Source organism: Pseudochaenichthys georgianus, unplaced genomic scaffold (assembly GCF_902827115.2).
Source record: "Pseudochaenichthys georgianus unplaced genomic scaffold, fPseGeo1.2 scaffold_556_arrow_ctg1, whole genome shotgun sequence".
NCBI lineage: Eukaryota > Metazoa > Chordata > Actinopteri > Perciformes > Channichthyidae > Pseudochaenichthys > Pseudochaenichthys georgianus.
Window position 1 is genome coordinate 1 of NW_027263117.1, and position 144,179 is coordinate 144,179.

The 144,179-nt window shown below is 42.6% G+C and overlaps 4 protein-coding genes across 4 annotated transcripts in view; 3 read left to right on the top strand and 1 right to left on the bottom strand.

Annotated features, from left to right (window-relative positions):
• Positions 1-1,318: 1,318 nt before the first annotated feature.
• On the top strand, positions 1,319-61,004 carry clcn1b (chloride channel, voltage-sensitive 1b; the record flags this gene model as incomplete). The annotated part of the gene is made up of 20 exons (XM_034079184.1): positions 1,319-1,397; positions 2,415-2,540; positions 2,917-3,001; positions 3,143-3,244; positions 4,123-4,207; positions 4,888-5,043; positions 5,570-5,639; positions 5,726-5,836; positions 6,043-6,256; positions 8,690-8,823; positions 20,613-20,658; positions 20,762-20,888; positions 21,288-21,345; positions 42,353-42,528; positions 43,774-43,855; positions 44,618-44,700; positions 46,524-46,568; positions 46,695-46,799; positions 49,306-49,392; positions 60,094-61,004. Coding segments are annotated over 20 exons (2,415 nt in total), but the record flags the coding sequence as incomplete, so codon positions are not given.
• A 10,731-nt stretch (positions 61,005-71,735) lies between these two features.
• Positions 71,736-99,059, bottom strand: fam131bb (family with sequence similarity 131 member Bb). Its single transcript, XM_034079182.2, is given in 9 exon segments — positions 71,736-71,848; positions 71,851-72,006; positions 73,517-73,827; positions 74,548-74,688; positions 75,291-75,390; positions 75,392-75,516; positions 78,380-78,482; positions 81,112-81,149; positions 98,849-99,059. Coding segments are annotated over 9 exon segments (1,098 nt in total). The 5' UTR covers positions 98,877-99,059; the 3' UTR covers positions 71,736-71,752.
• A 9,634-nt stretch (positions 99,060-108,693) lies between these two features.
• zyx (zyxin) lies at positions 108,694-137,567 on the top strand. Its single transcript, XM_071202555.1, is given in 11 exon segments — positions 108,694-108,952; positions 119,033-119,177; positions 119,179-119,269; positions 122,126-122,388; positions 123,113-123,208; positions 125,025-125,936; positions 127,570-127,711; positions 128,699-128,868; positions 132,474-132,652; positions 134,736-134,856; positions 135,621-137,567. Coding segments are annotated over 10 exon segments (2,220 nt in total). The 5' UTR covers positions 108,694-108,952; positions 119,033-119,045; the 3' UTR covers positions 135,735-137,567.
• A 5,316-nt stretch (positions 137,568-142,883) lies between these two features.
• The window catches only part of kel (Kell metallo-endopeptidase (Kell blood group)), a gene marked incomplete at its 3' end in the record, with an annotated part of 10,254 nt that continues 8,958 nt past the window's right edge, over positions 142,884-144,179 (top strand). Inside the window, exon 1 of the mRNA XM_034079180.1 lies at positions 142,884-143,237. Within this exon, the coding sequence (XP_033935071.1) occupies positions 143,211-143,237 (27 nt within the window). The remainder of the gene's footprint in view (positions 143,238-144,179) is intronic.

Genomic DNA, 144,179 nt, shown 5'->3' on the forward strand with positions numbered 1-144,179 from the left:
AGAACTCTTTAAAGTAGAGACACCACATACTGATATACACCTGAACATCAGCAGGAGAGAACTCTTTAAAGTAGAGACACTACATACTGATATACACCTGAACATCAGCAGGAGAGAACTCTTTAAAGTAGAGACACTACATACTGATATACACCTGAACATCAGCAGGAGAGGACTCTTTAAGGTAGAGACACTACATACTGATATACACCTGAACATCAGCAGGAGAGGACTCTTTAAGGTAGAGACACTACATACTGATATACACCTGAACATCAGCAGGAGAGGACTCTTTAAAGTAGAGACACTACATACTGATATACACCTGAACATCAGCAGGAGAGAACTCTTTAAAGTAGAGACACCACATACTAATATGAACCTGACCATCAGCAGGAGATAACTCTTTAAAGTAGAGACACTACATACTGATATACACCTGAACATCAGCTGGAGAGGACTCTTTAAAGTAGAGACACTACATACTGATATACACCTGAACATCAGCAGGAGAGAACTCTTTAAAGTAGAGACACCACATACTAATATGAACCTGACCTGTGTTTTGGTCAGTGATTTGAAAGTGGGGGGGTCGGTGCAGTCTCTGATGTGTTGTGGAAGGGAGTTCCAGAGGGAGGGGGCAGCGATGGAGAAGGCTCTGTCCCCCAGGTGCGGAGCTTGGTTCGTGTGGGGATAGAGAGGAGGTTGGCTTCTGATGAGCGGAGGCTGCGGGAAGGGGTGTGGTGGTGCATCAGGTCGGTGAGGCAGGGGGGGGGGGCTGATTATTGAGAACTTTGTGTGTTATCAGAAGGATTTTGAAGTGTGTTCGTTGACGGACAGGGAGCCGGTGCAGGTTTTGAAGGACGGGGGTGACAATGAGAACAAAACGGCCCCTAAAAAACACGACTCAAATTGTGATTTTTAAGGCCTTTAATTATGGTAATAAATCATGTCTGCTACCATTCTTTCCAGCCTGCAATCAGTTGTGTTTTAAGCACTGTTTCCCGAATGCTTCATTGTTTCCTCTGATTTCTCTTGTTTGCATGTGCATCCTTTTTATATATTCTATGCTCCTCTTTATGACATATTTCTAACTACACTCCAGTGAGCATTATTTATTCACTTTATTCCATTTTGCTTCCCCTCTGTCACGTCTCCCCGCCCTGTCCTCTCCTCCTTGATCTTTAATTCTCTCTTTCTGCATCTAAACTTTCCTGTCTTTCTGTCACCTTCCCTCTCCTTCATCATCTCCCGCCTCTCCCCCCTCATTATCTCTCTCATCTCTTTTGTTCCCCCTCTCTGTTTTCTGTGTCAGTAGAACCCTTATGGTTACACAGATATTCTGACTGTTGGCTGTGCCGTGGGGGTGGGATGCTGTTTCGGCACTCCTCTCGGAGGTAAATCCTGCACACTGCAACGAGGAACTCCTGCACTCAAAACCCATGGATCAATACTGAGACTTTACTTTTGGAGTATCAGCTGTTGAATGTCAGTAGCACAGGGTGTCAATAACAAGTGGATTAAACTGATATAACATGTTCGAAAAATCTATTAAAAAATCCAGGTTTAAAGTCCTTAAAATCCTGTTTTTAAATAGCTTAAAATAGGTTTTTATTTCTTATTAATTGAAAGGTTTATGCAGGTTTAAGTCCCACAAAATCAGTTTTTAAATAACTTTTAAATCTAACTATGACTTAAATATTATATTTACCTTTTTTGAAATAACTTAAACATTTTGTTTTTGATTTAAATGTATTGAAAGTCCAAAAAAAATTTTTTAAATAACTTAAATGTCATTGAAATGCAAAGTTTTATGCCAGATTCAAGTCCTGCTAAACACCACACTATCCATGATAACAATGTATAGAAGAAAGATATATATTTGTATATAATGCAAAGGCACAAAAGTCTACAAAACGATCTTCAAAGTAATCCAACTGTGTATTTATATATTAACTTCATTTTCAATTACAATAGAAGGAAAAGTGAACCGTTAACTATTAATAATTATTTTTTTATATATATTGTTCCATGATTATATTCACTGTGTGTGTGTGTGTGTGTGTGTGTGTGTGTGTGTGTGTGTGTGTGTGTGTGTGTGTGTGTGTGTGTGTGTGTGTGTGTGTGTGTGTGTGTGTGTGTGTGTGTGTGTGTGTGTGTGTGTGTGTGTGTGTGTGTGTGTGTGTGAGTTAATATGCTATAAAGTGTGTATTCAGCCCCTGTGGTTCTCATTGTGTGTATAATTACACCCTGTGTTTGGACTCATTCTGCTTATTTAACTAATTTCTCTCTCTCTCCCTTCCCTGTTTCTCTCACCCTCCTCTTCACCTCCTTCCCTCTTATTTCTCACACCATCCATCCTCATTTCCTCTCCTCTTTAATCTCTCTCTCTCTCTCTCTCTCACCCTCACCAGGGGTGTTGTTCAGTATTGAGGTCACGTCTACCTACTTTGCAGTGAGGAATTACTGGCGGGGATATTTTGCCGCCACATTCAGCGCCTTCATATTCAGAGTGCTCTCTGTGTGGAACAAGGATGCTGGTGAGACACACACACACACACACACACACACACACACACACACACACACACACAGGCTACTGAGCTGGCATTTTTGTGGAAAGTAGCTGAATATGACGGCTTAGTAATATGTGCTTTTTTAGATAAACCAAAGTCATTACCTGCAGCATATTCTCAGTCCAGCAGCGGAAGCACCAGAGCATTAAATACACACGTTTAATCCCTGCACACTTTCTCTGCCTGCATTTCCTTTATTCTTACACTTTATTATAATGTTTTCCAATTTATAGGCGTAACATCTATAACAATGTTATTTACATGTCTTGAAAATTAACATTTAAAACTGTCTTTTTATTAAAAAAAGTTCTTTGCTACATTTTCTTGGTATTCTTCTCAGTCACCATCACAGCTCTCTTCAAAACGAACTTCAGGATGGATTTCCCCTTCGACCTGCAGGAGCTGCCTGCATTCGCAATCATAGGGTGTGTGTGTGTGTGTGTGTGTGTGTGTGTGTGTGTGTGTGTGTGTGTGTGTGTGTGTGTGTGTGTGTGTGTGTGTGTGTGTGTGTGTGTGTGTTGTGGTGCAGTGGGATCAGTAAGAACATATTTGTTTTCATGTTTCAGGATCTCGTGTGGCTTCCTGGGAGCGTTCTTCGTCTACTTGAACAGACAGGTGGTCCTGTTCATGAGGAGACCCACAGCGCTCACACGCTTCCTCACCAGACAGTGAGAACACACACACACACACACACACACACACACACACACACACACACACACACACACACACACACACACACACACACACAAACACACACACTGGCACTGGGCTTTATCCCCACAGTGATTCAGATGGTGCTCCCATGAACAAACCATTTAAATCCACTTCCTGTTAATGCATCTCTCACACACACACACACACACACACACACACACACTCTCTCTCATCAGTCCCAGTACAGCGGGCCGGACAGCAGCGGCTTTAACAACCTTTCAGCCAGTTGTTCACTCGTGTTCAGATTCACTTACCCTCAGAGCCTCAGCAGTCAGGGAACATTAGGCTCCTCCGTTACAGCGAGAGGAGAATCACTGCGGTGCAACACACACGAGACACGAACCTCTGTCAGCATCACTCGGTGTGTTGTTGCCGTCTAAGAACGACCTTCCTGTTAATGACTGATTGGCCGATTAAGCAGCACACGGGCTGTATCCCCTCCTTTATCGACTACCGTTCCTATTTACCCGACGAAACACTCTCCAGTTGGAGCCACCGCTCTTCTTCCCACACAAGCGTTCCTCCGTTTCTTTAAATCTTTGTGTAAGTGGTAAGAAAAACTAAATTCAGTCGCAAGCTGGAGAGCGTTCCCGCCATAAAGTGGGACTGAGATGTGTAAAACAATAAAGAAATCATACTGTAGTAGAACAGTTTGCATGTAAGAGGCGATTTTTATTATATACTCAGACTATTTACATCTACATGTATACGACAGAGTGGACACCGGGCTGTTGGGACGCCGGTGTGTGTCTGCCTATTGCTGGTTACAATTTAGGTGTGTGTGTGTGTGTGTGTGTGCGTGTGCGTGTGTGTGCGCGTGTGTGTCCAGTCGTCTGATCTACCCAGGTGCAGTGACGCTGATCATCGCCACCTTAACGTTCCCCCCTGGATTTGGACAGTTCATGGCTGGAGAGGTTCGACTAAATCAATCTTTGACTTCTTTTTGATGCGTGTTCAAAAAAGGAAGGTTATGGAGGATGTTGAAGCAAAATGAAGGCTGTAACGATAAGAATGTTATGAGGAACTTCGAGGGAGAGTCCACCCATTTGACACATCATAGTAGTTGTGTTGGGTAGTTCTAAGTCTGGACTCATTTGTGGAGAAGCTTTTGAGAAGAAGTCTGATTGAATGCCTCAAGTGTCATCACTTTGTTGAGGCTGAAACTACAAGATTGAAATGACAAAGCTTGGGCAGTAAATATAAAATAAGTTAGAAGAAAAAGGTTTTACGACATCATAAATCTAGGATGATAATGTAGTCGGGTAGTTTTAACCTGTTTTTAAAGGCGGTATTACAGTAAAATAATGTTATCCTCTGAATCGACCAGTTCTATTAGTTGCCTTTAACAAGTTAGTAGCATAATCAATGTTAAAAGCAAACATTTGGTCAAAAATATTGTCATAAATGATTTTCTTTATATCTCAAAGCCCTGGAACAAATGAAGTGTAAAGGTGTGTGTGTGTGTGTGTGTGTGTGTGTGTGTGTGTGTGTGTGTGTGTGTGTGTGTGTGTGTGTGTGTGTGTGTGGTGTGTGTGTGTGTGTGTGTGTGTGTGTGTGTGTGTGTGTGTGTGTGTGTGTGTGTGTCTTCCTGCAGCTGATGCCCAGAGAGTGCATCAACTCCCTGTTTGATAACTTCACCTGGACCAAAATCACAGGATCTGTGAATCCTCCCGGCCTGGGTCGCTCCGCCGCGTGGCTTCATCCTCACGTCAGCGTCTTCGTCATCCTCATCCTCTTCATCATCATGAAGGTACCTCTCCTCTCGTCTACAGCAGGGGTGTCCGAACTTTGTTCTCCGAGGGCCACATACAAAAAATATATGAAGGGTTGGGCCGCTCACTAGAGGTATATCGCCTTATCAGTTAAGTTATAAGTCAGCAAAATCAATCAAATGATGCGTGATACTTGAGAATGCCGTAAGAAACACAACCGCCTACATCACAGCTTTTATTTATTTGGTTAGCAGCTCTTCTTAATACAGAAGCTTCAGATTGATTATAGAAAGAGGAAAGCGAAGGCGTAGATTTCAAGCTTACGAAGTTATTGGGCTTTTTTTTGTATCAAGATTTGTTTGAAAATGTTTCCAACTTTAAAGTATTGAATTTATTTGAAAAGTAGGCACACATGAATACTATGATATATATTTGTATATTTGACAAGCACAAGTTTAATTTGAGGGCCATATTTCATTACACTATTTGAATTAGCTGAGGGCCGTCACCTGTACATGTTGGAGCATCAGAACCCTCTGGTGCTGACCCTGTGTGTGTGTTCAGTTCTGGATGTCCGCCGTTTCCACCACCATGCCCATCCCCTCCGGAGCCTTCATGCCCGTGTTCATATTAGGTAAGAGGATGTTGTAATGTGAGCGCTGTGTCTGCTGCCGAGCTCCAGTTCCACCTGTCTTCACCGCCGTGCCTCATCTCCTCCAGGGGCTGCTTTCGGCCGCCTCGTAGGAGAGATCATGGCCACGCTGTTCCCCAACGGGATCCTGTTTGATGGGATCGTGTACCGCATCCTGCCGGGAGGATACGCCGTCATCGGTCAGTGTATTAAAACCTTAGGCCATAAAAGTTATCGAAGACTTGTGATTTCAATGAATGCTAGATTTTCTAAACATTTCAATTTTGCACCCCATTTGAACATCCTCTAGTCTAGTCTAACACACTATACTGTGTACTTTTTTAACAAGACTTTGGAGGAAGGAGTAAAGCTTTATTTTGATCACATATCCTACCTTTCCCTCCAGGTGCAGCAGCGATGACGGGAGCTGTCACTCACACCGTCTCCACCGCAGTGATCTGCTTCGAGCTGACGGGGCAGATCTCTCACATCCTGCCCATGATGGTGGCCGTCATCCTGGCCAACATGGTGGCTCAGGGTCTGCAGCCGTCACTCTACGACTCCATCATCCAGGTGAAGAAGCTGCCCTACCTGCCTGAGCTGGCCCTCGGGCACACCAGGTAACGCTGAAGACGCCTCCTTTCAAGTGCTTTCACAGGTCACCTACTATGCAAAATCCACTTCTTCATGTCTCTTCTACATCAACATGTGTCCCCTCTTCTTCATGTCTCTTCTACATCAACATGTGTCCTCTTCTTCATGTCTCTTCTACATCAACATGTGTCCTCTCTTCTTCACGTCTCCTCTACATCAACATGTGTCCCCTCTTCTTCACGTCTCTTCTACATCGACATGTGTCCCCTCTTCTTCACGTCTCTTCTACATCGACATGTGTCCCCTCTTCTTCACGTCTCTTCTACATCGACATGTGTCCCCTCTTCTTCACGTCTCTTCTACATCAACATGTGTCATCTCTTCTTCACGTCTCTTCTACATCGACATGTGTCCCCTCTTCTTCACGTCTCTTCTACATCAACATGTGTCCTCTTCTTCATGTCTCTTCTACATCAACATGTGTCATCTCTTCTTCACGTCTCTTCTACATCGACATGTGTCCCCTCTTCTTCACGTCTCTTCTACATCGACATGTGTCCCCTCTTCTTCACGTCTCTTCTACATCGACATGTGTCCCCTCTTCTTCACGTCTCTTCTATATCAACATGTGTCCCCTCTTCTTCATGTCTCTTCGACATCAACATGTGTCCCCTCTTCTTCATGTCTCTTCGACATCAACATGTGTCCCCTCTTCTTCATGTCTCTTCGACATCAACATGTGTCCCCTCTTCTTCATGTCTCTTCGACATCAACATGTGTCCCCTCTTCTTCATGTCTCTTCGACATCAACATGTGTCCCCTCTTCTTCATGTCTCTTCTACATCAACATGTGTCCCCTCTTCTCCATGCCTCTTCTACATCAACATGTGTCCCCTCTTCTCCATGTCTCTTCTACATCAACATGTGTCCCCTCTTCTCCATGTCTCTTCTACATCAACATGTGTCCCCTCTTCTTCATGTCTCTTCTACATCAACATGTGTCCCCTCTTCTCCACATCTCTTCTACATCAACATGTGTCCCCTCTTCTTCACGTCTCTTCTACCTCAACATGTGTCCCCTCTTCTTCACGTCTCTTCTACATCAACATGTGTCCCCTCTTCTCCATGTCTCTTCTACATCAACATGTGTCCCCTCTTCTCCATGTCTCTTCTACATCAACATGTGTCCCCTCTTCTCCATGTCTCTTCTACATCAACATGTGTCCCCTCTTCTCCATGTCTCTTCTACATCAACATGTGTCCCCTCTTCTCCATGTCTCTTCTACATCAACATGTGTCCCCTCTTCTTCATGTCTCTTCTACATCAACATGTGTCCCCTCTTCTCCATGTCTCTTCTACATCAACATGTGTCCCCTCTTCTCCATGTCTCTTCTACATCAACATGTGTCCCCTCTTCTTCATGTCTCTTCTACATCAACATGTGTCCCCTCTTCTTCATGTCTCTTCTACATCAACATGTGTCCCCTCTTCTCCATGTCTCTTCTACATCAACATGTGTCCCCTCTTCTCCATGTCTCTTCTACATCAACATGTGTCCCCTCTTCTTTATGACTCTTCTACATCAACATGTGTCCCCTCTTCTTCATGTCTCTTCTACATCAGCATGTGTCCCCTCTTCTTCATGTCTCTTCTACATCAACATGTGTCCCCTCTTCTCCATGTCTCTTCTACATCAACATGTGTCCCCTCTTCTTCATGACTCTTCTACATCAACATGTGTCCCCTCTTCTTCATGTCTCTTCTACATCAGCATGTGTCCCCTCTTCTTCATGTCTCTTCTACATCAACATGTGTCCCCTCTGTGTAAAGAGACTCTGAAAGTTTTTCTCTCTTGTTGATCCATTTCTATAAAAACCTGTCTGAAAATGAGCTGATCAGATTTTGCCCACTTTATGATGTCATAACGATGTGTTGTCTTGTGTAACCATTAGCCAATCAGCAACAAGGTACCCCCCCCCCCCACCTTATCACCTGAATCTCCTCCTAGAGCACCATTGAGTTCTTTGTAACCAAATCTCTCTCAGAGGGGCGTGGGGAGGGGCTCCTTACTTTCATCTAAAGTAACAGACAGAGAATCAGCACTTTGGAAACAGGGCTGAAACAGAGGGGATTATGGGTAATGCTACAATGATCTGTTTGGTGTTTCAGCCAATCAGAGCCAGGTTCTGTATATATCTGAGACCTGTGATATATTGATGAGAAACAGTATAATAGGGGACCTTTAATGTTTTCCCATAGAGTCAAGAGGAGTCTATATACAAGTAATTGGAATATGATATATTAGATCAATAATTTGTAAGTTGCAAACAGATGAATGTTCTGGATGTTCTTTCAAAAGTTCAGGTGTTGATCAGTCTTATGGCCTGTGGGATGACACTGTCCCCGAGTCTGGTGGCACTGCCTAAAGGTATTTATTGTCGTGTCTCTGCGTCCTCAGTAAGTACAACATCTTCGTGGAGGACATCATGGTGCGCAAAGTGAAGTTCCTGTCTTCTTACTCCACCTATCGAGAGCTGAGCGTCCTGCTGGACACCACGTCTCTGAAAACCATCCCGCTGGTGGACTCTAAAGGTGGGATTCAAAAGATTTAAAGGGTTTATTGTCATGTGCACACAGCTACAGTGTAGAAATGGCAATGAAATTCTTCTGACCTGAGCTCCTCCAACAATGCAACATACAACACATGTTAAAACGTCTCTTGTTCTATAGATGCAAAGTTGAAAAGGAATAGTTTGACACTTTAACCTCTTAAGCCCCAAGCCTGTTTTTCAGGTTTCAGGCTCGAAAATGACATGCCCAAAACAAAGGACTATAACTTAACTTCTAAAAGGGTTATATTAATAATTTCTTTTATCAAAGTAAGGTCACATCTGTGAGTTGGATGTAGAAGTGTCAGAGTAAATCCAGATGGAACATAGTCAAAAAGGGTCAATTCTTGTCTCCGCCCAAATAGAACCCATTACTTATAGTGAAAACCACCCTTGAATGATGGGTTAGTAGCCTAAAAGCTTTAGGAATCCAAAGTATAACATATAATAAGTACCCTGTATCAAGATTGAGGCAAAACAAGTGAGAATTGACCTTTTTAGAGAGGTTTAGCAAAAAAAGGTCCAAGCGGACTAAGCTTTGGGCACATTTGGTTCATTCATCATTGTATAACATTTAATTATCACTATAGGTATTCATTCCATAAATAAAAAAATATATATTATTGTAAAAAAAATATGTGTGTCTGTGCGGTGTGTGTGTGTGTGTGTGTGTGTGTGTGGGAAGTTCCCTCTTTGCATGAGATGCATGTTACTTGCACAATAAAAATTAGGAAACTTAGGAAACATTTGACTCCAACTGGAGCAGATTTATTTAAAAAAAATTAGCAACACACAATACCAGAAGCATTTTTAGGGTAAAAAAAACAAACTTTATACAAACCCTGAATGTTACAGTATTACTCCAGTAAGTCATAACAGTTCTTTTTGGAAGTGAAGCACAGAGGGACCTGCCACTTCCTGCAGCACACAGGTGTCTTCACCCTTCTGTTGCCAGCATCAGAGCACCTCCTGCAGTACCTCCTGACCTTGGTGGCATCTTCCCCATAATACTCGGGCATCCAGAAGCCATATCCTCATCGCCTTCCTCACTGTGGAAACAAATGTGGAAAAAACAAATAGATTAATTCTCTGGCTTGTACTTTCAAAAATGTAACTCAAATCAGAAATAATTTCTCTACAACAACAGCAGAACATCAATTTTGAGTGTGTGAAATAACATTATATCACTCAAAATGTATACCGTGTAAATTATGTGAGACGGGTTTCATATAATCTGTTCAATATTTAATATTAATATTCCGTCCGTCATATATGTGTGTATGTATATATATATATATATACATGTGTATATATATGTATGTGTATATATATGTATGTATATATATGTATGTGTATATATATGTATGTGTGTATATATATATATATATATATATGTATGTGTATATGTATGTATATATATGTATGTGTATATATGTATGTGTGTATATATATTAGTGCTGTCAAAATTATCGCGTTAACGGCGGTAATTAATTTTTTGAATTAATTGCGTTAAAATATTTAACGCATTTAACGCATGTGCAGAATGGCCCGCCCCATACGTGCCACCAGTGGCAGGGCCAGGGTATGGCTGGGGTAGGCTACACCCATACCAAGAAATGGCTTAGCCCCACCATGAAAAATGATGTTAAAGTAAGCAAAATAAAGTCTGCCAACTCGCGCGGAGTAAATTGCACAGACAGCACTTAGTAAGATTGATTTCAGTAGCCACGGTTTTGAAAACTTTTGTCACGTAGTGATCGTCTTCTCAATAGAACATCTTTGATAACGGCGTGGTGTTGTTGCAGGAAGTCCCGATGGAGAATACTTTTGCTGTAGTACAGGGCAGAGCAATATAATAGTAATAATATGGCTCTGGTACAGGGGTGCACATAACTGGTACGCAGGTTATGTACTCTGAAATGCGTACCGTCACTTGTGTCACAAAGCGCATTTGCGTACCGACGTACTTGTGAAGCTTTTCCAGAAGGCGGTTAGATCACCGGACGACAGAGTCGGTATCCGTGTGCAGAGACAGGGCTGCTGTTAACGTCGGTCTGTACGACGGAACTGTGCCAAAATTACGCCAACCGGCTGCGGAGGGAGACTCCCCCCTTCACTGGAGAACTGCGCTAAAACAGCTGATCACAACGTTCACACTCTGTGGTCACGAAGTACTCCACTAGCGCCCCCCCCCCCTCCTCCGTCGACTTTCCTGAAGTACTCCCCCGTTGATAGAAATCAACACGTAATGAATTAAGACCCCACGGTTTGATGATTGATAGGTGTGTGGGTTGTCTTTCATTTTGACATGCAGAAAAATGTTATAATAAACATACATACTGTATGTTAAATGGATATATCCGCCTGCTTTCATTTATCTTTCCATTCCCACAACAATATACATAAATAAATGGCATATTTTGGACATAGTTCGAATGGTGATTAATCATGATTAATTAATTTTTAAGCTGTGATTAATCTGATTAAAAATTGTAATCGTTTGACAGCCCTAGTATATATATATATGTGTATATATATATGTATGTATATATATGTGTATATATATATGTATGTATATATATATATGTATATATATGTATATATATATGTATATGTATGTGTGTATATATATAGTTGTAAGTCACTTCGGATAAAAGCGTCAGCTAAATGAAATGTAATGTAATACCATACATGTATATGTCTTGTTTATTTCAACAACAAGAACAAGAAACGTCATCCATCTTCTCTGTCTGTTGTTGAGTGTGTGAAAGAACATTATATCACAAGATGGATGCCGTCGTGTTATTGTCACGTGTGTGAAATTACTATAGATGAATACACTGAGACGGACCGCTCTGCTACCCACAATTCAGTTCGGCGAAAAAGCGCGGCTACGTGACGTCACCCCATTGAAAGTGAATGGGCAGATTGGAGCTTTCGACGCTGTAGTGTCGACGGGCCGTTACGGCACGCAGTGTAAACAATAATGGCGGCACCCTGAATGTACCGGCTTTCGTCATTATCTACTTCAACAAACAATAAAAACATGAATACTTTTAACGGCATTGATGAACCTGTGGTGGTTTCTGCGGTGGGGAAGAAACGCAAGCCATCGAAATGTAATCATGTACGTGAGGAGATTAAGAAAATGAGACACTCGGGAGGAGGAAAAATGCCGGCTGTCGCTTGTTATCATTCTCATACAAAAGCAAACTTCTGTCACGCAGACACATTGACCCCAGGGGATCTATTACAAAACGTTCAGTGTTTTTACTCTGGATCTACTAAAATCGAGCAGGATCAAGTCCCGGGGCCATCTAGTATTTAGCTCGGGCAATGAAGCCTCACCTGCTGGTTGCCCGATCGGGCAATCTATTATGCCAGTATCATGCAGCTCGCGGATCAGTAATGAGTCACCCGACAGTAAAACTAAACATAGGCCTATCTATAACTAGTTTAGGTAGTTTGAGAGGTAATTAAAATAGCTACGTGTGATATTCTAACCTGACGTGTGTGTGTTTTGTCCGCTCACCGCTGCATGTGGTCATGCAGAGCTGCGTGTCGACTCGTCAGCAGCAGCTGATCTCTCTCTCCCGTCAGATTAGACTTCACTCGCGTTTATGTCCATATCGATCAGATCCAGCTAGTTATAGCTAATGATAGGACTACCTGCTTATTAAAAGACACCTACACAATAAGTGTCGCTGTGCAACTGGGTGAGGCCACAAAGTATTGCGCAGCATTATGCATTTGTTTACATGGAGCCCCGAGGCATTACCAACAGATCAACGCACAATCAACCCACACAGGACATCTATTTCTCCACATTAAGTGTTAGCCATTAGAATTGACTATTCTTGTCTGTCACATACTCTTCTTGTCTGTCACATAAGTGGCGCAACTGAAGCGGTATTGCGCTAATAGGAAATGATTTTGACCGAAGAGATTTAGATTTGCCGGCTAACGGGAACTCTGTTACTGTTATGTATTTTTGCACAGTTTCAATATGAAAAATAAAATAGATCTATTGCATTTTGGAGGGGAAAAAACGTGTCATGGATTTATTGCATTTTGGGGGGAAAATGATCAGTTTTTAAAATAAATATTTGAAAATCTAATTCTGGATTTTAATTTGTAATGTTATTATAACCTCAAGATGCTATGTGAACGTTTGAAACAGAAAATAGTGGTTTTCACTTGCCACTTTTCTTGGTAAAGAAAATACATTTTTACTCAAATTAATCAACATGGATTTATAGCGTTTTGGAACCAAACTCTTCATTATAGTTACGCAAGCTCCTATCTCTGGAACCCATTGGTCGATTTGGGTGATTGACACCTTTTTTGAATCGTTAGAGCCAATCAAATCGAGTAGCAGTTTCAAAATACGTAAATACGTTACGCCTGCGGAGCCGGAGGGGGAGCTATGCGTAAACTGCATCTCCCGCAGCTGAAGCCACGGACTGTTAATCGTTGGACCTACTCTTCTGCCGTGAATGAAAGGATTGATTATCAGTAATCATTTTAAAGTGACAAGGGACTTTGGATTAACCTGAGCAGCGTTTTTATTCCTTTGAACACAACTTTTGATCACAAAACAGCCAACCTAATTATTGTCATTGATTTGAAAAATGGCATTGTTTACTTGCTATGTTCTGGCTGCTAGCTCGGTTAATGTTGTGCCTGTAGTGATGGGGTGTATACCCATGGAATCTCAGCTTTCAGAAAATGTGTTGTTTGTGCAGAAAGTATGAATTATAAATGATCGTTTTTGTGAGTTATGAGCAGAAATAGCAAGTGCCCGTTTTTGACATGGGCTCATTTAGAGGCTTCTTGTGAGACTTTTTTTTCGTATCGTCAGTTAGCCAAGTTTCCTCCGGTCAGATGGGTATGGAATATTAATAGTTTCATGAATGACACTTCAGATATAGCACTGTTGCTACATATATAGCATTTTCGGACCCGAGCTCAGGTCCGTGGGGCTTAAGAGGTTAAGAAACAAACATATTCATACCTGCCAACCCTACCGATTTGGGCGGTAGTCTACCGCCTACCGACTTAGCTGACTTTCCCTACCGATTTTCAATCTTCCCAAACTATAACAAATAAAAATGACACTCCATAGACACTGGACTCGACTTTTGGCGGACACCGTTTGCAGCGTGTCTGTGATCGCGTCATACAAACAGTCCTCTGTGTTTCTGAAAGAGAAACAACGTGCAGACCGGGGGTAACGCTGCCTTTCCTCTGCACCCCCGGGGCTGATGGGTAATCACTCCCAAATGAGTTTAAGGGAACAGAGACGAGGCATTTGAGTCCCGCAGGATTTCCCCGTTAATATCTGTGTCTCGAAAACACATGTTGGCGAGTGAAAGACATCCAGTGTTTGGTCTTTTCCTGAAGCATCCTTCACCTACAGTGTCTCAGCTGAAAGAGGACCACAAACACACACAAAACATAATAACATTTTGAGATATTTATCTCCCATTCTTTCACTTTTTCTGATATTTTCAACACCAAATGTCGTTAATGTCTCTGTTTAGTGAACATTACATTACATTGCATTTAGCTGACGCTTTTATCCAAAGCGACTTACAATAAGTGCGTTCGACCAACAAAATACAAACTTGAAGAAAACAGAATCATAAGTACATCAGGTTTCATAGAGCCAAAACATTTCAAGTGCTACTCAACTGGCTTTAGATAAGCCAGCCCTTTGTTAGTATATAAGTGCTTTGTTACAACCCTGTCTCCTAAAAATTACGTTCCCACAGAACTAAACTGCATTCTCAATTACGTTTAGCTAGAAACGTATTTTCTCCCACGTTACGTTAGTTATGAATGTAACTTAAATACGTTTATTTTCTACATATCTTTGCCATTTATTGTCTTGCTTATAATAATGATAATTAGTTATTTATAAATATCATTTTAGAGCACACCTTTGAAATCGACAATCGGGCTCGATATATGGTTAAATTAAAATCAGTAGGCGAGGCTGTAATTTCGCCAGCTGTTACTCTCATGTGCGAGGCAGAACATAATAGTTTTAACATGCCAAAAAGCTGCTGTGTCGTTTATTGCACCTCAAACATTAAAACAAATCCAGAGTTACGTGTTTCTGTACTTCCTCTAAGAAGAAAGGACAGTAACAGAAGAGCTCTGTGACTTCAGGCTTGATCGCCGTTCAAATGACAGCGCTGGTTTCCCCAAAAGTGGGCGGGGCTGTAAAGTGAAGTAGATTTACTCTCATCTATTATTCAAAACCATTCTATTTATTCTAACGTAAATTACATGCCAGTGTTTTATCTTTTATTTATTTGTTTTTATTTTAAATCGTATAATGTCGGACTTTTTTTCCATCTGTGAGGAAAAGAAATGGGGCTCAGAGCCTCAAAATACTGAAATCTGTATTTTTTAAAATCTTTTCCTTCTAATTTATTATTCTTTTCTAAATAACACACTGTTATTTACTCAACAATAACACACAATTATCCTTGTTTTTATTTATTCATTTAATTCTATAATCTTGGGCTTTTTAGCCGTAAATAAAGTCACCGGAAACAGACGGGACATTTTGAGCGATACACACCACAAACCCACTAAACTGATTACCCAAGATCCTCAGCTTGAAGCTTGTTGATTGGATGTTTTAGCCGCAATGCACGCTGGGATATGGTGTTGATATGATATGGAGATATGATATCCGACAACGAAAAATAAAATAATACCTAATTCAGAGTGTGCTTGCTTTTCTCTTTGGAAGTCATCACATAACGGCATTGTAATACACGGTTCGGCTGCATTACATATTACACATCTGCCGTAATTCTTTATTTATAGAGAGAGACAAACAGGAGAACTGCTGCCAAAACTGAATACTTGACGTGGATCATAAATATATCAACAATTAAACAACATCTTCAATTTCTTTTCACAAAATACGTCTCCTTGCAGTATCAATAGTAATTCGGCTGACTTTTATATTTGATCCAATTGGTATATAGGTTATATGTACACCATAACGGTGCACCGGTGCACAGCTGATCGAAAAGGACTTGTAGTTTTTAAAGATATTACTGATTTTCTTTGAATATAAGAATCTAAATACTGAGTTGAGAGAATAGTCAGGGGATTTGGGTGATGGGAGACACATCTATGGAATCACAATTTCAATAGCTTACTATTAAATGACGGATAGCCTATGCCTTTCTGTCTGTGATGTTTTACAAATCAGATATTAATGTGTAGAAGTAAAACAAGAGAAATAGTATAGCAATATCCTGTAAAATTATGTAAAAACATGAATAAAACTACACATCTTCAGATGTTATACATAAGTGTCTACACTAATAATACAAAGTTATTATTAGTATGCTGTGTGTACCTTGTGTGCACCGCCTAGTGGTTAAAGCATGTTATTGAATTATTTTTGTTGAATAATCTTATTTGATCAAAACAATATTAAGAGTACATACTTTCATAGGGGGAAAGTAGAAGGTCAATGATAGAAATATAGAATATAAAAAGTCAAGAAGATACTAAGTGATCTCTACAATAAAACAGTTTAGTGCTGGATGTACAAAGATATTAATAGGAGGATGTGCAAAACAGAAAAACGAATTAACCTTTATTAACACATTAAAAAATACTTTAGGTTAAGGTCTTCTTTTAAACAAGAAAAAAGCTCTGGGGGTATCTATCTACAGATGAATATTAAGCCTGACAAAGTACTTAACGTCTAAAATATTGCTTTCCTGCAATGTTAACTATGTTGAAACACTTATTTTAAATGATATTATACACATTAATTATACTCTTATGTATGTAGATAGAATAAGAAATGTGCAGAATATGACAGTTTAATGGTGGAGGTATACAGTACACACATATTGATAGATGTCTGTTGAGGAACCTGCGACCCAAGTTGTGTATAAGATCAATACACCTTAGAAAACCTTGAAATCTTGAAAGGGATATGCAAAATAGCCATTATACAGTTTTTAATTAACTATTAGTAGAGAATAACGAGTAATGAATATACTTTATAAAGATCTGCAGATAAATGTTTAGTCTTCTCAAGCACCAACTATCAAATATCTCTCCTGATTGTTGGCACTTGAAAATCACCTTCCCTGAATTGTATTCAGGTGTAACTAAAGTCTGCTTCAAGGGTTGTTTATATTCCACATCATTAATCAGAATCTGCAAAGTAACTAAACTAAATGTAGTGGAGTAAAAATACCAGGTTAACCTCTGAATTGTAGTGGAGTAGAATTACAAAGTAACAATGAGCTGTCGTGTGGGTATATATTAATGCTGCCCATTATGGATACAAGCGATTTTCACCCATTTAGTAATTACATGTTTTAAATGTGTACACACCAATGTGTTTCCTATCGCCTAAACCTCCAGGGCTGTACACAGTTTAATACTGTCAACTTCTACATTTGGGAAAAACGTCTTTTAAAACTACAATTCCCAGTAGAGACGTGCCATAGAGAACATGTTGCGAAACACAATAGCCAGCATGTGTAGTTCTGGTGGGGCGTTCGAGTCCAGTTTTGAATAGTCTGCCGTGGTTTCGTTCCATTTCAAAGAGCTTGACGCTCGGCGTAACCTTGGCGCAACATCACGGGGTTTGTCAACGGGACTGTAGTCCCAAACGATAGCTGGGGATTATGGGTAGTGTAGTGTCTTGGGCCATCCTAAATCTCGAAATGTCCCGTCTGTTTCTGGTGACTTTATTTACGGCTAAAAAGCATGCTAAAATGCCCAAGATTATAGAATTAAACGAATAAATAAAAACAAGGATAATTGTGTGCTATTGTTGAGTAAATAACAGTGTGTTATTGAGAAAAGAATAACAAATTAGAAGGAAGAGATTTTAAAAAATACAGATTTCAGTATTTTGAATCTCTAAAACCCATTTCTTTTCCTCAAAGACGACAAAAAAAGTCCGACATTATACGATTTAAAATAAAAACAAATAAATAAAAAGATAAAGCACTGGCATGTAATACGTTAGAATAAATAGAATGGTTTTGAATAATAGATGACAGTAAAATCTACTTCACTTTACAGCCCCGCCCACTTTTGGGGAAACCAACGCTGTCATTTGAACGGCGATCAAGCCTGAAGCCACAGAGCTCTTCTGTTACTGTCCTTTCTTCTTAGAGGAAGTACAGAAACACGTAACTCTGGATTTGTTTTAATGTTTGAGGTGCAATGAACGACACAGCAGCTTTTTGGCATGTTAAAACTATTATGTTCTGCCTCGCACATGAGTAACAGCTGGCGAAATTACAGCCTCGCCTACTGATTTTAATTTAACCATATATCGAGCCCGATTGTCGATTTCAAAGGTGTGCTCTAAAATGATATTTATAAATGACTATTATCATTATTATAAGCAAGACAATAAATGGCAAAGATATGTAGAAAATAAACGTATTTCAGATACGTTCATAAGGAACGTAACCTGGGAGAAAACATGTTTCTAGAAGATATGTAGAAAATAAACGTATTTGAGATACGTTCATAACAAACGTAACGTGGGAGTAAATACGTTTCTAGCTAAACGTAATTGAGAATGCAGTTTAGTTCTGTGGGAACGTAATTTTTAGGAGACAGGGTTGTTTGTTAATAGTTCTATCGCTCGAAGTGGAGTCGAAAGAGATGCGTTTTCAGTCTGCGCCGGAAGGTGTGTAAGCTATCTGCTGTCCTGATGTCGATGGGGAGCTCATTCCACCATTTTGGAGCCAGGATAACAAACCCACGTGTTTTTGCTGATGGGAACTTGGGTCCCCCTCGCAGCGAGGGTGCAGCGAGCCGTTTGGCTGATGCAGAGCGGAGTGCACGTGCTGGGGTGTACGGTTTAACCATGTCCTGGATGTAGGAAGGGCCAGATCCATTCGCAGCATGGTACGCAAGTACCAGTGTCTTGAAGTGGATTCTAGCAGTTACCGGAAGCCAGTGGAGGGAGCGGAGGAGGGGAGTGGTGTGGGAACATGTAGGAAGGTTGAAGACCAGGCGAGCCGCTGCATTCTGGATGAGCTGCAGAGGTCGGATGGCACATGCAGGTAGACCAGCCAGGAGGGAGTTGTCTAGGCGTGAGGTGACGAGAGCCTGGACCAGAACCTGCGTTGCTTTCTGGGTCAGCTGGGGACGTATCCTTCCTGCGGAGGACCGAGCCCCGTTCAACTCACTAGCAACACAGAGTGGGCTTCGCTCGTGTGGAGGCTAATGCCAACTGTCATCGCCGGTGCCGAGCCCTGGGCCAGTAGTCCGCGCCACCTTTCTACCACACAATTCTACCGTGTTGCACTGCATGCTTTTTTTCCTCTCCTCCGCTGCATCCGTCAGCGGGCTCTGTGTCTCACACCGGGTCTTCTTCTGCGGCTTTTGCGGCTCCGCCACCTGGCTCCCGGCTCCAGTGGACACACACACACACACACACACACACGCACGCACCTTCTGGATTGGAGTTATTTTCCCCGTCTCTGGATGGATTTTTCAATGGTTTACAACAAATCCCTGGATTAGGATATGGAGTGATTCACAAAAACACAGGAAGTAAAGCTGCAGACACAGCTGAGGCCTGGTTCCACCTGCCCTGCTGTTAGCTACCTGCTAGCTAACCAACCTGTTAGCTTGCTGGACTACGGACTGCTAACCTCTGGATAACCACAAACTATCGATATTATATACTGATACCAACGACTGTTGACCTCTGGGTGAGTGCTGCTTCCTACCTCACTGGACTAACAATGGCTAATCTCAAACTATACTGCTTTTTCTTTGCGTTACTCGCCGCCTCCCCACCCCCTCCTGCACATAACAAATGCGAACCGACGCACTTAACATCAGCAGTGCTGCCCACCTGCGTAACAAACGGTATCCATACAGTAGGCAGAGACTATGACTCGTTGCTGATATTCAGGTTCCTTGGGCTAACACCAAACATAAACTCTGACACCATGCCACTACTATCTTGTGTGATTATGAGGTCTCTACACAAGATGATTACATTACATTCCACTGTCATTGTGCGCACAAAACAAACTAGGCATTGTGACTCACTGCTAGCTCTTGGCCGTGCCCTGATTGTATTATTACTGATGATATCGGGCAATGTGCATGTTCATCCTGGACCTTCTATTGTATGTAGCCCTAGTTCTGACCTGTGCCTTGATGTCAATTTTTGTCACAACGGTCTGAGTTTCCCTGACTTCTGCTCTCGTAAAGCTTTAGGTTTTCTACATGTAAATTCTAGAAGCTTACTGCCAAAAATTGACCAGATAAAAGTACTCGTTCACAGCTCAAATCCGGAGGTGCTTGTCATCACTGAGTCTTGGCTGAAGAAGAATATCCCAGACTCTGATATCGGCATCGCTGGTTATAATGTATTTAGGCAGGATAGATCATCTAAAGCTGGTAGAGTAGTCATATTCACAAAGCAACACCTCCAGTGTTCTATCGCCACTAGTAAATCTGTCCCCAAACAATTTGACCTACTTATCGTAACCATTAAACTGGCAAATAGCTCTACACTGACAGTCGCTGGCTGCTATCGCCCACCCTCTGCCCCAGCATGTACCCTACCTACTCTCAGCACCCTCCTGGCACCCCACACTCATTCTGAGTTTGTACTACTGGGGGATCTAAACTGGGACATGCTCAACCCTCCTGCGCAGGTCCAAAAACAATGGGACTCTCTTAATCTCTCGCAGATTATCCTTACTCCTACACGGTATGACACCAAAAATCCAGAAAAAGCCACCCTCCTTGATGTCATCCTCACAAATAACCCTGACAGGTACAAAACTGGCAGTCTTCTGTAGCGATCTCAGTGACCACTGTCTTATTGGCTGCATTCGTAATGGTGGCATAATTAAACAGCCAGTTCTTACCACTCACAGACGAATGCTGAAACATTTCGACGAACAAGCCTTCCTCTACGACCTGGCTGCTATCAAGTGGGACAGAATTAGCTTGATCCCTGACATCGATGCTGCATGGTCCTTCTTTTATGACTCCTTTAGTATGGTAATCAATAAACATGCTCCCATAAAAAAAATGAGGATAAAAAACCGATGCAGTCCTTGGTTTAACCGAGATTTAGCTGAACTGCTTCACCTCAAGAACTCCACCTGGCTCAGGGCTCGTCACTCAAAATCCCACGACGATTGGCTATCATTCAGGAAAATTAGAAATAAATATATACAGGCTATCCGCAAAGCCAAGGTTGATTACTTCCATAATCAATTCAACCTCTGTGGATCCAATCCAAGGACATTCTGGAAAACAGTGAAAGAGATGGAGAATAAACCCCCATCCTCTCATCTCCCTAACTCCCTCGTTATTGAGGACACAGTAGTCACCGGTAATGAACCCATAGCAGAGCTCTTTAACCAGCACTTTGTTAAATGTGGGAACATTTAACAGCTGAGCGTCCTGCTGGACACCACGTCTCTGAAAACCATCCCGCTGGTGGACTCTAAAGGTGGGATTCAAAAGATTTAAAGGGTTTATTGTCATGTGCACACAGCTACAGTGTAGAAATGGCAATGAAATTCTTCTGACCTGAGCTCCTCCAACAATGCAACATACAACACATGTTAAAACGTCTCTTGTTCTATAGATGCAAAGTTGAAAAGGAATAGTTTGACACTTTAACCTCTTAAGCCCCAAGCCTGTTTTTCAGGTTTCAGGCTCGAAAATGACATGCCCAAAACAAAGGACTATAACTTAACTTCTAAAAGGGTTATATTAATAATTTCTTTTATCAAAGCAAGGTCACATCTGTGAGTTGGATGTAGAAGTGTCAGAGTAAATCCAGATGGAACATAGTCAAAAAGTGTAAATTCTTGTCTCCGCCCAAATAGAACCCATTACTTATAGTGAAAACCACCCTTGAATGATGGGTTAGTAGCCTAAAAGCTTTAGGAATCCAAAGTATAACATATAATAAGTACCCTGTATCAAGATTGAGGCAAAACAAGTGAGAATTGACCTTTTTAGAGAGGTTTAGCAAAAAAAGGTCCAAGCGGACTAAGCTTTGGGCACATTTGGTTCATAGTGCCATACCTAAATTGTATAACATTTAATTATCACTATAGGTATTCATTCCATAAATAAAAAAATATATATTATTGTAAAAAAAATATGTGTGTGCGTGTGTCTGTGCGGTGTGTGTGTGTGTGTGGGAAGTTCCCTCTTTGCATGAGATGCATGTTACTTGCACAATAAAAATTAGGAAACTTAGGAAACATTTGACTCCAACTGGAGCAGATTTATTTAAAAAAAATTAGCAACACACAATACCAGAAGCATTTTTAGGGTAAAAAAAACAAACTTTATACAAACCCTGAATGTTACAGTATTACTCCAGTAAGTCATAACAGTTCTTTTTGGAAGTGAAGCACAGAGGGACCTGCCACTTCCTGCAGCACACAGGTGTCTTCACCCTTCTGTTGCCAGCATCAGAGCACCTCCTGCAGTACCTCCTGACCTTGGTGGCATCTTCCCCATAATACTCGGGCATCCAGAAGCCATATCCTCATCGCCTTCCTCACTGTGGAAACAAATGTGGAAAAAACAAATAGATTAATTCTCTGGCTTGTACTTTCAAAAATGTAACTCAAATCAGAAATAATTTCTCTACAACAACAGCAGAACATCAATTTTGAGTGTGTGAAATAACATTATATCACTCAAAATGTATACCGTGTAAATTATGTGAGACGGGTTTCATATAATCTGTTCAATATTTAATATTAATATTCCGTCCGTCATATATGTGTGTATGTATATATATATATATATATATATACACATGTGTATATATATGTATGTGTATATATATGTATGTGTATATATATGTATGTGTGTATATATATATATATATGTGTATATGTATGTATATATATGTATGTGTATATATGTATGTGTGTATATATATTAGTGCTGTCAAAATTATCGCGTTAACGGCGGTAATTAATTTTTTGAATTAATTGCGTTAAAATATTTAACGCATTTAACGCATGTGCAGAATGGCCCGCCCCATACGTGCCACCAGTGGCAGCGCCAGGGTATGGCTGGGGTAGGCTACACCCATACCAAGAAATGGCTTAGCCCCACCATGAAACATGATGTTAAAGTAAGCAAAATTCAGTCTGCCAACTCGCGCGGAGTAAATTGCACAGACAGCAGTTAGTAAGATTGATTTCAGTAGCCACGGTTTTGAAAACTTTTGTCACGTAGTGATCGTCTTCTCAATAGAACATCTTTCATAACGGCGTGGTGTTGTTGCAGGAAGTCCCGACGGAGAATACTCTTGCTGTAGTACAGGGCAGAGCCATATAATAGTAATAATATGGCTCTGGTACAGGGCAGGGGTGCACATAACTGGTACGCAGGTTATGTGCGTAATCTGAAATGCGTACAGTCACTTGTGTCACAAAGCGCATTTGCGTACCGACGTACTTGTGAAGCTTTTCCAGAAGGCGGTTAGATCACCGGACGACAGAGTCGGTCTCCGTGTGCACAGACAGGGCTGCTGTTAACGTCGGTCTGTACAACGGAACTGTGCCAAAATTACGCCAACCGGCTGCGGAGGGAGACTCCCCCCCTCTCTGGAGAACTGCGCTACAACAGCTGATCACAACGTTCACACTCTGTGGTCACGAAGTACTCCACTAGCCGCCCCCCCCTGTCGGGTGTACTCCCCCGTTGATAGAAATCAACACGTAATGAATTAAGACCCCACGGTTTGATGATTGATAGGTGTGTGGGTTGTCTTTCATTTTGACATGCAGAAAAATGTTATAATAAACATACATACTGTATGTTAAATGGATATATCCGCCTGCTTTCATTTATCTTTCCATTCCCACAACAATATACATAAATAAATGGCATATTTTGGACATAGTTCGAATGGTGATTAATCATGATTAATTAATTTTTAAGCTGTGATTAATCTGATTAAAAATGTTAATCGTTTGACAGCCCTAATATATATATATATATATATATATATATATATGTATGTGTATATATATATGTATGTGTGTATATATATATAGGTGTATGTATATATATGTATATATGTATGTGTATATATATGTATGTATATATATGTATATATGTATGTATATATGTATATATATATGTGTATATATATGTATGTATATATGTATATATGTATGTATATATATATGTATGTATATATATATGTATGTGTGTATATATATATATGTGTATGTATATATATGTATATATGTATGTGTATATATATGTATGTATATATGTATGTATATATGTATATATATATGTATGTATATATATGTATATATATATATATGTATGTATATATATATATATATGTATATATATATATATGTATATATATATGTATGTATATGTGTATGTATATATATGTATATATATATATGTGTATGTATATATATGTATATATATATGTGTATGTATATATATATATGTATGTGTATATATGTGTATGTATATATATATGTGTATATATATGTATGTATATATATGTATATATATGTATGTATATATATATATATATGTGTATATATGTATATACATATATGTATATATGTATGTATATATATATATGTATATATGTATATTATATATATATATATATAGTTGTAAGTCACTTCGGATAAAAGCGTCAGCTAAATGAAATGTAATGTAATACCATACATGTATATGTCTTGTTTATTTCAACAACAAGAACAAGAAACGTCATCCATCTTCTCTGTCTGTTGTTGAGTGTGTGAAAGAACATTATATCACAAGATGGATGCCGTCGTGTTATTGTCACGTGTGTGAAATTACTATAGATGAATACACTGAGACGGACCGCTCTGCTACCCACAATTCAGTTCGGCGAAAAAGCGCGGCTACGTGACGTCACCCCATTGAAAGTGAATGGGCAGATTGGAGCTTTCGACGCTGTAGTGTCGACGGGCCGTTACGGCACGCAGTGTAAACAATAATGGCGGCACCCTGAATGTACCGGCTTTCGTCATTATCTACTTCAACAAACAATAAAAACATGAATACTTTTAACGACATTGATGAACCTGTGGTGGTTTCTGCGGTGGGGAAGAAACGCAAGCCATCGAAATGTAATCATGTACGTGAGGAGATTAAGAAAATGAGACACTCGGGAGGAGGAAAAATGCCGGCTGTCGCTTGTTATCATTCTCATACAAAAGCAAACTTCTGTCACGCAGACACATTGACCCCAGGGGATCTATTACAAAACGTTCAGTGTTTTTACTCTGGATCTACTAAAATCGAGCAGGATCAAGTCCCGGGGCCATCTAGTATTTAGCTCGGGCAATGAAGCCTCACCTGCTGGTTGCCCGATCGGGCAATCTATTATGCCAGTATCATGCAGCTCGCGGATCAGTAATGAGTCACCCGACAGTAAAACTAAACATAGGCCTATCTATAACTAGTTTAGGTAGTTTGAGAGGTAATTAAAATAGCTACGTGTGATATTCTAACCTGACGTGTGTGTGTTTTGTCCGCTCACCGCTGCATGTGGTCATGCAGAGCTGCGTGTCGACTCGTCAGCAGCAGCTGATCTCTCTCTCCCGTCAGATTAGACTTCACTCGCGTTTATGTCCATATCGATCAGATCCAGCTAGTTATAGCTAATGATAGGACTACCTGCTTATTAAAAGACACCTACACAATAAGTGTCGCTGTGCAACTGGGTGAGGCCACAAAGTATTGCGCAGCATTATGCATTTGTTTACATGGAGCCCCGAGGCATTACCAACAGATCAACGCACAATCAACCCACACAGGACATCTATTTCTCCACATTAAGTGTTAGCCATTAGAATTGACTATTCTTGTCTGTCACATACTCTTCTTGTCTGTCACATAAGTGGCGCAACTGAAGCGGTATTGCGCTAATAGGAAATGATTTTGACCGAAGAGATTTAGATTTGCCGGCTAACGGGAACTCTGTTACTGTTATGTATTTTTGCACAGTTTCAATATGAAAAATAAAATAGATCTATTGCATTTTGGAGGGGAAAAAACGTGTCATGGATTTATTGCATTTTGGGGGGGAAATGATCAGTTTTTAAAATAAATATTTGAAAATCTAATTCTGGATTTTAATTTGTAATGTTATTATAACCTCAAGATGCTATGTGAACGTTTGAAACAGAAAATAGTGGTTTTCACTTGCCACTTTTCTTGGTAAAGAAAATACATTTTTACTCAAATTAATCAACATGGATTTATAGCGTTTTGGAACCAAACTCTTCATTATAGTTACGCAAGCTCCTATCTCTGGAACCCATTGGTCGATTTGGGTGATTGACACCTTTTTTGAATCGTTAGAGCCAATCAAATCGAGTAGCAGTTTCAAAATACGTAAATACGTTACGCCTGCGGAGCCGGAGGGGGAGCTATGCGTAAACTGCATCTCCCGCAGCTGAAGCCACGGACTGTTAATCGTTGGACCTACTCTTCTGCCGTGAATGAAAGGATTGATTATCAGTAATCATTTTAAAGTGACAAGGGACTTTGGATTAACCTGAGCAGCGTTTTTATTCCTTTGAACACAACTTTTGATCACAAAACAGCCAAGGTAAGACCTAATTATTGTCATTGATTTGAAAAATGGCATTGTTTACTTGCTATGTTCTGGCTGCTAGCTCGGTTAATGTTGTGCCTGTAGTGATGGGGTGTATACCCATGGAATCTCAGCTTTCAGAAAATGTGTTGTTTGTGCAGAAAGTATGAATTATAAATGATCGTTTTTGTGAGTTATGAGCAGAAATAGCAAGTGCCCGTTTTTGACATGGGCTCATTTAGAGGCTTCTTGTGAGACTTTTTTTTCGTATCGTCAGTTAGCCAAGTTTCCTCCGGTCAGATGGGTATGGAATATTAATAGTTTCATGAATGACACTTCAGATATAGCACTGTTGCTACATATATAGCATTTTCGGACCCGAGCTCGGGTCCGTGGGGCTTAAGAGGTTAAGAAACAAACATATTCATACCTGCCAACCCTACCGATTTGGGCGGTAGTCTACCGACTTAGCTGACTTTCCCTACCGATTTTCAATCTTCCCAAACTATAACAAATAAAAATGACACTCCATAGACACTGGACTCGACTTTTGGCGGACACCGTTTGCAGCGTGTCTGTGATCGCGTCATACAAACAGTCCTCTGTGTTTCTGAAAGAGAAACAACGTGCAGACCGGGGGTAACGCTGCCTTTCCTCTGCACCCCCGGGGCTGATGGGTAATCACTCCCAAATGAGTTTAAGGGAACAGAGACGAGGCATTTGAGTCCCGCAGGATTTCCCCGTTAATATCTGTGTCTCGAAAACACATGTTGGCGAGTGAAAGACATCCAGTGTTTGGTCTTTTCCTGAAGCATCCTTCACCTACAGTGTCTCAGCTGAAAGAGGACCACAAACACACACAAAACATAATAACATTTTGAGATATTTATCTCCCATTCTTTCACTTTTTCTGATATTTTCAACACCAAATGTCGTTAATGTCTCTGTTTAGTGAACATTACATTACATTGCATTTAGCTGACGCTTTTATCCAAAGCGACTTACAATAAGTGCGTTCGACCAACAAAATACAAACTTGAAGAAAACAGAATCATAAGTACATCAGGTTTCATAGAGCCAAAACATTTCAAGTGCTACTCAACTGGCTTTAGATAAGCCAGCCCTTTGTTAGTATATAAGTGCTTTGTTACAACCCTGTCTCCTAAAAATTACGTTCCCACAGAACTAAACTGCATTCTCAATTACGTTTAGCTAGAAACGTATTTTCTCCCACGTTACGTTAGTTATGAACGTATCTCAAATACGTTTATTTTCTACATATCTTCTAGAAGCATATTTTCTTCCACGTTACGTTAGTTATGAATGTAACTTAAATACGTTTATTTTCTACATATCTTTGCCATTTATTGTCTTGCTTATAATAATGATAATTAGTTATTTATAAATATCATTTTAGAGCACACCTTTGAAATCGACAATCGGGCTCGATATATGGTTAAATTAAAATCAGTAGGCGAGGCTGTAATTTCGCCAGCTGTTACTCTCATGTGCGAGGCAGAACATAATAGTTTTAACATGCCAAAAAGCTGCTGTGTCGTTTATTGCACAGCAAACATTAAAACAAATCCAGAGTTACGTGTTTCTGTACTTCCTCTAAGAAGAAAGGACAGTAACAGAAGAGCTCTGTGACTTCAGGCTTGATCGCCGTTCAAATGACAGCGCTGGTTTCCCCAAAAGTGGGCGGGGCTGTAAAGTGAAGTAGATTTACTCTCATCTATTATTCAAAACCATTCTATTTATTCTAACGTAAATTACATGCCAGTGTTTTATCTTTTATTTATTTGTTTTTATTTTAAATCGTATAATGTCGGACTTTTTTTCCATCTGTGAGGAAAAGAAATGGGGCTCAGAGCCTCAAAATACTGAAATCTGTATTTTTTAAAATCTTTTCCTTCTAATTTATTATTCTTTTCTAAATAACACACTGTTATTTACTCAACAATAACACACAATTATCCTTGTTTTTATTTATTCATTTAATTCTATAATCTTGGGCTTTTTAGCCGTAAATAAAGTCACCGGAAACAGACGGGACATTTTGAGCGATACACACCACAAACCCACTAAACTGATTACCCAAGATCCTCAGCTTGAAGCTTGTTGATTGGATGTTTTAGCCGCAATGCACGCTGGGATATGGTGTTGATATGATATGGAGATATGATATCCGACAACGAAAAATAAAATAATACCTAATTCAGAGTGTGCTTGCTTTTCTCTTTGGAAGTCATCACATAACGGCATTGTAATACACGGTTCGGCTGCATTACATATTACACATCTGCCGTAATTCTTTATTTATAGAGAGAGACAAACAGGAGAACTGCTGCCAAAACTGAATACTTGACGTGGATCATAAATATATCAACAATTAAACAACATCTTCAATTTCTTTTCACAAAATACGTCTCCTTGCAGTATCAATAGTAATTCGGCTGACTTTTATATTTGATCCAATTGGTATATAGGTTATATGTACACCATAACGGTGCACCGGTGCACAGCTGATCGAAAAGGACTTGTAGTTTTTAAAGATATTACTGATTTTCTTTGAATATAAGAATCTAAATACTGAGTTGAGAGAATAGTCAGGGGATTTGGGTGATGGGAGACACATCTATGGAATCACAATTTCAATAGCTTACTATTAAATGACGGATAGCCTATGCCTTTCTGTCTGTGATGTTTTACAAATCAGATATTAATGTGTAGAAGTAAAACAAGAGAAATAGTACAGCAATATCCTGTAAAATTATGTAAAAACATGAATAAAACTACACATCTTCAGATGTTATACATAAGTGTCTACACTAATAATACAAAGTTATTATTAGTATGCTGTGTGTACCTTGTGTGCACCGCCTAGTGGTTAAAGCATGTTATTGAATTATTTTTGTTGAATAATCTTATTTGATCAAAACAATATTAAGAGTACATACTTTCATAGGGGGAAAGTAGAAGGTCAATGATAGAAATATAGAATATAAAAAGTCAAGAAGATACTAAGTGATCTCTACAATAAAACAGTTTAGTGCTGGATGTACAAAGATATTAATAGGAGGATGTGCAAAACAGAAAAACGAATTAACCTTTATTAACACATTAAAAAATACTTTAGGTTAAGGTCTTCTTTAAACAAGAAAAAAGCTCTGGGGGTATCTATCTACAGATGAATATTAAGCCTGACAAAGTACTTAACGTCTAAAATATTGCTTTCCTGCAATGTTAACTATGTTGAAACACTTATTTTAAATGATATTATACACATTAATTATACTCGTATGTATGTAGATAGAATAAGAAATGTGCAGAATATGACAGTTTAATGGTGGAGGTATACAGTACACACATATTGATAGATGTCTGTTGAGGAACCTGCGACCCAAGTTGTGTATAAGATCAATACACCTTAGAAAACCTTGAAATCTTGAAAGGGATATGCAAAATAGCCATTATACAGTTTTTAATTAACTATTAGTAGAGAATAACGAGTAATGAATATACTTTATAAAGATCTGCAGATAAATGTTTAGTCTTCTCAAGCACCAACTATCAAATATCTCTCCTGATTGTTGGCACTTGAAAATCACCTTCCCTGAATTGTATTCAGGTGTAACTAAAGTCTGCTTCAAGGGTTGTTTATATTCCACATCATTAATCAGAATCTGCAAAGTAACTAAACTAAATGTAGTGGAGTAAAAATACCAGGTTAACCTCTGAATTGTAGTGGAGTAGAATTACAAAGTAACAATGAGCTGTCGTGTGGGTATATATTAATGCTGCCCATTATGGATACAAGCGATTTTCACCCATTTAGTAATTACATGTTTTAAATGTGTACACACCAATGTGTTTCCTATCGCCTAAACCTCCAGGGCTGTACACAGTTTAATACTGTCAACTTCTACATTTGGGAAAAACGTCTTTTAAAACTACAATTCCCAGTAGAGACGTGCCATAGAGAACATGTTGCGAAACACAATAGCCAGCATGTGTAGTTCTGGTGGGGCGTTCGAGTCCAGTTTTGAATAGTCTGCCGTGGTTTCGTTCCATTTCAAAGAGCTTGACGCTCGGCGTAACCTTGGCGCAACATCACGGGGTTTGTCAACGGGACTGTAGTCCCAAACGATAGCTGGGGATTATGGGTAGTGTAGTGTCTTGGGCCATCCTAAATCTCGAAATGTCCCGTCTGTTTCTGGTGACTTTATTTACGGCTAAAAAGCATGCTAAAATGCCCAAGATTATAGAATTAAACGAATAAATAAAAACAAGGATAATTGTGTGCTATTGTTGAGTAAATAACAGTGTGTTATTGAGAAAAGAATAACAAATTAGAAGGAAGAGATTTTAAAAAATACAGATTTCAGTATTTTGAATCTCTAAAACCCATTTCTTTTCCTCAAAGACGACAAAAAAAGTCCGACATTATACGATTTAAAATAAAAACAAATAAATAAAAGATAAAGCACTGGCATGTAATACGTTAGAATAAATAGAATGGTTTTGAATAATAGATGACAGTAAAATCTACTTCACTTTACAGCCCCGCCCACTTTTGGGGAAACCAACGCTGTCATTTGAACAGCGATCAAGCCTGAAGCCACAGAGCTCTTCTGTTACTGTCCTTTCTTCTTAGAGGAAGTACAGAAACACGTAACTCTGGATTTGTTTTAATGTTTGAGGTGCAATGAACGACACAGCAGCTTTTTGGCATGTTAAAACTATTATGTTCTGCCTCGCACATGAGAGTAACAGCTGGCGAAATTACAGCCTCGCCTACTGATTTTAATTTAACCATATATCGAGCCCGATTGTCGATTTCAAAGGTGTGCTCTAAAATGATATTTATAAATGACTATTATCATTGTTATAAGCAAGACAATAAATGGCAAAGATATGTAGAAAATAAACGTATTTCAGATACGTTCATAAGGAACGTAACCTGGGAGAAAACATGTTTCTAGAAGATATGTAGAAAATAAACGTATTTGAGATACGTTCATAACAAACGTAACGTGGGAGTAAATACGTTTCTAGCTAAACGTAATTGAGAATGCAGTTTAGTTCTGTGGGAACGTAATTTTTAGGAGACAGGGTTGTTTGTTAATAGTTCTATCGCTCGAAGTGGAGTCGAAAGAGATGAGTTTTCAGTCTGCGCCGGAAGGTGTGTAAGCTATCTGCTGTCCTGATGTCGATGGGGAGCTCATTCCACCATTTTGGAGCCAGGATAACAAACCCACGTGTTTTTGCTGATGGGAACTTGGGTCCCCCTCGCAGCGAGGGTGCAGCGAGCCGTTTGGCTGATGCAGAGCGGAGTGCACGTGCTGGGGTGTACGGTTTAACCATGTCCTGGATGTAGGAAGGGCCAGATCCATTCGCAGCATGGTACGCAAGTACCAGTGTCTTGAAGTGGATTCTAGCAGTTACCGGAAGCCAGTGGAGGGAGCGGAGGAGGGGAGTGGTGTGGGAACATGTAGGAAGGTTGAAGACCAGGCGAGCCGCTGCATTCTGGATGAGCTGCAGAGGTCGGATGGCACATGCAGGTAGACCAGCCAGGAGGGAGTTGTCTAGGCGTGAGGTGACGAGAGCCTGGACCAGAACCTGCGTTGCTTTCTGGGTCAGCTGGGGACGTATCCTTCCTGCGGAGGACCGAGCCCCGTTCAACTCACTAGCAACACAGAGTGGGCTTCGCTCGTGTGGAGGCTAATGCCAACTGTCATCGCCGGTGCCGAGCCCTGGGCCAGTAGTCCGCGCCACCTTTCTACCACACAAGTTCTACCGTGTTGCACTGCATGCTTTTTTTCCTCTCCTCCGCTGCATCCGTCAGCGGGCTCTGTGTCTCACACCGGGTCTTCTTCTGCGGCTTTTGCGGCTCCGCCACCTGGCTCCCGGCTCCAGTGGACACACACACACACACACACACGCACGCACCTTCTGGATTGGAGTTATTTTCCCCGTCTCTGGATGGATTTTTCAATGGTTTACAACAAATCCCTGGATTAGGATATGGAGTGATTCACAAAAACACAGGAAGTAAAGCTGCAGACACAGCTGAGGCCTGGTTCCACCTGCCCTGCTGTTAGCTACCTGCTAGCTAACCAACCTGTTAGCTTGCTGGACTACGGACTGCTAACCTCTGGATAACCACAAACTATCGATATTATATACTGATACCAACGACTGTTGACCTCTGGGTGAGTGCTGCTTCCTACCTCACTGGACTAACAATGGCTAATCTCAAACTATACTGCTTTTTCTTTGCGTTACTCGCCGCCTCCCCACCCCCTCCTGCACATAACAAATGCGAACCGACGCACTTAACATCAGCAGTGCTGCCCACCTGCGTAACAAACGGTATCCATACAGTAGGCAGAGACTATGACTCGTTGCTGATATTCAGGTTCCTTGGGCTAACACCAAACATAAACTCTGACACCATGCCACTACTATCTTGTGTGATTATGAGGTCTCTACACAAGATGATTACATTACATTCCACTGTCATTGTGCGCACAAAACAAACTAGGCATTGTGACTCACTGCTAGCTCTTGGCCGTGCCCTGATTGTATTATTACTGATGATATCGGGCAATGTGCATGTTCATCCTGGACCTTCTATTGTATGTAGCCCTAGTTCTGACCTGTGCCTTGATGTCAATTTTTGTCACAACGGTCTGAGTTTCCCTGACTTCTGCTCTCGTAAAGCTTTAGGTTTTCTACATGTAAATTCTAGAAGCTTACTGCCAAAAATTGACCAGATAAAAGTACTCGTTCACAGCTCAAATCCGGAGGTGCTTGTCATCACTGAGTCTTGGCTGAAGAAGAATATCCCAGACTCTGATATCGGCATCGCTGGTTATAATGTATTTAGGCAGGATAGATCATCTAAAGCTGGTAGAGTAGTCATATTCACAAAGCAACACCTCCAGTGTTCTATCGCCACTAGTAAATCTGTCCCCAAACAATTTGACCTACTTATCGTAACCATTAAACTGGCAAATAGCTCTACACTGACAGTCGCTGGCTGCTATCGCCCACCCTCTGCCCCAGCATGTACCCTACCTACTCTCAGCACCCTCCTGGCACCCCACACTCATTCTGAGTTTGTACTACTGGGGGATCTAAACTGGGACATGCTCAACCCTCCTGCGCAGGTCCAAAAACAATGGGACTCTCTTAATCTCTCGCAGATTATCCTTACTCCTACACGGTATGACACCAAAAATCCAGAAAAAGCCACCCTCCTTGATGTCATCCTCACAAATAACCCTGACAGGTACAAAACTGGCGTCTTCTGTAGCGATCTCAGTGACCACTGTCTTATTGGCTGCATTCGTAATGGTGGCATAATTAAACAGCCAGTTCTTACCACTCACAGACGAATACTGAAACATTTCGACGAACAAGCCTTCCTCTACGACCTGGCTGCTATCAAGTGGGACAGAATTAGCTTGATCCCTGACATCGATGCTGCATGGTCCTTCTTTTATGACTCCTTTAGTATGGTAATCAATAAACATGCTCCCATAAAAAAAAATGAGGATAAAAAACCGATGCAGTCCTTGGTTTAACCGAGATTTAGCTGAACTGCTTCACCTCAAGAACTCCACCTGGCGCAGGGCTCGTCACTCAAAATCCCACGACGATTGGCTATCATTCAGGAAAATTAGAAATAAATATATACAGGCTATCCGCAAAGCCAAGGTTGATTACTTCCATAATCAATTCAACCTCTGTGGATCCAATCCAAGGACATTCTGGAAAACAGTGAAAGAGATGGAGAATAAACCCCCATCCTCTCATCTCCCTAACTCCCTCGTTATTGAGGACACAGTAGTCACCGGTAATGAACGCATAGCAGAGCTCTTTAACCAGCACTTTGTTAAATGTGGGAACCTATTTGGCTCTATAGCCTCCTAAGCCCCCCACCAACACTCCGCCACCCAGCCCCTCTAGCGCAGCCCCACGTCACAGCTTCTGCCTACAGGAAGTTAGTGAGAACGATGTGCTGGAGGTCCTTAGCAAACTTGACCCCAACAAACCTGCAGGTCTTGATGGGCTAGACCCCTTCTTTTTTAAAGTTGCAGCCCCGATTATTGCAGAAGCTATCTCCCACCTTTGTAATCTGTCCATACAGACAGCAGTGCTACCTTCTGCCTGGAAGGCAGCTTTAGTGCAACCTTTGTTTAAAGGGGGAAACCATGCTGACCCCAACTGCTATCGTCCAATATCCATTCTACCCTGTATAGCGAAAGTGTTCGAAAAGTTAGTTTGCAAACAGCTAACATGGTTTCTGAAGACTTACAACATACTATCTGACATGCAGTCTGGGTTCCGTGCAGGACATGGGTGTGAGACGGCGACTCTCAAAGTCCTAAATGATATCATCAATGCCCTTGACTCCAGACAATACTGTGCTGCCATTTTCATCGATCTTGCCAAAGCCTTCGACACTGTAGATCACCAACTGCTTCTGGGAAAGCTTAGATGCATTGGTGTCACTAACCAATCGATAGCCTGGTTTGAAAACTACCTGTCCATGCGCACCCAGTGTGTAAAATCTGAAAATCTGATGACACAGCCCCTATCCATCTCCAAGGGAGTACCACAAGGCTCTATTCTAGCACCCATCCTATTCTCAATATATATAAATGACATGGAGAAATCAGTGGGCAACTCCTCTATCCACCTATATGCTGATGACACGATTCTGTACACTGCTGGCCCTTCCCCGGATACTGTCCTGACAACTCTTCAGGATAGTTTTCAGAGAATCCAGTCCCATCTCTCTGCCCTCGGCCTGGTCCTGAACACCACTAAAACCAAGATCATGTGGTTTGGCCGCGGTGGTGCCTCCCAAACTGGCACTATTGTGACCGCCGATGGCCGGGACCTCGAAATAGTTAAATCTTATAAATACCTTGGATTTTGGATTGACAGTAATCTGTCATTCAAAGAACATCTCTCCAAAATTCAGACCAAGGTTAAAGCTAGACTCAGCTTTCTATACAGGAATCGCTTCTCATTCACTTCATCTGCTAAACTCTCTCTGGTCCAGATGACTGTCCTTCCTCTGTTCGACCACGGTGATACCATCTACCGCTCGGCGTGTAAAGGAGCTCTCGATCATTTAGACGTTCTGTATCACTCCGCCATCCGCTTCGCCACCAATGCCCCCTACAGGACACACCACTGTGACCTGTACTCTCTGGCTAACTGGCCCTCTCTTGAGACCAGACGCAACATCCACTGGCTGATGTTTGTTTACAAAACACTCCTAGGCCTCACTCCCTTCTACCTCACACAATTACTGCAACTCCGCACACCCCAACGCACAACACCCGGTCAGCTACAAGCATCCTGCTAAAGATCCCTAAAGCCCATACATCCTTTGGCCGCTCCGCCTTTCAGTTTGCAGCGGCAGATAGCTGGAATACCGTTCAAAAAACATTAAAAATGAAAACCTTTGTCTCCCCCCGCACCTTCAATGTCACTATTATTGACACCCTGGTACACACATGTAGCTGCTTTGCCTGATGCTGATTTTAATGACTGATTGAACCACAGCAATATTGTTTTAGAGTTTTTATATGTTTAACTGCTGTGCCTGTCATCTTTGCTCTATGTGTTTGTGTTGTCTCCTGGGTTCTGTAGTGCCCGGAGTGTGTCTTTTTATTTCCTCCCAAACCCCATCCCCTCAGGAAGCCTTTGCCTCCTGTCAGGTCATCATTGTAAATAAGAATTTGTTCTTAATTGATTTTCCTGGATAAATAAAGGTTCTACTACTACTACTACTACTACTACTGATGTTGTAAAGCGTGTATCTGCAGCAGCGGGTTGTAGCAGCGATGTGAACTACAGCAATCTGAAAGAATGTACATTATTTATATCACACTTTAAGTGTAGACTATGGAAGCCCATTTCCGCCACTTGAAAAAAATAAAATCCCCATGAAAAGTCATGAGATAAAAAAGTCGAAATAATGAGATAAAAAGTCATAATAATGAGATAAAAAGTCATAATTATGAGATAAAAAAGTCGAAATTATGAGATAAAAAGTCATAATTATGAGATAAAAAAGTCGAAATTATGAGATAAAAAGTCATAATAATGAGATAAAAAGTCATAATTATGAGATAAGAAAGTCGAAATAATGAGATAAAAGTCATAATTATGAGATAAGAAGTGCGCATGCGCTGCAGTGGCGCTGTCTTTAAAGGTCCCTTCATCACCTTGCTGCTCTCCACCATGCAAACGGCATCTAGTCCTAAATAAGGTAACTGTTACAGGTGACTTTTGTAAATGTTAGATGTTACATATAGCCTATATTGCAGCTAAACTACAACAATGCAGTTCATAGCTTTGACATGACCTGTTATGAATATAATATATATGCCTATAGTTTTGTGGTAACGTTCACGCCACTAATGACAATAGTGTAGGCATACTGCTGCTGTGAGTTGCTCTAACTCTAACCCGTGAACGTTACCACACAACTATAGGCATATATATTATATTCATAACAGGTCATGTCAAAGCTATGAACTGCATTGTTGTAGTTTAGCTAAACTAGGCTATATGTAACATCTAACATTTACAAAAGTCACCTGTAATAGTTACCTTATTTAGGACTAGATGCCGTTTGCATGGTGGAGAGCAGCAAGGTGATGAAGGGACCTTTAAAGACAGCGCCACTGCAGCGCATGCGCACTTTTTATCTCATAATTATGACTTCTTATCTCATTATTTCGACTTTTTTATCTCATTATGACTTTTCATGGGGATTATATTTTTTTCAAGTGGCGGAAATGGGCTTCCATAGTAGACAAATGCAGGAAATTACTTTTTTAATGCAGTATTTTCTGATTTATGGCGCAACACAAAGATATATCGCTCTGTGCAAACCTTTGACTCTAAGTCAACAACATGAAACAAGAATATGAACCTGGCTTTATCCAATGTTCACACAAGTGTGCTACATCCTGACACATCCTTCATCTACACTGTCTCAACTGAAAGAGGACCAGACACACATTACAAATATAATAAAATGTGGAGACTTTGGGATATTTATCTCCCATTATTTAACTTTTCGGGCATTTTACAGACTAGACATGTCGTTGATGTCACTGTTTACCAAACTACCACTTTTTCTGAAAAATGCATAAAATGATGCAATATATGTTAAATACATGGTTTAAACATCTAATTACTGGGGTTCCATTTCTTCTGATTACCTAATTTGGGCGTGCACATTTGCCGCGCGCAAACCTACCTCTTTTGGATTTGGAAAGGTTGGCATGTATGCATATTTATGAGTCTCATGTCTGTCCGCTGAATGTGATGCCACACAGCCAGGAGGTTAGCTTAGCATTAACATTAGAATCAATGCGAACTGCTCGCACCACACTGACAAAAGTAAAGCAAACATTAAAGGGTGATTCATATGTGTACATGCATTTATAGTTGTGCTTCGGTACGTCTCTCTGTAGTTAGAAGTTACAACGCTTAAATGCAAGATGGCGTTTGTTTTTTCTATGCTACTGTGTTCAGTTTATTGTATACCCAACCCTGTCTCCTAAAAATTACGTTCCCACAGAAAAACTGCATTCTCAATTACGTTTAGCTAGAAACGTATTTACTCCCACGTTACGTTTGTTATGAACGTATCTCAAATACGTTTATTTTCTACATATCTTCTAGAAACATGTTTTTTCCCAGGTTACGTTCCTTATGAACGTATCTGAAATACGTTTATTTTCTACATATCTTTGCCATTTATTGTCTTGCTTATAATAATGATAATAGTCATTTATAAATATCATTTTAGAGCACACCTTTGAAATCGACAATCGGGCTCGATATATGGTTAAATTAAAATCAGTAGGCGAGGCTGTAATTTCGCCAGCTGTTACTCTCATGTGCGAGGCAGAACATAATAGTTTTAACATGCCAAAAAGCTGCTGTGTCGTTCATTGCACCTCAAACATTAAAACAAATCCAGAGTTACGTGTTTCTGTACTTCCTCTAAGAAGAAAGGACAGTAACAGAAGATCTCTGTGGCTTCAGGCTTGATCGCCGTTCAAATGACAGCCTTGGTTTCCCCAAAAGTGGGCGGGGCTGTAAAGTGAAGTAGATTTTACTGTCATCTATTATTCAAAACCATTCTATTTATTCTAACGTATTACATGCCAGTGCTTTATCTTTTATTTATTTGTTTTTATTTTAAATCGTATAATGTCGGACTTTTTTTGTCGTCTTTGAGGAAAAGAAATGGGGTTTAGAGATTCAAAATACTGAAATCTGTATTTTTTAAAATCTCTTCCTTCTAATTTGTTATTCTTTTCTCAATAACACACTGTTATTTACTCAACAATAGCACACAATTATCCTTGTTTTTATTTATTCGTTTAATTCTATAATCTTGGGCATTTTAGCATGCTTTTTAGCCGTAAATAAAGTCACCAGAAACAGACGGGACATTTCGAGATTTAGGATGGCCCAAGACACTACACTACCCATAATCCCCAGCTATCGTTTGGGACTACAGTGTCGTTGACAAACCCCGTGATGTTGCGCCAAGGTTACGCCGAGCGTCAAGCTCTTTGAAATGGAACGAAACCACGGCAGACTATTCAAAACTGGACTCGAACGCCCCACCAGAACTACACATGCTGGCTATTGTGTTTCGCAACATGTTCTCTATGGCACGTCTCTACTGGGAATTGTAGTTTTAAAAGACGTTTTTCCCAAATGTAGAAGTTGACAGTATTAAACTGTGTACAGCCCTGGAGGTTTAGGCGATAGGAAACACATTGGTGTGTACACATTTAAAACATCTAATTACTAAATGGGTGAAAATCGCTTGTATCCATAATGGGCAGCATTAATATATACCCACACGACAGCTCATTGTTACTTTGTTATTCTACTCCACTACAATTCAGAGGTTAACCTGGTATTTTTACTCCACTACATTTAGTTTAGTTACTTTGCAGATTCTGATTAATGATGTGGAATATAAACAACCCTTAAAGCAGACTTTAGTTACACCTGAATACAATTCAGGGAAGGTGATTGTCAAGTGCCAACAATCAGGAGAGATATTTGATAGTTGGTGCTTGAGAAGACTAAACATTTATCTGCAGATCTTTATAAAGTATATTCATTACTCGTTATTCTCTACTAATAGTTAATTAAAAACTGTATAATGGCTATTTTGCACATCCCTTTCAAGATTTCAAGGTTTTCTAAGGTGTATTGATCTTATACACAACTTGGGTCGCAGGTTCCTCAACAGACATCTATCAATATGTGTGTACTGTATACCTCCACCATTAAACTGTCATATTCTGCACATTTCTTATTCTATCTACATACATAAGAGTATAATTAATGTGTATAATATCATTTAAAATAAGTGTTTCAACATAGTTAACATTGCAGGAAAGCAATATTTTAGACGTTAAGTACTTTGTCAGGCTTAATATTCATCTGTAGATAGATACCCCCAGAGCTTTTTTCTTGTTTAAAAGAAGACCTTAACCTAAAGTATTTTTTAATGTGTTAATAAAGGTTAATTCGTTTTTCTGTTTTGCACATCCTCCTATTAATATCTTTGAACATCCAGCACTAAACTGTTTTATTGTAGAGATCACTTAGTATCTTCTTGACTTTTTATATTCTATATTTCTATCATTGACCTTCTACTTTCCCCCTATGAAAGTATGTACTCTTAATATTGTTTTGATCAAATAAGATTATTCAACAAAAATAATTCAATAACATGCTTTAACCACTAGGCGGTGCACACAAGGTACACACAGCATACTAATAATAACTTTGTATTATTAGTGTAGACACTTATGTATAACATCTGAAGATGTGTAGTTTTATTCATGTTTTTACATAATTTGTGTTTGGGTGATGTGTCTCCCATCACCCAAATCCCCTGACTATTCTCTCAACTCAGTATTTAGATTCTTATATTCAAAGAAAATCAGTAATATCTTTAAAAACTACAAGTCCTTTTTTATCAGCTGTGCACCGTTATGGTGTAAATATAACCTATATACCAATTGGATCAAATATAAAAGTCAGCCGAATTACTATTGATACTGCAAGGAGACGTATTTTGTGAAAAGAAATTGAAGATGTTGTTTAATTGTTGATATATTTATGATCCACGTCAAGTATTCAGTTTTGGCAGCAGTTCTCCTGTTTGTCTCTCTCTATAAATAAAGAATTATGGCAGATGTGTAATATGTAATGCAGCCGAACCGTGTATTACAATGCCGTTATGTGATGACTTCCAAAGAGAAAAGCAAGCACACTCTGAATTAGGTATTATTTTATTTTTCGTTGTCGGATATCATATCTCCATATCATATCAACACCATATCCCAGCGTGCATTGCGGCTAAAACATCCAATCAACAAGCTTCAAGCTGAGGATCTTGGGTAATCAGTTTAGTGGGTTTGTGGTGTGTATCGCTCAAAATGTCCCGTCTGTTTCCGGTGACTTTATTTACGGCTAAAAAGCCCAAGATTATAGAATTAAATGAATAAATAAAAACAAGGATAATTGTGTGTTATTGTTGAGTAAATAACAGTGTGTTATTTAGAAAAGAATAATAAATTAGAAGGAAAAGATTTTAAAAAATACAGATTTCAGTATTTTGAATCTCTAAACCCCATTTCTTTTCCTCACAGACGGAAAAAAAGTCCGACATTATACGATTTAAAATAAAAACAAATAAATAAAAGATAAAACACTGGCATGTAATTTACGTTAGAATAAATAGAATGGTTTTGAATAATAGATGAGAGTAAATCTACTTCACTTTACAGCCCCGCCCACTTTTGGGGAAACCAGCGCTGTCATTTGAACGGCGATCAAGCCTGAAGTCACAGAGATCTTCTGTTACTGTCCTTTCTTCTTAGAGGAAGTACAGAAACACGTAACTCTGGATTTGTTTTAATGTTTGAGGTGCAATGAACGACACAGCAGCTTTTTGGCATGTTAAAACTATTATGTTCTGCCTCGCTCATGAGAGTAACAGCTGGCGAAATTACAGCCTCGCCTACTGATTTTAATTTAACTATATATCGAGCCCGATTGTCGATTTCAAAGGTGTGCTCTAAAATGATATTTATAAATAACTAATTATCATTAGTATAAGCAAGACAATAAATGGCAAAGATATGTAGAAAATAAACGTATTTAAGTTACATTCATAACTAACGTAACGTGGAAGAAAATATGCTTCTAGAAGATATGTAGAAAATAAACGTATTTGAGATACGTTCATAACTAACGTAACGTGGGAGAAAATACATTTCTAGAAGATATGTAGAAAATAAACGTATTTGAGATACGTTCATAACTAACGTAACGTGGGAGAAAATACGTTTCTAGCTAAACGTAATTGAGAATGCAGTTTAGTTCTGTGGGAACGTAATTTTTAGGAGACAGGGTTGGTATACCTTAAACAAAGGTGGTTGAAACTGAGCAGATCAGGTTATGAATGGAGAAAATTGACATTGAACAAGAATTAATTTCACTGAAATTACTGCAACACGACGTTACGAGATAGTTTGTATTTTCATGATCAAATGGTTATGCAGCCGGAGGAAATGTGATGCTAACAAGCTAATGAATCACAGTCGTGGTCTGCGTCATCTACTAACATTTCTGAAGAGGTGCATTTCAGGCTAAAGCTTATATACAGTATCTACTTGAATCGTTAGGAACTCCAGGAAACTCTCGTCTTTCCGCAAGAAAATATAACCACACATTTTTAACAAGATATAGCGTGTTTTTAATTTGAGCTTGTGACACTCTTGTCTCGGTGCAGAATCCATGATCCTCCTGGGCTCCATCGAGAGGACGGAGCTCCAGGCCATCTTGGACTGGTGGCTCTCCCCGGAGAGGCGAGTCTTTGAGAGAGATCAGAGTTCACTGGGATCCAAAGTCAGCTGGGAGTCGTTCAGCTTCGTGGATGAGGAGGGCGGAGAGCAGAGCGCGGACAAGGTGGGGAAAACATCCAGAAGGAAATTACATTTACTAAAAGGCTGTATTACAATTTTTTAATTCGGTTGAGTTTTGCTATTTAAACATACTTTACACTTCTACTTACATACATTTTGGAAGCTGTTAATGTACTCTGTGCTGCACTAGATGTAACCCTCCTGTTGTCTTCGGGTCAAATCTGACCGATTTACTACTTTCATCAATCATAACTTTTTTGTTTTACATTCGATTGCATGAAGGCTTTATGATATCCTTCACAGAAGACATTTGAACATATAAAATTGCTGATCACCACTTTCATTGAATTTTGGATGATTTAGTCGACTTTGTAACACCATGGTGTTCCCGGTCAAATATGACCGCCATAAAGAAAAGGAATTAGTAACCATCCGGATCAGATCACACACACACACACACACACACACACACACACACACACACACACACACACACACACACACACACACACACACACACACACACACACACACACACACACACACCCACACACACACACACACACACACACACACACACACACACACACACACACACACACACACACACACACACACACACACACACACACACACACACACACACACACACACACACTCTCTAAATGTGTTTCCCTCCCCTTATGTGCCCATCCCCCCATGTGAATCACACACACAGAACAATTTGATACATTTCCCGCTCTTATGTGCCCATCCCCCCACATGGATCACACCTGGCACACGCAATACATGTTCAGTGTCTGTTCTTTGTATATTTACTGCAGTTGTTCATGTGTACGAGTAGTCTGATACAATATGTACAGTTTGAAAGGGTGTTAAATGAAATTTGGTGATGATTAATGTTTTTTTTGTTAATGTAATGGCAGTTAAAATAGGACCGATCCAATTTGACCGCGAACACCAAAGTAAGGGGGGAAAACTAAGACAATAGGAGGGTTGAAATATTCTATCGTAGAGGGTAGCAGAGTTACTTTAAATGCAGATGTTTTTCTTATATATCTTAAAATGATGACGTTTACCAAGTAACACATCTGGATACTTTTCTCAGCAGCATCCTCGAGTAGCTTTAATTTACTGGTGTGATAACATGATGTAACCTTTGCTCTGTACTCGCTTGACAGTTTTACATGACAGGAGAACATCACTGTTTATCGCCTTAGAATAAACCTAGCGTATTATCTCCAAATAAATATTGATGATGCGGTTATGAATGATGCTGTGCCTGCAGACTGCTCCAGGTCAGGAGGAGCGTAACGGACCCCTACAGACCCCCAGAGCTCAGGAGCCCTCCACCAACCAATCAGACTCAGGTAACACTCACACTGCACATGCATATAGAGTGGTGCAGGAGCGAGTCCTAACACGTTCCCTCGTCTCAGAGGGAATTTTTTTGAACATGTTTTTGGAAAATAGCTGGAAATGATTCTTGAAGAGTTTATGTGTCTGAAAAACGATGGTTGTTACCCAGTGAATGAATAGGACTCCAGAAGTTGTCGAGGACGTGGTACGTCATTACGTCGAACACGTAAACACTCCCGCTAAGTTTGTTTTTCCCCGTGTTCTGCTTGAAAGCAAGTACCTGCCCTCCTGCAAACTGTTCAAACAAACGCTCCAACTTTTCCACTTTTGAATCTGTATTTTTGAACATCGATCCTAACTTTCACTATCTTTCACTGGATTAGAAAGAATCTCTGCTTTTTGGAGTTTCCCTTTCCTATAGTGTGGTAAATAGGTTTCAGTGCATGTAAATGGTCTTCAAAGACTCAAATCCCTGTGTTTACTGACTACTTTTATAACTGTACCCCGGCTATAATTGTCTTTAAACTATTCTGTATCTCTTTTATGCATGGTTTTTATAAATCTGTTTTTCCATTATGTTTATTTATTGTGTTCCTTTTTTTTGTCTTCTTATTATGTGTTAATGTTGATAAAGGTAAAGCACTTTGAATTGCCTCTGTGTATGAACATGTGCTATATGAGTAAACGTACCTTACCTTTCACCACTTGGGACTGCATGTAAAACAGGTGAATTGAATAATTAAAGTTGAGTGTTTCTGTACCATTTCCTCCAGACCAGCGCAGGCTGCCATCCGTCAGAGGAGCTCTTCAGAGGCTCTTCTCCTCCACCTCTCTGTCGGGTCAGGCTGAACCTCAGGTAACATCAGCCTCAACCGCTCGTGACCTCTGACCTCTAAATCCTGAGGGTGTATTACTGCTCCGCTGTCGAGGTCGCAGCGACAGCTCAGACAGGGTCAATGTCAAGGTTAGGGAAAAATAGGACCCAAATGCAGATTGAGGAGGGAAGCAGGTTTCAAAATGAATCAAAAAGCGAGCTTTATTTACAAAAGCTGAAAAAACATGAACGAGGCACGAGGTAGCATCCAAACAAAAGGTGACTGTGACCAACATGAAGGGAGACATGAACGACAAACAATGAACCAACACCGAACACAGGAGGGTGTGTCTGATTGTGTTCAATCAGACACACCAGGGAAACTAACGACAGGAAGGAAGACACAGGGAGAACAGAATTTCAAAATAAAACCGTGACATAAAACTAAGATCGTGACAGTCAACCTCACATGAAGGAGCGTGACATGATGCAAACATGAAGGAGAGGAGGACATGTTGTGAAGTGAAACCACCAGGGGTCATCTTATCATCGTCTGCATTTCAAACTGACTGCCTGTCCATCTGTTAAACACATTAAAAAGATAAGATAGATCGTTTGAAACCAGGAAAAGATGCAAAATGACTGTTCGAAATCGAAGACTATGTCTCATATCGCATTGACGTTGTATCAGTATATGGACCAGCAATACTTGAAACCAACTAGTGTTGCACGGTGTACCGATACTTGAAAGGTACCGCGATACCCTGCCGTTAAAAACTTTACGATTCCCCCGTTTCATTAGTATCGGTACTTTAAGAATGACGGGGAAAAGTACTCCCGTGAGAAAGCGCTGTTTTAATAAGAGCCGTGTGTATTCAGCGCTCTGCTTCCACTCCCTGCACTGCAGCGTGCCTGCAGTCCCGCCCCTCTCAAGCACGCTCTAAGTCCCGCCCCTCTCAAGCACGCTCTAAGTCCCGCCCCTCTCAAGCACGCTCTAAGTCCCGCCCCTCTCAAGCACGCTCTAAGTCCCTCCCCTCTCTTGTGCACAAAAGTTTGTTTTATGGTTATGGTTCTGGTGTGAAATAAAGCACAATAATTACATTTAAGACTGTTTCCCTTTTTTTAAGAGAAGTATCGAAAAATAATCGGAATCGCAATTCTTGACTTGGTATCTGTATCGAAACCAAAATGTTGGTATCGTGACAACACTAAAACCAACGCATCCCAAAAACAGCTAAATGGAAATCTGTTATAGAAATATAACGGTCTTAAAGGTCCCACGTCATGGCCATTTCTACTGATCATAATTCCATTGTTGAGGTCTACTAGAATAGATTTATATTGTGCAATGTTCCAAACTCACATTGGTTTCTCACAGCATCTCTGTATAGTATGTGTATTCACTCTCTGTCCTACACGGCTTGTTGGAGCTCCTGCTGATTTATAAAACTGTACAAACTGGTTATATATTCTACAGCGTGCTCACATTTATCCATATTACATTTGATTTATTTAAGTGTCAATACTTGTCTCTAGTGCTTCATATTCATTTTGTCCATAGTGTCCCTCTGTAGTGTATTCATATTTATACTTCTATTCATTTAGTGTTTACACCTGTTAATACTGTTCTTACTTGCTTTAAATATCATGTTTTAGAAACTTATAGTATACACCTTGTACTTTACTGCTTCTTGTGCTAATGCTTACTTTTATTGCAATGACAATTAAGTAGATTGTAATCCACTCAAACATAAACATGATCAATGGCAGACAACAGAAAACATGTGATATAGCCTAATGTTTATAGATGGATAGATAGAGAGATTTAAGATAACATTAAAACACCATCTCTCCCTCTTCCTCAGGAGACCACCACCCCCACGCTGACGGACCCCATGTCTCCAGAGGAGGTACTGACCCCTAATTGATTTACCTTCCACACATCCAACAGTGTAACAACCAATCAATGCTACTCAATAATTATAAACTCTGTGTACTCTGAGTCTATCTCTCTGCCCTGTGATTGGCTGATGCAGATTAAAGCGTGGGAAGAGGAGGAGCTGGATAAACCAATCGATATGGAGCAGATCCGGATAGACCCCTCCCCCTTTCAGCTGGTGGAGAGGACCTCGCTGCACAAGGTGAGCCGGAAACACCTGGCGGACACGATGTCTCATACAAAGATCATACAGACACTGATTAGAATTACAAGTCATGGGCAATTGCCATTTTACATTTTTAAGCGGAAGATTTTAAAGGAATAGGTTGAAATTTGGGGACAATACTCCAGTTTTTGTATGAATGAAACAAACAATAGTGGATATATATTGTCTCTGAGTATTAAAAACCGTTATGCAGTGTTTGGACATTTGATATTGTATGTAGTGAGGTGCTGTATTGGTCAAAACTAGCCAAAATAATTGGATAAAAGCTGAAAGAAAAGTGTAATCGGATACAAATCCCTTTGACTAAACTATCGATGTACAGTATAGGCTACATTGAGTGATCTATACTTCAGTATTTTGCATGAGAATAATAATGAAATCTTGTTATAACTCCCCAGATTTCAGCTTTGGCACAAAGTTGCACTTTAAATCTAGTATTTCATCTTTAATTGGGGCTGACCAATCTTTAAAAATGCTGAAAATATATTTTTAAATAGAAAGAAGCAGCAGCAGTGTTGCATAAATGGGTCATGTTGTTGTCGGCCGTGAATCTCTTCCTTTAGGAGAGTAGAATATTTGTTTAACAGTTGGAGCACGATGTGTGTTAGAAGGCTAGGTTTTGCAAAGTCTATCCGTACAAATGCATTATTGACAGACCTGAATAAGTATTACCGTGCCAACCCCACTGATAAACCCTCTCAACACATTCATCTCTTACTCCAACTGCTTTTCTCTGATGCATTGGAGCTCACAGGAATCTGAAACACAACCGATGCAGGCCTTGAGGTTGTTTTGTGGTTTGAATCCGTGCATAGAAATCCTGCTTACAGTTGGATTTTGTTACATTTGGACAGAATCAAGCTAGCTAGGTCTCGGTCTTTAAAGGTCCCCTATTATACTGTTTTTCATCAATGTATTATAGCTCTCAGATATATACAAAACATGTCTCTGAAGTGTTTGGCTCTCAACACCAAACAGATAATTGTAGCATCCCATAAACCCCTTTGTTTCTTATGCGCTGATTATGTGTCTGTAGCTTTAAATGCTAATGAGCTGCTGCTGGCCACGCCCCTCTGAGAGATGATTGGTTTAAAAAACACACAATGGTGCTCTCGGAGGAGATTCAGGTGATAAGGTGAATAACTTGGCAACACAAAAGAAAACATGGGAGCGGTGGAGATGAGGAGGTGTCGGTGTTCTGGCGATTTACTCGTAAGGCTTCAGTCGAAGCTGCTGGGACTCCCAGCAGCTTCGACTGAAGCCTTCCCCAACTCCGGGGACTTCGGGTGGCAGTATACGCCGTGAAGTGGTTTGCGGCCTGCCAGTAAACCCAAAGCAGAAGAAGAAGAAGTGACGTCAGCGGCTTCATTTGCCTAATCCTTCCCCAGGGACTTTTTCCAGTGTGAACGCGATCTGTACTTAGTTCATCAGAACTAAAGAGTTCTGATGAACCTTTGTGGGAAAAGTACTGCGGTGTGAAAGCGCCTAATGGGGACTCCCTGTTAGTTAGCCAAGGGATCCTGGTGTGTGAGGTGCTCCGCGGATTGGTCCATTTGGGCCAATCCGGTCATTTGTTGTTGATTTGGGTTTTCACACGTCAGAGAACCCAGGAGGCAAACAAATGGAAAAAGAGAAATGTCCAACGAGGCGTTCAGGGGCAGCACAGACAGGTCTTTCTGTGTTAGAGTTTTACTCGCTACAGGGTGCACTTTGAGGGTCTGTGACTCTGCAGACCGTTCACATGCAGAAAAACCTTCATAACACAAGGGGACGGGTGATAACCGGAAAAGCATGACATGAGACCTTTAATGTATTAAAACATTAGATTGGTCTCAATCTTCTAATTGAACTCTCGGCAAGATGGTGTTTAAAATGATCTCCTAGAACGTCAAAGTATATTTTAAAACGTTTCATTTATTTAATTCTCACTTTCATTTAATTATTTTTGGACATTTCTAATTACTGTTTGGTTCTGCTTGTACTCTTCTGTTCTAACTCTCTTTTATCAACAGTTTAAAGGGACCCTTCACCAATGTTATGTGTCAGGTTTATCCTATAAAGACTGTTGTAAAGTTGTTGTAAAAAATGTAAAATGTCAGGGTTTGTATCAGCTTATGCTTCGAAACTAGACATTTTTTAAAGTGAACTAGAGTCACAGAATAGGGTTTAATGAAACATAGGGAGGGACGGTCTTTTCAAATGCTGCAAAAATTGCAGCATTTGAAAAGTAGGATCCAGTTATTATGGAGCTTGACGCTTGACACATACAAAGTTTGGAGGTCTCTCTTCTACATTTTATTTTGAGTTCCCCAACTTCCTCAATCTTTAAAATCCTGAATTGTAATGTCGTTACCTTGTGCTGTATTTCTCCCTATATGTCCTCTCTTCGGGACACATTGTTTACGAGGTGCCATGCAGACAGAACGCCGTGACAATAAATAAAGATTGAGATTAACCCCTGACTGTTCTCTCTCTCCCTCAGACCCACACCCTGTTCTCTCTGCTGGGGCTCAGTCACGCCTACGTCACCAGTATTGGGAAGCTGGTGGGCGTCGTGGCACTCAAAGAGGTAAACTCACATTTTATTTGTGTAACTTTAGATTAAGGTACACATATTCACCATCAACTAATTCAATCAGGAGAGACGGTTTTGATGTAGGAATACATATTTATTGCCAGGAATACACAAATTAATGTAATGGAGTTTTGGCGATTAGGCCCCGTAGTGCAGGAGTATCATTCGGGAGGGGAGAACCGATCCGATGAAACCCCCCGGGGTCTAGACACTGGTGGTGTTGAATGGGTAGTTGGGACGGTCTGAAGGGGAGTGGCTTAGCTTGACCCTGGTGGTGGTGAATGGATAGTTGTGGTCGGTCTGAAGGGGAGTGGCTTAGCTAGACTCTGGTGGTGGTGAATGGATAGTTGGGTTCGGTTTGAAGGGGAGTGGCTTAGCTTGACCCTGGTGGTGGTGAATGGATAGTTGTGGTCGGTCTGAAGGGGAGTGGCTTAGCTAGACTCTGGTGGTGGTGAATGGATAGTTGGGTTCGGTTTGAAGGGGAGTGGCTTAGCTTGACCCTGGTGGTGGTGAATGGATAGTTGGGTCGGTCTGAAGGGGAGTGGCTTAGCTTGACCCTGGTGGTGGTGAATGGGTAGTTAGATCGGTCTGAAGGGGCGTGGCTTAGCTTGACCCTGGTGGTGGTGAATGGATAGTTGTGGTCGGTCTGAAGGGGAGTGGGTTAGCTTGACCATGGTGGTGGTGAATGGGTAGTTAGATCGGTCTGAAGGGGCGTGGCTTAGCTTGACCCTGGTGGTGGTCAATGGATAGTTGGGGTCGGTCTGAAGGGGAGTGGCTTAGCTAGACCCTGGTGGTGGTGAATGGATACTTGGGGTCGGTCTGAAGGGGAGTGGCTTAACTAGACCCTGGTGGTGGTGAATGGGTAGTTGGGTTCGGTCTGAAGGGGAGTGGCTTAGCTTGACCCTGGTGGTGGTGAATGGGTAGTTAGATCGGTCTGAAGGGGCGTGGCTTAGCTTGACCCTGGTGGTGGTCAATGGATAGTTGGGGTCGGTCTGAAGGGGAGTGGCTTAGCTAGACCCTGGTGGTGGTGAATGGATAGTTGGGGTCGGTCTGAAGGGGAGTGGCTTAACTAGACCCTGGTGGTGGTGAATGGGTAGTTGGGTTCGGTCTGAAGGGGAGTGGCTTAGCTTGACCCTGGTGGTGGTGAATGGGTAGTTGGGTTCGGTTTGAAGGGGAGTGGCTTAGCTTGACCCTGGTGGTGGTGAATGGGTAGTTGGGGTCGGTCTGAAGGGGAGGGGCTTAGCTTGACCCTGGTGGTGGTGAATGGGTAGTTGGGTTCGGTCTGAAGGGGAGTGGCTTAGCTTGACCCTGGTGGTGGTGAATGGATAGTTGTGGTCGGTCTGAAGGGGAGTGGCTTAGCTTGACCCTGGTGGTGGTGAATGGGTAGTTGGATTCGGTCTGAAGGGGAGTGGCTTAGCTTGACCCTGGTGGTGGTGAATGGATAGTTGGGTTCGGTCTGAAGGGGAGTGGCTTAGCTTGACCCTGGATTCAGAGGGACAGGAGGTGAAAAGGGGTGGAGGAGGGTTGCGTCGAGTCATCTGAAATAACAGCTGTCAGAGGGGAGAGCAGATTTAAAAGGGTCAGCGGAGCGCTATGATAGGCTTGTGAGAATCGAGCGAAGTGATTGGTTAAGCTGGGGAGTGACGCCCCCGATCACTTATTGAGAGGAGAGAGAGTAGTTACATAGAAATAGTAAATGAGAAAAGACGGTCTTCCTGGTTGAACTTGCGCTGAGCTTCATTAGTTAATTAACATGCATATTAATAATGTTCTATAATAACGTGCAATTACGTATCTGCCACTACGTTTTGTTGCACTACTAAATACTGTTAACCTTTACATTAATGATGTGACCGTCTATGTTTCCTGTAGATATTGAATTGCTCTTTTACTGCACTGTTAGTGTAGTTTTACTATTATGCTGCTGTGTTTATTGTATTTTTGTAACTCTGGCACAACAATTTCCTTCAGGATTATTAGAGCCAAACTTCCATCTTATTAGTGAACATATTCTGAGTTAGAAATACCTCATTTTAAGTTATTTGACACAACTAACACTTGTAGTTTCATGTCTTGTTACATAAGAATAGATAATATCTGTTAGGTGTTATTATGGGAGAATTACTGTTCTATTTCGTCCCTACTGACCGCCAGAGGCGGTGCTTTAGCACTGGATATGTCCATCGCGCGCATGCGCAGCTCGAGTACCAATAACAACAAAGTCACCTGTGACCCACGTGACACCGGCTATATCAGCCGGTATTGTCAGAGGATCTGTTCCTTTTCATCTTCTCGCTGCGCGAGGGTACCGTGGCTACGTTTTCGTAGCCTACAGCGTTCAGGTTTGAACGTTTGATCGGAGGGATTTCTCTGCAAACAGCTGGCCGCGTGAAGCTTCGCGACTGACAGTCGGGGCTACGGGTCGTTAGACGCGTCCTCCAGGAGCTGCGCCGGCTGTGCAGAGCCTCGACAGACAGGTTTGTGTCAGCTTGTTGCTGGTGATGGCTGTGTTTCCACACCCGCTCCCAGCCAAGTTGTCCTGATTACCGTCTTATTGTTTGTGGCTTAGACTTTCTGGTGACGACAGTGTTCCCGCTTCCTCTCCCATAAAGTTGCCCTTATGCTCTTTTGAAAGTTCTGCTTGTGGCGTTGTGCCCGAGCTATCATTAGCATTTGAGTCCCAGCTTTGGCTGCGTCCCTCATTCGATTTAGTATGGAAAGCCAAGAGTGTCATACTTTAAACCCGTTTTTCGTTTAGATGCAGAAAGTAAGGTAAGTACTTTCTATTTTCTAGAAGCTATTATCTGGTCTTAACATTTGTGTTCTGACTTGGTCGCTTGATTGTTAGCAGCAGCCGCTTGGCTAACACCTTGCTGTTGAGCTTAACTATTAACTCAGGGCAGTGCTCCCGCTCCCTGTAGCATAGGGTTTGATTGCAGTAGCGCTAGTTCGTTGTATTACTGCTCCTAGTACTAGACTCCTAGCACTAGGATGATATGCAGAGAACATCTTCACGGCGGGTGCTGTGTGCTCGGCATGTGCGGTTACTACTGTAACCAGACACGGTTCTATGCGGGCTGTTCTCTTTCTTAGAAGCTAATTATCTGGTCTTAACATTGTGTTCTGACTTGGTTGCTTGATTGTTAGCAGCAGCCGCTTGGCTAACACCTTGCATGTACGGTTAAGCTTCATTATTTAACTCAGCCGGTGAGGGCAGTGCTCTCGCTGCTGCTCCCGGTAAACGCATGGTATGGTTGCAGTAGCGCTATATCGTGGTATTTACTGCTCCTAGTACTAGACTCCTAGCACTAGGACGATATGCAGAGAACAATCTTCACTGTGTGTGCCGTGTGCTCTGCATGTATGGCCATTAAGGAGGATTTCATCCTCCCAATATTATATTGTCTAGTGGCAGCCGTTGGCTGACACTTTTAGGCACCGGCCACAGTTACTATTGTAACTAAGGTCTAAGCCGTAAGTACTGGCCATAATTACTACTGTAACTACGGTTCCAAGCTGTGTAAGTACTGGCCATAGTTAATACTGTAACTACGGGGTTAAGCCGTAAGTACTGGCCATAGTTACTACTGTAACTACGGTTCCAAGCCGTGCACGTACTGCCATAGGCAATACCGTAACTACGGCTCTATGCCGTGTAAGTACTGGCCATAGTTACTACTGTAACTACGGTTCTAAACCATGTAAGTACTGGCCATGGTTACTACTGTAACTACGGTTCCAAGCCGTGCAAGTACTGGCCAGAGTTATGACTGTAACTACGGTTCTAAGCCGTGTAAGTACTGGCCATAGTTACTACTGTAACTACGGTTAGATGCCGTGTGAGCCCTGGCCATGGTTACTGCTGTAACTACGGCTCTGTGCTATTCTATTCTTTAGAAGCTAGTTATCTGGTCTTAAACATGTGTGTTATTTGACTTGATCTCGCTTGATCGTTAGCAGCAGCCGCTCGGCTAACGTCTTGCGTATACTGTTAGCTTCTTTATTTTACCCAGCTAGGTGAAGGCAGTGCTCTCGCTCCCGCTCCCTCTACCGGTAATGCGGATGTAGCTACATCCCTTTTTCTGTTCGGCAGGTAGCCGGTGAAGGCTGTGTTCCCGCTCCCGGTTACACTGCATCTGGCGTTCGACTCTAACTTAACCAGTGAAGGCAGTTCTCGCCCCCACTCCTGGTAGACGCCAAACGGCCTCGTTTTTCCGTTAAGCAGGTAGCCGGTGAAGGCTGTGTTCCCGCACCCGCTCCCGATTACACTGCATCTGGCATTCGTCTCTAACTCAACCAGTGAAGGCAGTTCTCGCCCCCACTCCTGGTAGACGCCAAACCGCCTTGTTTTTTCTGTTAAGCAGGTAGCTGGTGAAGGCTGTGTTCCCGCACCCGCTCCCGGTTACGCTGCATCTGGCATTCGTCTCTAACTCGACCAGTGAAGGCAGTGTTCTCGCCCCCGCTCCTGGTAGACGCGGAACTGCCTTGTTTCTCCGTTAAGCAGGTAGCCGGTGAAGGCTGTGTTCCCGCACCCGCTCCCGGTTACACTGCATCTGGCATTCGTCTCTAACTCAACCAGTGAAGGCAGTGTTCTCGCCCCCGCTCCTGGTAGACGCGGAACTGCCTTGTTTTTCTGTTAAGCAGGTAGCCGGTGAAGGCTGTGTTCCCGCACCCGCTCCCGGTTACACTGCATCTGGCATTCGTCTCTAACTCAACCAGTGAAGGCAGTTCTCGTCCCCGCTCCTGGTAGACGCCAAACTGCCTTGTTTTTCTGTTAAGCAGGTAGCTGGTGAAGGCTGTGTTCCCGCACCCGCTCCCGGTTACGCTGCATCTGGCATTCGTCTTAATTTAACCAGTGAAGGCAGTGTTCTCGCCCCCGCTCCTGATAGACGCTAAACTGCCTGGTTCCGTTAAGCAGGTAGCTGGTGAAGGCTGTGTTCCCGCACCCGCTCCCGGTTACGCTGCATCTGGCACTCGCCTCTAGCTCAGCCAGTGAAGGCAGTGTTTTCGCCCCCGCTCTTGGTAAACTGCCTTATTTACTAATCCAGCCAGGTGAAGGCAGTGATCTCGCTCCCGCTCCCTCTGCCGTAACGTGGGTGTAATTACATCCCTCTTTCTGTTCGGCGAGTAGCAGCAATGCTCTACTCTTTCCATTAAGCAGGTAGCTGGTGAAGGCGTGTTCCCGCACCCGCTCCCGGCTACGCTGCATCTGGCTACCTACAGAATGGTTCATTCATGTAGCGCCTGTAGGGTTTCTCTTGAGCCCGAGGACGGCCACGACCGCTGTAGCTGCATGCCTCGGGTGCTCAGAGTGGCTCAAATCACTGAGGTGGAACGTCTGGCAGCAGCCAACAGACACCTCTCCTTGTCACGTACTCCTCCAGATCAATTCGGCCGTTCCCGGCGACTTGAGGGAGCGATGGCTTTGTGTGCTCCCCCCAATAGAAGGACTAGAAATAGGCTGTCCTCTAAAGTGGATCGGCTAGCTGCCGATAGGGGCATGATGAAGTCGCCTCTTGGCCCTTCAGCCTGGGCCCGGTGTAGGGGCTGCTAACCCCCCCCCCCCCCCTCCTTCGGTTGGCGCCCCTCCTTCGGTTGGCGCCCCTCCTTCGGCTGACGCACCTCCTCCGGTTGACGGAGAGTCCTCCGTCGCGTACCAGTCGAGCCAGGGGAGCTGTTTAGATCAGCTGCCCTCGGAGGCACTGGAGTGTGCCGCCCAAGCTAGGCAGACCAGGCAGCAGCACTCGGGTCCTCGCAGACCTGTGCCCACTCCCAGCAGGCCCAGGGGCCGCTCTAGCAGCCACACTCAGCCGCTGGATTACAGGGGTGGTCTGCAGAGGTCTTAGCGGCCCACTCAACCGCCTCCCAATGACTTTCGTGCCCCATGTCGCCCGCCTTCCAGGCGGCCTCGTGCCCCAGAGCCTGACCGGAACCCCCCAAGAGGCTCCAGGGTCCGGGGGGCTGGGCTCTGAAATCCCGGGGGTGGTCGGCGGCTGCTTTCCCAGCAGCAGCTCAGTTTCTGGGCAGTCTGTACCTTGGGTGGTTTTCACCTTAACCCAGGGGTACGGACCGCAGCTCCGGCCCCTAGCCTTCGGCTGGGTCTAATTGACAGTCGTCAGCGATCCGGCAGGGGCCCTACCTCTGGGCCAAGAGTTGTCCGTCCTTTTGTCCAAGGAGGCAATCAACCCAGTAAGACCCTCTGCTTAGCCAGGGGGTTCTACTCGGCATACTTTCTCGTGAGCAAGAAAGTCGGCGGATTTCGCCCGATCTTGGACCTCAGAGGAATCAACAGATTCCTGAAGGTGCTGCCATTCTATATGCTGACTACTGCATACGCACAGGTGGAGTGGTTCCCAACCGAGGGATGCCTACTTCCACGTGGGCCGGGCAAGAGGGTGCCTTATATTCAGTTCCTCCGGCCCTTGAGCAGACTGGCAGCTGCCTCGGCCGCTGGGCCCTTAGGCCCGCTGTCGTTGTGCCCCATGCAGATGTGGCTGAACAGCCTTCACTTGGACGCCAAGTGGCACAGGCACAGTGAAGTCAGGGTGTCGCAGCATTGCTCCACTCTCCGTCACGCTGGAGGGGCAGGGCCTATCTCTGGTAGGCGTGCCCATGGGCGCCATCCCATCCTGCCAGGAGACCATCACCATAGGTGCATGTCTCTCAGGGTGGGGTGCAGTGCGGCAGGGCAGGACCGTTCAGGGTCAGTGGTCTGCCCAGCAGAGTGCGCGCCGGGTCAACGTGCTAGAGCTTCGGGCCGTGCAGCTTGCACTCACGCACTTTCTACCCCAACTGGGGGGCAAGAATGTGCGTGTTCCTTGGGGACAGCATGCACATTGTTGCTTAGACAACAGTCCCTTCTAGATAGTGGACGTTCTCACTCCACTCTGAATTTATGTGGCTGCGATTCTGCCCAACATGTTCGGGTCGACGGCGCCACGGCGGGGTGCCACAGGTCGGTGTCCCTCTTTATGAGAGGGGCTTTACGGCAGCGTCCCCCTAGCACCCCGAGGGCTCCGGCTTGGGACCTGCCCTTGCTGCCAGATGCCCTATCACCTCCTCCCTTCGAGCCCCTGGCCCAGGTGGGGCTTAGGTGGCTGCCCACAAAGGCAGCATTTCTGCTTGCCATAGCCTCAGGGAAGTGAGTCGGGGAGTTGCATGTCCTCTCCATAAACAATACATGCCCGAGGTGAGACTCTCAGGCGTTGCCCTTTGGGCAAATGTGGCATTCCCGCCCGGGGTCCTTCCACAAACTCACTTCAATCAGCCTGCCCAGCTGGCACGCTTTGACATTCAGGAGTACGGCACATCGAAGTTGCTGTGCCCGGGGGGTGCCCAAAGGGTATATATCAAGGCTACTGCCTGTATACGGCAGGAGGAGCAACTCTTGAGTTTGCCCTGGCGGCACTAAAGGAGGTTAGGCCCTCTAACCAGTGGCTTCCCCACTGGGTTGTCGATACCATCTCACAGGCTTACGGGGCCAGTGGCCGCCCCCTGCCACCAGGCTGAGATGCCACTCTACAAGGAGCATCTCAACATATTGGGCTGCCCTGAGAGGGGTGCCCCTGGAGGCCATCTGCGCCGCGGCGTCGTGGGCGTCTTCTGGCACATTCTCCAGTTGTCATCAGGTCAATGTCGCCACTCCCCATTCTTTGGGCGTGGTCCTTTTGCCGAGCTCCGCTGCTTCCAGTGGTGAGCAAGGGCTTGGATTCTTCATGACATTGTTGGTATAAGTCATCCAGTGCTAAAGCACCGCCTCTGGCGGTCAGTAGGGACGAAATAGAACGATAGTTACGGCTGTAACTACGGTTCTATGAGTCCCGGATGACCGCCAGAGTTCCCTGTCACTCAGAATTCTTGTGTGCTCGCGAGAAGATTCGGGGAACAGATCCTCTGACAATACCGGCTGATATAGCCGGTGTCACGTGGGTCACCGGTGACTTTGTTGTTATTGGTACTCGAGCTGCGCATGCGCGCGATGGACATATCCAGACCGCCTCTGGCGGTCATCCGGGACTCATAGAACCGTAGTTACAGCCGTAACTATCGTTCTTGTGGTACTGCTGCCTTACTAGGCCCATAGTGAGCAGAGCATATTAAGACCAAAACAACAACGTCCTTACTTGCAACAAATAAGCACTAATTAGAGGGTTATTGAGGAAAAACTCTCAACTAATGGCTTATCACTTGTAGAATATGGTCATGTAGAATAAGGCATTAATACGTGTTTAATAATGACTAATAAAGAGTCAATAAACTGCTAACTAGTTGATGGTGAATATGTGTACCTTAATATAAAGTGTTACCTTTATTTGTACTATATCTGTTTGTCTCCTCCGTTGCTTTGATGCGGTGTGACGGTGAGCTGTGGTGATCTCAAGTTGGGGCAGTTGTTTCTTTAATGCTTCACTCTCTGATGCAGTTATTATATCAACTCGATTCTCTGCGTTGGATGTACGCGTTCATACTTCGTCACTACAACACATTTAATTGTTGTTCGGGTCTCCCGTGACCCGTTTCAAGTTAAAATTATATAATAACTACCCTCTAGTTTTTTTTATCGGAACAAGGCTTCATGATATCCTCCACAACAGCTATGTAAACACTACAAAACAGATTTTGACAATTTTAGCCAAGTCTGAAGGTCTCTAAAAAAAAAAGTTTGATTTGGTGTTCGGGTCTGGGGAATCCCAGCAGAATTGTTGTGGGTCAAATTTGGCCCAATCAAGATTCATCTTTGCTTTTAGACACCCCTCCCCCACCTCCTTCATCCACTGTAACAATAATTGTTCGCAACATGCACCTGGGGCCTATACTACGAACCTGGTTCAACCTAACCTGGATATGTTTGAGTTAGCCGGTTGGCCTAATCCAAACATACGCGCTCTCGCTAAACTGTCCTACGACGCTGGTTATCAAGTGGATCGCTCAAGCCAGCCGTGTCCTATCTAGTTAGGTGCGCGTTCACATGAAAGGGGTGGTATTTGGAGCATTCGACCAATCACAAACATGGAGAAGCTCACTGACAGCGCAGCGTCATACTTCCTGAATGAAAAGTGAACTTTAATACTAGTCAAATATGAAGAAGTTAAACTTTAAACATCCATGACTTAAACACTTTATCCAGGATAAAAGCCACAGAGCTGCACCTGCAAGGTGAATACAGCTGGCAAAAGAACACGTGTTTGAATGCGTACATTAACAGGTTTATGATATCACTGCCCCGTCTAAAACACGATCTGACTTTCATTACATTTGTCTCGAGTGTTTCGTCAACTTAATGTGTTGCTTAAAATAATACTTCTGCATCCAGTCTGTGACGCTGTGAGTGTTGCACGGCCAGATACGGCTCAGCTGACTCAGATCAGGAGATATGTGATACATTATGAAGTGATATGCCGCGGACTGTACTTAATGTACTCTGATCCGGTTACTTATGTTGTGACCGATATTTAAGTAAGCTTTCTTAACGCTAATGTTATAATAGTCAGATTGCTCTGAAGATGGAGGTGATATTCTATTAATGTTCACGTTCACACAGTCGGTGATTTTTGCCGGCCGTCTTTCCTGCGACGGCAGTTTTTCTGTATTTCCTTTCTCCTGTAATATGACTTGATCGCTTTAAACTCCGCACACTGAGCTCTGATTGGTCAGCAGGCGGTGCTTTCACTGAGTTGAGCTCTTAGCCTGCAACCTAACCTGGTCCCGACCAGGTTAGCTGCTTAGCATATATTACCATGGAGATCTAGCCTGCTAAAAAGAGAACCAGCTTCGGATGACCGGAAAGCCGGAGTTTTCCCTGAATTTAGCCGGCTAAGCGAAAATCCTGCTTCGCAGTATACCCCCTGGTCTCCCTCTGCCTCCCCTCCCCCCACGGGAACTCAACCTTTCTCAAAGAGTACACTAACACTTGAACCTGAACACACATATGCATGTGTGCAATATGTGGTGTGATGTGTTTTGGGCCATAACATTAAATTACAGCAGGATTGTACGGTTATGATTATGAATGCATAATAAGTTAGTTATGATGTAGTTTAAACAATATTGGATGATAGTCATTTTTTCTTTAGTGTTTTGGACTGAGATAAATCATGGGTCAAAACACCATGAACGGTAACAGCTTTCGAACACAACACAAGGGTTAATTGACTTATATTGAACATACAGTATATGTGCTTTGTAAAAACACAAATCTCAACCCTTTACAGTACATACAGTCTAAATAAACCAAAACATGTGTTGCTCTACATCTTAAAGCAGTTTTAAAAATGTTTATTTAATAATAATTAATTAATTAAAAAAACATTTTTTAAACTAATAAATGATAGAATTAAACTAATTCAAATTAATGACTAAATAAATACATAGAAAATCAGTCAAATTAATTGAAAAAATATATATAGTTGTTAATCATGTCAAGAAAAAAAATGTATGAATAAAAAAAGTATTAAACTATTTAATTTAAAATAAATAATAATTCTTATAAGAAATAATCACCTCAAGAAAAAATGTGTTAATCATTTGAGTAAAATTCATATAATAAAGAATATAATAATTGGATAAATTCATAGATTTGAAATAAATTAAAATGCATATAAGTAATAATAATGTAAAGAAAAAATTACTTAAAAATGTAATACATTGTTAAAAAAAATCTGATTGTCTAACGTTGATACATTTTCTCTCCAACAGCTACAGAAGGCGATCGAGGGCTCCACTCGCAGCGGGGTGAGGCTCCGCCCCCCTCTGGCCAGCTTCAGGGACACCAGCAGGAAATCCAAGAAGCACCAACTCCCCCCGTCCACCCCTTCCTCCCCCACCCGGGACAGAGACCTGTGGGGGGGGGAGGGCAGCCGGAGGGAGGAGGGGGAGCTGGTGAGGAGGGAGTCCAAGGAGGATTTCAGAGGAAAAGCGTCCTCCTTCAGGGGAGTTCCCGGGGGGGACGGTGCCCCTTCCTCCTCCCCTGGGAGCACTAGAGGAGATGAAGGTGTTTCACAGGAACCCTCCACCTCTTCTCCTTCCTCACCTTCATCACCTTCACCTCCTTCCTCCCCCGTCTCCCCCACCTGCCCAGTGTTCACTCTCTCCTCGCTGCAGGAGCACAGGGAGAGCGAGGACTCGGACGAACCCATATAAGCTGGCTTCAGGAGAACAGACTTTTTACCTTCCTCTCATTTCCCTCCTCTTCCTCACCCAGAGGACGGGGAGTTGTGCTCTCCGCAGACTCTCTGCAGGACGACAAGTGAACACAAAGCTCCTGAAAGCTATAGGATTTTTTTTTCTACTCTTCACACAGTCTCACTTTTTCACTCTCAGGATCTCAGGGGCCTTCCTGTGTCTTTTGAACTGTAGACGGACGAATGTTCAATATCTAAACAACATGTTGAATGTATCCGTACAGCATGTAAACATATCTGTTTATTGGATCAAAAATGAACTGACAGCAATGTATTGTATGATCATGAAATAATATATTGATGAAGACTTAATTAATTAATTTGTCCTGGAGGTCGAAGAGACCATGCATTTTAAAGTTTACTGATTGAGGTTAATTTAAATTATAACTTACATGTATCAGATATTTGCTGTATGGTAAATATTCAAATCAGTATTACCAGTCTGTAATTTAATAAATAAATAATAAAATGTCTACTAGCTTATTTTATGTAGCTAATACAAACAAAGTGCTGTGGATTTGAGCTAAACGCTAATGTCATGTTAGCATAACATACAGGCAAGATGTTCGTAATTGAAGTTGTCCGTGTTAGCATGCTAACATTTGCTAACAGGCACAATGACAGTTGACGCTGATGGGAATGTGAGTTTTGCACGTCGCTGTGTTGAGAGTCAGACCATAGACTGTATATATATATATAAATATATATATATAAATGGACGTAGTGTGACGTCCCCCACAGGATTCTTCAGATTGAATGTGAAGCCCATCTTGGCATCTAACTCTAGATGCCATGTCTAGATGCCTAATTTAAAAAAGGGCAAAGAGGCCTCGAAACGCGCCGCCCAGCTCGAAGCTTTAGAGCAGGGGTGTCAAACTCAAGGCCCGGGGGCCAAATCCGGCCCGCGACTTCATTTTATGTGGCCCGCAAGAGCTTGCAAAGAATATAATACGTTTATTATACAGTTACATGCCGCTTTACAGAAGCAGGTTGCCCGTAAACTGCATGTCCCACAATGTAAATCTGTTTACAGTTCTGTTTCAAATGGGTGTTGAGAGATGTATCCATAGATCTGTTACTCTCAAAGTGCACCAGATTGATGCTTTTAACTTCAATATTTAAAAATAAATCTGCCCCCGGACCCCCCCTATGTTAGGTCCACACACACCACTTATAAAATAGCACTTGACCCCTGCTTACATATGCCGTGAGCTGATTATCGAGCCTTCATTGTAACAGTCGCGGTACACTGTGTATTTGCGTGTGGGAGTGTTGCAGTTTCAAATTCCACTGTAGCGCCCGGTACATTAATGGGAAACCCTAAATGTTTGAGCACCCTCTATGAAACGTCAAGCTACCCCCACAGCACCCCCAAAATAAATCTCTGGCGCTGCCACTGAGCCTGACTATTTGTGTTGGGGGGGCCGACTTTTTTTTCCTCCAAAACAGACAGCCTGACAGAAAAAGTTTGAGAACCACTGACATAGAGGGAATTTTAGATGCTGCAAATGAACCCATCCAAGTATTAGGATTTCCATTGTTTAGGTCAATGAGATTAGATTGTGGCGTCTGATAAACATAAACATTCTTTTTTTATATACATTTTTTATTTATCGACCTAGTTCGCGAACAGATGTATTTCGCTCACAACAAAGTCATGTTATTCTACATAAGTATACGTAAAACAAAACAAAAAACATTATATAAAACAGATATAATAGAAATAAAGAATGTAAACAGTAATATTTGATATGAAGTTAAATTGCAGATGATTACAAAGCAGCGATGTGTAGAAGGAACTACGTTCTCATTATGTCTTTCAGTTCCTTCAATTTATACTTCATCAAGGGTCAAAGAGTAAGCCTTCATAGATAGTATTTCAACTGCTTTTCAGTCTGAACGCCTGCTTAATTATAAGAAATAAATTACATGTTTAACCTTATGGTTGTGCTGAATGGAAAGTATATAAAAGCGAAACTTCTTCTTATTTATCCTGAAGGGCGGCGCGAATGTGTTCACTGAATTGTAATGGCAATCTATTCAATACTTGCTGAGATATTTCAGTGGTGGACCGAGCAACCTGCGTGGGTGGAAAAAAGATCACTGCATTCAGGCTTGAAAGAGAATATCTGGGAGCATGTAAACATATCTGTGCTGTGAAGGTCAACTGTTTGAGATTCAGGCTGTGGTTCTTCTGTGAGCTGACACAAATAGGCAGCTAGTCTCTAAGGAAATAGACGTTAAAAATCTCCTGGCATTATATGGATGCATTTCACTGCTTATTCCTGCTTCGTCTGACAAGCACAGAAACACTGTCTGCCTCCAAATGTGGGCTAAAAAAAGATCCATTACACATGTTAGGGCTCGAGAGAGAAAGAAGTGAACGTGTGAGAATCTAATTATGCACACTCTGTGAAAGATATATCCACACATAAGCACATCAAACACCATTTGTTGGTTTGTTTATTTGCTCTTTCTCCACCAGAGGGAAAGAAGAGGAGACAGGTAAAGGCGCTGGAGGGGTGTAGGAGGTTCTGTCGTGCAGGGAAAAAGGAAGAGAAATGTTGACAGAAGAGGAGAGAAAGGGGGAGAACCACGTGGAAGAACCATCCTGTGACAACCGTCCAACGAGCATGCATAGGTGTGAGTGTACACTGTATTACACCGTCCTCATTTCAGACAAATAAATCCAATTTTATACAGACTTTTACAGAAGCTACCCAATGTTTGTTTTTTACAGCAGTTAGAAAATGATATATCTCTGATTGCAGCAAATCCCCTTTTTTTCTCTTTTCAGGCAGTGATTCTTCCAACAAGACAACGTACTGTACACTGACGGACGGACAGACATACAGACAGACACAAATGTACAGAACAGATACAAAGAGATAGAAGGAGAGAGAAGGAGAAAGGCAGCGTACCAGAAGCAGATTTTGAGCGACAAGTGACGGAAACTCTTGGAAGATGGCAGTAGGGTTATACAAAAAGAGCGAACCAAAGACGTGATCAGTACACCTTTAACATCCACAGAAATATATTTGGCTTCTTGTTTTAAGTTTATTCATTCATTTAGATTTTGAAAAATAAAACAACCCAGTGTCCTTCAAGTCCATGCATGTGTCCGTGAAATCTTTTGGTAAAAAAGAAGCCAAATTCTTCGTCACAATGAACACATATAAAGGAAAGGGTCTTTCCAACACACCATTGACTCACAAAGGACTCTGTACAAGCCGTCACATTATCCTCCCCGCCAAGTAATTGTTCAATAAATAAATGAATATGTGCCACTGTGTAAAGACATTCTGTTTGCAGTTTTGAGCCCTCGTGTTTTCACTAAACAGGGATTCTTGAAATAAACGTATATAAGCGAGAGCTGCCAAACTAGCCATCTCTAAATCTCCAAGTGTTTTTTTTCTCGTGTAAAGTGCTCAAAACCAGACTGAAACAAGACGGCTTTACAACCATGACAACTATTCTAACTTTTACCGGAGGGGATTTTCAACAAGTCCGTAGAAAAATAAACATTGTCCCCCAACGTTGCATAAAGAAGCAATCAACAAATAAATTAATTCAACTGCTTTTTGTTGTTGTTAGTTTGTCTTAAAAGTGTCTCACACAATCATCGAAGTGAGAGGAGGAGGAGCTCCCCGACAGAGAAAGAAAAAGGTGAGAACAGTGTGTCGTAAAGTTCGTCATTGCACAGAAAAGGTCTGTTTAACTCCCCTCCTCCTCTTCCTCTTTGCTAAAACACTCCTTCCTCAGGTGAGTGAAAGGAAAACACAAATGAAAACATGTCTCCTCAAACATCAGAATCACGATCACTCTCCAGGCAGCTTCTTCACAGAAATCACAGGAAGACACCGATCTGTTTCGGCTCTACTGTTCGCGCCTATGACTTCCCTGTTCCCTGATTGGCTGATTAAGCAGCACACGGGCTGTATCCCCTCCTTATCGACTACCGTTCCTATTTACCCGACGAAACACTCTCCAGTTGGAGCCACCGCTCTTCTTCCCACACAAGCGTTCCTCCGTTTCTTTAAATCTTTGTGTAAGTGGTAAGAAAAAACTAAATTCAGTCGCCAAGCTGGAGAGCGTTCCCGCCATAAAGTGGGACTGAGATGTGTAAAAAAATAAAGAAATCAATAACTGTAGTAGAAACAGTTTTGCATGTAAGAGGCGATTTTTATTATATACTCAGACTATTACATCTACATGTATACGACAGAGTGGACAACGGCTGTTGGGACGCCGTGTTTGTTTGTCTCTGCCTATTGCTGGTTACAATTTAGATATGTGTGGTTGTACGCGATGTGTGTACGCGCATGTGTGTTATGTGGCTGTGTGTGCGTATGTGTGGTGCGCGTGTGTGTGGCTGTGTGTTGTGTGTGTGGTGCGGTGTGTGCTGTGTGTGTGTGTGGTGTGTGTGTGTGTGTGTGTCGTGTGTGTGTGTGTGTGTGTGTGTGTGTGTGTGTGTGTGTGACTCCATGTGGACGGCGAGGAGAGAGAAGAAACTCTTGTACTGCCATCTGCCTTCTTCCAGTACATTCAAATAGTGGTCGTCATCCTCGATTCATCTATGAAGGAACGAAATAAGAAGCAGCTGAGGGTTCGTGTTGTTAAGTGGCTCGGTTTTTGGTTGGGTTACCGTCAACAGTCCAAAGGCAGCCTCTGATCTGCTGGATTGCCTCAGTGCAACAGAGATAATGCAGCTCTGACTGTACTCCCCCTGCGATACTATGGTTCAGTGCCAGCGTCTATACAGTTGCTATAGTTCAGGTACTCCATAGTGCTCTGAAGAAAAACATGCACACAGAGAGACAGCAGGAAGCAACACTTTCTTTACAGTACAATCCTTCTGTGCAGGTTAGTGTGTGCAGGACGTGTTCCCTGGGTTGTGCCTCGGCCACCAAATTTACTCTACAGGGTAAATGCATTCACCGAGCCTAACACGTGGAACTGTTGCCGTTTTTTGAAAGTATACTGCGTGTGTTGGGTGAAAATGTATTTGATTAAACACTAATATGTTACAACTGTAAACAGAGTAGTTCTCCCGTGGGAAAAACTGTTATATTTATTATACACTTATACATAGATTTGTTCTTTTTTTGTAGCTTTATTACAAAAATGATTCTTATTAAATGTCCTATTATGATAGATTTTCATATTGTTATAAGACGATGACAGGGTCGACTTGCTTGTCCTCTTAAAAAGCATGCATATTTTTTATTTGCCCTCCTCTTCATCTCCACGTGGTTTTACTATCCAATTGGGAACGTCCAATCAGTCCTCCTCCTCTTCCTCGTCTTCGTTTCCCTTTGAGATGTAAGGCTTGAAAAGAAACAGGTGTCCTTTGTTGCATCAGCTGTCTTTGTCTCATTGTGTGTCCACCTCCAGAAAATCTGTTTCTCACTTCTGAAGAATCCATCTCAAAGTTGTTGATACCTGAAAGGAACAGATTAATAATATATATTGTATTGTCACGCTCATTCCTGGCTGACTCCGGGTCAGTTTGTAATGAGGAGTCTGTTCAGTTGGCTGTCATGGCGGCTCCCGGGCTGAGCGCCTCCTCCTCCTTCTCCAGCGTCTGCACAAGGCTGGAGGAGACATCCGAGGACTTCCGCTCTGTGATTGGCTCTGCAGGTGGTTGCCCCGGACTACTGCCACCGGAGGCGTCCCCTTGGTGCCGGGGGGGGAGTCAACGAGGCCAGCTCCGGCTCCATGCACACTCTCAATCTCATCCTCCTGAGCGGGAAACACAGGGGCCGTCAGCAGAGATGGCAAAAGTACACAAATCCTTTACTCAATAAGTACAGATTCTCGTGTTTAAAAATACTCTGGTGAAAGTAGAAGTACTGACTCTAACTTCTTTACTCAAGTCAAAGTAAAGAGGCTTTAAGATGTACCTCAAGTAAAAAGTACCCATAACTACCAGCTGTTTTAAAGAGTACCTGACCTCCCTTTATATTAATAGAGCAATAATGTCATTGTTAGCTAATGAATGTTTCCATGCTGAACAACGGCAACATGACAACGTTTCCATTGGTCCCTCTTCTTTAGAGAAGAGCAGGAAGTGATGGATACACGGATCGTGTTCAAATCAATAGGCACGCAATGACTCTAAAGAATAATGATCACGCACCAAACACACATTCAGACTAAGGAACCAGCTGTTTGGGAAATGAGAGAAGTAGAAAGTACAGGTATTTGGGTTCAACATGTAAGAAGTAGAAAGTACAGGTATTTGAGTTCAACATGTAAGAAGTAGAAAGTACAGGTATTTGAGTTCAACATGTTAGAAGTAGAAAGTACAGGTATTTGAGTTCAACATGTGAGAAGTAGAAAGTACAGGTATTTGTGTTTCAACATGTAAGAAGTAGAAAGTACAGGTATTTGAGTTCAACATGTAAGAAGTAGAAAGTACAGGTATTTGTGTTCAACATGTAAGAAGTAGAAAGTACAGGTATTTGTGTTCAACATGTGAGAAGTAGAAAGTACAGGTATTTGTGTTCAACATGTAAGAAGTAGAAAGTACAGGTATTTGAGTTCAACATGTGAGAAGTAGAAAGTACAGGTATTTGAGTTCAACATGTAAGAAGTAGAAAGTAACAGGTATTTGAGTTCAACATGTGAGAAGTAGAAGTACAGGTATTTGTGTTCAACATGTAAGAAGTAGAAAGTACAGGTATTTGAGTTCAACATGTGAGAAGTAGAAAGTACAGGTATTTGATTTCAACATGTGACAGGTATTGTGTTCAACATGTGAGAAGTAGAAAGTACAGGTATTTGTGTTCAACATGTAAGAAGTAGAAAGTACAGGTATTTGTGTTCAACATGTGAGAAGTAGAAAGTACAGGTATTTGTGTTCAACATGTAAGAAGTAGAAAGTACAGGTATTGTGTTCAACATGTAAGACGTTAGACAAGTACAGGTTATTGTGTTCAACATGTGAGAAGTAGAAAGTACAGGTATTGTGTTCAACATGTAAGAAGTAGAAAGTACAGGTATTTTGTGTTCAAAATGTAAGAAGTAGAAAGTACAGGTATTTGTGTTTCAACATGTAAGAAGTAGAAGAAAGTATCAGAGTATTTGAGTTCAACATGTAAGAAGTAGAAAGTACAGGTATTTGAGTTTCAACATGTAAGAAGTAGAAAGTACAGGTATTTGTGTTCAACATGTAAGAAGTAGAAAGTACAGGTATTTGTGTTCAACATGTAAGAAGTAGAAAGTACAGTATTTGTGTTCAACATGTAAGAAGTAGAAAGTACAGGTTATTTGAGTTCAACATGTAAGAAGTAGAAAGTAAGGTATTTGAGGTTCAACATGTAAGAAGTAGAAAGTACAGGTATTTGTGTTCAACATGTGAGAAGTAGAAAGTACAGGTATTTGTGTTCAACATGTAAGAAGTAGAAAAGTACAGGTATTAGTGGTTCAACATGTAAGAAGTAGGAAAGTACAGGTATTTGTGTTCAACATGTAAGAAGTAGAAAGTAACAGGCTATTTGAGTTCAACATGTAAGAAGTAGTAGAAAAGTACAGGTATTTGTGTTCAAAATGTGAGAAGTAGAAAGTACAGGTATTTGTGTTCAACATGTAAGAAGTAGAAAGTACAGGTATTTGTGTTTCAACATGTAAGAAGTAAGAAGTAGAAGTACAGGTATTTGAGTTCAAAATGTAAGAAGTAGAAAGTACAGGTATTTTGTGTTCAACATGTGAGAAGTAGAAAGTACAGGGTATTTGTGTTCAAAATGTAAGAAGTAGAAAGTACAGGTATTTGTGTTCAACATGTAAGAAGTCAAAGTAAAAAGTCGTCAGAAAATAAGTAGTGGAGTATAAGTACTGGCACCAGAACAATGTACTTAAGTACAGTTACGAAGTATTTGTACTCCACTACTTCCCAACCTCTGGGCGTCAGTCAACTGAATCAGAAGTGAACCAGAATCAGAATTACAATTAATGTATTAGCAGTGGTGGGGAAGTAAACTAAGTACATGTATGTATTCAAGTACTTGATCATAAGTACAATTTTGAGGGACCTTACTTGAGTATTTCCATGTTTTGCTTCATACTATTATCCATGTATTTAATACCTTTAGTTACTTCACAGATGTGGATGAATGATGGGAAATATAATCAAGTGTTAAATCAGACGTTAGTTCCACCTGGAGTAAATCCACAAGCTACCCTGCAGTCTACAAAGTACTTCAGACTAGCTGCACCTTCACCAGCTTTGAGAACACTTTCATGATCAATCATTATAAAACATATCATATATTATTCTGAAATGGACCAATCTGCACAACGACTACTTTTACTGTCGCTACTTTCACTATTTTTGATGAGAATACTTTTCTACTTTACTTGAGGAGCATTTTGAATACAGGACTTTTACTGTAACAGAGTTCCTACACTCTGGTACTTCTACTTTTACTCACAAGATCTGAGTACTTCTACTTTTACTCAAGCACAAGATCTGAGTACTTCTACTTTTACTCAAGTACAAGATCTGAGTACTTCTACTTTTACTCAAGCACAAGATCTGAGTACTTCTACTTTTACTCAAGTACAAGATCTGAGTACTTCTACTTTTACTCAAGTACAAGATCTGAGTACTTCTACTTTTACTCAAGCACAAGATCTGAGTACTTCTACTTTACTCAAGCACAAGATCTGAGTACTTCTACTTTTACTCAAGTACAAGATCTGAGTACTTCTACTTTTACTCAAGCACAAGATCTGAGTACTTCTACTTTTACTCAAGAACAAGATCTGAGTACTTCTACTTTTACTCAAGAACAAGATCTGAGTACTTCTACTTTTACTCAAGTACAAGATCTGAGTCTTCTACTTTTACTCAAGAACAAGATCTGAGTACTTCTTTTTACTCAAGTACAAGATCTGAGTACTTCTACTTTTACTCAAGAACAAGATCTGAGTGCTTCTACTTTTACTCAAGAACAAGATCTGAGTACTTCTACTTACTCAAGTACAAGATCTGAGTACTTCTACTTTTACTCAAGAACAAGATCTGAGTACTTCTACTTTTACACAAGTACAAGATCTGAGTACTTCTACTTTTACTCAAGTACAAGATCTGAGTACTTCTACTTTTACTCAAGAACAAGATCTGAGTACTTCTACTTTACACAAGTACAGATCTGAGTACTTCTACTTTACTCAAGCACAAGATAGTACTTCTCCCATCTCTTTTTAAAATGCAAAGTGTTACAGAAAAAGTGGCATACAGTAGCAGGTGGAAAAAAGCAAGCAAAATTAAAATGACATAAAACAACATATTAAAGTATTGAGACCTCATACAAATGTATGCCTTTACATAACAGTGGCGTACAGTACAGTAGTCCTTCTCAGGTTCATCCCTTTAACTCGTCTTGTATGAATGACATTGATCCAAACTGACTTCCAAGGCTTTACAGATTGATTTCCCATCTGTCTCGCAACTTGCCTGATGAAGAGAGACTGGGAGCAGTTCCTAGTGATATCATTCATCACCGTTGACATTTAGTTGTGCAGGATGCCGATTTAGAGCCCTTTATTGTTGGCTTGTCGAATCATAATCACTAACTGTGTGTGGATGGTGCGTGCAGGAAGCTTCAGCGAGCAAAATGTCTGAGTCAACGGCTGAAACGCTTCATGCTTTTCCATTCATTGTCGGGGTTCACAAGAAACAAAAGAAGAAGCCGCTGAGGCCAGTGAACGGCTCAAGCTTGAACAACTCTGGATCCTACAATACCACGCGCTCGTTACATCCCGGATTGATTATTGCAACTCCATCCTCTCTGGTCTTCCTCCGCCGCCGTATCATTACCAGAACTCCTTCCATTGATCATATCACTCCGGTTCTTCAACAACTCCATTGGCTCCCCGTTAAATACCACATCGACTTTAAAATATTGCTCCTCGCCTTCAAGGCCCTTCACACTGTTGCACCTCCATATATCTCTGAACTCCTTCACACCTACGCCGCCACTGCCTCCACTCCCTCTCGTGCTCTCCGATCCTCCTTGCCTTCCAACTCACTGTACCTTCTGCCCGCCTGACCACCATGGGGTCACGAGCCTTCAGCCCCCCGTCTCTGGAACTCTCTTCCGCAAGACATCCGCAATATGGACTCACTCCCAACCTTCAAATCCTGCCTGAAAACCCACCTTTTTAAACTGGCGTATTTAATATCTTAATTCTTCTAAACTGATTTCTGTTTCTGAGTCTTTGTTTTTTAAGTCTTGAATGACTGTTTGACCTTCTTTGTTGCTTGTTTATAATTAGTTATATACGTTTAAAAATGCATTATTATTATTATTTATACCCACAATGCAACACATATTTTACTGCATTTATGTGGTGTTGAATTAAAAATAATAGTTGGATATTAAAACTTGTCAGCAGAACTAACATACAGCAGCCTTTTTAATTTATATCTTTTGTATCTTACTTCGGTTTTACCTAAGGGTTTCTGCATGTATCATTCATGGACATATTTATATCACATTTTATTGATTAAAAATCATGGTGAAAATGGATTGTTTTAATGTTTTTTACAGTAAGTTCTTATTTATAAAGTGATGGAAAAAATTGCCTCTGTAAAATGTTTTAACTCTAATTTCTCAAGACACGTTTTCTTTCAGTTTAAGCAACTTGTACAAACATATTCACACTAGGCCCCTGTTTTTTTTTTCATTTTCCTTTCAGCTGTCTCCCCACAGTTTATACATCGAAAGAAAATATGAAAGAAAGAAAAACTGGTGAATTGTAATGTTCATATCTAATATATGTCCCGCTATTCACCTGCAGCGTCTCCCCTCAGAATATGGAATAGATTAGGAGCATCAGTCTTGTCTTCAGTGCTGATCTTAAATCATACATGTATTCTGAGCATGTGTTCCCCTCACCTGGACCTCCTGCTGCTTTTTTTCAGTTTTAGCATCTTATACCAACATATTCATACTATTGCCCACTGTTTTTTCAATGTGTCTTTCAGCTGTATCCACCGTTTATACATAGAAAGGAAATATGAAAGAAAGACAAAAATAGTGAATGTTAATGGTCATACCTCATTATAATCTCCCCAGTTGTTAGCATCATACTTGTCTAGCGCAGATCCTAAATCATATGTATTCTGAGCATGTGTTCCCCTCACCTGGACCTCCTCCTCCTCCTCTTCATCCTCCTCCTCCTCTCTGCTGCTCCAGGAGGGGGGAGTGCTCCGTCCCCATGTCCTCCCCAGACGGGACACACAGGCTGGGCTCCACCATCACCGCCACCCCATGAAGCCCCCACTCTCCGTGGGGTAGGTCTCCATGCTGTTCCACAGGTCCACCAGCGGGGGGCGGGCCGGGTGCACCAGGCTGTGGATGGTGCTGTTGGGCGTAGCTTGCAAAGATTGGTTGGCGCTGTGCAGCCGCTGCTCCAGAGACTGGGGGGGGGGGGGGGGAGAGGGGGGGAGGGACAGATCAGGAGGCAGAACAGAAAGGTGTTCACAGTTTCTGAATGTGTGTGTTCGGGAAGATACTTTCGTATTCCTATGTTATCTTTTTTCTCTGTGTTGCTTTTATTTATTTTTAAAATTGTTTTATTTTAACATATTATCACTGTAGATGTTTTATCTTGTTCTGTATTCATTTTAATATTATTTTTATATTGTTGTTTTGTTTTCTGTAAAGCGCTTTGGGCTGCTTTGTGCATGGAAGGTGCTGCTATACAATCTACCAAACTGTTGTATGACCTGCAGCTGCCTCTAGACAGAAGGAGGCAGGGCATGATTCACTTTGTTTATCTGCAGACTGGAAGACATCGACTCTTGTCTTCCACCCTTTGAGGGGGCAAAGAGCAACATCATCGTAAATGGGAATACCTGCCGACACGAAACCGATTTACGACTATGTGTGGGACTGCACTTAGACTATAATCTTGATGTTACTTCCTGTTCCTTTGAGCAGCATACCTCATGTGTGTGATTGAACTCTGCTGCCTGATCATTGATTCTCAAACCGACGTCGAGTGATATTTTCCTAACAGTGAGAGAAATCAATTCTGCTTCTTTGTGCAGAGAAGAGAGTAGTGTCTTTTCTTGGCGCCGACTTGCAGTTTAAAGTCAAATGTAATGTTTTGGATTGTTTCCTATAGTGTCTGAAAAGGAGAGTTAATAATACTTCACTTATTATTCAGGTCGCTCTTGAAAAATAGATTTTAATCTCAATGAGACTTTCACCTGGTTAAATAAAGGATAATAGATTCTCTGTACTGTATTTTTCTTAACTTTATTAAAGAAACAATCTTTGACCTTCTTCCAAACATTTGTTTACTTAAGAGTCCATGGATATGCTTACACAACTAAAATCAACAAACAACAAAAACAAAGAGTTTGCTTGTAGACACATTTTACATTTTGGCATTAAGCATGAGATAATCTTAATAATGATTATATTTAATTGTTGACAAATCAACCTTTGTTCCCTATAATTATTTATTTTTGGTGGAAAAATATTATTCTCCTTTTAGAAGTCTCAGTTACATCTGAGTTCATTTCTAATTTTGGAAATGACATTTTTATACATTTACTTAAAATCAAGTTCTTTTTTATTTCCCTCCAAACATGAAAACCAACATTTTTCTTTAGCTAAGTAATATTTTTAGATTATCTAGGTGGTTATGGAAGTATTGTAAATCCGCTGCAATCACATATACGCACTCACTTCCTGGATTCACACACAACCTAACAAACACCCGATCTCCGCCAACGGGACAGAGTGGGCTCTAGAGCTGCTGGGTTTTACGTGACTTCCTGTTTCTTTGGACTGCTCGGGTTCATGCATTATTAGAGTGACTTTGAGAGTCAGTAAACATACTATCACACACTGCATTTCCTCACTCCACCCACCTCCATTACCCTCTATTCAGGCTACGCCCACAGAAGGTTACTCCACCTGCTGCTGCTGGTACTGCAGCAGCTGCTGCTGCTGGTAGCTCTGGATCTGCTGGATCTGCTGCAGCTGCTGCAGCTGGTTCTGCTGCTGGAGCGTCAGCTGCTGCTGTTGCTGCTGCGACAGGAAGCACCCCGCCGCCTGGCCCTCGTAGCCCTCAGGCCCGAGGACGTAGGAGCCGGCCGGGGAGGACATCACGCCGGAGGAGTCTTTGTTCATGGGCTCCCAGGCGTCGGACGAGGAGAGGCAGTAGTGGCCCTGGGAGACGTAAGTGTGGGGCCACACATCCGCTGAGGAGTGGTGCAAGATCTGATCTGGAAGGAAATAAAGGGCAGGAGTGGCTATTAAAGGTGCTGCTGGAGGTGTTGGTGCCAGGAACACGTGAGGGAGAGTTCCGGCAGTGCTGGACAACGTATTCAGACCCGTGTTACTGGTAAAAGTCCTGCATGTAAACCGGATTATAGCAAAGCAGTCATTATAATCGTCTGAGAACTTTGTCTCACCACTGAGAACCACTTTGGTCACTGCCTCTGAAATCAAAATGTCCAAATCATGAGTTATCCAGGTTTACCCTTCAACCGACCATGATGGAAAATGTGGAATTAATAATGAGCTACCCTCCAGCGCGGAGAGGAGACGAACAGCGTGTTCTCATTACTGAGCAACACCACACATGCAAGCTGCCTTTTTCATTCAAAGCCAGCGCTGCAGAGTGAGTTTGTACATTTAATTACACACCCAAGTTTTGAGCTACTTCCCTGGAGTATATCCACTTTATGCTACTTTAAAAACATAGTAAATATAATAAAATGAATACAAAGATGAACATAAAGTAAACAATACATTGCAGTGAATCACGTTAAGTTGCCGGGGTGCCAGTCAGGTCGGGCATGACCATTTGATTTGTTGGAGTCTGTCTTGTCTTTATGAACCTGTGATAATGTTAATAGTAATGTAAAGATTGTTCTGAAAGACAGGCCATGCACTTTAAGATGCATCCACGGCCATATTTGTAGTTCTTTGTAGTCCTTTACCTCGACTGCTGATGCTCTCCTGGTTGACCTCGCTCAGACGGGCCACGCTGCCCATCATTGATCCCGACCGCGTGCTCTCTCCGTCCATCGAGCCCCAGGCTATGAGCGTTGCCTCGGTGACTGCAAACTGCTGCAGGATCCCTGAGGGCAGCAGAGGACAAACCAGCATTAAGTGGCATACATCAATCTTACAAAGTGAGGGGAAAGCAATATGCTGATCAATGAGGGTTCATAGGTCAAAAGCAAATTGGATAAATAGCTAGGACTTGGACCATTAAGAGCTTTGAAAAACATATAGTAGTACTGTATGTTAAAGAGGCCCTTATTGGTGCTTTTTGGGGGGGTTTCCCTCTGCTGTAGTGTGTTACATTTCAGTGCATGTAAATGGTCTGCAAAAGCTACAATTCCTGTGTTTCCTCCAGAAGGAGTTACTCACCCAAATACTTGGACTCTATGTAACACTCTCTTTTCTATTGGCCAGCCACTCTCAACACACTGTACGTGATAGGGGCGGGACATCTCTAAGCGGTGGACCAATCACAATAGGGCCGGCGAGCTAACCAATCAGAGCAGACTGGGATGTGTGGTTTCTCAGGCAGTATGAGAAAAATAAAGAGCTTTTTGAACATTAAAGCATAGAGACATGTCCCAGTAGACACAATACATACTGATATGAACCTGAACATGAGCAGACTATGGCCCCTTTAAAATGTGGGTGAACGGGCTCTTTGTGAGTTTCTGACCTGCAGTGAAGCGCGCCTCCTTCTCTCCTTCACTCAGGTCGCTGTAGGCGTCGCTCTCCATCCGCCGCTCCTTCTCCCGCTCCTCGGTGGTGATCCGGGGGCAGCGGCACGCCTCCTGGTCCCACCGTCGACATGCCCCAGTTCTGCCACTCGATCATGTGAGCCACGCGACCCTGCGCCATGCCGGTGGGCTTCGTCACTCGCTCCTTCATCGTGCGGCTCACACCTGGTGGGGGAGGAAAGGAGGGATAGAAGAAGAGTGGAGGAAGAGAGGGGAGGAACAGACATAAGATAGATATGTTATTATCAAGTATTTTATTGTGTTTGTTCGGGGATGTTGTGAAGAATGATGAAACTATGGATGCCCAGCAGGATCAGCCTAAACTGTGTGGAGGATAAACAGTGTGGTCCTCAAACATAATGCAGTTTTGTTTAATTATATTATTACTGTAAGATTGTTAATTACCTTAGAAGCTGATTGTGTGTAAATGTGTATAAATAGAGTTCGGTCGCATTTCATTTACTTGTTTTTGAAGATAAGAATGTAAATAATTGAATATTGGGAAATAGTAAAGGAACGATTTTGTGTTACACGATATTTTGATCGCATTACACGATTACGTTGCCTGATTTGATCATAAAAAGAACACAATAACTCAAATGTTGTTGTAAAAATCGAATGAAACTATTTCCCCTACCTGCTTACTGTGTCTGTGCATGGATGTATTGGCATCGGCAATATTTATTTATTTGTTCTCAATAACTTTACCTAAAACCTGCAATTCAATCCATTTTGTTATTGTGAAAATACCTTTCATTTGTAGAGTAATTCCTTCTCACAGGAGAACCGAACATAGGCCTTACTATTTGGTTATTTCATATATATTTATATTGAATTACCAGATAATAATGAAAACAAAAATGTAAAATAACCTATATTGGTATTTCAATTTAAGAAAAATATAGTTTAGTCCGACCTAGCTTCTCAGTATTTTAAAGAGCGTCTTCATGAACATGGCTGAGGAGAATAGCTCAATGCAGATGTGCTGAGGGGATGATAGCATGTTTGTAATGAGACGACACCATTGTCTGATGGAGTAAAGGCAGGAGAATGGATGTGTCCTGTCTGAAAGAGGTGCATCATGGGATGGAATAGGTTAATTAGGGTGAGGTGGTTGTATGGCATGAGTAATGAGAGGTCGGCTTGTTGACATAACATCTTTCACACCTCTGCTAATCTGCGCTGGGTAAACAGAAGCACTCTGCTGTCTGTGTGAGGAGGACTCACCCTCACCCTAACCCTGATGGCCGCATAATGGCCTCACTCCATATTTCATGTGACCAACACAGGACTGTACATCCCTGGGCTCTTTGACGATGAGATTTATGAATGAATGAAAGGACACATCTGGACCACACCAGCTGCACTGAACTCTGTTCAACACAAACCATCCACACTAAAGCCCCGGCCACACGAGGACGATAACGGTCGTATCTGCTACAGTTCTCTATCAGATAGACGGTTCGGCCACACGAGGCCGACATGGAAACGCAGAACACGATAACGGGTCCCAAGGTGGGTAGATCTGCGAATGAAACGCTCTGGGGGGGCAAACGGCTCTGTGTTTACGCCTATACGATCATGTCCTGATAACGTTGAAGCAATAGCCCCGCCTCTCCCCACCTCTGCTGCTCGGAGATCAGCTGCTGGGCTCTCAGAAGAGGGGGAGGAAAAGAGAGGCTTCATGTATTATTCTTATATTGTTATATAGAGTCGTTATTCTTTTGTTTTAAAGCTCAATAAATAACAAAGAAGACCTCTGACCGGCACTTTTCTAATTTTGTCCAGAAGATTTCAACTTTAACGGACATGTTGACACGGTCCCCTCGTCCCTTGGAAGAGGCGGAGAGGTGCGTGTTTGTCATCTGCTGGTGGACTACCGGAGAGATTTACAGCAGGAGCAAACGCTTGCCTCGGGGAGGGAGAAAAAGAGCCAGAGTGTCCACAGCGGAGAATAAACAGAAGGGCAACCATGCGCGGGAAGTCTTTTTCGCTGCTTTTGTGGCAGGAGTACAGCGCCACTTACAGGCCCGGCATATGTACTACAGCGTCTCCAGCGCTTTCGAACGGTCTTTTGAGCGGTCTTTTGAACGGAAACGTTTCTGGTGCCTGTTGCGTGTGGACGGAAGACTTTTTTGATATCGATTTCGGTCCGTTTGCGTTATCGTCCTCGTGTGGCTGCAGCCTAACACTACACAGTTTCAGAACCACTGAACATGAAGAGCTACACTTCCCACTCATTGTCTTAGAGCAACACGCTGGATGAGGACGCACTGTGTGTGTGAGGTGTGTTGTTTTAATCAATTAAACTTGATGTATATATATCACTTAGCATAAGGTAACACAATGTGCTTCCCCAGCTAAAAAACAAAACTAACCCCCGTCCCAGTTCACAGAGACACACTTAACTATGTGATTGATAACACTTAACATCAACAGAACTCAATAAACACAAGACAATTAACTTAAAGAGGCCCTTCTATGTCTGTTGGTGTTTTCCTTTTCCTGTCGTGTGTTATATCGTTTGTTGTGCATTTAAATGGTCTGTAAGTCCCTGTGATTTTCTCTCCAACAGGACTCCTCTCCTCCCTGCCTGAAACGCCTCCATTGGACTATGTAGTACGTCAACACATTTCAAATAAATGTATTAGGTTAGTTGAGAGCAATAATGTTAAATAGGTTCAACTTAAAATGATTGCTTTTAACTAACCTAATACAGTGATATATTAAAGTCAACGTCTCAGTTCCTTCAGTGTACTAACACTACACAGTTTGTTTCACAGCCACTTAACAAAAAGAGCTACACTTCCCACTCACCTTGTCTTAGAGCAACACGCTGTATGAGGATGCACTGTGTGTGTGTTTTTAAGGCTGATTTAATTCCATCAATGACTCAGGAGGTGGTCATTGACGAGTGTTATTACGGTGTGAAGAGGAAGTGATTCAGGGGAACCCATTTTCGGGTACCATGCTGGCTCCAGCCGAGCCAACATGGGGTCGTTTACCCGTTTACAGCACAGACACACACCTGACACACCTGACAGAGAAGCATTAGCCAGAGCCCCGATGCCGTACGCATTAGAGTTCCTCTTGAGCCGAGGCAGGATCGACGTGGTGTCTTCCATGGACAGCTGGAGGGGGAGAAGACAGAGGAATGGAGGAAGGGGGGAAAAAGCGGGCAGGAAAGGATAGTATGGGAAGTGTGACGGGGCACACAAAGACGTCGAGACGGTGTGTGTTTCAGGAAGGGTGAGTGGAGAGAAGTGATGGAGATGTTGGGTTAATACAAAATCTCCAAATCCAACTTTTTTTTTATTTTACCCTGCACCAATTCTGATTGTGCCACGACTAAAACCTGGAAGAGATCGACTGTAAAGGCCGAGGTGGAAGAGAGGGGGGAGGGTGAAAGAGGTCAGGGTGAGTTAAATCAAAACAGGTGAGAGAAACATATAAATATAGGAGGAAGAGTGAGGGAATGAGGTCACAACACTTACATTGATTCCTTCCCATGACAATTCTGAAGGTCCATGCTGAGGAAGAGAAATATAGGAGGAAGGGAGGGATGGGGAAAGAAGGAGAAGGAAAGACAGATACATGCACGGGGGGGATGGGGAGAAGACGAAGAAAAAGAGGAGGGGGTTGAACATCGGACATGCAGAGAAATGAAGAGACAGGGAGACGGATACACAGGATTTTCCAGGGAGGAGGAAGGCAAGAGTCAAGGACCGGAATGAGAGGGAGAAGGGGGGGGGGATTAAACAGGGATCAGTTTATTTGCTTCGTTATGTTTAGCAGAGTGAAAACGCTGCGGAGGGATGAGCGTCCTCTCGGCTTACACGTGCTGCCAGAAACACTGAAGAGCCAGCAGGAAATCCAGCGCGAGTGAGAGAGATGTGTTGAACTTTATCTGATGCTGCGTAAAGACAGGGGACTGGGGCTATGAGGAGGAAAGGGAGGGGTGTGTGTGTGTCTATGTATGGGTGTGTGTGTAGGGTTAGGGTTAGGATAAGTCTCCAGGAAATGCATGTAAGTCAATGTAATGTCCCCTGAAGTGATGTATACATGGTGTGTGTGTGTGTGTGTGTGTGTGTGTGTGTGTGTGTGTGTGTGTGTGTGTGTGTGTGTGTGTGTGTGTGTGTGTGTGTGTGGTGTGTGTGTGTGTGTGTGTGTGTGTGTGTGTGTGTGTGTGTGTGTGTGTGTGTGTGTGTGTGTGTGTGTGTGTGTGTGTGTGTGTGTGTGTGTGTGTGTGTGTGTGTGTGTGTGTGTGTGTCGAAGGGCAATCTTGGGCACAATGCATAAATAAATAATGGAATAAATCCACAGTGCATTTGGTGAAAAAGTGGAGTTCTCTAGATTTAGTCCAAAATGGTTTCCTCTCCTGTGTCCTCTCCCAGGGGGTCAGATATACAGCATGGGATCAGTGAAGCAGCCAAGAAGAGAAGAGAGGAGAGGAGAGGAGAGGAGAGGAGAGGAGAGGAGAGGAGAGGATTCAGGACATGGGAAGAGAAGAGGATACAAGGCGAGAGGAAAGGAAAGGAAAGATAGATTACTAGATGAGAGGAAAGGTGAGGACACAAGAGGAGAGGAGAGAAAGGGAGACGATTTAGGACATGAGAAGAAAAGAGGATAGGCAACAGGAAAGGAAAGGAAAAGATAGATGACGAGACGAGAGGAAAGGTGAGGACACAAGATAAGAGGAGAGGAAGGAGAGGAAAGGAGACGATTCAGGACATGAGAAGTGGATACAAGGCGAGAAGAAAGGAAAGGAAAAGTAAAGATAGATCACTAGATGAGTGGAAAGGTGAGGACACAAGAGGAGAGGAAAGAAGACAATTTAGGACGTGAGAAGAAAAGAGGATACAAGGCGAGAGGAAAGGAAAGGAAAAGATAGATGACGAGACGAGAGAAAAGGTGAGGACACAAGATGAGAGGAGAGGAAGGAGAGGAAAGGATAGGAAGATAGAGCAGGAGGGGATAAGACAAGAGGAGATATGAGAAGAGGATACAAGACGAGAGTAGAGGAGTAGAGGACACAAGACAAAAGGAAAGGACAGGAGGGGAGATGCGTTGAGAGGAGAGGATACAAGTTATAAAGGAGGCAAGTAGAGAAGAGAGTACAAAAGACAAGAGGAGATTTTTATAAGAGAGGAGAGGAAAGGAGAGGATGAGAGTAAAACGGATGATACAAGACGAGAGGGGAGGAAAGGACACAAGGCAAGACAAGAAGATACAAGACAAGAAGAGAGAAGAGGACACGAGAGGAGAGAAGACAAGGAATGAGGGGAGAGGAAAGGATAGAAATCAAGACAAAATTAGAGGAAAGGGGAGGACACAAAACAAGACCAAGGGAACGATACAAGGCTAGACAAGATGAGAGGAGACAAGGCAAGAGGAAATGACAAGAGAGGAGAGAAGAGGAGAAGTCGAGTGGAGAGGAGGATAAAAAAGATATAGGGATGATGTGTACAAAGTTGTAGAAGGAGACTGATGCCTTTTGCTTTTTTTGCGACTATCCAACAGACATCAAACAACGAGCCAACAGAACCAGAGACTGTTCCCCTACACCCCCCCTCATTTAGGGAGGTGTAGGGGAAGTCAAGCGACTGACATTGATATGATGTGTGACTACTTCACTTAATCTACTAGCACAAGCACTGGCAGCTCGAGTTACAGAGAGCTGCTGCTCAGCATGTAGCTGCAGGGAGACTGGTTCAAATCAGCGGCCATGTTGGCTCCTCAGAGAGTCAGTATGACACTTACCTGCTCCCCGTCCTTCTGGACCGGCACGCCATCTCCCGCTGAGAGGAGGGGGAAGAGAAGGGGGAGGAGATACATTAATATTACTCAATCAAATCATGTTATTTAATCATTCCTTTATTTAAGTTGGATAAAGAAACAGGTACAAACATGAGACATAATGGAGACATGTGAAGTGAGACAGCACCAGGGCCGGCCCTCGGCATAGGCAATATAGGCGAATGCTAAGGGCGCATCAACCCATAGGGGGCGCCGAAAATGGAAAAAAAAAAAATTTGAATTTTTAAAAAAAATTTTTTTTTTATTTGCATGCCCCCGGACCCCCCCTAGAGTACCCCCCCCCCCCCCCCACTTAAATCATGTTCAAATGGATAGGAAACTAAATACAGTTGCACACATCTTGTGTCAATATCTTTGTTTTTGTGGTCATGCCACAACCATGCACCTGCGAATCATAGTGAGTGTCTGCATTTTGGGGGGGGGGGGGGGCGCCAGCTAAAATCTTGCCTAGGGCGGCAAATTGGTCAGGGCCGGCCCTGGACAGCACAGTAACCTATAGGAAGCTTGAGAACAGGGGCCCAGATATTATATACCATTCATACATATCGAATTGAGAGAATTCACGTATTATACTGAACCATCACAACACAGAAACATATCCAACACTGCATTTCAGAAAGAGTGAACGTGTTTCCAACTCCACAGCCATTCAGCGTATTGTATCTCTGACAGGTTTGCTTGACAAGAGTTGCTTTAACCGTTATGCTGTGTTCGGGTCTCCCGTGACCCGTTTCAAGTTAAAATGATATAATAAGTACGCTCTAGTTTTTTTTTATCGGAACAAGGCTTCATGATATCCTCCACAGCAGCTATAAACACTACGGGTTTGGACCATTTAGCCAAGTCTGAAGGTCTCTAAAAAGAAGTGTATAATTTGGTGTTGGGGTCTGGGGAGACCCAGTTTTGGGTGACTCTGGATCAAATTTGGCCCAATCAACATTCATCTTTGCCTTTAGACGCCCCTCCCCCTTCATCCACTGTAACAATAACTCGCCACATGCACCTGGTCTCCCTCTGCACCCCTCCCCCCACGGGAACTCGACCTTTCTCAAAGAGTACACTAACACTTGAACCTGAACTCACATATACACGTGTGCAATACGTGGTGTGATGTGTTTTGGGCCATAACATTAAATTACAGCAGGGTTGTACGGTTATGAATGTATTATAAGTTAGTTATGATGTAGTTAAAACAATATTGGATGATAGTCATTTTTTTTGAGTGTTTTGGACTGAGATAAATCACGGGTCAAAATGTACCCGCGAACACCATGAACGGTAACAGCTTTCGAACACAACACGAGGGTTAAGCGTTAAAGACAGACAAAGATATAGACCTTTTTACAAGACAACCGTGTTCTTTAACAAATCATTCATACAAAACTTTGCCAAAAGTTCAATGAAGGAGATATTTTTTCTTCAGTTGCATTTATTCCTCTCCGGCGAATCACTTTCCCTTTCACACAAAGTCCGTTCATTCATCATTTTTTCCCGCCTTTATGTTGAAAAACACATTTTAAACACCCTTAATTTCAAGATCAACAATTACACACAAGTATTATCCCTTCTCTTAACAATGATGTATATAGAGCGGCTGGATGCAGCTGATACAAGTTCATCAAATCAACCACGGTAACACTATTAAAACATAACATTACATAAATAACTAAACCATTAAAATACAGTTAAAACACGGAGACAATAATTTAATATCGTTTCAGCGACCTGAAAGGTTTTTCCATGAATGTCTTCTACAAATGTCTCCATCATAAACAATGATTTCATAAGGAGCTCAGGAACTCATTAAGCCACCATGATCCGGTGCTTTCTAACAAAGTGCGATGCCATTTCTGTCTGCAGACAACACTATTAGACAACTATTTTTAGAACAAGGTTTTCAGCTTTGAAGTATCTGTAATGTTTTGTAAGCTTGTGTAGTCAAGGTTTCTGCAAAAAATGTCTGCCAAAGGAAAACCAAATGATTAATTGGGAGCTACTTATTTACAAAATGAAAGCCTTGAACTCAATTCGGTTGTGATTTCCTGCATATCTAAATTGTTGACTGGTAACCATATAGAGTGTTTGCTTGTAACACACTTTTACCGCAGTCCTCATCAATAAATCAACTAAAGAGCAGTCAGAGAGGGCAGACCTCAGGCAAGGCCAAATGCCCCATCTCTGAAGTAGAAGTGTATCCATCCAATGATTTGCATCCACTCCGCAAATGTATTTTGTCCCTTGAAAACAAGTTTTATAAAAAATCTGGTAAACGTGTTTCCCCATTGTCCTGCTGACAGACAAACAAAGTGAAAAAGTACATCGGAAAAGAGAGGACAAAATACAAGAGGAGATGAGAGGAAAGGATAAAAGACGAGAGGAGAGGATACAAGGGTAGAAGATAGGACACCAGTTAGGGGGAGGGGAAATCAGACTAGAGGGGAGGAAACAAAACGACCTCCACCAAGGTCGAATCACGATTTCTAAAGATCATGTGTGTGTAAACCCACTGATTGGGATCCGCTCTAAAAATGTCCAAGCCAATGCTACACCCTCAAAACAAGTGCACAGCAAATCTGGAGAGTGTTTTTCCCCCATTGTCCTGCTGACAAACAAACTGAAAAAATAAATTGGAAATGAGAGGACAAAGTATGAGAGGAGATGAGAGGAAAGGATTCAAGACAAGAGGAAAGGAGACAAAACCAAACCACATAATAATTTGGATTCGCCTGAAAAATGTACTGTGTTTACACCAACGCTAACCTTCAAACAAGTTTCTCTGCTGACAGACCAACGATTCGAAATCAATACATAACCTCTATATTCGCTTCAAACAAGATCATACCATAGTAAGTGCTATTGAATCAGTTACAAGGCCTACATTAACATACAAGTTAACTCCATCATGGCGAATAATCAGATGTAAATAAGAGGGATAAGTCTCTATTAGCCACTTTAATTCTAACTCCCAATACGTCAGCTGACCACCTGCAGGCTCTCCTCGTGTCTAGACTCTTTCTGCCGAAGTCTCTCTTCCTCTAGTGAACCTCCTCCACCTGTAAATCACACCTGCGTTTCAGGTGATGAAGCACTATAGAGGAGTCCGTGGCAGATCACGCTCTCTGTTGGATAAAATGAACGTTATTATCCCTCCTCCTTCCTGGCTGTCCAAATCCTAATTAAAACATTGGTTTAATTACAGAGAGGGTACTGGTAATGGAGTTTAAACACAGCTCTGGTCCCTAGGTGCCTGCTCTCTGTATCTGAGGGTCTGTGAGCAACTCTCAGAGGGGCTCCTGTATCAGCACTGAGTGTGTGTGTGTGTGTGTGTGTGTGTGTGTGTGTGTGTGTGTGTGTGTGTGTGTGTGTGTGTGTGTGTGTGTGTGTGTGTGTGTGTGTGTGTGTGTGTGTGTGTGTGTGTGTGTGTGTGTGTGTGTGTGTGTGTGTGTGTGTGTGTGTGTGTGTGTGTGGCCTAGCAGTACTATACTTGTGGGGACCTAAATCTGTTTACACAGTCACGTGTGGGGACCTAATGGGGACACATTGGAGGTCCCCATGAGGGTAATCATTCATTTTAGGGTGAAGACTTGGTTAGGTTATGGAAGAGCGTATGGTTAGGGTTAGGGTAAGGATAATGTTAAGGGTTAGGCATGTGTTGGTTATGGTTAAGGTTAGGATAAGTCTCCAGGAAATGCATAGTCAATGTAATGTCCCCTGAAGTGATGTATACATGGTATGTGTGTGTGTGTGTAAGTGTGTGTAAGTGTGTGTGTAAGTGTGTGAGCCAATAAGGGTTTTTTCCACAGCTGCATTTGACATATATATATGCAGTGGTGGGAAGTAACTAAGTACATTTACTCAAGTACTACACTAAAGCACTATTGTGTCATACTTGAGTATTTCCATGTAATGCTACTCCACTTCTTTTAATTAACCTGTTAAGCCCCGAGCCTGTTTTTCAGGTTTCAGGCTCGAAAATGACATTCCCAGAACAAATGACCATATCTTCCATTCTAAAAGGGTTACATTAATAATCTTTTCTCTCAAAGTAATGATAAACCTGTGAGTTGTATGTAGAAAAGTCAGAATCTATATAGATGTTTTTTATTTTAAAGAAAATTCAGATTGAACATGGTAAAAAACTGTAAATTATAGTGTCCGTCCAAAAAATATGTTGTACTTATAGTGAAAACCAGTGGCGAACCGTGTCTATCACAACTGGACCTTCTGTAGACCAGACACACAGCAGGGCATTCGATCAAGGATGTAGAATACCTTGGTTGAAGGATATTCTACCCAGAGACCCAGAACAAGATCTGATTGGTTGCTTTCTTTTACAACGTTTTACTAAAGCACAAGGCCTTAAAATGCATCTTTTTAGATTAGCTTTTAACTAGATCTTTAAAACCCCCACTTGTTGCCATGCCGGCCTAAACCCACTGTTTTTATTCTGTTGTTCACTTCAATATATATATATATTTTTTTGTTTTGTTGTTGTTTTGTATCGACCATTTTACTCTAGCATTTTGAGTTTTGTTTACTCAAATGGAAAGTGTGCTTATAAATGAAATGTATTATTATTATTATGAGTTAATCTGGTTACTCTACACACCAGTGATAGTGAGCGGTTCCTCGGCCGCTCTGAGGGAAACAGAGAGAGAGTTGTTGGCTGAGTGGATGTCCAGCGATGTGACCCACTGACCCGGTGATTCACACACATCAGCTCCGCTCAGATATCAGCCTCCTTCTGAACTCCGTCCAGTCGCAGATCACTGCCAGGGCAGGAGACGAGGGACAGACTTCATTTCAGAAATCGACACTCTTCACACAGTAAAGTGCCCGCTGCAAATCAGCACCGCCTCGCTTCATTTCTACAGTTAATGCTGTGAGGGAAAAAAACTTGGACTTTCTCTTTTCAATGCTCTCGTGTAAGGATACAAGTGCTATTGTCTCTCATCTACAAGGACGTACTTCCAGGTGTGTTTTATTTCCCCTTTAGTTCGACCTAGTTTCCCTCAACCTACTTTGTGTATTCCTCTTATAGTTTCCCTAAATACCTCCGAACATACACAGCAGGAACATGAAGTGCTTGTACGTATAAATAGTTTAGTCGTCCATTACCAGGGTGAATTTACCTTAAAGGGACACAACACAAATGTTTTGTGGCACAGCCTTTAAAACATCACCTGGGTATCTCCACTTGGAGGCTAGAAAACATCCTCTCAACCCAGAACTTGTCTTACAAAAAGGGGCATTTGGGTCTGGTGAAAGATGCTTTAGATTTAGCTTTAGTACGGAACAGTAAATAAAGATGGACCTTTACTGATCCCCATAGGGCTCCCAAATAAAGTCTCTAAATGTTATTTAACTACTATAATTAGTGGGCATTGAGGCTTGTGATGTTTTGGAGCTTCATCTACAGTACAGTACAGTACAGCAAATACTCCCAAATAAAGTCTGAAAATGTTATTGAGATGCAGTTCTTAACAGTTGGTGACCCTATGTTTTTAAAATACTGTATTAGTTTGACATATTTTAATGTTAAATGTTAAAACAAATCTTCAAATCATATATCTTTTCAGTTTTGCATGTAAAAGACACAAAATGAAAACATTGTATTTTAGCTGATGGCTAAAATATCCCCCAGTTTTCGCCCTGTAGGCTTTAATGTGTGTAAGGTTGTGTGTATGTGTGTGTGTGTGTGTGTGTGTGTGTGTGTGTGTGTGTGTGTGTGTGTGTGTGTGTGTGTGTGTGTGTGTGCCTATGCATACGAGGTCGCAGCTGTTGCAAATGTTGCACTTGTTGTCATTGTCTAGGGTTTTTTCAATCCTATTTAAATGTCTCTTCTCTTGTGTTGTGTCCTGTTTTACTTCCTGTATTTTTCCTGCCTGTTTTCCAGCACCTGTGTTTCATCAGTTAATGAGTCCCTTGCATGTGTAGTCTGTGTTTCAGCGGCAGGCCGTCTGCTTTCCCTCCATTAGTCTAGCACTCATCCCTCTGGTTCCTTGTGAATTTCTATTTTTCCTCACGCTCACTCAGCTGTAAGTTATTTTCATTATTAAATCATTGAGCCTGCCAAGTTGACTGCCTTCAGGTCCAAACCTGAATGTTCTAAATTGGGCCACTTTTTCGCCATTTTCTTAAATGGTATTCAATAATCGTTTTTTCGTGACAAAAAAGTCGGTGTTTTGTATTGAAAATATTTATTCCTGGAAAAATCAATTCCGGCTGTTTTGGAAACATGTTTATCTAGCTTGTGAGAGATTAAAATACACAATTCAAGGGAAAATCCCTGCCAGCCACACAGCCAATTGTTATTGTTTTTTACAGTCTGAGCGTTTCACTGCGTTTGAAGGCAATAACAGCAGCTGTCAACAGTCCCCCTTATCTTCTTGCTATAAAACGTTAAGGGACAAGGTGAGTGTGAACAAAACATTCCTGAAAAGTAAAGCAGCGAAACTCCGGTTTAGCCAAAATGTATAGAACTACTTTGCATCAGGACTTGTCATTGTCATTGGATCGACCCGTTAAAATGCAAGTGCCACTTTCTCTATTAGAAACATACTCTGCGTGACCTCACGAGGATAAGTGTGGCGTGTTTGATTTGTGGCAAAGTGTAGAGCGGCGCCAGTGGCTGATATCATTTAGATGGAGAGATGTCTCTTTTTCTGCCTGGGCGAGAGAAAGTGTCCCAGATTGTTCCCCCACCTGGGCTAAAAATCTGCCCTGCAAACACAAACTATTCATGGACATATATGTACACCCACACACACACATCAAGCCTACAGCAACACACAGTATAACACACACACTTCTCTCCCTCTGTTTCTCTCCTCTGCATCCCTCAGCCTCATTTAGCCAATTAGCAGATTAGCAGTCACTCTCCCGCCCCACATGAATCACAATATGGCTCAAGAGTGGACTGCATCACGACAAAGTGCCACTGCGTCGCCCTGCAGCCTTTACGCAGCAATGGACCAGAAACATTAAGTCCAGTGTGTATTTCTGGCGCTGAATGTATGATCTAGTGTTTGTGAGATTAAATCAAAGCGAGTGCTATTTGTGAAGTGAGCCACGAGGGTTTTGATTTCTACATGTGATGTTTACAGTTCTCAGAGTTTCTGTGTAGGGGATTGGTCAGTCCTCATTATCCACGATCTCTGTCTTAAGTCGTGGCGTGCTCTGTGTTCCTGCACCCGGGTAGGTGATGCTGTCAGCAGCAGCGCAGCGTTATTCTGCTCTTGAGAAGCCCGGCAGAATCCCTCCTTGAGGAAACAAACAACAGCACATGACCGGAGCTCTGAGCCAGCTTTTCCTCCCCTGGCGTGCTCCATCCTCCCCCGCACATACAGCGGTGCAGAGCTGGATCTCCCCCTGCGGTCATAGGGGAGACAGGCTTAGCTCAGCCGAGGAGAAGGAGCGAGGAAGCGAGGAAGGAGTCAGGGAGGGCAGGGAGATGGAGGAGAAGGCACAAAAAAGAGGAAGCAGAGCAGCCATGCGTAACGAACAACCAAAGATCTGCAGCGGCTGCAGTGTCAACTCCAGCTCTGACTGTAGTGGCGTGACGGCTCCTGCTGAAGTGGGAAGCATTTGAGAGTCGTCCGTCTCTCTGTGCCCGGCAGCACTAGAAGAAGAACCAGAGGGGCTGGGTGCTTGTTTACCACCACAGCTGCAGGATGGCTGGTTGCCACGATGGGGCACCGAATTGGATTGCAGCCCTCTCCCAGCGAGACGTGCAGATGTCGGGATACTGAGCTCCAGAGTTCAGCAGGAACACAGCCGAGCCCAGATGGTAGGGAGAGCGTGGTGGAGGAGAATTGAGCTAAGGGCGTCTCAGGACATGATCTACACACATGTAGGCACCCGAGCACAGAGTCAGGTTCCTGCCATTCATTAAGGAGTGTGTCAAATCCAAGTCCACATGACCCTGGCCTGACACGCCTCATTATTACGCCGGTGCAGTGATGCATATTTTTGCAGGCCGACCCTGGAAGTCATACTTGCCAACCCTCCCGATTTTCGCGGGAGACTCCCGGGGTCATATTTCTCCCGCATTTCTCCCGATTTCTGACTAAATCAGATTTACTGTTTCCACTCGGACTTTAATACAGCTACACCATTGTTTGGTTTCCATGGTAGCACGTCTCTTTAGTAGTGTGCGCAACTGAAAGTCTGAGAGGGTGAGGCAGATAGTCACAGAAAACAGAACAAGAATCAACAACTCTACCCTCTGCTCAGGGGCGCAAGGCAGTGCACTTACAACTACAATAGGCATGTGTAGATGTTAATCTAATACAGACACAGTCCCCCCCCCCCCCCCCCCCCGCGGTGGTTTTGAAATGCTCCCGATTTCTGAGGTCTCAAGGTTGCCAAGTATGCTGGAAGTAAGCATTGCATTGACTCCTTAAAAAATGAGCTCTGTGGCAAACGTTTATGATACTAACAGGCTTTTGTTCAGCAGGATAATCTCCACATATTAACACCAGGTGGCATCACCAATATTAAAAAGCTAACATTAGGATATAAAGGAATTACATCACGGTCTTCATGTCACCACCGCTAAGCTAAAGGAGGCTAATGTTCGGAGGGATTACGTTCACTGTTCTCATTTAGCCACTAACATTTAACCATAGCCATTTAACAACCGCCATTTTTATGACACACATTATCCTCTGACAGCAACGAGTGGGGTATTTGCTGACGTATTTTTTGACATCTCTTAGGCTCGTGTCAGTTTGTGTTTCAGGCATCTAACCAAAAACATACAACAAAATAAATTGACTTTGATACCTGGAAGTGCGAAAATGCTAACTAATCTTCAAGTTTTAGGACTCATTCCCGCACCAGTCTTAATGTGCATGTGACTGCAATCCTGTGCAGATCTCCAGCACTGATGTCATCCTTGCACTGATGTCATACATCTGCAGCATCTTTGCACGGCGAGCCGCAGCCCATCAACCGGATCACTTCCGTAAACATCCCAATGGCCTGCTAAGTATATAATGACAATTAAGACCACAAACGGAGACAGTGCTGCTATCCGACTCGGTATAGATGAAAGGATGAAACCTGCTCAGCCAGTTTCAGAAGACTGCACGTTGTTTGTAGCTGACATCCTCATGGATTCATCTTCTTATTTCAGACACATGCATTTCCTAACATTCGGTCTATATGCTGTAAAATGTATTATCTCTTAGATTTACACACGGCATCTATTGCACGTCTGTCCGTCCTGGGAGAGGGATCTCTCCTCTGCTGCTCTCCCTGAGGTTTCTCCCATGTTCCTTTAAACTGTGGGTTTTCTCTGGAAGTGTTTCCTTGTACGATGTGAGGGTCTAAGGACAGAGGGTCTAAGGACAGAGGGTCTAAGGACAGAGGGTCTAAGGACAGAGGGTGTCGTTTTTCTCATACTGATATTCTGAACAATGTGTGCTGTTGTATTTGCTGTAAAGTGTCTCTACTGTAGGCTATTTTTATTATATGTACAGCACTTTGGCTCGACCAGAAATCGTTTATAAATGTGCCATATAAATAAAACTTGATTTGATTTGATATCTTTATTTTCGCTCTCCTTGGTATTCAAAGGAGTCTTTGCGTCTTTGAGGACGTGGCCTCTTCTCCTAAGTGGTTAGCATAGCTACAGATAACACTGAGACAACAAGTGCACTAACGCTGAGTGCATCAAGAAATGCACATAAATTCACACACTCACACATAACCACACACACCCACACACACACCCACACACACACACACACACACACACACACACACACACACACACACACACCAAATTGTGGAGATGCATTTCTCTCTTTCACAGCATTATGTTTCAATTTCATAACACACTTTGTGGCTGAGTCAGTTTGTTTACAGAAAAGCTTTCCATCATGTGCCCACACACAAGACTCTTACTTCTGATCTGCAGGCGGAAAATGATACACACACACATACACACACACACACACACACACACACACACACACACACACACACACACACACACACACACACACACACACACACACCACACACACACACACACACACACACACACACACACACACACACACACACACACACACACACACACACACACACACACACACACACACACACACACACACACACACACACACACACACACACACACATTTAATCAATCCCCCCTCCAGGAATGATCCAGGCTTGTAACCTGGTATCCAGCGACAAGGCAAAAAATGAATAGCACACAGTAGAGAATATGACGCAGAGGCACTCACATAAATCTGTAAGTAAAGACCCTTTGCTGTGTGAGGCCTTGGGTGCACACACACACACACACACACACACACACACACACACACACACACACACACACACACACACACACACACACACACACACACACACACACACACACACACACACACACACACACACACACACACACACACACGGGTCAGGGTCATAATGGCCCCCTTGTCTCTGAGGCACTACATCACTGAGTCATTCACCTTGGATGTGTTCATGTGTGCAAGGCTTTTCCAACCTGGACAGAAGACAATCAATCAGCCTCTCTACGTCCGTCTGCGAGATGTTCCAGTATACAGGCTCGATGCAAAATGGCACATCACTTGTTTGTGTGTAAAGGCATGTGGGGTGTAAAGCGAGGGTCACATTTTGCTAATCTTTGGGACAATTTTGCACATAAAATCTGCCCAGCTCTTCCATTTTAAATTCAGGAATAATTTTCATATTTGTTATACTTGTTCTCTTCTATTTGTTTCGTTTCTTGTATCTATTATTTTATATATTTCGATTTTTGTAAAACTGTTATATATATTTATTTTTTATTTAATTTTCTCTTACTATGTTTGTATTATGCACCAATACAATAAAAAGCACCTTGTATGTGAGACCAGCTTGGCAGAAAACCAGATTGTGATTCTTATTCTGAAACATTTCCTACAAAAGCTATCCAGTTTGTAATGATATCTTAACACTAGCTGCTGTATAATGAATTAACTCACATCTAATAGTCTATAACAAAATGACAGGATCAAGGCCTCTTCATTTCTTACAGGATGTGCTTTGCTGTAGGCTACTTGGGAGAAGCCAGATCATTGTTTTCCCTTACTGTATGTGCACAACAAAGGCACATCTATCCATCAGAGTGGTGAAGCAGTGGTTTCAATAATATATTCACACCCACTTATGTGCAAATAAATATAGCAGCAAGGGCGCGATTATATGAGAGGCGGATATAAACTCCAGGTCATTCACAGGTCCATGCATACATACATGTCAACAATAACATTAGCTAAACAAAACAACAATTATTATTTTATCTTAAGAAATAGAAACTGCACTGAACATTTGCACATTTCTTGGACAATGTTGCCCATTTCTGCACAACTCTACCGCCCACATATGAGCAGATAAATATAGCAGCAGGAGCGTGGCACTATAGGAGGCGGATGTAAACACGAGGCCATTCACAGTTTCATGCATACAACACACACACTGAACAAAAATATAAACGCAACACTTTTGTTTTTGCTCCCATTTTTCATGAGATGAACTCAAAGATCTAAAACATTTTCTATAAACACAAAATAACTATTTCTCTCAAATATTGTTCACAAATCTAAAAAAATCTGTGATAGTGAGCACTTCTCCTTTGCCGAGATAATCCATCCCACCTCACAGGTGTGGCATATCAAGATGCTGATTAGACAGCATGATTATTGCACAGGTGTGCCTTAGGCTGGCCACAATAGAAGGCCACTCTGAAACGTGCAGTTTTGCTTTATTGGGGGGGTCTGGGGGGGTCAGTATCTGGTGTGAGGGGTGGGATTAGGGTTAGGGTTAGGGTAATGTTGTGAATCGAGTGGCCTGTGTTCGTCATCCATAACATACGCCTGCTCATACCATAACCCCACCACCACCATGGGCCACTCGATTCACAACATTACCCTAACCCTAACCCTACCCCTCACACCAGATACTAACTGGTTTTCGGACCCCCCCAATAAAGCAAACCTGCACGTTTCAGAGTGGCCTTTTATTGTGGCCAGCCTAAGGCACACCTGTGCAATAATCATGCTGTCTAATCAGCATCTTGATATGCCACACCTGTGAGGTGGGATGGATTATCTCGGCAAAGGTGAAGTGCTCACTATCACAGATTTTTTCAGATTTGTGAACAATATTTGAGAGAAATAGTTATGTTGTGTAAATAGAATATGTTTTAGATCTTTGAGTTCATCTCATGAAAAATGGGAGCAAAAACAAAAGTGTTGCATTTATATTTTTGTTCAGTGTACATGGAGACACATATTCTGAACCGAGATACTGTTTGATTTTCATTGTTAAACAGCTGTATGAAACAAAAATAAAGCTTTTTTCCAGTAGAAAACGCACTTACTGTGAACCTTTGCATATCTTTGGGACAATCTATCTACGAAACGCTTCTAAAAGCCTCAAAGCTCTTCAATTTTAATGCAGGTATATTTGACATGCTTTCATGTTTAGATGTTTGTATTGTTTTTCTCCTTAATTGTATCTTTTTTTATAGTCTACAACTTGTTTTATGTCATGCACCAACACACCTAAGAATTTGGCATAAACCAAATTCTAAATGTTGCAGCATTCTGAAAGATTTCCTACAAAAATATATATTTTTTGTTTAAAAAAAAATGAAGTTTTAAATCATATCTGAACACAAGCTAATAAACATTAACCTACCCTATATCGAAGAGTCTAACTTGGGAGATGATCTGATCAAATCACGAGCAGAAAGATTTCCTTTCTGCTCGTGATTTGATCAGATCATTCCTGATATAACTGCACATTTGATGCCAGCTTTCAGCATGAGAAACTCTGCTACAAACACATTCACATAAAACACACACACACACACACACACACACACACACACACACACACACACACACACACACACACACACACACACACACACACACACATAATCTGCTGTATTCAAACTACAGTGTGCCTTTTAAACATGTATTGTTTACCTGTGGTGTTTATTCTTATTATATTATTATCTTTGCTTTGTAATGTCTGTTGTAAAATTGTATAATGTGTTTTTAATGTATTTATTCCTAAAAAGTCTTTTAATTTGAATTTGAATTGTCACGTACAGAAAAGTGCTATCTAAATAAACTTGCCTGAGTGCCTGAATCAGTGAGCGGTGTGTCAGCAGTGGCCCTTTACTTCGCTAACAGAGCGATGAGAGTTGTCATAACGTCCGACATGTATAATATAATTTCCCCACTACTGCCTGACCCATCGCATTTATCTTCACACTGCACACTATGCCCTACATTATACAGAGATGAATGTTTCCAGCACTCTCAGGTATGATCTGGCTATAACTGGAAGAAAGATGATCGTGTGAGCAGCTTTCAGCCATAATGATAGGTGAACGCAGTGCAGCAGTACATCTGTAAATGTGACCATGGTGTTGTGACTGAATTACTAACACTGTGTTTGGCATCTGTGGAAATGAAGCATACACAAGCTGTGTACCACACACACACACACACACACACACACACACACACACACACACACACACACACACACACACACACACACACACACACACACACACACACACACACACACACACACACACACACACACACACACACACACACACACACACACACACACACACACGTCACTGACGAAAATACAGTTGTCTGCGGTTGTTTTGCAGCAGATCTCACTGCCTCTTCCTCGCTGATGAGGTGAGGAAGAATGTGCTCCTCGAGGCCTCTAGCTCTGAAGGGATGATGGATGCAGACATCCAGTGTGTCTCCACCTGAACCGTGGTGCTGAGGGCGGCTTGGCTAAAGCACGGTAAGAACGTCAGTTTAAAACATAACCTTCAATGATGAGGAATTTATTTTTCAATAGATTATTTGAGACTAAACCTTTTTTTTGCCAAATAACCTGTTTTAAACCACTGAAGGTTCACTTAAACTTAACCCAGCCTTGGTCAGCACTCATTTTCCAACAAGGTTTGGAATAATAAACAAACAAAACAAGTATAACCTTCACAGAATGCTGATCCAGGCATCCCAGGCCAAGCGTTAGCGCTGCAGGACTTAGCATAACACAGTGACATCACACAATTGTATTGGCTAGCGCTCCAACACATTGTGCGTGATAGGCTAAGGGGCGGGACATCTCTAAGCGGTTGACCAATCACAACAGAGGGTGAAAAGAGGTGCACAGGCAGTATGAGAAAAACAAAGAGCTTTTTGAACATTAAAGCATGGAGACATGTCCCAGTAGAGACACTAACTACATACATATGAACCTGAACATGATCCTAAACATCTCTCAGCACCTATGAAGTTGTTCTCCCTATTCAGATAACGGCCCATGGTTGTGGACTCTTTAGCATTTCTGCCTCGTCCCACGTCGCTACAAAATCTGATAACAGATCCTCAAGATCAGCGCTGAACTCAGACTGAAACATCACACCAAGGCAGACTCTGCTAAATCTCCTTTACGGCCATCAAGCATTGGAGTTTTGCTTCTCGCTGTTGTAATTGTTTGCTGTTTGTTATGTGTGTACACGGGGACCGCAGATGGAAATGAGCTACTAGCTAAATCTGGCATAAATCATTCCCCTTCTTGAGATGACTTGATTTCTATGCATGGTCCTTGTTTATGAAGGATATGATAATAACAGACAGACAGGGGTGAAACATGACCTCACTGGGTGACATGGGAAAAGTTATCTCACAGGGAATTCTGCCTCCTTTCGGTTTTTAGCAGCCTCGGTATTGTTTAAAATAGACTTCTTGTTTGGTGCAGAACTCCCTGAAGGCAGCGCTCCCATGTGTGGAGGTACAGATCTGAGGGAACATCTCACTGGTGTTTCTGCTGCGGCTGTCGGCGGGAAAACATGCATCGCCGTGTTGTTTTCTTTTCCTCATGTTTTTATGTTGTGTGTTGATGCATAAATGGCGGTATGTTGTCATGTGTCGCAGAATGACAATAACAACTCAGCTCATTGCCTGCATGCATGAGGGTCTGCAAGATAATGCTTTTCAGCCTGGAGCTTCTAACGCGTGGGGGTTTCTGTTTGAATGAATGTGTACCGCCCACCTCTCATAACAACAGGATGTATTTATGGTAAAGTGTTGACTCTAACCGGGGATAATATCACTAAGAATATTGCACTATAGTTTCTTCTGCGTCACCGAAGCTCGTCACAATAATTACATTAACGACCTTGACGTACTTACAGATGTGACCTTGATCATATTTGATAACCTCCATTATGCCCGTTGTGTTTACATGCCTGTTTGTTTACATGAATGTCAGCTACATTTTAACCAACAATTATCGGGAATAAACAGCCATGTGTTCACTCTTAAGAGACCGTAAGGCAGCACAGAATTTAAGCATTTTTAATAACAGAGCCTGAAAGTACACTTTTTTCAATTTGCTTCTTGTGTGCCTATATTTTATTTACATTCTTTTTAAATCACAATCCTGTTGCAATACCTGAATATTCGGAAGAAAGAGAGTTGCATTGCACTTTAAAAGGTTATCCTTGCATTATTGTGCCTTTACGCTATCGTTATATCAGTGGCCTAAAAGTGACTTCTTGTATTCGCAATCTTTTTATGTATCGCAATGACTTTTTAGGGAATATATTGCCCAACATAAACAGCTCTCATGACCGACCTAGTCTCACTTCCCTTGTGAGCTCCATAACATGTAAGTAAACCGTGCAGAATGTAGTCCCTCGACATGCTGCTCCCCACACAGACACAACTCTTGCCCTACGACAGCATCGCTCGGGTACACACAGATATCAGATATGATGGAGCAGCGAGAGATAGAGTTACCGGAGGGCAGGCACACACATCAGGGCTACTCCCGCCCGTACAGATGCGGCTCCTCTTGTTGATCTCCGCTTGGCAGAGTGGACTGCAGTTGAGAAGGCCGATCAATAGCACACACTACAGCCATCCAGGGTAAACACAACCACGCCTGCAGACTGCTCCGCATCCCGCCGCTTACTGGAGAGACTCGGCACACGGGCCACTTCTCGTAACGACTTTTGTGTTCACACAGATTACAGTGCTCGCAGCGGGGTATTGACACGTGTGTGTTATACTCCTTTTTCACAGCTCTACATCACGTATCCTGATTTAGACGGTTACACACCTGAGCTTTTGAATCCATAACATTCATCTGTTTGTAACTTATATATATATCAATATTCCAATTACTCTTCTTGCAGTATTTCTATTCTTTTATCTGTGTTATTGTGTTGCACTGTTCGAGGAGCCTGCGACCTAAGATTCTCATTGTCATGACTACACTATGACAATAAAAGCCTTGAATACTTTGAATGAATGCCTTGAAACTAGCACCGGAGCAGCCTTATTGAAATGTTGTCTATAAATATGCGTCAGAATCATATGAATCGTGTTTATGCCCTCTTCAAAGCCATCATGTCTCCCCGCGGCGCTGCGTGAGGTCTCCTGTCAGGACCGGAGTGTTGACAGAGCATCTGAACTCTGCCGCTCTGCCATCCGACACTGAGACGCCGCTCCTGCTGTATTCAGGTGTGCTTGCATATATCCCAGATGTATTGAAAACGCTCCTGCACATGCACACAGTGGAGATGCCGTCTGTAACCTGTGTTTGACATCCATGACCCCTGCTAAGGTCATGCGCGTCTCAGAGTGGCGTCGGACGTGTTCGGAGACACGCGCTCGATGTGTTTCAGAGCCTGATGAGCTAAGTGCTTCATTCATGTCTCAACGCAAAGGAAGTCTGTGTGTATGTGTACCTGTGCGGCGACACGCTAAGACGTCCTGGCTATGCACTGCAACATATGTGAACTACACTGACGTCCTTTCACGCGTACAACCCCTCCGAGTGTTCCCCACCTTGCAGCAGTTTGACATCTGTGTGTTTATTCAGGGGGTTCTCACATGAAAACTCCCAACAGTCCCACACACCCTCTCCTGCACGTAGTCCGTCTCCCCCTCCTCCCTGCCCTGAAATGCTGCTCGTCTCTTTGATCCCCCATCCATCCATGCAAATAACAACAAAGTGTGCAGACCCCCCTGACAATGGCATTCTCCCTGGTGTCCTTTCCCCCCCCTTCCCCCCCGCTCTATAAATAAGCACTATTACAGCGTTTCCCTCTCTCCATCCCGCTCTGCCTCACACACACACACACACACACACACACACACACACACACACACACACACACACACACACACACACACACACACACACACACACACACACACACACACACACACACACACACACACACACACACACACACACACACACACACACACACACACACACACACACACACACACACACACACACACACACACACCATCATAAATCAGGGGATGGAAGGAGGGTGGTGGGGGAGGCAAACCACACACACATTTGAACACACATTGTCTCGGACACCTCTGCCTGTGTCTCTGTGCTCACACACTGCGCCGATAGACAAAACAAACACCTGAGACACACACACACGTATAAATGTAAAGCCGGTCCTTACACAGTCTCGCGCAAGACCCCCCATCCTCCTCCTCATCCTCCTTCTCCCCCCCAACCAAACCCCGTTCTAGTCTGCAATGAGAGAGGGAAGAGAAGCGGGGCTTACTCAGTGTCCTGGAGCCGATGCATCCCATGGTGTATTCACAAAGGCCCTGGATACAAGCGTGGAAGTGTAACCCGGACACCGAGCATTCTCCCTCTTCCTCCTGCGACTCTCAGCTTCTCTCTTCTCTCCCCTCCTCCCTCTCTCTCTCACTCTCTCGCTCTCTCTCTCTCTCTCTCTCCCTCTCTCTCTCGCTCCGGTGCAGTGTCTCGGAAGAGATCCGGTTAGTAAGTCAGTATGCCTGGAGGAGATAGATAGGGACTAAATAAAGCTGCGAGGAGGGCGTTATTAGCATTATGTCAACAGATGTCTAAATATCTTTCCAGATATCCTTTCTAATGGGCAGCCTTTCGTTACATTCACCTAAACAGATATTAAGACTGACAATGACTGGATCATTCGGAAATGAGAAAAAAACATCCACAGGCATTATTATTATTAATGAGAGGTCAAAGTGTTAAGTGTGTATTGGGTTGCCAGGGCCGATGGCGCGCTGCTGAGAGTCGTTGTAGATATCTCTGCACTGCCGTAATGTTGTTGAGCTAAAATGGGGGATTCTCTCTCTGTCTCCCTCTCCTGTGTGTGCTCAGCATAACAATGCACTGCAGCGGTTTCCTCGCCTCCATCACCCTCCATCACCCTCCATCACCCTCCATCACCCTCCATCACCCTCCTCCTCCTCCTCCTCCTCCTCCTCCTCCTCCTCCTCCTCCTCCTCCTCCTCCTCCTCCTCCTCCTCCTCCACACTGATCACTCCAAAACAACCTACACACACACACACACACACACACACACACACACACACACACACACACACACACACACACACACACACACACACACACACACACACACACACACACACACACACACACACACACACACACACACACACACACACACACACACACCAATATTAAACAATCTTGGAGAAAAAAGGAAAAAGGCAGCTGAGGGTGTTCCTCCACGGTGAAGCTGAGTCTCCACCTCTTTTGTTCTTACGTCGTCTCTCCGTGTCGATCCGCCCCTCAGTCATCTCTGCACCTATTTCTTGCTCCTGAATCACGTCTCCCCCCCCCCCTCATCCTCCCCCCTCATCCCTGGAGACACTAATGAGAGGGCTGGCTCTTTTATCTACATCTCCCTCTCATTGACACCACCACACCTGCACCTGTTTGTATTGTGTGTATTAAAAAAGGTACAATGCACATTAATTAACTTTAAGTCCATCATGTAGATATGCACGATTTGAAGGCTGATTTTCATCTGCAGCCCCTTCATTCAACTTCATATCAACAATGGTTCCCTTTAACCTTCTCTGTTGCTCCCCTTCACTTTGGGAAGCGCCTCTTTCTCTGCTGATTGCCAATTCATTTAAGCTCTTCCTATAAGTGTGTGTCAGCAAATGGAGGAGGAGGTTGGGGGGGGGGGGTGCGTGTGTTACTGGTCACTCGTGTTTTCTAGACTTTTACGCACATTAGGCGAAGAAGACGGAGAGGGAGAGGGCGCGACAGATGGACGGACGGAGAGACAAGGACATGGGCACAGATGGGGTGATGGGAAGGAAAGAGTTGAGTCACGTGCGAGAGAGGGAGACGATGCTGAGCGGGAAGAAAGAAAGAAATGAGCCCCTCAGACTGGACGGAGGAGAAGGATAAAACAATCACTTAAGGATGCAGAGAGATGCAGAGGCATGGATGTGACAGCAGTTCATACAGACTCAACACATCACTCATATTCCAGCCAATCCCTGCGCTGTGGGCGTGAATATAGATGTGTGAGAGCTCTCACTGGGAGCGAGAGTGAGGCGGCTGCCGGGGTCAGCTTCAAACGGGGTTTTGGATCCTCAACCTGATTAGGAGGAAATCAACAGCGCCTCTAATGTGTGTAATTGAGTTCTTGGACGCCTGTTTCCTTCTCTGGGTTTCAATCCCCCTCCATCTGCCCCTTAGTCTGTGCAAATCACTGTCTGGAAGTCTCCTCTCTCATTCAGAGACCCAGAGCCAGATCTCACACACACACACACACACACACACACACACACACACACACACACACACACACACACACACACACACACACACACACACACACACACACACACACACACACACACACACACACACACACACACACACACACACACACACACACACACACACACACACACACACACACACACACACACACACACACAACTCCTGTGTGACAATGTGGTGATGTACGATACTCTTGACCTAACAATCAACATCGGCCCCTCTGTTGTTTCCCCGACCCAGACTGCAAGGACTCTGGGCGTGAACCCAGATAACAACCTGTCCTTCACTGCAAACATCGCTGCTACAACCCGCTGCTGCAGATACACGCTTTACAACATCAGGAGGATGCGTCCCCAGCTGACCCAGAAAGACACGCAGCTTCTGGTCCAGGCTCTCGTCATCTCACGCCTAGACAACTGCAACTCCCTCCTGGCTGGTCTGCCTGCATGTGCCATCCGACCTCTGCAGCTCATCCAGAATGCAGCGGCTCGCCTGGTCTTCAACCTTCCTAAATTCTCCCACACCACGCCGCTCCTCCGCTCCCTCCACTGGCTTCCGGTAACTGCTAGAATTCACTTCAAGACACTGGTACTTGCGTACCATGCTGCGAATGGATCTGGCCCTTCCTACATCCAGGACATGGTTAAACCGTACACCCCAGCGCGTGCACTACGCTCTGCATCAGCCAAACGACTCGCTGCACCCTCGCTGCGAGGGGGAGCCAAGTTCCCATCAGCAGAAACACGTGGGTTTGCTATCCTGGCTCCAAGATGGTGGAATGAGCTCCCCATCGACATCAGGACAGCAGATAGCTTACACACCTTCCGGCGCAGACTGAAAACTCATCTCTTTCGACTCCACCTCGAGCGATAGAACTATTAACAAAGCACTTATATACTAATAAAGGGCTGGCTTATCTACAGCCAGTTGAGTAGCACTTGAAATGTTTTTGCTGGAACGCACTTATTGTAAGTCGCTTTGGATAAAAGCGTCAGCTAAATGCAATGTAATGTAATATGGACCTTCGATGCGAGACAAGGTCAACCACAGTGGGAAGAAATTCTTGACACTAATCTCACTCATGATACATGGACTCTTTACAACGATGACTGTCTTTGTCCACCCCTATCGACTCCCACACACACACACACACACACACACACACACACACACACACACACACACACACACACACACACACACACACACACACACACACACACACACACACACACACACACACACACACACACACACACACACACACACACACACACACACACACACACACACACACACACACACACACACACACACACACACACACACACACACACACACACACACACACACCGCCTTGCAACACATGACCCTTCTATCATGTTCCCATCAGCACGTCTCTGTTTTTCCTATCTCGGCTGATGATGCTGCGCTGAATTCAAATGCAGCTGTTTAAACGCATCTCGGGGACTCGCACGTATCTCGGGGACCCGCACACACCTCATTCCTGTAATCAGTGACTTTCATGTACCTGTCACTATCTGTCCATCAGATCCTGCCTCTTCTGTTGGTTGCACATCAAGGGTAATGTAGAACAGCTTAAAGGTCTTCTGTGCAGATGAAGGGAAATGCCTGTTTTCAAAGTCACTCTGAAAGCTTGTAGGATATATATTTTTTTTATGGTTAAAATTCTCTAAAATATGTAACTCTCCCATTGCCTTTTTCTTCTCCACTGCCCACTGCTTTCCATGTAACCCTGTCTTTATTCTGTGCTCTGCTGAACCTCTGCTCCTTTGTGCTACTTGTTCATTGGAACCACATGTCACGCATCGGCCTCAAGGAGCCACCTTGTAAGTTAGGCGAGAATGTGCTGGTGTTTGTGTGTTAAGGAGGAAGAGAGAGTGTGTCACTGACAGCCGGGCTGTATTGGGTTTCACATATGAAGAAAGAGAGAACATATGAGTGGGGAAGGAGAAGTGTTGAGGGCAGAGGGAGGAGAAAAAAGGGAGAGAGAAAGATGAAAGGGGGAAAGAAAAATGTGGTGGTGGTGTGTTTTTAAGGAGGAATGGGAGTAAGAGGTGGGCGGGGGAAGAATGTGATAAATGTTGTTTTAAAAAGAGACAGCCTCTAATAAGCTGTTCTTAGGCAGCCACCTCTGGGTAGGAACATTGAAACGAGTGATTGAAACTTGCATTCTTTGTAATGTCCAGCAGATGGCGACGACATAAAATACATTTGATTGTATTGAAGTCGACGAGAAAAAAGTCACTACTTCTCAATGGATTATATATACTCAGTAAACATTTTCCTGAGGACTTTTTGGTCTCAATCGCTTCTTTCAAGTCTTCTTAAACACAGCAAGATGTTCATTTTATAAATGTTGGTCCGATTTGGAGTCATTTAGACAATAAGAAAGCAGGGCTAGCTTATTACGGACAGCTCACGAAACACAGCATTGTCCAGTATTGGTGCTCTCTTACAACTTTGACCCTTTCCTTAGTCTGTTTGCACTTTGCAGTTCATAAAAGTATCATGTTGGATGCTTAGAAATGTCTATTTCTGCATTTGATTGTACTTTGCTTTAATTGCTACCTCACTGGTTGAAAAAAAGCAAGACGACGGAACCAAAAAGCCAAACTTAAGGCTCCAAAACCGCTGTTCACAAACCAATGACGATACCCTGCAACTTTTTCATTTGATAGACATTTTGGGTATTATTATTTGAAGCTTTTGGCAAGCAGTTCACCCTTTTAGCTTGAATTCTTTGTGTATGGGTGCATGGTAGGGAGTCTCGTTCTGTGTGTGTGTGTGTGTGTGTGTGTGTGTGTGTGTGTGTGTGTGTGTGTGTGTGTGTGTGTGTGTGTGTGTGTGTGTGCACTCTAGTTCTTAAAAAAAGGCAAAAACCTAGCGTACGAGGAGTATTATTATTTACAATCCTTTTTCCTGCAATCACCCCACATTCTCTCTCTTTCTCCAGCCCTCCCTATCTAGCCCACCGCTGCTGCAGCTGTTTATCCCCAGAGATCGCCAGCTTCTCATGTGTCCATTCTCATCTACAAGCCTATCACTCTCTATCAGAGGCATGTCACTATCTCTACACTCCCTCCTGTCCTTAATCACATATCTAACTGATGTGGATGCTGTCAGGCAGGGACGGTTCCCCTAACACTGACCTCCCTGTGGCCCCCCTAACAATGAAACGTTTTTTGTTTTTTTTTAAATGTATATTTTCTGGTACTCGGTTTGCCAAAAACCGCAGGATTTTGTTGCTGTAATATGAGATTGTGCAGACACCCGTATGTAAATTAGAGATGTAACTGTTCATTGCCTTTAATTGTATATAAATATGGTGTTAGTGCAAACATTGCACTATAACTTAAGCTGAAGCTAACAGTAATAACTATAAGATCTATCTGAAATAAATAAATGTACTGAAACAAATACCAATAACTGTATTGCATTGTTTTCTTATGCGCAATTACTTCATACTGTCTAGTTCTCTTTCTCGTCCTGCATGTATTGTGCCCCCCTCAGAAAATAACTGGCCCCCCAGTGGCCCCCCCCAGTCAAATTGGTCTAGAACCGCCACTGCTGTCAGGAGATTCTGAGGAGTTCTCCCTAAGGCATTGTATTCTCTTAGTCTGGCTGTGCTCACCACTGTGTGAGCCTGACCCCTGCTGGGGGAACTGGGGCTCTACAGTCTGCTTGAATGGGAGCCAGTTTGGCTGCAGGGAGATGTTTTTCTCCAGGTGCTGAGTGAAGAGACTATGTTCTCTCTCAAGTATGCATGTTCTGATCCTGTCTAAAGCACGCCCGGAATGTCTGCTTGATGGCTTAATGTTTTGTTTTTTTCCGCTTTGTGGGCACAGCTACTTTGCAACTGCATTGTAGGCTATACACACTTGCAAGAGGATTTGTGCATTACAACTTCCTTTTATCAACTTTATCTCACATCACCAAACTTAAATGATCAGAGATTTGCTTACATGTGAAATTGAGGAGAGCTACTCCTTGTGCTAAACTAACTTTGTTTATGAGGGAATTTTACAAATATTGGTTATATCTCAAATAATATCTAACAACGTTTTTTAAAACCAGCTTTATGTGTTGCTAGAAGTGTGTTGTAATGACACAAGAGGTGAATTACCTTTTCAAACAACAGCTGCCATAAATTGAGCACAGAGGGTCCAAGGACAGGGATATTGTTTAACCTAATATAATACGCATTTTTATAAATGGCGAAAATCCCAGAGCTCGCTCCAGAGGAAGTTTCTCCCCCTCCTGCTTGAAACGCCTCAATTGGACTCATTTGTTTACTTCTGTAATACAGTGACATCACTATGTAACACTTAGGCTACTAATGGGTAGCGCTCCAACAAATTGTACGTGATAGGCTAAGGGGCGGGACAGCTCTAAACAGTTGACCAATCACAAAAGAGCCGGCCAGCTAACCAATCAGAGCAGACTGGGCTCTGGTTTCAGACAGAGGGTGAAAAGAGGTGCGGCCGCACAGGCAGTATGAGAGAAATAAAGAGCTTTTTGAACATTAAAGTGTGGAGACATGACACAGTGGAGACACTAAGTACACATATAAACCAAAATGAACATAACATGACCTCTTAAATTCTCATGCGAGGTTCAGAAGCAGTGTTCATTTATTAAAATGTAGGAGTGGTGGCGTGTGGTGCAGTGGGTTGTGCGTTGGTGTTCAGATCAGGGGGTCACAGGTTCAAACCCCACTGTAGTCAGCATGTCGTTGTGTCCCTGGGCAAGACGCTTCACCCCAAAGTGCTCCTGTGGGGATTGCCCACAGTATTGAGTATGTAAGTCGCTTTGGATAAAAGCGTCTAACAAGTCACATGTAATGCAATGAGTGTGTGGTTCCAACATACAGAGAAAGAGTGGAAGGAAAGCCAAGTCGAACTGCTCAGTCCGGTATTCATCATGAGCTTTATACAGTCTACTTTATGGTCATTTTCGACACCTTTAAAATGCATTTAGTTGGGTGTGAAACATTAACCCTCCATTGAAATAGCTTCCTCCTTTTCTCTGTTGAGCGAATTAGTGAGGGAGAAAGAGAGGGTTGGAAATGATCCAGGAACAGGATAATAACTCAGAGCATTATAAGGCAGTTGCTGACTCACAGGAGCAATGGGAGGTGGAAAGGGAGAAGCGGAAAGAAAGATATGAAAAGGGAAATAAAAGTGCAGCGTTTGCAGGGCAGGGCTGGAGGAATTTGGAAAGAAAAGTGTTTAAAAAAACATGCCTCACGAAACAGAGAGAGGGGGAGAAATATGGCACTTAGAGAGGGAGGGGGAGACGAACGGTTCTCTCCAAAGTTTGGCTGCATTCCAGGCTGTCTGGCTCTGATTGTGACGGCCTCCTGTTTTTATCTTACCTCCAGACTTAGGGGTAAGAACAGCTTCCCTCTGCCCTGCCTGATCCAAACGTCAGTCTCCATGGCACCGGCTCATGTTTGCAGCTGCATGAAAACAGGAAGAAGAGCTTTACTTTGGTGTCATTTCAACAAACTAACGTCACCACCGAGACAGAAGGCAGGCTTGTAAATTGGCAGGAATTTGGAAAGGCAAACAGAAGTTGACCTCCTCCCGAATGTCACCTGCCTGAGAGCACTTTTTTTGCGTGGAAATTCAACATGTTTTTTTAGTCCCAGTGGAAGTGGGGAGAGACTGGAAGCATTCCTAGCGGGACAATGGGCTATCAGAGACCCCAAAGACCACTCCCTGTGTATTTCACAGACATGAATCAGGCAACAACAGGTTACACAACGGCTACTGCAGAGGTCTGAAAGAGGGGAGATCTGCCTCGTTTCACAACCTGAATTAAATGCACTGCTGCTACTCAACCTGAAAGTCATGGGAGAGATGAGTCAGAACAGAAGTGGACACTTGATGCTCGCTCCAAAACCTCTGAAACGTTATATAGGCCTAGAGGCATACAGTGAGATAACGGCAATTGTTCCAATGCCCTTTCTCTTTTTACTTGTAGAAATATATAAGTAAAAATAATTTATATTATCGGTTGATCTGTTGATTATTTTCTCTGTAATTTAATCATCTTTGGTGAAGCACATTTTAAATAATGTCACAATTCCCCATCACTCTAGGTTGCATCTTGAATTTGCTTTCTTTGGTATATTTGCTTGACTTTTTCGGACAATTCATTGATAAGTTATTAAAATAGTGTATTATTTGTCGGATGACTTCTCAATTAATGGACTTAATTAAAAGTCAGTCTTGATTTTAGCCCATTCTAAATGTGTGTGTTCGTTTGCATTATGAGCAGAAACACTGTTTGAATTACCGGACCCATGTTACAAAAAATCTAAATGTAAAACAATAATTACACTTTCAAAATATTAAAATAAGAAGGTGAAAATGAATGTTCATTTATGTCAAAAGTAATGAGTGATTTATTGCATTATACGAGCAATGACTACACCTGAAAGTGTGATAAGACTATGATAGGGCTACCTGAGTCATTATGGTGTGTGTGTGTGTGTGTGTGTGTGTGTGTGTGTGTGTGTGTGTGTGTGTGTGTGTGTGTGTGTGTGTGTGTGTGTGTGTGTGTGTGTGTGTGTGTGTGTGTGTGTGTGTGTGTGTGTGTGTGTGTGTGTGTGTGTGTGTGTGTGTGTGTATTGCCATAAAAGGATATTAAGTCATAGTAGCCGTCATTTGTGCAGGATGGGAGGTGTTATCTAACACCACGGTGAAGGGCGATCACATCCTCTTTGTCAGGATGAACAAATATGATTTGTGGAAGAGCCATAAAAGGAGCAATCCAAGTTCCCACATGTTTACTGCCTGAGTGCAAAGCAAATAATGATGTGGCAGCACACTTGGCAACCGGCAAAATAATTCCTCTACAATCTGATCCTCAGCTTTTGCCTGTCGAGGCAAGGTATTGAAAGGCATAAAACCAGACTTTTTTGTATTGCCTAACAGTAATAAAAAAAAGTAAAAATAGCCAAAGTATACCACAACCCAGGCCTGTTTGAGCATACTTTTTTCCACCGTTGTGCCTCCTTGTGTTTAAAAAGCATGACTGTTTTAGTGTCTGTATCTAATCAAGCCTCGAGTCTAGCCCCATTATCTCTCCCTCCCTCTCACTCCCTCATTCCCTCAGCCTGACCTTACAAGGAGAGGCAACAGGGTTGATGTCATTGAATGAAGAATGCTTCAAGAATCCAGAGAGAAAGGAGAGCAGCAGGAGGAGGAGGGGTCTAACTGGACAGTTTTATGAACACACACACACACACACACACACAGAGAGAAAGAGAGAGGGAGGGTGCTGTTTATGTAGTAATACACAACTCCTGGCCCAAAGTAAAACGAGAGAGAACTTGTTTGGAAGGATGGTGTCATTCCTTTTCCAGACTGAAAAGCACAGGGGGAGGGTCTAATAGCTGGAGAGGGGAAGAGAGAAAGATAAGTTACCATTATTTTACAGTCAGCTCTTACTTAGCCTGGACCAGGAGAAAAAACAAGAACAAAAGGAAGAGGGGGAAGGAAAAAGGAGATACACACTGCAGCTGTATTAACAGGGTAAGTAATGGACTTTCATGTGAATCAGTATGAAAGAAGGAGATTGCATGTATTACTTTCTTTTGGACTGCCACACAGGTTACCTAATACGGTGAAGTATTTTGTCAATGCATGATAGCAGATTGTTTCAATGAGGGATACACACCTTAGGGAAAGGCATGTTTGTGATGTGACACTAGTGTGGGTGTCACATGGCAGCGGTTTATAAGACATATGAAAACTACTGCACATTCTGGTTGAAAGATACCTTTGTGTGGATGATGTCCCGTTGTTTCCCTATAGCTGAGAAGCCGTTTTTGAGAACAGAAACATATACTGTAGGCTGATGGACACCGACGATAAGGACTGCTATGCGGAAGCCCCAACAGGAAGTCGAGCCAAAAAGTTGACAAAGCTAGTTAGCTAGCCGCGCAGCTGGTTAGCCTTTATTTACGTCAGAGAGTGGAAGAAATAACTTGATGACAGCACAGTTATGAGAAGGCGTGTGTGTATTGCCATATGAGGTAAGGAAAAAATGGGCCGGTGTTGTAGCCACCAAAACTACCTGAGATAAGCTAGTAGTGGTAGGGGTGTGTAGCAAGCTAGCTAACGTTAATACTGCTGTGATTGATGATAAGCCAGAGGTTAGCGTTCATCACACTGACTGGTCAAGCTCACAGGTGAGATTATGTTGTCTTGTATAACCTAAAGAGGATTTATATTTTCCAGAGACATAGAGATATATGATTGTGTGTTGAAGCTACAAAGCTAACGTTCCCTGATATAAATATGTTACTGCTAACGTTTTCGAACGTCATTTAAACATTTAACGGTTAATAACGGCTAACTGTTAATTAGCAACATTAAACTAGTTCCTCTCTTAGCCCCATAGCTAACTGGGTTATACACATTTCCCATTGTGTTTATTGTTTGTACGTGAATTATTAATTATTATTAATTAACCTAGCTGTATTTGCTGTGTTTTGTAAACGCGCACCCATTGCTGTCAGCTGTCAAAGCATAGGTTGGCCAACCAGTGGGGTAGACTACTAACTAAGTAGATTACTCAAGTACTGTAATTAACTGCAATGTTTGAGAGACTTGTACTTGACTTGAGTATTTCCCTGTTTTGCTACTTTGTGCTTCTACCCCACTACATGTATGTACATTTTAGTCTTACATATTTCCATTAATAGGTTCAATATAATCAATACTTAAATAAGACTTTAGTTACAACTGGAGTACATTTCACAAGCTCCCCTGCAGCAAACAAAGTAATTTAAAACTAGCTGCAGCTTTCAACTCTTACATTTATCAAAATATATTATTATGAAATGGGCCAATCTGCATAATGAGTACTTTTAATTTAAGTATATTTTGATGCTTATACAGTTTAATGGGGGATGGAGCACCAAGATACAGTATGTTTATTAAAAGTGCAAGGTAAATATAAATATGTTACCAGGTGGCTACTGGCTAGAGCTGCAATGATAAGTCATGTAATCAATATGTTGATGGACAAACAAAACTATAGCCATCTCTTTTTGATATTGTACTGATTAATTATGTAATTTATCATGCCAAAATGACAAAAAATGCTGAGTTCAGCCTCTGAACTATGGATATGTCCTGCTTATTCCTTATTGGAGTTTACTGAATATTTTTGTATTGTGAACTGACAAAGCTTTAAAGACCTCAACTTTGACTCTTGAGATACTGGCATGCACACTTTTCAGATCAAATAACTAATTGATTTATATAGACAACTATCAGCAGATGTAGTTGCTGCCCTACATGTTTATTCTATGTGGTGCCTATAGAGTACCACAGTGACGCGTCCTAAACCCCGGAAGTAAGTTAGCATTTTACCACTTCCGGTTCCTTTGACAAAAAAGCAATGCAATTTCTCCATAGGGATTTGGAAAATAGCTCGAAATAATGTCTGTGGTTGAGACACATTGAAGAGACGGATCACGTTTTGTTCTACGACATTAAATACATCAGCAGTGACCCCACTGGTGATTTCTGAAGAGTCTACGTGTCTGAAAAACGATGGTTGTTACCAAGTGGCTGAATAGGACTACAGAAGCTGTCGAGGCCGTTTTACGTCATTACACCGAACACGTAAACACTCCCGCTAAGTTTGTTTGTTCCCGTGTTCTGCTTGAAAGCAAGTTCCTGCCTCCTGCAAACAAAAGCTTCAACTTGTACAATTTTGAATCTGTAGTTTTGAATATGGATCTTAAGTTGGCGTGACGTTGAAGCAGCGACCCTGCTGTAGTTCGTTTATAGCATAACGTTAGCATTTTGCTTCTGGCGACTAGATTTACGATTCGAAAATGATAAAAGTAGGGTAGACATGTGGATATTATTATCCGGCTGAACAAAACGTGATCCCTCTCTTAAATGTGTGTCAACCACAGACCTTATTTCCAGCTATTTTCCAAAATCCTATGGCGAAATTGTATTGCGTTTTTGTCAAAGGAACCGGAAGGAGTTTACTTCCGGGTTTTAGGACGCGTCACTGTGGCACTCTATGGCCGTTTCTCAATCGCGAGGAAACTGGCTTCCAAGCCAATATTTCAAGGATACTACGTCATCGAGTGCCGCCGAAGGACTGTTCCAATCTCCAGCATACTTGGAATTCCACCGAGGCCGCGTCCTTGGTTTGGGGGTAATTTCGAGGCTGCACATGGGTAGACTTTGCGTCCTTCAAATCCCCACAATGCTTTGCGCACGGACCAATTTCCCCAAATCTGTGGCAGAAAATGTAAGGCAGGCCTCTCATATGACGCACACTTGCTAGCCTGTTCCACTCTTCGTTTTCCCATTGCCAGGAAGGAGTCTTGCCTAGCTTCTGAAGGAAGTGACTCGGAAGACATGTGCAACCAAGCGAGCATCCTCGCGATTGAGAAACGGCCTATATGTTGGGGCCCACAAGGTTGTCTTCACCATTGCTTGGCCTATATTCATAACCTAGTTGTGTCTCATGTCATCTATGAGATCATGTGAACATCCACAGCTCTGTGCACTGTTAAAGGATGGTTGAAGAACACAGGAGACTTGTGTCCATTTTTTGCATTGCTATTCCTTCAAGAATGTAAAAATCCTGTTCTAATCAGTGTTAACCACACAGCTGCGCCTTGCCTCTCTGAATTGCCTTTTCATCAGCTAGGAGAGGAGCCTCAACCCGAGGCCGCAGAAAGCTGTGTTTAAGAATAACTCAAAGCAAGGAGGCTCTGGTTTTGGTAGTCTGAGGTTAGTGTGGTGCTACTCTTTGAAAAAACAGGGATTATGGTCACTGACGCCTTAGTTAATGGAGGAGGGAATAGGATATGTGTGAACAAAGATGATCTACGAATGGCTGTAAGCTACACTTTATGACTGGGTTGACGAGGAATCCTCCTTAATTGTACCATCCATGAGTCTAGACTGTTTAAGGCATTCCTTTGCCCCAGATCACGGCATGTCTAGCTCTTTGATTTGATCTCTCACTGTCTTGTGACTCGTCTTTGGCCTTCATCATTCCTCTGTAATGTGGGAACAGATAAGGTTGTATGGGTCAGAGGTTGACGCGGAGCCCATACACTGATGTTATTAACGGTTTTGAAATGTTGCCTGCTCAATCAGCCGTCCAATTGTAGTCTGACAGAGGGCACAACACTGGTGCTCAATGCTTGTCCACTGACCTGTAAGATTGGACTCAAAAGGCTTGTTTCTCCCCGCATTAGTGACCCCCGGCCTAGACACGCTTTCCCAGAAACTGGGTGTGCTATTTACATTAGAACAATAGAGTTTCATCAACAACACAGTACACTAGTCACTGACACAATGACTGAACAGACATGGAAGGAGTTGGAGACTGTCAGGAACTCCGGTTTTCTTAACCGTTACAATGGTAGATGTGGAGTTCTGTTTTTACTGGTTCAAGGCTTGTATTGGTCATGCGAACATAGCCACAGTGTAGTTACTATGACGATGAAAATCTTAGGTCACAGGCTCCTCCAACAGTGCAACACAATAAAACAGAAATAAATAGTGTATTATTATTGTTTGGTAGGCAAAGCAGTAATGAGATTATTACTGATTATTAAGGAGACATGTTTTTCATGAGGAACTGCAACCAATCAGTCGATTAATGAATATGACGGTGGACAGAAAAAAAATGGCCAACTAATTTGATTATCAATGTATCAAAAATTGTCAGACTGAAATTGCAGAAGATGCTGTTTTTAGCATTTAAAATATTTTTTTTATATATACCATGTTAAGCCGGACACCGGTGATTTAGACTCGCAAACAGGACATTTATCGACATCACCTTGAACTTTGAGACACCTGGATGAGCATTTTTCACTTTTTAATATATAAACCCAAAAGAAAAATATGCAAGCGATACTACTCCCGATGTGAATAAATACTGCTTAATGCAAGTGTTTTTGTTTTTTGTGAGGAACCATGCTACAACACTTCCATATATGACCTTTTAAAAAAGCAGTACCACAGTATATAAACCGAATTGAGTTCCTCTATAACCACAAAGTAATGAACCACTGCTGGCTTTCCCTCTGAATAGTGTGGTAAACCCCCCCCCCGTACTGCACCACATAGTCTGTGCCTTCAGAGGAAACAGTGTTCATGTGAAATGTTTCAACACTTAGACCAAAGACATAGATAACACAAAGTGTGCCACCAAAAGAGCTTAGTTTCACTTTTCTTTGTTTACACTTTATAGGCCATATGGGACCTAAAATGCCGAGGGCAGCGATTCCAACGCCGGGGTATTTTGAACGTCCTTCGAGGTAGTTAGTCTGATTTCTTTCACCCTCTGTATGTTTAAGTCCGTCCCTGATAAGACTAAATGAAAAGCAACTGTTGTGCCCATACCAGGGTGGAGAACCAATTTTCTACCCTGTAAAAGTAAAGCCATGTGGAGTTTATACAAAGTTCAAAAGCTCCAGAGTACGGTGTGTTTGATTTATGTTGGGGCCCTTTCCAAAGGCAACATAATGCCATCTTCCATCACCGCTTTAAATGAGAAATTATTAAAAGCTGCCTCAAGTGATGTCATCCAGAGAAAGGAATGGGAAGTAGTGAAAAGAACAAAAAATGGTCATAGTCTGCCACGAGTGAGTTAAAGCTTAGCGCAAGGATATATAGAAAGAAAGGCTGCTCCAAGAGAAACAAAAAGAGGTGATGTCATTGACTTGTAGCGCCAAAAATGTTCCTCAGCGAGGGTCTCTCATCTCGCGGATCAGGTTTCATGATGGATTTGCAGTGTGCAGCTCGGTGGAGCTGATGTCACCGTATGGAATCCCTCAGGACCGTACCGAGGACCAGATGGGTCCGCACCACTGCTGAATAATTGAGAGGACTGTTGCATAGTGTCTATTAAAACAAGGTAGCTAAAGTACTCTAATGAAAAGACTAAATCACAGTCTATGCCCACCCTTGTCCAGCACTCCTTTTTAGCAAGCCATTATGAAGCTAAGTGTTCTGTTTGGAGTACTTCAGAATAGGACACCTTGTTTAAAGCCACAAGCTGTATCTTCACTGCTATCAGTCAATCTCTGTTTGCATGACGTTTCCAGTGTGTTTAACTTGAAGTAGGTTGATATCAGGTTAATAAGGAGCCAGCTACTTTCTAAAGGCCCTGTCACACTGTCCCGAAATTGACACCCGATGGACACACGAATATGGAATTGTGAATTTCGCACGAAGATGGCCCCGAACCACACACGAAGGCAACATTTACATTACATTTAAGACATACAACTGCAATGAAAGTACCAAAAACAATTATGTTACAGTACTATGATACTGTACTGATATCTTCAGACTTTGTTCATTACTTTATCCGTCTTTATATGTAGAAAATATTACGTTTTCTCCGTAATGTTGTTTCCATAACAACAACAATTTCCTGTCAACTGTCCTTCAAAATAATATATTATATCCTTTTTAGTTTCACAGAACACAAATTGGGTTATTTACATAATATATTTACATGATTTTGTTTTGCAATAAAACAACCCGATGGACACAAGATAAAGGAAATGTTCAAATTCGGCTGTGATCGTAGCAACATCGGGCCATTCGTGAGGGCATCTTAAGCCATCGTATGACCGCTGGCGGAGTTTCTCAGGCTCCGGCAGCAACTTCGTGAGCGGAGGCAAAATCTTTGGCATGCCAAAAAATTGCCGAAGGACCTTGAGAAGGTTCATTTTCGTGTTGAATTCGTGTGTCCATTTTGCCCTTCGTAAGGCCATCGTGAGGGCATCTTGTTATCCTCGGTGCCATCGGGCATTCGCCCCGATCAGAGTGAATGTGAATGCACCGATGATACCACGAAGATGATACGATTTGACAAGATGCCCTCACGAGTGCCTTACGAAGTTGCCGCTCACGAAGTTGCCGCTCACGAAGTTGCCGCTCACGAAGTTGCTGCCGGAGCCTGAGAAACTCCACCGGCGGTCATACGATGGCTTAGATGTCCTCACGAATGGCCCGATGTTGCTACGATCACAGCCGAATTTGAACATTTCCTTTATCGTGTGTCCATCGGGTGTCAATTTCGGGACAGTGTGACAGGGCCTTTAGGGACACCACCTGTCCTTTGTCTCTGTTTCCTTTTGGTTTGGTATGGTATCCTTCCTTTATCCTCTGCAAGTGACCCTGTGTGCCAGCAGGACCTTTGCATCTCCATTCGAGACTCGCCATCTCCCCTTATTGATCCATGCGGCAATTTTCAGAATGATTTACGTGGGATAGCGTAGTGGAGCGAAGATTCTCTTATTTGAATGGTTTTTTTAAACGTTTTTTTAAAGGACAGTGACATTTGGCAGTAGATGTCATGCGGTAGTTTTTCCACTTATAGTTGTAACGTCTTTAATGACTAGTTGTGTCTTTCTAAACCTTTTGATTACACAGTTTTGCAGTTGTAGTCACACTTTTATCAGAAATGATTCCCCTCATCCAACATTTTCCTAGTAAGAGTGGCAATAAGGAGTGGAAATGTTCTGGCCTACCTATTAACATGATAAAACATATACAGTACATACACATATTGAACAGTTTGATAAATAATGCAAATACACAACACACTATATTATTTATCAATTAATAAATAATGTCCCTTTTTTATAGGTAACACAGTTGTGCGTAGCCAACGCAATAGCAACATATTTACACTGGGAGCTCTTTAAATAGCTAATGACATCATGAAACCGCTGACGTCTCGGCATGGCTAAAGGACATGTATGGTTAAAAGTGTCGACATGTATAAATATTGGCACATGTTTCAAACTCTAAAATATATAAAGTATATCAAAAAAAAACTCGAGGCCCGGGGGCCAAATCAGGCCCTTGGTGGATTTAATTTCAGCCCGCAGGATAATTTTGAATTCCTATTAGATCTGGCCCGCCGGTATATTGCACGCACACCTTCACTCCATCCTGAGGGTCTCCTCAGCTCAGACAACAGGGCATGTTTGGTTTTTCTTTGAGGGGAATAGTTTTGTTGAAGCTGTTGTTGGCCTGTGGGAAAATGTACTCATAAGAAATGACTGCAGATAGAGCCATAAGAAATGAATGCAACTGATTGCCTATAAAAACAACATTAAACATTAAACAATCATTTAAGCTTTGTTAGTTCCAGGTTTAATATGTGCAATAAATTCTTTTCAATAAGTTCTGCAATAAACATTGAACCAGTCCGGCCCTCGTCTAGTACCCATTTTTTTTATTTTGGCCCACTGTGTATTTGAGTTTGACAGCCCTGGAACTTTAAAGGAAGCAGAAGAGTGAACGCCTCACTGCTTCCTGTGCCGAGGCTGGTGATGTCATGATCAGCAGATGCTCTCGGGGTGAGCTCTCAGGGTTTCTCGTCTTGTCAGAACTTGAAGCGTGGCCTCTGTGTTTCAATGAAGTGGAATGAGGAAGAAAGGCACTTCAGCTGTGCCTGGTTACTTTAGCTTTTACCGCCACCCATTCTCCACAGTCATTTTCCAGGCTTGATGTCTTCCTGGAACGGCTTGTTTTCCCAAATACAAACCCAATTATGTCTAAATGGTGTAAACAGCCGGTTTACATTCAACCCACAGTGCAAACAAAGTGTGGCTCTCGGAGAGAAATAGCTACTCTGCATTATGTGCACAGGAGATATGTGCGTGTAACGGCTTTAAAGCTCGTTATAAAAAGAAAGAAAAGACACCCTTTGAGTTATTACAGAATGAGCAATCATTCGTATTTTGGGATCATATTTCTGTGTTGAGAGGAAAACGTCGCCACATTATTATCTTAACAGGATGTTTCTTATTTCCTTCCTAGTTGTATTTGTATCATTATCAGCGCATTGCATGCTTCCCACTATGGGGTATGCTTTTGTTAATCTTAGCCCTTTTTAAGCGGAGAAATGAAGAAATAAAAAAAAGATCAAGACATAAATGCAGCTTCGTCATCACGTCGCTGTTTTCAGTCCGTCTGCTCCCAGACTTGTATTTGTTTTAACTGTAGCTTTAATAGCAATCTAAACATGAATTGACATTTATTGAAGTACTTTTGAATTATAGACGACATGAAACCATTCCCATGCCCTTTGTTTTCATTAACCATGACATTTATGGAAGTATTATTGCTTCATTAGGAAGTAGAGCACAACACAACAAAGAGATCATTGTTCCATATTATCTGTCCTTTTTCTTCCTCCTGTGACATGTGTCCTTTACGACCTATTTCAGGTTAGGTTAATCATTCCTCTGGGGCGCAGTGGCGCAGTGGGCTGTGCATTGATCATCAGATCAAGGGGGCGTTGGGGAACTCCAGTTCGAAACCCGCTCCTGCCACCACTGCGTCAGGCCGTTGTGTCCTTGGGCAAGACACTTCACCCGGATTTGCCCCTGTACATGTATGATATTAATGTGCACGTGTAAAGCGCCTCGATGACTTTGAGGTGTGAAGATGGGCGGTGTGGCGCAGTGGGCTGTGCATTGGTCATCAGATCAAGGGGCGAAACCCGCCGCCACTGCGTCTGTAAAGCCGCTGTGTCCTTGGGCAAGACACTTCACCTGAACTTGCTCCTGTGGGTATTGTCCACAGTACATGACTATTACATGTATGTCTGATATGTATGTGTAATGTGTATCAAAGCGCTTTGGGTCGTGGAAAAAGGAATTATTATTATTATTATTATTCCCCCAGTTGTAATCATTAATATTAGGAGTATGCAACTATTTCAGAGCGTTGGGGGTAGGATAGTTTGTTGAACAGCAACATAATATGAGTTAAGACAGCCAGTGTGTACATATGTGTGCATGTGTGTGTGTGCGTGTGTGTTGGGTCAGTAAGAACAACCGTGCTTTTGACTAAAGTTCATGTTCGGCAGTCTTCAGAGAAATGTGTCCAGACCATGTGAAGGGTGTGTGTGTGTGTGTGTGTGTGTGTGTGTGTGTGTGTGTGTGTGTGTGTGTGTGTGTGTGTGTGTGTGTGTGTGTGTGTGTGTGTGTGTGTGTGTGTGTGTGTGTGTGTGTGTGTGTGTGTGTGTGTGTGTGTGTGTGTGTGTGTGTGTGTGTGTGTGTGTGTGTGTGTGTGTGTGTGTGTGTGTGTGTGTGTGTGTGTGTGTGTGTGTGTGTGTGTGTGTGTGTGTGTGTGTGTGTGTGTGTGTGTGTGTGTGTGTGTGTGTGTGTGTGTGTGTGTGTGTGTGTGTGTGTGTGTGTGTGTGTGTGTGTGTGTGTGTGTGTGTGTGTGTGTTCACATGAAGATGTTATGGTAGTTGCTATCGTCCCTGACATGTTATGTCGTGTAAATACTTTGTGGCTTCTGGGAGAGCCACTGTGTCTGCTCTGTATTCACGGCCTGAGGTGATGTTCACACACTCTCCTCATTCCACCGCGGAACATTTGCCAAAGCTTTTATGTTTAGGAGAAACACTAGATTTGCAGAATGCCTCGTGTCTTTTTTTTTTATTCTGATTTAACAAAATCCAGACACGTTAAAGTCCATACATCCTAAGGAACACTGCAAGCCACAATAAAGTTCTATTTGAATTAGTTTGCTAAGACTTTAGGGGGCGAGTCAGCTGCGCCACAGTTATAAAGTACACAACGGGTACCAATCTGCATGGTGGCAGTTGGTATAAAAGGAGAACAGGAAATGCGGAACAACTGAATAGATCGTCTCAATCAAACTGCAATTTGAGGAAGTAACAGACAATTTAAAAGTTGGATACAAAGACACTTATTTGTTGTTTTGTCTCACCATTTTCACCAATGCTGTGAAGAGCAGCTAACCATCAACGCAGAGCTAATGTAGTCTGCATCCTTTCTGTAGTTCATGTGTTCAGTGTCAGAGCACCCCATCGACAAATCTGGTTCCAATTAGTGTGTAGTTTGGAATTGTGTTCAGCCAAATGTTTAGCTGGTGTGTCATCACCACTAATTCTCCAGCAAAAGACCTGACCTGCTTACGCTGCCCAGGAATGCGAGCCCTTTACTTCAGTCAGCTGATTAACGTAGTCGTTGGGGAGTTGTTTGAACCTGTTTTCATACCTTCTTAGAGTTCATATTTTCCAGCACATTTGAACTAATGTCTCTTGTGTTGGCCCTCAGATAAACACCCAACATGGAGGAGTCCAGCAGCAGCAAGCCGTTCATGGTGACGTCGTCTCTGAACTTCAAAGTCACCCCCCCGTCCTTCTACAACCAGCCAAAGAAGTTTGCCTCTGTGGCACCGCCGCGGTCCAAGAGTGTGACCCCCCCCCTCGGGTCCATCACCCACACCTATAGGCACGGCTGTGATTGGTCGAGTGGGAGACCTTCCTCCGCCGCCCCCTTCGCTCTGTGATGGTATGTTGCATTGTCTCGTTTATTTAGAGACCATTTTAAAGGTCACCTACTATGCAAAATCCACTTCTACATGTCTCTTCTACATCAACATGTGTCCCCTCTTCTTCATGTCTCTTCAACATCAACATGTGTCCCCTCTTCTTCATGTCTCTTCTACATCAACATGTGTCCCCTCTTCTTCATGTATCATCTACATCAACATGTGTCCCCTCTTCTTCACGTCTCTTCTACATCAACATGTGTCCCCTCTTCTTCATGTCTCTTCTACATCAACATGTGTCCCCTCTTCTTCATGTCTCTTCTACATCAACATGTGTCCCCTCTTCTTCATGTCTCTTCTACATCAACATGTGTCCCCTCTTCTCCATGTCTCTTCTACATCAACATGTGTCCCCTCTTCTTCATGTCTCTTCTACATCAACATGTGTCCCCTCTTCTTCATGTCTCTTCTACATCAACATGTGTGCCCTCTTCTTCATGTCTCTTCTACATCAACATGTGTCCCCTCTTCTTCATGTCTCTTCTACATCAACATGTGTCCCCTCTTCTTCATGTCTCTTCTACATCAACATGTGTCGCCTCTTCTTCATGTCTCTTCTACATCAACATGTGTCCCCTCTTCTCCATGTCTCTTCTACATCAACATGTGTCCCCTCTTCTTCATGTCTCTTCTACATCAACATGTGTCCCCTCTTCTTCATGTCTCTTCTACATCAACATGTGTGCCCTCTTCTTCATGTCTCTTCTACATCAACATGTGTCCCCTCTTCTTCATGTCTCTTCTACATCAACATGTGTCCCCTCTTCTCCATGTCTCTTCTACATCAACATGTGTCCCCTCTTCTTCATGTCTCTTCTACATCAACATGTGTCCCCTCTGTGGAAAGAGACTCTGAAAGTTTCAGGAACAAAGATTCTCTCTCTTTTTGATCCATTTCTATAAAAACCTGTCTGAAAATGAGCTGATCAGATTCTGGCCACTTTATGATGTCATAACGATTTTTTTGTCTTGTGTAACCATTAGCCAATCACCAGCCAAGGTAACCCCCCCCCCACCTTATCACCTGAATCTCCTCCTAGAGCACCATTAGCCGCTTTCACACCAAGTACTTTGCCGTTCTTAGTTCCCAGCACTTAGTGCCCCCATGGAACTAAGTACAGATCGCGTTCACACCGGAATAAGTTCCCTGGGGGAGGATTAGTCAAATGAAGCCGCTGACGTCACTTCTTCTTCTTCTGCTTTGGGTTTACTGGCATGCCGCACACCACTTCACGGCGTATACTGCCACCCGAAGTCCCCAGCCGGAAGTCCCCGGAGTTGGGGCCTGGCTTCAGTAGAATCTGCTGGGACTCCCAAACTTTTCAGAGTTTTACGGGGCGTGGTTTGCAATTCGCCCAGCCAATCGAAATTGGTGCTTTTCTCTCTCCGGGATAGTACCACCTCTCTAGCAGGCACTGACAAGGGGGTAAAAGTTCCCTGAACTAAGTTCTCTTTTTGGTGTGAACGCAAAATTCCAGGCACTAACGGAACTAAACGGGAAAAGTACTCCGGTGTGAACGCGCCTATTGTGTTATTTATTTTAACCAAATGTCTCTCAGAGGGGCGTGGGGAGGGGCTCCTTATTTTCATCTAAAGTAACAGACAGAGAATCAGCACTTTGGAAACAGGGCTGAAACAGAGGGGATTATGGGTAATGCTGCCATGATCTGTTTGGTGTTTCAGCCAATCAGAGACAGGTTCTGTATATATCTGAGACCTGTGATATATTGATGAAAAACAGTATAATAGGAGACCTTTAAGTCAGCTCCCCCCTCTCCCCCCCCTCTCTCCCCCCCCCCACTCCCCCCGCTGCTTTTTTACGCCGCAGCATGCAGAGCTTTCCAGTTGAGTTCATAATAGCTCAGTGTGGGGCTGTCGTTTTAATGAGTCGTCTCCGAGACATAACGTCACTGTTCTGTAACTCCTGTCGTTCGGTGTTAAATGTGATGGTCTAATAACTTTGCTTTAGTTGTGCTTACGTTTAACAACTAGTATGAATTTGCAGATAACTAAACCCCGCCAAATTAAAGATACCCTGTTGAGTTTTTGAACCCGACAACAGTATTTGTGTTTCAAGTGGGTCTGGCATGCATGAGGAAACACATGCGGGTTTCCAGCTCATGGTTTTACGCTATTTGGGTCGACCATTGATGGTGTGCATGCGCAAAGGAGTGTAGCAATGCACCTGCAAAGGCTGCGCAGAAGAAAATCACTAGCAAGAGCACAGAGATATAAACAGTGCCAATATTTACTAAATATAATTCCTAAATGTTTTCTCAGCGAGGAAATGCATTCAACATGTCTGCTTGACCACCAGGATACACTCAATGTGTTTTTGATAAGAAACACTAAAAAAGCCTTTCTTTGTTTACAAGAAAAGTCCAAAGTGCACCTTTTAACATTTAACACAAGAAGCTATCAGAAGAACATTTAAAGGTGGAAGATTTCCCAAACTAAAAAATAATAATTGTCCTGTTTGTGCTATAGACGAAGTGTGTGGAAACGTTCGCTATCTCAAATCAACTGTTAAAAGTGAACATGTAATTGGATGATTAAAGGCACGGTCATACACGTGCAAAGGCAGATGAGGTCAACTACAAGCCCTTGTTGCTATTGGCTGAGATCACAACCTCATATAACCCATGTGACGCGGCTTTGCTTTGCTACCGTAAGCAAATGTTTTATTCGCCCACTTTTTGCATAAGTCAAATATTTGCAAATGTAAATGTCGCGCACGTGTGACTGTGTCCTCGTACATATTGAAACCGTTCTGTCCCAACTTTTTTTAACCAATCATCCTTCCTCCTTTCTGCCAGACTTCCCCCCTCCTCCCCCTCCTCCTCCACTGGATGATGATTTGCCAGCCCCTCCCCCCGAATGCCAGTCCTCTTCCTACGAGGCGGCCTCTCCTGAATTCCCCGCTCCCCCTCCAGCGGTGGAAGACCTGTCGCTCCCAGCTCCCCCCGATGACTTCGCCCCCCCGCCGTCCTTACCGTCTCCCCCTCCTCCCCCACCCCCTCCCCCTCCACCCCCACCCCTCTTTGCCTCTGGTATTCCTGGTGCTGCTGGAAACCCACAGGTGAGTCACGATGCCGTCTTCCCCGAATCAGGCTAAAGTCCGTCTGCATGTTTCCTCTTTCGGCTGCATGTAACTGCATTTCCATGTAATGTCGTTATCAGAGAGGACACTGGGGGACATTGTCGTGAGTCCATGGAGTGTTGGCAGGAAATACTGCCTTTTTCCACAAATTATGTTAGCATTAGTCTGGGGTAAACCACCCAGTGTCATGCGTCTAACCGAATGATTGCCCATTTATAGAACTGAAATAGTTTTAGACATGCCATGAAGGGTTTATTGTTGAGAAGTTAATTGTAGGATTGTGTTAATTGCAGATGGATTGTCGGGCTATAAAGGCAGCAATGTAGGGAATAAAAACAAATGCAGCCACTGTACACCTCCTTGTTTAAATCAGCAAGAGTGCATGCTAAGTGTTCAATAACCAAATCATTATTCATTTGTTCCCTTTCATCATTACTCACTACATTAAGTGTGTTTGTTTGTCATTCATTCTTTTATCTGGGTTTTCCACCACACTCACTTTGTCAAGTAATGTTTCTTTCTGCATATTTGCATAGATTAAAGACCCCAAACACAGTCCTGTAAAGGATATCCATATTTAGGTCAAACATGTATCATCATCCACCTTTCTCTTACTGGCTCATCGTCTTTTGCTTCATTGTTTGTCTTTATTTGTGCAAATGAATGTACTCCTTTTGACCGTCTCCTCCTCGCCCCCTGCCAGAGACTTGTGGAGAAGCAGACGAGCTTCGATCAACAGCTGGACACTCTGACCGACTTACTGTCCGAGATGGAGACCAGGGGACCTTTCAACCCCAAGGTACGAAGCAAGGAAGGATACACAATGCACTGTGAAACACACACACACACACACACACACACACACACACACACACACACACACACACACACACACACACACACACACACACACACACACCATAATGACTCAGGTAGCCCTATCATAGTCTTATCACACTTTCAGGTGTAGTCATTGCTCGTATTATGCAATAAATCACTCATTACTTTTGACTACATTATTCAGTCTTTTGACATAAATGAACATTCATTTTCACATTTTGAAAGTGTAATTATTGTTTTAGATGTTTTGTAACATGGGTCCGGTAATTCAAACAGTGTTTCTGCTCATAATGCAAATTAACAAAAACATTTATGAATAGGCTAAAATCAAGACTGACTTTTACCAGTGCTTTTTTTAGTTTAAAGGTGGGGTAGGTAAGTTTGAGAAACCGGCTCGAGATACACTTGTTGTTATATTCCATGGAATGCTCTTAACATCCCGATGGCAATGAATACATGAAGTGCTTTGACAAAAAATCCATAAAAAATGTCATCTGTGGAAGCCGTGGCGCTGTAAAAAGCACGACCAATCATCTGAGCCGGCCCGGCTAAAGTAACTGGATGGCCTACCTGCCTGTCAGCCTTCCATCGGGGCACAAACTTATCTCGTGCCCTCATTGGTCATGTGCGCGTTCGTGTGTGTTGGAGGAGGGGCTCTGTGAGGAAGTGGCAGATTTTCTCCGGCTGTGTATTTTCAAATTCTAGCGATCTCGAGCCGGTTTCTCCAAAATTACCTACCCCACCTTTAAGTCCTAATTGATAAGTCAACCGACAAATAATACACTATTTTAATAACTTATCAATGAATTGTCCGAAAAAGTCAAGCAAATATACCAAAGAAAATCAATTCAAGATGTCACCGCATGTCACACACACACGCACACACACACACACACACACACACACACACACACACACACACACACACACACACACACACACACACACACACACTGGGATACAGAGAGGAGCAGGAGAACAAAGACTTTGTTTCACAGGAGCCATGATGTAGATCATGAGAATGAGTCAGATGGAGGGTCAGTGGAAATAGTTTGGAGAGGTTGGTTTAATTTAGTCTCTGTTCAGGTTGAAAGCTCAATGATAAGTGAACTTCACCCCATACCGAAAACAAAAAGTGAGGTAGCTGGTGATTCACACAGAGAGGAGACACTCAGAGAGAGAGAGAGAGAGATGCACACAGAATGGAGAGCACGAGAGTGAGGTAGAGCCAGAGTTTGCTGCCAGAGACCCGGTGAGAGAGCGCCATAAATGGAGAGCGTTTCCATCCAGCTGGGATGTTCTGGATCGCTGCGGAATAATGTTGGCTCAAAACAGCCAAATACATTTCACAGAGATGAAGCGCTACTCCTGATAAGCTCGACCTGCGGAGCGCTTCCAGTGTTTACTTTAATCAAAGTTGCTCGTTCACTTTAATCAAAGTGCCGGCTTACTGCTTTTCAGAATATTACCTTCTCTCTGTTGAGTGTCAGTTTATAATGAATGGAAGATTTATGTTCTACAAGAGCTTCACGTTGAGTTTTGTTTTGAGGTAGAATCAGAATCAAGTTTATCGCCAGGTACGTTCACACATACAAGGAATTTGCTTTGGTGTACGACGTTGCAGACCTAAACAACGCAAGAACATAAGCTATAAGAGAAGGTAAAACATATAACGCAGACACCGCAAATAGACACCGGTTACATATGCAAAGGAAACTACAAAACGACTTGGAGAACCATCTGGAATAACTGTATTGTTTCTGTTTTATCCGCAGATACCAAGCCAGTATTCTTCCGCACCAGCAACAGCACCCAAGCCTCCAGCTCCCCCCCCCACCGCCCCGAAACCATCCCTCTCCTTCCTCCCGCCCCTTGAGATGGGAGACCGCCCGCCTCCTGCTCCCTGGGCCGAAGAACTCAAAGCCAGAACGAACCGACACGCCAATAATCACAACTCTGGACCCAACTCCTCTCAGCCGCTCTCTAAAGCCCCCGCTGTGGCCCCCAAAGCTGCTTTCGGAGGGAGAACGGCCACTTCCTCAACCTCCCTGGCGCAGAAACTGAACCAGAACCTGAACCAGAACGCGGTCCCAGTCGCACCGAAGCCTTCCCCTGCCTCCAGCTCCTTCCCTCCGCCTCCCGCAGCCCCCCCCGCCGCTCCTGCTCCACCCAAAACCACGGCCCCCGCCCCGGCCTTCAACCACATCAAGAGTTCTCCCTTCGCTGGTCAGATGACTGCAAACCAGAACCCCCCCGCTGCGCCTGCTCCTCCTCCTCCTCCTCCTCCTCCTCCTCAGCCCAAGATGATGGCATCTCCCTCCTCCTCCTTTAACCAACCAATGAAATCTCCTCCTCCTCCTCAGCCCAAGATGATGGCGTCTCCCTCCTCCTCCTTTAACCAACCAATGAAATCTCCTCCTCCTCCTCAGCCCAAGATGATGGCGTCTCCCTCCTCCTCCTTTAACCAACCAATGAAATCTCCTCCTCCTCCTCAGCCCAAGATGATGGCGTCTCCCTCCTCCTCCTTTAACCAACCAATGAAATCTCCTCCTCCTCCTCAGCCCAAGATGATGGCGTCCCCCTCCTCTTCCTTTAACCAACCAATGAAATCTCCTCCTCAGCCCAAGATGATGGCGTCCCCCTCCTCTTCCTTTAACCAACCAATGAAATCTCCTCCTGCAGCAACGGTATGTTATGTTTTTATTTCTCACTAGTATCATTGTCCATGTTTTAGCGTATTTTTTCTGTTTTGCTTTTATTTTACATTTTTTATATCCTATTTTAATTTCTTGTCAGCTTTAATTCGAGGGAATTTCATCAGGATCACTATATTTATTTTAATATTGTTGTTGTTATGTTTTTCTGTAAAGGCTGCTTTGTGCATGAAAGATGCTATAGAGAGGCGAAGTCACACCCCTCTACTTCCGACCCATGGGACCTTATTTCGGAAAAATTATGTATTGAAGTCAATGGAAAGAGAAAGGTTATCTTTCGATCCCGTTTGAATTGTGCCACGAATTACACACATGATGTTTGTCAATCTTAAAAAAATAATTTCCATGTCAAAAAAGTCACAGTTTGTCGTAGAACTGTTGAAATATAAGACTATGAAAAATACGCAACTAGAAAGACTACAAATCCCAGAGTAACTGATGTCACAATTGTTTTCCTCCACCAAATAAGAGATAGCTAAGATAAGATAACTTTAACAAGATTCCTGTGTGCTTAGTACCAGGTTGTTATCATACCAGCAATGGGTCTTGCTCGAGTGGCTGGATCAAGTTAGCTACCTAGCTAGTAGCTAGCACGTTAGTTAGCATTACAGCCTTAGCATTGTCTTTTTATTAGCCTTAACATGAAGTAACATTAAGTAAACCAAAATGTTAAACAGTAAGAGTAGTAGTCATATTTCGTGAACCCTTTTGAAGAGTACTGTCACACCGGTGTGATCATTCTATAATACACCGTTTAAGCCCGGATGCCCCCGGGGGAGACATGCTAATGCTAACGCTACATTAGCATCGGCGATCTTTTCTACTTTTGTGCTATCTGCACAAATGATTAACATTGAACATTAAAAAGATCAGGCAGTTCAGGGAGAATCAAAGGCAGGCAGCGTTGCATGACATGGCTCGACCAAAAATCGTTTATAAATGTGCTATAAATAAAACTTGATTTGATTGATTTGACATTCTTCTGGACGTGTTTCATTGTGGTGATGGTGAGGGTAGTCAATCCCTTGTTTGACAAGACAGTAGTGACGGCCATCTTGGTGACGTGTGTTGTTGTGCGAGACCAGAGATGTAGTTCATTGAGCGGTTTCACACAAAAAAAGTCTTACTTCACAGTTTTAAGGCAAAAAAAAATTGTTAACTTGAAAAATGTTCTATTAAATTGACAAACATCATGTTTGTAATTCGTGGCACAATTCAAACGGGATCGAAAGATAACTTTTCTCTCCCCATTGACTTCAATACATACATTTTTTCGAAATAAGGTCCCACCATGGAGGTCCACCGTTCGCCTCTCTTACAAATAAAGTTTATTATTATTATTTCACTAAAGAAACACTCATTGCTTTGCATGTACAGTAAAAAGGCATAAATAATTTAGCTTCTAGTCATGAGAATTATTCATCTCTGGACCTGCGCTAACCGTGTTTCTAGAGGTAAACTGCTCAATCGTGAATAACACAATGCTATTTAAGGTATGTTGAATGAAGCTATGTGAATAATGTATGATTTAAAGGTGTGTGTGTGTGTGTGTGTGTGTGTGTGTGTGTGTGTGTGTGTGTGTGTGTGTGTGTGTGTGTGTGTGTAGCCCTCACCCTCCGGCCCAGTGGCTATCCCAGGTGGAGGCGTCCCTCTGAATATGAGGGAGGTGGAGGAGCTGGAGAGGATGACCAAGGACTTCATCAGAGACATGGACACACACGCACCCGTCATCACCTCCCCGCCGACAGGTACACACACACACACACACACACGACACAAAGACAGACAGTGGATGTGATATGTATGATTTAAAAAATAACATTATTATGTCATTTCTAAATAGATTTGTTTGCAATATGAGAAAACTATGTAATACCCAAGACTGGAAATATAAAAAAGTACTATTACTACTTTTCAAACGGAGGTCAAAAGTGCTTTCACACAAAAACAGAATACGAATACACACATTATAAAACACAGAAAGTAAAACAAACAGTAAATAAGAGAATGGAAATGTTCCGATTGTTTCTGGCTGAACGTAAAATATTTATAGATAATAAAATGTATTCACAGGCTTTTATATATCTCTGCAGTGGTTTTCAGTTCCATGCATGACCTTAAAGGGACAGTCCACCCCGAAACCAAACGTACATTTTAATGCAAGTTGCAGAGAGTTGAAGATATCTGCCTTCGATCAAATACAGAGGAACTAGATGGCACTCGTCTTGAAGCTTAAAGCAGAAAAAAGAAATGAAAAACTCAAATTGAAAGTCTCTATCCAGAGGTAATTCACAGATCTCGCTCTCAGTAGTTTGATGGAGGAACTATTTACTTCCTACTTAACTATATCTGCCAACTCTCTCCTTGTGCCGGAGGAAGTGCGAACGAGATTGGCGGGTGTAGTTTGGTGTAATGAAAAATAGATCCTACATAAAGCTGCTCACAACAAGAGTCCGTACAACTAAACAAATCCATTAAATCGTCTGTTTTTTTTTAATGTGGAAATAATAACAATTACTGGTATTTATTTTAGCGCTTTTCCAAGTGCTCGAAGCGCATTACATATTATACATGAATAGCTTTGTTCATTATAATAAGCATGAAGGAAGGACACTGTAGTTATAACACAAGCAGAGCAGAGGAGAGTAGAAAGATGGATGTATTTGTGAATAATCTTGTTTGTATATCTTATTTATTCAAACTTCTCTCTCTGCGCCTCTCTCCTCCCTGTTCAGAGGTGTGTGGGAAGTGTGGCGAGGCTCTGTCCCGCACCCAGCCGGCCGTCAGAGCCATGGAGAAACTCTTCCACTCCGACTGCTTCTGCTGCCTGAGCTGCCAGCGGCCCCTGCAGGGCCTGCAGTTCTACGACCGCGACGGGGCCCCCCAGTGTGATGACTGCTACACGGTGAGGGGCCAATGCACACTGCAGGAGCACAGCAAAAGACACGTACTTTCTCAAATTCTAACGTTTTAAAGGTCACCTATTATGCAAAATCCTCTTCTTCACGTCTCTTCTACATCAACATGTGTCCCCTCTTCCTCATGTCTCTTCTACATCAACATGTGTCCCCTCTTCTTCATGTCTCTTCTACATCAACATGTGTCCCCTCTTCCTCATGTCTCTTCTACATCAACATGTGTCCCCTCTTCTTCATGTCTCTTCTACATCAACATGTGTCCCCTCTTCTTCACGTCTCTTCTACATCAACATGTGTCCCCTCTTCTTCATGTCTCTTCTACATCAACATGTGTCCCCTCTTCTTCATGTCTCTTCTACATCAACATGTGTCCCCTCTTCCTCATGTCTCTTCTACATCAACATGTGTCCCCTCTTCTTCATGTCTCTTCTACATCAACATGTGTCCCCTCTTCTCCATGTCTCTTCTACATCAACATGTGTCCCCTCTTCTTCATGTCTCTTCTACATCAACATGTGTCCCCTCTTCCTCATGTCTCTTCTACATCAACATGTGTCCCCTCTTCTTCATGTCTCTTCTACATCAACATGTGTCCCCTCTTCTCCATGTCTCTTCTACATCAACATGTGTCCCCTCTTCTCCATGTCTCTTCTACATCAACATGTGTCCCCTCTTCTTCATGTCTCTTCTACATCAACATGTGTCCCCTCTTCTTCATGTCTCTTCTACATCAGCATGTGTCCCCTCTTCTCCATGTCCCTTCTACATCAACATGTGTCCCCTCTTCTCCATGTCCCTTCTACATCAACATGTGTCCCCTCTTCTTCATGTCTCTTCTACATCAACATGTGTCCCCTCTTCTCCATGTCTCTTCTACATCAACATGTGTCCCCTCTTCTCCATGTCTCTTCTACATCAACATGTGTCCCCTCTTCTTCATGTCTCTTCTACATCAACATGTGTCCCCTCTTCTTCATGTCTCTTCTACATCAGCATGTGTCCCCTCTTCTCCATGTCCCTTCTACATCAACATGTGTCCCCTCTTCTCCATGTCCCTTCTACATCAACATGTGTCCCCTCTTCTTCATGTCTCTTCTACATCAACATGTGTCCCCTCTTCATGTCTCTTCTACATCAACATGTGTCCCCTCTTCTTCATGTCTCTTCTACATCAACATGTGTCCCCTCTTCATGTCTCTTCTACATCAACATGTGTCCCCTCTTCTTCATGTCTCTTCTACATCAACATGTGTCCCCTCTTCTTCATGTCTCTTCTACATCAACATGTGTCCCCTCTTCTTCATGTCTCTTCCACATCAGCATGTGTCCCCTCTTCTTCACGTCTCTTCTACATCAACATGTGTCCCCTCTTCTTCATGTCTCTTCTACATCAACATGTGTCCCCTCTTCATGTCTCTTCTACATCAACATGTGTCCCCTCTTCTTCATGTCTCTTCTACATCAACATGTGTCCCCTCTTCTTCATGTCTCTTCTACATCAGCATGTGTCCCCTCTTCTCCATGTCCCTTCTACATCAACATGTGTCCCCTCTTCTCCATGTCCCTTCTACATCAACATGTGTCCCCTCTTCTTCATGTCTCTTCTACATCAACATGTGTCCCCTCTTCTCCATGTCTCTTCTACATCAACATGTGTCCCCTCTTCTTCATGTCTCTTCTACATCAACATGTGTCCCCTCTTCATGTCTCTTCTACATCAACATGTGTCCCCTCTTCTTCATGTCTCTTCTACATCAACATGTGTCCCCTCTTCTTCATGTCTCTTCTACATCAACATGTGTCCCCTCTTCTTCATGTCTCTTCTACATCAACATGTGTCCCCTCTTCTTCATGTCTCTTCTACATCAACATGTGTCCCCTCTTCTTCATGTCTCGTCTACATCAACATGTGTCCCCTCTTCTTCATGTCTCTTCTACATCAGCATGTGTCCCCTCTTCTTCATGTCTCTTCTACATCAACATGTGTCCCCTCTTCTACATCAACATGTGTCCCCTCTTCTTCATGTCTCTTCTACATCAACATGTGTCCCCTCTTCTTCATGTCTCTTCTACATCAACATGTGTCCCCTCTTCATGTCTCTTTTACATCAACATGTGTCCCCTCTTCTTCATGTCTCTTCTACATCAACATGTGTCCCCTCTTCATGTCTCTTCTACATCAACATGTGTCCCCTCTTCTTCATGTCTCTTCTACATCAACATGTGTCCCCTCTTCTTCATGTCTCTTCTACATCAACATGTGTCCCCCTCTTCTTCATGTCTCGTCTACATCAACATGTGTCCCCTCTTCTTCATGTCTCTTCTACATCAACTTGTGTCCCCTCTTCTTCATGTCTCTTCTACATCAACATGTGTCCCCTCTTCTTCATGTCTCTTCTACATCAACATGTGTCCCCTCTTCTTCATCAACATGTGTCCCCTCTTCTTCATGTCTCTTCTACATCAACATGTGTCCCCTCTTCTTCATGTCTCTTCTACATCAACATGTGTCCCCTCTTCTTCATGTCTCTTCTACATCAACATGTGTCCCCTCTTCTTCATGTCTCGTCTACATCAACATGTGTCCCCTCTTCTTCATGTCTCTTCTACATCAACTTGTGTCCCCTCTTCTTCATGTCTCTTCTACATCAACATGTGTCCCCTCTTCTTCATGTCTCTTCTACATCAACATGTGTCCCCTCTTCTTCATGTCTCTTCTACATCAACATGTGTCCCCTCTTCTTCATGTCTCTTCTACATCAACATGTGTCCCCTCTTCTTCATGTCTCTTCTACATCAACATGTGTCCCCTCTTCTCCATGTCTCTTCTACATCAACATGTGTCCCCTCTTCTCCATGTCTCTTCTACATCAACATGTGTCCCCTCTTCTTCATGTCTCTTCTACATCAACATGTGTCCCCTCTTCTTCATGTCTCTTCTACATCAACATGTGTCCCCTCTTCATGTCTCTTCTACATCAACATGTGTCCCCTCTTCATGTCTCTTCTACATCAACATGTGTCCCCTCTTCTTCATGTCTCTTCTAAATCAACATGTGTCCCCTCTTCTCCATGTCTCCTCAACATCAACATGTGTCCCCTCTTCTTCATGTCTCTTCTACATCAACATGTGTCCCCTCTGTGGAAAGAGACTCTGAAAGTTTCAGGAACAAAGATTCTCTCTCTTTTTGATCCATTTCTATAAAAACCTGTCTGAAAATGAGTTGATCAGATTTTGCCCACTTTGTGATGTCATAACGATGTGTTGTCTTGAGTAACCATTAGCCAATCAGCAGCCAAGGTAACCCCCCCCCCCTTATCACCTGAATCTCCTCCTAGAGCACCATTGAGTTCTTTGTAACCAAATCTCTCTCAGAGGGGCGTGGGGAGGGGCTCCTTGTTTTCATGTGAGACATGTTTTGTATATAACTGAGACCTGTAATATATTGATGAGAAACAGTATAATAGGGGACCTTTAAGTGCAGTACTTGAGTAGATGTACCTGATTACATTCCACCATTGCTCTTTAATAACACAAATAACTAATAATACACAGTGTTGATTATTAATCATTCTCCCCGCTGGTCCTCAGAGCTCTCTGGCGGTGTGTTCCCGCTGCGGGGAGAGGATCACAGACCGCGTGCTGAAGGCAGTGGGCCAGTGTTTCCACTCTCACTGTTTCCGCTGCAGCACCTGCTCCTGCTCTCTGGAGGGGGCGCCCTTCATCACCGACGACAACAACAACCCCTACTGCGTCCCGGATTACCACAGGTAGATACTGGCTGTTTTCAAGGATTCAAGATTCAAGGCTTTTATTGTCATATGTGCAATCGCTACCGTGGAGTTATGACAATGAAAAGCTTAGGTCACAGGCTCCTCCAGCAGTGCAACACAATAACACAGATAAAATAGTGCAAGAAGAGTCTATATACAAGTAATTGGAATATGATATATTAGATAAATAATTCATCATCACCGACGGCAACGACAACCCCTACTGTGTCCCGGATTACCGCAGGTGGATACTGGCTGTTCACTCCTCTCTGACGAGGAAATATTACATCTCTATGCAATGTGTGTTGACAAGGAAACAATGTGGGACAAGACTTTGACAAAGAAGGTTTCTCAATTCTCTAATTCCCCTCCTCGACTCCCCTCCTCGTGTCTCAGTCCCGCCCACAGGAGATGCGAGTCGAGGAGGGGAACCGAGGAGAGAGGAGGGGAAGCAGCAGGCGGTTAGAGAAATGAGAACTCCTCTCCTCTGAGCGGTCATTTTAAAGAGACGTCCATTAATGATGACAGGAGGCACAGCAGCCCTCTGTCTGATGGACAGATGTGTTCATGATGACTTATATATTTACTTTTAATTCATCACAGTGCGGTATAATGAGACAATAACAGGCTACAGATGTGGACACATACATACATACACACACACACACACACACACACACACACACACACACACACACACACACACACACACATATATTTATATAAATTAAATGCTTTGACAATAAATACATACAAAATGTCATCTGTGGAAGCCGTGGCGCTGTAAAAACTAAGCACGACCAATCCTCTGAGCCGGCCCGGCTAAAGTAACTGGAGCCTACCTGCCTGTCAGCCTTCCATCGGGGCACAAACTTATCTCGTGCCCTCATTGGTCATGTGCGCGTTCGTGTGTTGGAGGAGGGGCTCTGTAAGGAAGTCTGAAGGAAGGGGCGGATTTTTTTCGGCTGCGTACTTTCAAATTCTAGCGCACTCGAGCTGGTTTCTCTTTTCTAACCTTCCCAACCTTTTTAAAGCTTAAAGAAAAAAAGACAAAATATTTCAGAAAATAGTGTCTGTAAAAATCAACAAATCCATAAAATGTAATTTCTTATCTTACATGGAAATGACTTTGTCAGGTTTATTATTATCATCAATCGTTTGGGGATGTTATAAACACAAGCAGAGACACATAGGAAGGTGTGTGTATTTATTAGTTATTATTTCTATATAATTTACTCTTTTCTAACATCTTTCTCTCTCTGTGTTCTGGTTGGCAATGAACATCTGAAGTCCCAGCGTCTTGGAACAATACATCTTACACTGGGTACAAATGTAGTAAAACATGTTAACAGGATAAAGGAGAATGTATGAGGATGGGAGTTGCTCCCGATGGCCAAAGGTGTGTGAACGTTATGTCCTAGAGTAAGGTACACTGCTCTGTATGAATGGGTGAATGACATGTAGTATGTAAAGCGCTTTGAGGGGTCGTAAAGACTGGATAAAGCGCTACATAAGTACAGTCCATTTACCATTTAAATACTGTACATTGCAATAAAACACAGCTTATTGTAAGTATATATAGATGTATGGATTGTAAACGGATGTATGTGCTATAAACAAATGAAGGGGAAGTCTGTTGCTCTTGGTCCTGTATGATTGAAAGGTCAAATCTATTTTAGCAGTTTATACATTTCTATGACCCCATTTATCATACCTCTGAATACTGATAAGAGTTTATTGGAGGAAGGAGGCAGCAGCTCTTCTTCCTCATGTGAAAGTGTGCAAAGCAGGCTAAACTGTGGCTATCAAAATCAATCAATCAATGTTTATTTATATAGCCCAATATCACAAATGTTATATTTGTCTCAGTGGACAGTTTGTACAGAATATCCCTACGATACGACCCCCTCTGTCCTTGGCCCCTCACATCGGACAAGGAAAGAAATACCAATAAATCCGTCAGACAACTAGCTGACAGGCCCCACAGCATACTGCTTTCGGTGCTACTTGACTATGAGTGTGAATGTGTGAGAATTTGCTTAAGGCGATCAACTAACCCCCCCCCCCCTCTCTATTCCAGGCGTTTCTCCCCTCAGTGTGTGAGCTGTAACGAGCCCATCGTGCCCTCCCCGGGCAGCGAGGAGACGGTCAGAGTGGTCGCTCTGGACAAGAACTTCCACCTCAAGTGTTACCGTTGTGAGGTGAGACATTTAAACTCCAGGTGTTGTCAAAATAAACCTCAGATAATGTTCAAGGTTCCAGGCTTTCATTGTCATGTGTGCATAGCTACAGTGTAGTGAACATCTTAGGTCACAGGCTCCTCCTACAGTGCAACACAATAAAACAGATAATAGTGCAAGTAAATAAAATAGAATATAATAAAAGCTATATTATAGCTACCGGCCCATGTAGGCTACCGGCCCATTCCCCAGAGACAAACATCAATGAAACAGGTGTAATCCTCTTCTTAGTTCGCTGTGCCGTTGTCAGGCTGTAGTGGTCTGAGGCCAGGGCAGGCTGTTATTGATAGCCTACATGTGGCGCTTCTGAGTGGTTGTGTATGTCCGTGCGTGTGTGAGCGCATCAGTGTGCGCTTATGTTTGGGGCGGGGGGGCCCAAAACAATATTTGCACCGGGGCCAATCACAACCTTGTTACGCCACTGGGCCTGTATTATTCAATCTAATTATCCCATTCCTCACATACTTACATATATAATATCCTGCTTTATATTTTGTTACGGTACATTTGTAATTCAACATGTATATTTTCAACTTTTTTTTTTAATGCTATTGTATTTCTATTGAGATGTTTACATGTTGAAATGTTTATTTCTTTTAATTTTGTATCGTACAATACCATGTCTTTTAACGCAAACAAATCGCAAATTGGTATCAACAAAGTACTTCTTATCTTATCTTAGTAAATAACCTGCTAATAAACACATCTGTGTGTCTGTCCTGCAGGATTGTGCCCGCCCTCTCTCCATAGAAGCCGATGAAAATGGCTGCTACCCATTGGATGGCAAGATCCTGTGTATGAAGTGCCACACCCAGCGAGCCAAGCAAGCTGCGCAGTGATTGGCTGAAGCGGCGTTACTCTCCGATTTAACTATGAACCAAAATCCAAAAGCACAGGATTCATCCAGCGGCCCTTTTGCCTTGGCAGCAGTCATTCAGTGTGTGTGTGTGTGTGTGTGTGTGCGCGTGTGTGTGTGTGTGTGTGTGCGCGTGCGTGGAGCAGTGTGTCTGCATGCAGATCCAGAGTAGTATTCCCCTCGTCTTTGTTCTCTTCAGTGCAGAAGTAATGTACTGCATTGATTTCCACCTTTTATCCCCCAACTCATCTAGCCCTCTTTGTGTACAACAACGTATTTTTTGTGCCAATTCCATGTTTACGCTAAACGTTTCCAGCATAACTTGCACAAGAACAGTCAAAAGAGCAGTCTGATGAATTTAAAGTTGCCTTCTCGCGCCTCGATATTGTAAGTAGCAACAAGAAATTGCCATTTTAAGCGTTCACTGGGCGGTCTCTGTCCCCGTGAGCATTGTAACGAAGATGCTTTTGTACCATAGGCTGAGAAGTACCACATTTGACCACTCTGCAGATTTCACCACTCCGATTGGCTGCTGGTTGAGAATATCTTTAACATGTTGGCAGTTTTTGTGCCTGCTCGCATGGTTAATGATGCTTTCCTGCCTAGAGAGTGCTTCATGTCAGCCAATCTACTCCGACAGCATCTTAAAGACGTCTAGGGCTAATCATTAACTGCAAAAAACAAAAACCGGGATTGTTGCTCTTAGTTTGTGATGTGAATTTGATCATTTACAGGCATGCGTTTTCACTATGTCTCGTAGCTTTCGCTCCTTCAATCATACACACAGTAAAAGGGCAAGATCAGAACAAAAATTAGTCCCTTGAGTATTTTTACATGCATGCTTTTTGAATGCACAATTATGAACAAGCACAGATCCCATTCAACGGATCTAATGAAAACAAAATGGTTATGAATGCCAGCTGCACGGCTGAAAACAGGACCGATCATGTGATCGTTGCACATTTCCACAGTGAAATAAAAAAGCCTTTGAGTGTCGCTTTGACTCTAAAGCCCCCGCACATGATACATTTTGTATTAGTGGTAACCATCTAGACATACTAGTAGCTTTTGATATGCATCTCTTGCTTTAAATATTATAATTTATGGATTCTTTTTTATTAAGTATTAAGGTTATGTGTACAAAACAACCTGTCCTTACAGTAGAATAATAGATTAGCATATGATACAAATTAGTGACCAAATATGTTGTAGCTGGAAGTTAATAAACCATGTTACATGAGATTCAATGTCTGACTTTCATGTATGTTCTTAATCACCTTCTTGCGTTTGGTCCCAGTTTATTTTGGTTTATTGTATTGTTAAAGTAAATACCACTATTATTTACTCTGTTCATGTCGGTATATTCTACTTTATTCCTATCTTACTGTACTGTATTTCGTTGATAAATGCTTACAATGATTCCATTCTGACCCTGGAGACGTGCCTTCTCCGCTGTTGTTTCTCTGAGTTGAGCCGACAGAAATTCATTCCACACAGAAAAACACAAAACATGGCAACAGTGATTGAGCGTTGCATGCTATCTGTGTCAGTGGTGGTGTTTCCTCCAGTGTTTCCTCTTCAGCCCGCTCCGCCTTCGTCATCACTCTGAGATTTGATAATGCCTTCATGGTTGCATTTATCTGGCGTTCTGTTGTGTTTGTCATATTGTATTACATGCGGATGCCTTGTCTTTTCATATAACTTTTTCAAAAATGAAATGTGTGTATGTGTTTAAAATCCTTATTTAGCCCCCCCTCCCTTTGACTGTATCAAAAGATAAACAAATAAATAAATAGCTACAATGCTAAATACCAAATGTTTCTGTCTGATCTCTCAACTGTACAACCATGCTATTAATCAGGTGGTGGAATAAGTATTATAGTTTACTTAAATTAAAGTTGCAATACTACATTGTAAACATTACTATAGCCGCTCTCACACCAAGTACTTTGCCGTACTCAGACCCCATTTACACGGGGACGTTTACGCACCGTATGCGTTTTCAAAAAAGTCTTCCGTTCACACACATTCGGCTCAATTAACGTGTCCGTTCCAGAGCCCTAGAGAGTATCTCTATGGCGCTGGTCCGTTCACACGAAACCGCTGGAAACGCTGTAGTACATATGCCGGGCCTGTAAGTGGCGCTGCTGCCGCCTCAAAATACACCAAAAGCAGCGAAGAAGACCCCGGAGCATGGTTGCCCTTCTGTTTATTCTCCGCGGTGGACGGCGTGTGCTCCTACTGTAAATCTCTCCGGTTCCAGCAGAAGAAAAACACCCACCTCTCGGCCTCTTCCAAGGGACGAGGGAACCGTGCGGCAGAGTTTCCGTTAAAAATGTTTTCCGCCGGTCAACATGTCCGTTAAAGTTTAAATATTCCGGACAAAATTAGAAAAGTGCCGGTCAGAGGGGGCAGCAGCTTCTACTGAAGCCTTCCGAGTAAATCGCCAGAACGCCGACACCTCCTCATCTCCACCGCTCCCAAGTTTTATTTTGCGTTGCCATAAATTAGTCTCTCTCTCCATTGGTGCGCTGGGCTAATGCTAATCCCCAGGATAGTACCTCTCTAGCAGGCACTAAAAACGAGGGTAAAAGTTCTCTGAACTAACTATAAGTTCTCTTTTTGGTGTGAACGCAAAATTCCAGGCACTATCGGAACTAAACGGGAAAAGTACTCTAGTGTGAAAGCGCCTTATGTTACATAAATAGCCTATCTGCTTTCAAAAATTACAAAGATTATTTCATCAAAATAAACGTAAAAGTGCTCATCATGACGAAGATTGATTATATTCATAATGAATATTATATTACTGAATTATAGTTATTTAAGTGTTCATTTGCAGCTGTAAACAGTGTTGGGCAAGTTACTTGCCCAACACTGTAATATATTACATATTACTTATTACTCTCTTTTGAAAGTAAGAAGTTACATTACAATATTACTGTCTCTGAAATGTAATGAGTTACACTACTTTAGTTACTTTCACCAAAATAACCTCAAAAGAATGGCTAGGTATTTTAAATGCTAAAATGTAGTTTAGTGCAGCTCATTATACATCCAGTGAACGGCGATGTGGTTCAGCATAACAACTGTGTAGGCCCTTAAGGCTACTAACAACTTGTATAACACGGGTTAGTTGAATACTGGATTCTGATTGTAAATTCTTAACATGTGACACGTTGTTAATACAGCAGTACTGTCAAGGACTATAATGAAGGTTGCTAAGGAGGATCAAGAACATAGACTGTATATATAAAGATCAAGAAAGAGAAAGGAAAAGAGGTTAAAAGACGGAGCGCTGGACGTCAGATAAATCACCAGAAGAAGGCAGACAGGAAGTGAATAATAACAGGACACGGAGTGGGCTCTGTAGTTTGTTTAGTATATGGCCGTGTTCAGGCCCGGTTCCAGAACAACATGACTCCGGGTGCCTCTGAGGTTACAGGGGGTGCAGCAGTAGTAGGTTTGCATGAGCAATAGTGCCGGCAACAGCAATGAAAAATAGCATTGATGGTCCCCAATGAACAGATTATGGCCTTTGTTATGTTTTGAAACCAAGCAAGTGAGAACATTTCAAGTGAGTTAAAAGTGCAATCCTGAAATACCTCATCCAGTCCAAAGTGGACTGTGGCAAGGAAAAGCACAAAAGCTTCAAAACTGTACTGATAAAACAAATGAGAACATTTTGTAAATCAAGGCAAATATTATTTGAACCAGCTCATGGTTTGAAATGGCAAACATTGAAAAGCAAAAGTATTATTAAAACCATGTAGCCTACTAAATCATCACCTTGGTCCCATCATATACTCTGGGAAGAGAGTATTTACTGTCTTTGAAAACTGGTATCACATCATCATCATCATGTGAGGTTGACTTTGTGACCTGGAGAACATTTCAGCTGCAACATTAGCTCGTTGATAAGCTTGGGATATGAGATCTTTCTGTAGCCATTCGTGGTGAAGGCGTCTGTGCTATTGTATGCATTATTTTTGACCCAACATTTCTACAGGCAGGGCAGAATATGGCACTATTTTCACATATTCTAGCCCTTGTCTATTTGTATACCACGAGCTGCAAAATGACCGCCTAACCCCACTGTACAGGCGGGTACTTGTTTAGATATACCTGCGCAGGCTCTGTTTTGCCGTGGTATCCTGGCTGGCACCTGCGGGCCGCAGAGGGGCGGCGGTGTTTCGGGCGATGAAGACTGCTGCTCCGGGGGCGAGGGCGGCGAGTCAGGCGGGAGTAAGCTCGTGTCCACAGCGGAGGGTCACGTGATGTCCCCATCTGACCTGTTGCTACGGTCTGCAGTAGATGCAGTGTTGCTGGCGTTTAGTGATGGTTGCTTTAACCATTTTCGTAAACATGATTATCCACAGTTTGTGTCACTGCCGTGTTAGCACTTTGGAAGTTCTCTTTTTTGAATAGAGGGTGCATAACATTCAACTGCCCTGAAGACCCCGACGCGAAGCCTGAAGGGTAAACACACAGGTTTACTAATCTACTACCCGCACAATTTGTCTGGTGTCGGAATGTCTCGCTGACGCTATGTTAGTAGGCCTACAGTACATTCTTAAAAAACAAAACACTATTTCATTTCGGGTTAAAATGTGTTGTAACTGCGTTACTGAGCATTGTAACGGGTAAAATATTACCCACATTTCATTAGTAATGCCTTACATTACTTCGTTACAGCAAAAAGTAATATATTGTAACTCCGTTACTTTTGTAACGCGTTACACCCAACACTGGCTGTAAAGGTGTAGATATAAAATATATTAAATAATGATGGGAAGCTTAACCTTACAAATTGTTAGTTAATGTTATGGAAATCTTAGACCTAGTCAATACTGTGGAGATATACAATTAGAATGATCCATCAATAAGCTGGTGAAACAAACAGAGTTGTCTTTCTGGTTCTTTATTCGAGGCGCCTCGAAGGCACAGGTCTCACAGAGTATAGGATAGTTTGCAGGAGTGTGCGCAATAGACACAGAATAGCAAAGTTTATACAAGATAGGGCGGGCAGACAGAGTTTTGTGTAGCGGCGGAACGCCTCAGAAATCTGCTTTCACAAGGATGTCTCATATTGTTATTAGACGCCTGTCCTCGAGCTGGAGAAAGTATAACGGTTCTCAGAATATGGAAGTTCATGTGTGACTTTATGCGGCTTTCACACCAGCGCTTTTCAGTTTCTAGCTCCGAGCGGGAGCTTTTCTGGTTCAGCTCCGGTTTCCCTTTTCAGCTCCCGCTCTGTGCACACCGCCCACTGGCGCCCCAGAGCTGCCCTTGCTGCGTCATGACGTCACCGTTTACATCGCTGATTTGCTCCCCAACAGCAGCTCACAACAACAACAACAACTGCGTCGGGTCGATGATCGTGTTGCTTTTAATCACACAAAGCCAGAATAAATTGAATAACGACTTCTCCAACCTTATGCTTTGCTCCAGAGTGCCGTGGTTCATTGTTTATTAATGTGTTTCTGCAGCATTTACCGACCGCTGCAGTGCTGCTCTTCCACGGGAGTTTATTCTCCCGTTAGCTCCCGGTTAGCTCACACTGCAGCGGCCGCTCTAAAGTATTCACTGTCCGACTCACACAAGCAGCTGATGCATATCCCCAGTTCCCCTTAGCCTAAGTGAATGTGTGTCAGTCTGAATTGACACTGTTTGGTATCACAACGCTGTTATGAAAGTTTCTCTGGTATAAAACGGGTGATGTTGGCATAGCAACCGAAGCTAAACTGACTACTTGCATCCGATAGCTGCAATAATACAAAACAACACGTCTGCCTCTCTCCACAATGATCGATAACAGCGAACGGATGGTCAAAGTAAGGCACAAATAAACAGAACCACACGAAGCCTGGTTAGTGTTGCCTGACTTTATAAAGTGTGTTTATAGGCACTACTGCTTGTAGGCAGGCTGACAGTCGACCCATGGGAGGTGGGTTTAGTTTCCTGCACGCCTCGACGTAAGAGAGACGTAAGCGACGTCACCTCTTAGCTCCAAAGCTCTTGCCTCTGGACCGACAATTTTTTGGAGCTGGAAATGAAGCGGATTCCGGAGCTAAGAGCCGGCGCTGCTCCGGTGTGAACTGGAAAACCCGGCGCTTTTCAGGCTCTAGCTCCGAGCCGGAGCTGAAAAGGCGCTGGTGTGAAAGGGGCAACATGCCCCTTTCACACCCTGTGTGTGAAGAGGAGGAGTCCCAACATAGTCTGCCAAATCAGTTTGAGAATAATAACCCAGAGTATGCACAGAAAACAGCACATATGAAGAAATGGTACAGTTAGACAATGCTTTTTAGAAGCATTTGGTTTTACCATATAAGGTAACATAAGAAATTGCCACTACATTAATTTATTTTTTGCGTTATTTTTTTAATTACTGCGTTACTACAGTTATCAAATAAACGTAGTGCAGTAAAATGTACAAATTGCATAGAGAAGAATAAAAGATAAATAATTGAGAAAAATTACAAGCAGGCCTACCCCAACATTGCCGCATTTTGTTGGGTCATTTTAGAGTCAGTAGAGTAAGGAGGAACTATTCTTAGTTTACATTACTTTTTTAACATCTTGACACTAAACCAGTGTTCTTGTTTATTACATTTCTTTGTGCACGCTATTTTCAAGAACATTCATAAGTTATACTTTTAAAAAGTGGTGAGGAAACACACAAATAGTCCCAAAAAAGGTTTGTCGTTTATATTGTTATAAAATGTGTTTTATTTGTATTGCCATGTCCTGCAATGTGAGCCTCCTCGTTGCATGATACAAATGTTTTGGATGATTTCATGAATTTTTTCAATACTATAATTTTCTTTTAGGCTGAACTTGTAACATCCGTCCAGGAGCTGCAGATGAACAAGCACTAACTCTGGTGCATTGACAGCAATGCTTATTAATGTGCACCGTTAAATTAATATGTTTGTTTTCCCACCATATTCTCCCTGGTCGGCCTCCGTGTGACTCTCATGAGACGTGTTTCCTCTCAGAACCTGGACGATGTGCTCTATCAGCAGTGAGCAGCCCTGCGTTGCACTGATAGTGACGACAGCGGACGTGAGTGCGTGTGCATCAGAGCGTGTTTACTCTGCAGGACGTGCATGCCCGCAATACAATGCAACAATGTACAGGCAACACAAAAAAGGTGATCAACTCATCAACCCTGCAGGCCTTCTGTTCCCAAGCATTTAACCCTACACACAGGATGGAGAGTTTTCAAACCTCCACATGCATGTTGCAGAGCAGATTCAGTCAGGATCATCTGGAGAGGAGAGTAAGACGTGGCCTCAGAGTTGTTTTTATCAGAGCGTCAGGAGAGAAGTGAGTGATGCAGAGAGATAGAGAGCTGTTTGACGGACAGCACGGCACACGTGAAGTTAAACACCAAATGTGAAAGACAGAGGATGCAACAGGCTGGGGAAACACAGAGAGACACATCCATCTGCTCAGAATGAGTGGAACTCCAACGAACCCAGAGGTAGGACCTGTGAGAAAGTTGACATGTGGTTATGAAGCTGTTTACTGTGTTCACATGAGGCTAATGTGAGTGTTTTTGAAGTTGCTGGAAACTGGAGCAGAGCCACCCATGTTCCTGCCAGGGAAATGTCGTTATTATTTATATGATGTGTTTTTGATAGATTCTACAATGTGCTGAAATTGTTTTGCCAATGATTGTGTTGCCAAAAACAAACTGGTTTAGTTTCAATCAGCTTTCTCTGGTTACTTTGGATCATTGCAGGACATACAACATGCTGCTTGCCAGTTCCAATACTGTTAAAGAAATATGTAGACCACGAATTATAGTTTTTATTTTAGTTATTAACTCTGTGTTCACTCAAACTCTTGTTTTTCCATGTGTGTGTTTCGGGGAGAGGTGCATGACAGAGGGTTTTACTGCTGAGTCGATGACCACACTTATTGACTCAATCTGTTATTAAGTCCTGTTATATTTCTATATTTCTACTGTTAGTGAACAGGCGTTATGTTTTATTTGCACGTTTAAAAAGAAAGTTGAGACAGGTGACTTCGAAAAAATGAAAAGGAATAAAACGGGTAAGGTAAAAAAGCTTGTCCAAATACCTCACTTTAAAGACAGAAACAAACAATGCAAAATAAACTAACGTATAAAACAGCATAACTTTTACTTCACATCGTAAATTACAGTTAAAAACAGCAATATGTTGGAATCAAAGCAATTCTAATTTTTCATTTCTAGAGTCTTGACAGGGATATTACCAGGGGTTAAGTTGGGATTTGATATGGGGGGGGGCTCTGTGTGGAGGTGCGAGAGGGGGCGGAGGTCGAGGATCTCATTATTTGACCTTAAGGGATATAGGCCTACACTGTGGCCCTAAAGCAACTGCTCCATTATCTGTATCAAATGCAGACATTGATGCCACCAAATGTCACAATAAAAATG